General features: G+C 43.8%; 6 protein-coding genes across 16 annotated transcripts in view; 1 reads left to right on the top strand and 5 right to left on the bottom strand.

The window, feature by feature from the left end:
* The first annotated feature begins 259 nt into the window (after nt 1-259).
* Nucleotides 260-77,523, top strand: cog5 (component of oligomeric golgi complex 5). The gene is made up of 22 exons (XM_080887088.1): nt 260-384; nt 727-866; nt 2,356-2,413; nt 2,892-2,946; nt 13,324-13,393; nt 20,643-20,763; nt 48,094-48,224; nt 51,776-51,935; nt 53,092-53,204; nt 53,313-53,390; nt 56,540-56,621; nt 69,860-70,064; nt 71,005-71,166; nt 71,394-71,493; nt 71,798-71,908; nt 72,371-72,433; nt 73,983-74,086; nt 74,864-75,101; nt 75,194-75,270; nt 76,220-76,346; nt 76,459-76,538; nt 77,190-77,523. Exons 1-22 carry the CDS (start codon nt 339-341, stop codon nt 77,296-77,298), a joined length of 2,430 nt encoding a protein of 809 aa, XP_080743214.1. The 5' UTR covers nt 260-338; the 3' UTR covers nt 77,299-77,523.
* Nucleotides 9,504-12,076, bottom strand: LOC308400141 (uncharacterized protein). Its single transcript, XM_080887637.1, has 2 exons — nt 11,010-12,076; nt 9,504-10,895 (listed from the first exon to the last, which is right to left on the bottom strand). Exons 1-2 carry the CDS (start codon nt 11,659-11,661, stop codon nt 10,024-10,026), a joined length of 1,524 nt encoding a protein of 507 aa, XP_080743763.1. The 5' UTR covers nt 11,662-12,076; the 3' UTR covers nt 9,504-10,023.
* On the bottom strand, nt 34,608-41,069 carry LOC308400113 (G-protein coupled receptor 22-like). Its single transcript, XM_080887614.1, has 3 exons — nt 40,832-41,069; nt 40,360-40,506; nt 34,608-37,311 (listed from the first exon to the last, which is right to left on the bottom strand). Exons 1-3 carry the CDS (start codon nt 40,952-40,954, stop codon nt 36,259-36,261), a joined length of 1,323 nt encoding a protein of 440 aa, XP_080743740.1. The 5' UTR covers nt 40,955-41,069; the 3' UTR covers nt 34,608-36,258.
* Nucleotides 77,504-79,625, bottom strand: ndufa5 (NADH:ubiquinone oxidoreductase subunit A5). Its single transcript, XM_080887089.1, has 5 exons — nt 79,412-79,625; nt 78,723-78,767; nt 78,434-78,550; nt 78,297-78,362; nt 77,504-77,701 (listed from the first exon to the last, which is right to left on the bottom strand). Exons 1-5 carry the CDS (start codon nt 79,430-79,432, stop codon nt 77,600-77,602), a joined length of 351 nt encoding a protein of 116 aa, XP_080743215.1. The 5' UTR covers nt 79,433-79,625; the 3' UTR covers nt 77,504-77,599.
* Nucleotides 79,626-86,388: 6,763 nt separating this feature from the next.
* Nucleotides 86,389-95,696, bottom strand: LOC308399215 (zinc finger protein aebp2-like). Its single transcript, XM_080886320.1, has 8 exons — nt 94,876-95,696; nt 88,939-89,167; nt 87,672-87,779; nt 87,401-87,587; nt 87,203-87,327; nt 87,049-87,116; nt 86,830-86,943; nt 86,389-86,753 (listed from the first exon to the last, which is right to left on the bottom strand). The coding sequence occupies exons 1-8, from the start codon at nt 95,394-95,396 to the stop codon at nt 86,741-86,743; spliced, it is 1,365 nt and encodes a 454-aa protein (XP_080742446.1). The 5' UTR covers nt 95,397-95,696; the 3' UTR covers nt 86,389-86,740.
* Nucleotides 95,697-100,036: 4,340 nt separating this feature from the next.
* Nucleotides 100,037-143,113, bottom strand: part of LOC308399211 (pleckstrin homology domain-containing family A member 5-like) — a 190,036-nt gene continuing 146,959 nt past the window's right edge. For 2 of the 11 annotated variants that reach the window (XM_080886305.1, XM_080886310.1), the window contains 16 exons: nt 140,765-140,818; nt 134,173-134,253; nt 128,279-128,341; nt 128,113-128,193; nt 127,882-128,034; nt 126,385-126,486; nt 126,186-126,294; nt 125,263-125,306; nt 123,303-123,432; nt 121,455-121,576; nt 118,901-119,092; nt 118,663-118,806; nt 117,815-117,934; nt 114,195-114,340; nt 113,795-113,949; nt 100,037-100,399 (listed from right to left, as the gene is read on the bottom strand). In XM_080886305.1, the coding sequence (XP_080742431.1) occupies nt 100,365-100,399; nt 113,795-113,949; nt 114,195-114,340; nt 117,815-117,934; nt 118,663-118,806; nt 118,901-119,092; nt 121,455-121,576; nt 123,303-123,432; nt 125,263-125,306; nt 126,186-126,294; nt 126,385-126,486; nt 127,882-128,034; nt 128,113-128,193; nt 128,279-128,341; nt 134,173-134,253; nt 140,765-140,818 (1,731 nt within the window). In that variant the 3' untranslated portion in view covers nt 100,037-100,364. Of the gene's footprint in view, nt 100,400-111,808; nt 113,262-113,794; nt 113,950-114,194; nt 114,341-117,814; nt 117,935-118,662; nt 118,807-118,900; nt 119,093-121,115; nt 121,255-121,454; nt 121,577-123,302; nt 123,433-125,262; nt 125,307-126,185; nt 126,295-126,384; nt 126,487-127,881; nt 128,035-128,112; nt 128,194-128,278; nt 128,342-134,172; nt 134,254-140,764; nt 140,819-143,113 lie in introns of those variants that run through there. The other 9 variants (XM_080886313.1, XM_080886309.1, XM_080886314.1 and 6 more) reach the window with 7 other exon arrangements.

Below are 143,113 nucleotides of genomic sequence, written 5' to 3' on the forward strand. Positions count from 1 at the left end.
CGTTGCACCAATTTAATGCCATTCAGAATTATTAGAATTATTAGAATTACACTTATGAGAAAGGAAACTCCTTGAACACAAATCAGCAAGATAAGAAGTGCTAATAATGGCAGATTTTTTTTTCTTTGGGAAAAAATGTATTTGAGGGGAACTTTGTTTTAGTCTGACCTCAATCCCATCCGCTAACATGAAGGAGACGGGGTTTATGACCTATACTGCAGCCAGACACCAGGGGGCGATAGAGACGTTTTGTGGGGAGTTCTTTGGTTGTGTGTCCCTTTAAGATTCATGTAGCTTCCGGACTCCGTCACATTTACGTCACACACGGAACTGTCAAGATGGAGGACGGTAGAGAAGCTTCCACGAATTCACTTTTGAAGGATGGTAAAATGAGTTTTATCATGACAGAATTGGTGCATCGACTTTAAATACGATCGTCGATCGTTTGAAGGCATTTTATCAAAAGCTGCGAGAGTCTCGCAGGACTGTAAAAAATTCTTTAGCCAGTGAAGAAGCGACATTAACATCAATAACCTGGTTTGCATTGTTTGTACAATTCATTTGGCTAAATTAGTATTTGTGACAAAAAAAAGTAGAAACTACATTTGGTACCCATCAAGTCGCTAATTGTATAATTAGACAGTGACGTGTCTGATTATGTGCTCGCTGTCTAATATGTGAGACTGGGAGAGTTAATGGCTTGAAAACTGACTGCTGTGTTTGCAGAGTGTTATGCTGATTTCCTAGTAAAGGACTTTGATGTGAAGACATACACCGCTCAGGCCATTCACCATGCTGTAATCGCTGAACAGCTGGCCAAGCTGGCACAAGGCATCAGTCAGCTGGACAAGGAGCTACACACCCAGGTACAAATCCAGCTCACCTGGGCCACTGTTTCCCTCAGAATGCACTAATTTATAAACTTTCAGTAATAACCAGCATTCCCAAATTACTGTGAGAAAACTAAGCAGATCCAAATAGATGAACCCAGTGTAAGTTTAAATGTCTGTATCAGTGTGACAACTCAGGACGAGCGCTGGATCTATCCTGAGTTGACCTGTAGGATGTGTTGACGAATGCAAAACATGATTGCCAAAGTATTTTTGGGCAAGATGCTGGACGTCACAACAAAATTTAAGCCATTAAAAAGTTACTATTATTGTTTTAACAATAAATACCAACACTAAGGTAGTCTACTGAAATTTTAGCCACTTTAGAAGTGCTGAAAGTTAGAATCAAATAACCAGTGTTGGTCAAGTTACTTGAAAAAAGTAATCAGTAACTAATTACTGATTACTTCCCCCAAAAAGTAGTCCCTTTACTTTACTGATTACTTATTTTCAAAAGTAATTAGTTACTTGGTTAAAAACATGATTTACAACCTGAATAGGTGATAAAGCGATAGATCTTTCAGCCCAATTCTACTTTCTGCCTAATCCGTCATACAAAATGTAATCAAATGGAAAAGTCTCTTTTTAAAACTTGTTTTATTAGTTTTAATCTTTTAACTTTATGCATCAAGCAAACATTAAATTATATGCACCATTCTCTGACTGGAAGAAATTAGTTTAACATTTAAACCTATTTTCTGCACATTCCAGCACATAAAATAAAATATTTTTTTCTGTTTACACTCAGTCTTTCAAATAGATGCAAGTAAAATACAGCAGAAAATAAATAAAGTCAAAGTCTCAGCAGTCCTGTTGCTCTATTTTCACCTGTATAGCAGGCGGATGTTTGCCCTGGTCCAGGTGTGTTGTAGCGGTCAGTTGAAGAGTTTCTCTGTGAGTTTCCCATTACGTCGTAGCTACTCGGTGCTTGCTTGGAAGTTTAGGGGGTTTTTTCGCTGTAAAAAGAAGTTTTCTTCCCACGCAGTGAACAGCGGATGCTAATTAATGTTTTTGTCACTTTTTGCGGAATCAAACTCAAAGTAAGGTCAGTACTTCCACGCTTTAAACGCTGCACGCTCACACTCTCTCCCGCACTCGATATATTATCCTTTGTTGATCTGCACACAGCTGTTGCCACAACTGTTGCACTCGCTTACGTCACTGTCATGAGACCCTCACAAAAAAATCACGGTTTTAGTAACGCAGTAACGCAGCGTGCTTACGGGAAAGTAACGGTAATCTAATTACCTTTTTTTTGCAGTAGTAATCCCTTACTTTAGTCGTCACTTGAAGAAAGTAATCGGATTACAGTAACAACGCGTTACTGCTCATCTCTGAAAATAACAATGTGAATATATAAAATGTGACTAAAAGCAACTTAAATCAAACATTAATATGTCATATAAAGCACAAACAGTTACCATAACATGTGCAGTCTTCTTATATTTATGTTTATATTTTCCAGGTTGTGGCCAGACATGAAGACTTACTTGCTCAGGCTACTGGGATAGAGTCTCTGGAAGGTAAATTGCCACTTTTCCACAAGCTACTCTCATAAATTCAGATCTGTCAACTTCTTTTACAGACAAATTGATTTTTAGCAGTTTTAGGCTTCATCGTGTGAATCACTATGCCGAACAAATGCCATGCTTTGATTAGTTCAACTACAGTCAACATTTGATCATCTGTGAACGGTGGCTATTTTTAGAACTGCTGGTACTTAGGAAGGAATTAATTACTGTTATTACACCGTAAAACCACATCTGCTTTAATATTAAACTTATACTTTTCAAATGAACCTGAACTTTGATCATTAAGAGGATGGATGGGTAACATTTGCAGAAGTACTAAAGGAGTACATTCATAATGGGCTTTTCAGATGCTTGCAGTTCCTGCAGCTTACCAAAAGAAAGATCTAACATTGCTTGAAATAAGTCTGGTAACAAAGTAGCTCCAAGTTCAAAATATCCTGAAGGACTAAAATTATGATGTTGTTTTCAGGTGTCCTTCAGATGATGCAGACAAGGATTAGTGCTCTACAGGCAGCTGTTGACAGGTAAACGTGTTTGCCTCTGACTGTAGCCAGTCTATATACTGTTGATGTTAACAGGAAATATGTAGACATGTTTGGCTTAGTTCTTCACATTCACCCACTGTTTTCCTTTTACTGCCTTTAGATTTCTGTAACTGGGCATCTAGTGTGGTCTGTTAACAAAAATAACAATGAACTAAAAAAGTGTAGTGGTGAGATCAATAGAGTGAAAAGAATAAACGTCCAGAGCATCACAGTGGACCGGATACACTCTAGGTCCTTGGGAGCTGGAAACATGTCAAGCATCAATTCTAAAGGTGAGGCTGCAAAGTCGATGTCATTCTAAGCCAGTAGAAGCAAAATCGCCTCCCACCAGAGCAGATGCCAAATAGACTCGGAGGTTGAAAGAGCTGGCATGGATGCAACTCTTAATGCGCTTAATGAAGGAGGCAAAACTGAAGCTGCTCTAGCTGCAGCAAAGGTGCCAGAAGCTGCTACAGACAGTGACGATGGTAAAAGTGAAGTCGTGGTCCCCGGCCTTCCTTTATTCCCTGCTGTGTCACTGATGAAGATGTTAATGCACACTTTAGTCATGGGCAAAATGAAGACACTTAAGAACTTGACTCAGGGGACTAGATACAAACGAGCACTTTGTTCATTAGCCATTATTCTCATTCTTTCATTTTGTTAATTATCATACAGAAATGAAAACAGACCCAAACTTTTCCCTTCAGAGCTCCAACATGACACCCCTCACTCTCTCTGACACTCTGCAGTAAGACTGAGACTGTAGCCATGAAGCCTGGTATGGATCCACACAAGGATTGTCCCGTTCATAAGAAACCACACTCTTTAAAAGTTTCCTCAAAAAGCATTCCATTTATTAAAAATGCTGCATGTCTATGAACCACAAAGCTAGAGATTGCAACACTGTAATGCGCTGTTCTGAGTGCTCTTTGCATGCCGGCTCTTCCTAACGGTCCACCTCCATGCATGACACGACGGTCTTGGATTTCAGAGGAGGAGCAAGGTGGGGAGCAAACCAGGAAGAACTCTCCTATTACAACATCCAGCTGCACAGAGGACTGTGGGGAAGGCAAAGTTCAAAGCTGTGTTTAGTCAGTGTGTGTCCCAGAGGAAGTCCTTAAAAAAAGAAAATGTGTGTGGAAGAAGGGCCATTGGCTTCATAATCCAATCTGTAGATGGTTGTGTATCCCTTGGACTACCAACGAGTTTAGCTCGATTCCCAATAATAGACAGGAAATTCCCACACCAGAGACCGCTACTCATCAGCCTCATCTCAAAGCCGCTGCTGCCAAAATACTACCTCTTGACCCAGCAGCTGAAATCCTCTCACTGCTCGTAAGGGACATTATCTGTGTCCATGAGGTCCACAGTCGGTATTATGGACCACCCCATGCACAATATGCCCAATGCCTGGACTTCTGATGGGTAGGAGACATTTGCCCACAAACCTACTGTGAACCTATTGAAGACCAGAATTCTGGAGACCGTCCAGCTCAGTTTTTTTCTGACCATGTGAGGCTTACAGGTGAGTGCGCAAACAGGCCTTCTGGAAAGCCAGTTCAGGATAACACTGGCTACCAGAGCTTTAGTCATGCCGCAGAGGATAACAGACGGGCACCGTCAGTTAAAGATGAGCTTTTTCTTCACATCATGAACACCAAAACGGCATCTGTCTAAAAACCGAGAACAAGCGAGTGTCTCACATCTCTTGGATGTGCTTTGAAAAGAAACCAAAGAAAAAAGACCACTATGTGCATGGAAAGGATCGTCAGCAGTGCTCATGCTGATCCGACAGCCGATATATGGAGCGACTGCCTCTCTCTCTCTCTCTCTCCCTCCTGCTGCCACTTCAATCATGAAACTGATCAATGATCAGCTGATCAGCTTTTCTGTCGTGAGTCCGTCTCTTGTTTGTTTTTGGCCCACTTTGCACCAGAAAGAGGAAACCAGCAGCTGAACAACAGCAGCACGTTTAAGCTTGATCAGCTGTTGTTAGGATTTATTTAATATTACTTTCTACACCAGGATCTTTTTCTACGTAGCTGACGGCTGTAACTGTGCAGGGGCGGATCTAGCAAAGTTTAGCCAGGGGGGCCGATAGGGCATGAACAGGGAAAAGGGGGCACAAAGACATTTCTTTCTTATTTAAAATGTCTAGCTTTTAATAAATAATTATCTGAATCTTACACCCAAAGTTTTAATCTGATTTAAATGTATAGAAGTCCATTACTGTATATAGTAACTGTTAAGTCTAATATGCCCTAGTAAGCTATAGTACTTTTTCCTTTGGGAAGGTACCATCTGTGCAGTCTGTAGAAGAAAGATGCTGAATCTATTTAGGCAAGGCAAGGCAAGGCAAGTTTATTTGTATAGCACAATTCAACAACAAGGTGATTCAAAGTGCTTTACAGAGACATTAGAAACAAGAACAAATAAAAAGCATGATTTAAAATTGAATAAAACAAGCAAATAAACGAACTAACTAATTAACAAACAAACAAACAAACAAACAAACAACAGTATATAAAATCAAAACAGATAAAATCAGAACAGTAGATAAAATCAGTAGTTAAATGTAAGTTTTGAAATTTAAGCTTAAAGTGTGGATTTGGTGCTTTATTCAAATGCAGCTGAGAACAGGTGAGTCTTCAACCTGGATTTAAATAAACTGAGTGTTTCAGCTGATCTGAGGCTTTCTGGGAGTTTGTTCCAGATATAAGGAGCATAAAAGCTGAATGCAGCGTCTCCATGTCTGGTTCTGACTCTGGGAACTGATAAAAGACCGGATCCAGATGACCTGAGGGATCTGGATGGTTCATACTGGGTCAGGAGGTCATTGATGTATTTTGGTCCTAAACCATTCAGAGCTTTATAGGCCAGCATCAGAACTTTAAAGTCTATCCTCTGACGGACAGGCAGCCAGTGTAAGGACCTCAGAGCTGGACTGATGTGGTCCACTTTTTTGGTCTTAGTGAGGACTCGAGCAGCAGAGTTCTGAATGAGCTGTAGTTGTCTGACTGATTTTTTTAGGTAGACCTGTAAAGATGCTGTTACAGTAATCAAGCCTACTAAAGATGAATGCATGGACTAGTTTTTCCAGGTCCTGTTGAGACATCAGATCTTTTATCCTTGATATATTCTTGAGGTGATAGTAAGCTGACTTTGTTATTGTCTTAATGTGTTTTTCTAAGTTTAGGTCTGCATCCATCACTACACCCAAATTTCTCGCCTGGTTTGTGGTTTTTAGATGTATAGATTGAAGTTCTCTGGTGACCTGTAATCGTTTTTCTTTGGCGCCAAAGACTATTACCTCAGTTTTGTTTTTGTTTAGCTGGAGAAAATTGTGGCACAACCAGTCATTGATTTCCTCAATGCATTTACCAAGAGCCTGTACAGGGCCTCGGTCTCCTGGTGACATTGTGATATATATTTGTGTGTCATCTGCATAGCTGTGATAGTTTATTTTGTTGTTGTTTATAATCTGTGCCAGTGGGAGCATGTAGATGTTAAACAGAAGGGGTCCCAAGATGGAACCTTGGGGAACTCCACATGTGATACTTGTCTGCTCAGATGTGAAGTTACCTATTGATACAAAGTATTTCCTGTTTTCTACGTATGTTTTGAACCAGTTTAGTATAGTTCCTGAAAGACCTGTCCAGTTCTCCAGTCGTTTGAGTAATATGTTGTGGTCAACTGTATCAAATGCTGCACTGAGATCCAGTAAAACTAGGACTGACATTTTTCCACTGTCTGTATTCAGACATATGTCATTAAACACCCTCACGCAGCTCCAGCTATTTCTTGACAACAACAATCTCTATGAGAAGTTCCAGTCTGGTTTTAGAGCTCGGCATAGCACAGAAACCGCCCTACTGAGAGTTTTTAATGATTTGCTTTTAACTGTTGACTCTGGTTGTGCTGCTGTCTTAGTAACCTTGGACCTGACAGCAGCCTTCGACACTGTAGATCACAACATACTGCTAGCCCGCCTTCAACATTGTGTCGGTTTAAAGGGCACTGTCTTAAAGTTTTTCCAGTCCTATTTGAATAATAGGAGTTTTTCTGTTCACCTTGGTGAACTGTCATCTCCCAGAGCTCCTTTAACCTGTGGCGTACCTCAGGGGTCCATACTAGGCCCCCTGTTGTTTATTCTGTACTTGCTCCCTCTGGGCGATGTGCTCCGTAAACATAATGTGTCCTTCCACATCTTTGCCGATGATATTCAGATCTACCTCCCTCTGAGGTTGAACTGCAATGTTTCTTTGCAGCCGCTACTCTCCTGCTTGTCTGACATTAAGACTTGGATGACTCTTAACTTCTTACACCTTAATGAAAGCAAAACTGAAGTCATTGTGTTTGGGCTTCCTAAAGATCCCAACTTCTCTCTTGACTTTTTGGGACCCCTAACCTCCGATTGCACTTCTTCCATTAAGAGTCTTGGAGTTATTTTTGACAATGCTTTTAAACTTGATAAACAAATCAGCTCTGTAGTTAAGGGATCTTTTTATCATTTACGGATTTTAGCCAAAGTCAAGTCTTACCTTTGCAGGAACGATCTAGAAAGAGTGGTCCATGCTTTTATTACTTCACGGCTGGACTACTGTAATTCCCTCTATGCTGGCCTAGATCGTTCCTGTCTACATCGCCTTCAACTGGTGCAGAACGCTGCCGCTCGCCTGTTGACCGGTTCAAAAAAAAGAGACCACATCACTCCGGTTCTCTGCTCTCTCCACTGGCTCCCAGTTGCTTTTAGGATTGATTTTAAAATCTTACTGCTGGCTTTTAAGGTTTTAAATGGCACTGCACCTTCTTACCTGTCAGAACTCCTTAGTACTTATCGCCCCAGGAGATCTTTGAGGTCAGCCGATCTGATGCTTTTAGATGTTTCCAGGTATAAATTAAAGACAAAGGGAGAGAGGGCGTTTGCTGTGGCTGCACCCAGACTGTGGAACAGTTTACCTCCTCACGTCAGATTCTCCAAAAGCCTAGAAACTTTTAAAACTGCTCTTAAAACTCACCTCTTTTCATTGGCTTTTAGAAAGGTTTAATTTATTTGTTTATTTATTTTTTATTTTGATCAGCGAGGTGTTTTACGAAATTGTGTTCTATTGTATTTTTATCTGTATTTACTGTACAGCACTTTGGTCAGCCTTGGTTGTTTTTAAATGTGCTCTATAAATAAACTTGACTTGACTTGACTTTGGTCAGAGCGGTTTCAGTGCTGTGGTTCTGTCTAAAACCTGACTGGAAGGCATCGTAGCAATTATTCTGTTTTAAGAAGTAACTGAGCTGTTGAGAAACTGCTTTTTCAATGATCTTACTTAAAAACGGGAGATTTGAGATCGGCCTGTAGTTGTTCATTTGTGTCTTGTCAAGATTGTCCTTTTTCAGTATAGGTTTGATTACAGCAGTTTTTAGTGATTCTGGAAACACACCTGATAATAAAGAAAAGTTGACGATCTGTAACAGGTCTGACTCTAAAGTCTTTGAGACCTTTTTGAAAAAACTTGTTGGAAGGACATCTAAACAGCAGGAGGAGGAGTTCAGTTGACCTAAGATGTCCTCCAGGTCTTTGCTGTTAATAGGTTGAAACTGTTTCATGGTGTTTAAACAGTTTTTTGGTGGACACAGTACATATCCTGGATCTGCTGTTGATGTACCAATTGCTTGTCTAATCTTCTGGATTTTTTCAGTGAAGAATTTGGCAAAGTCATTGCAGGCCATGGTCGAATGAAGTTCAGCTGCCACTGACACAGGAGGGTTTGTTAGCCTGTCAACTGTAGAAAATAAGACCCGAGCATTATGGCTGTTTTTAGTGATGATGTCAGAGAAGTAGGACCTTCTTGCACTCCTCAGTTGTAAATTATAATTGTGAAGTTTCTCTTTATAAATGTCATAATGAACCTGGAGGTTTGTTTTTCTCCATCTGCGCTCAGCTTTCCTACACTCTCTTTTTTCATTTTTCACCAGTGTGGAGTTTCTCCATGGAGACTTTTTCCTTCCAGAGATAACCTTCACCTTAATGGGAGCAATAGTGTGCATTACATTTAACATGTTAGCATTGAAGCTATTGACGAGCTCATTGACTGACCCTCTGGACAGGTCAGGTGTTAATGGGAAGACCTGGTTAAAAATTGCACTACTGTGTTCAGTTATGCACCGTTTTGTGATCACTGTTGGTGATATATTTGTGTGGGCTGAGATTTTACTTTCAAAGAAAACACAGTAATGATCAGACACGCCCACATCAGACACAGTAACCTTTGAAATGCTCAGGCCTTTGGAGATCAGTAGGTCAAGAGTGTGTCCTCTATTATGTGTGGCCTCTGTTACATGCTGAGTCAGCCCAAAGTTCCCCAGAGTGTTACTCAGGTCTTTAGTCCCTTTGTCCTGAGGGTTGTCCACATGAATGTTAAAATCCCCAGCAATAATTACACAGTCAAAATCAACACAGATCACAGACAACAGTTCACTGAGGTCATTAAAAAAGTCTGTGCAGTATTTGGGAGGCCTGTAAACATTAAGAAACACAACTTTGGATGGGGCCTTCAGCTGTAAAGCCACATATTCAAAAGACTGAAAACTTCCAGGAGATAGCTGCTTACATTGAAATGATTCATTAAATAAGACAGCAACCCCTCCTCCTCTCCTGCTCGCCCTGACCTCACTGATAAAACTGTAGTTAGGAGGGGTCGTCTCGATGAGAACAGCTCCACTGTTACTTTGGTCCAACCAAGTTTCAGTTAAAAACATAAAATCAAGGCTGTGCTCAGTGATTAAATCATTAATTAAAAATGTTTTCCCAGCTAGAGATCTAATGTTTAATAAAGCCAACTTAAGTGTTTTAGAGGTATTACTTGTCCCCTCATGTTTGGGAGCAGTCTGTGGCACACAAGGTATGTTTACTATGTTTAAAGATCTTTTAGAGTGCAGCTCTCTGTGTTTTGACCAGGCCACATGTCTCCTGTCACCTAAAAGTACAGAAATTTTAAAACCTTCTAGTAAACAGGGTCCCAGCTTCTCCTGGGAAAAGTCATCACTGCCATAATCCTCACAGCCCGGACCCTTCACACATCACGCATCAGACTGCGGAGACAGGGCATGAAGAGGAACTAAGGGGGGCGAGGCTGGGCAATGTGACTTCGATTGCTCTGTTGAGGGTGGGGCTCGATGGCGAACCTTTGGCCGCTCTGGTGGGGGGTTTATGGGGGACAAAAAGGGATTGGGACGGGGGGTAGATCTGAGCCCAGCATTGACCCGCTCCATCATCTCCTCAGTGAATTTCAGGTGTGGGGAGGAGGGAGAAAGGGAGGGGGAGGAGGGTGATGGCCTGTCAGGGGTTTGGGGGACTGGGGAAGGTCGTGGTCCCTTGTCCTGGTCGTTGGTGTTGTTGAGAGAGTTGGAGGCAAATAGGGACCCCTCTTCTTGCCTTAGATGTCTCTCCTTTCTGAGGCTCTTCCTCAGATGCCATGGATGTCTCTCCTTTCTGAGGCTCTTCCCGGGTGGGGGCAAATGGAGCTCCTCCTCAAGGTTTCTGCTGGGCTTTGTCTGTTCTTGGAGTACTGTTTGTTCCTCTTTATGAGATAACTCCTCGTTTATCTCAGCCTTGGCACCAAGCACGGATGGATGACGTATGGAATAAAACAAGTTGGAGGTGAACAGTTTCACCCCTGACTTGTTAAAATTAAATCCATTTGCTTTGAACAGATGCCTGCGTTCCCAAAAAATATTAAAGTTGTCGATAAAGTGCACTGAGTGGTCAGCACATGCTGATATAAGCCATTTATTCAGTGTAAACAACCTGCTGAATCTCTCGTCTCCTCCTCTGACCGGCGGTACAGGTCCACTGATGAATACAGCTGCATTCAGAGAGTTTACAGTGTTTAATAATCCAGTAAAGTCCCGTTTCAGAACCTCCGACTGTTGTTTGGACACATCGTTTGACCCTGTATGCAGAACAATGTTTGTCACAGTTGGATATTCATCTGCAATTTGAAGAATTCTCTCCTTCAGGTTGTTGACCATATCCTTAGGAAAGCAGAGGACTTTAGTGTTCTTACCGCACATCCTTTGTACATCCTTTACGGCAGAGTCACCCACAATCAGAGTTTCAGGCCTAGCCTTTAGCTTTCCCTGTGGCCTTTTACTTTTCAACAGATTTTCAGACCTTATTTCGCTGCTTTTAGATGGATGGTTGTCCGATATAGATCCAGGGTCCTTTGATAGTGGAGCAAATCTGTTCTGCAGTTTCACATTCAGTTGTTTTGGAGGTTTGTTGTTAACCTTCCTATTCACGGTTGTCCAGTCCTGTTTCCTCCCGTATACAGGGGTAGAAGAGCTTCTCTGTCTCGTAGGAAGTGAAGGCCAGTCGGTTTCAGAGATTTCAGCTCGCTGTGCCCTGCCTGTGATACGTCCTCCCCCTTCCAGGAGACATGATTTATGTCTTGGTTTTGCACCAAGACAGTCTAAGGGGGGATTATCACTTGAGGATTTATAATAATGCACAGAGTCTACTTTCTTGGTCATGTTATCTGTGCTCCTTAGCTGTGTACTAGCTTGCTCATCGCCATTGTTTTGAATCAAAGGCAAGGTTGTTTCATTTCCACACAGTCCATTTACCTCCACGTTTACTTCTAAGCGATGAATTTTTGTCTCCAGTACTGCAATCTTCTGCAGGAGGCTGTGGTAGTCATCTGTGGAGAGGGAAGGCATCTTGTTGCTAGTTAGCCTAGCGGTTAGCACCTTTCCAGGCTATTGAGGCTGCTCGGTGCCCAGACGCTGTAATCAGGCTTCAGCTGTGTCTAGGCCACAGACACACGGAGCGCTGAGGACAAGGTAACCATAAAATGTTGCTGTTTCTGTTAAGAACACTCTAGTCCTAATGATCTACAAGTGTCCAGAAGTTATCGCAGGTAAGCTCACACGGAAAAAAGGGAAAAAATCAGCATAAAAATCAATAAAATCAATATAAGAAGCAAAGCATTCAAGAGCAAAGAGATGAAGCGTCCACACTCACAAAGGGGAGGAGCAAGCACTTTTAATTATTCTTGAAAAATAATTTATTTCTGTGCATTTTTTTTTCCAACCTGCATCAAATTAAAGTTGATTACGTCGATTAAGCATCATAAGGTGGAGGGTGGTTCCCTATTTTTTATTTATTTATTTTTGTTGTTGCTGGGAGTTTTAGAGCCCTATTAGTTAGGTTGCTTAATATTTCTGCTAAGTACTCTTTAAAATACCAGAATAGGGAGGATGGAGCAGGTTTAAGTTTATTAGATTGATCAGTTTTACTGAACTATGAAATATTTTGGGTGCAGTGTATTTTTAACAAAATAGCTTTAGTGTTTTTTTTGTTTTGTTTTTTTAACTTGAGTATGAACTTATACAAAAAGCAGCAAGATATTAAAAAACAGTTTTATTGATTAAAAAACACATTATATCGGATTCATATCGGTATCGGCAGATATCCACTTTATGATATCGGTATCGGACATGAAAAAGTGGTATCGTGCCATCTCTAGTATTTGCCAAGTTTTGGTATCTATCATTCAGAAACCAGGGCAAATCAGGCTACTGTTTGACTGCAGAATTTGTGGATGGGATGCAGTATTCCCAAGGGAAAACAACAAAAAGGGGCAGAGATGGAGGGATTCTCTTCAGGACAGACGGGAGCTAAAGATACTGAGAATGTATATTTTGCTCCTGTTGTCAGCAGCTCAAAGTTTACCCGACCCTCATAGACAGGAGGTCAAAGTGGGTCAGTGTTTGGGAAAGCAAAAACACTGTGTGCTTTGGTACTAGCTGCTTCAGAAAGAGTCTGATACCACGGTGGGTGATTCTTTCCTCCTGGCATAGGGTGGCGCCTGGCTACATCTTTAACGAGTCAAGACGCTTTCACGTTGATGTTCACAATCATTACACAGTCCACAGGTGCTGGGGGACAAACTCTTCATCTTCTGCAGTGGCAGACATTTGATTTTGTTTTGTATTGGTTTAAGTTAGTGTTACATCCAGGAAGCGTCAAGCTAAACTGTGCAGGAAACAGCTGTGACGGGCAGATGAAGGCACGTGGTCAGGCGCTGATTGAAGGAGAACTTGATTTTCTTTGATGTTTTAGATATCATTGGATTCTGTTTATTTAATCGTGAGAACCGATGATTAGTATTAAAATTCAGTCGACTGTGCGGCATTGCCACAGATTGTAATAAAACATGGAAACTCACCTTGACTAATGTAACAAACCTCAGCCTGTATGCACATTCCAAAAGCTGGTGTGAGGTTCCAGGTTGTTCCAGGTTGTTCCAGGTTGTTCCAGGTACAGTTTTTGCTGCAGTACAGCTCTATCTGTCTGATCTAACACTGATGTCCTTCCAGGATAAGGACAAAGATTGTTGAGCCATACAACAAGATTGTGGCCAGGATCACTCAGCTCGCCAGGCTGCAGGTAAGTTGAATATCATGTCATTTGTGAATAAATGATTGAGTGTCATTTGAAATGATAGATGACAACTCTTTACGTGACAGTTTGAGTGAAAAACCTTTGAAAACCCAGAGAGACCACGGTGCAGACGAGAAGGTCGGCTTTTGTTGGCCTGAACTCCGAGCTGCTGTTTGTGCAGCTCTGTGAGAACACGGCGCTCCACGCCTCCTGCTCGTGCAGACGAGGAAACTCAGGGTTAAATATTGATGAAACAACAGCTGTAAAAAGGTCAGCGTGTTTCAGGAGTCCCTCTGGGGCTGATGCCTCTGTGTTGTGCATGTCAGCTGTTTTGTGCTTCTAGTATGAGACTCAGCAGCTGTCAGTGAGACAGTGTGGGATCATCTACAACATCTGAGTGCAAAGGTTAAATAAAACAGTTCTCAGCAGATTTATTTTAGTAGTTTTATTTGTAAAAGGGTGACATTTTACAAAGTCTGATAATTTGCATAGACTGTATAAAACATTTTAAACTGCACACTCATTGGCTATTGGCTTGTCAATGACAAGTCCAGGCCAGTCAGCGTAGCGGTTTTACAGTTAAGTGGAATTATGCCGCTCCACTCCAGGGCCCGTCCGTCTGCCTGCAGTGAGCTCTGTGGTCAGATGGAGGCAGTATAGAGAGGATGTCCTGCAGCCGGTCTGTGGGGCGCCCCTGCTGTTGTTGGTCTGAGAACCAAGTTCAGTGTTAAACGGTGTCAGCGCTGCCGCTGTCTGTGCTTTTCATGGTTTATTTTGGTTGTTGAAGTTTTTTCACGGTTTCCCCAGTGACTGACCGAAAAGTGTACGCAGATACGTTTCCCATTTAAGATCTGTTTTTCTTTATCACAACCAGTTTTCTTTTAAAACCAAGATGGAGATGGTGTAAGCACTCATCTCCAGCCTTCAAAACTGGACGTGAGCAGCCAATAGGTGACATCACAGTAGCTCCATCTGCTATTCTACTTTTTGATTATACCGACTCCACGCTGTGTCTGTTCTTTGAGTCATTGTGCTTCAGCAACGGTTCACATAAGTAGATAGTTGTAGCACATTGGTGATAAACCATTGATCACAATTCAAACAGTGTCACAGACAGGAGACAGGCTTGCTGGCTTACTGAGCATTTGACAGGTTCAAGGTTCTTTATTCGTCACATGCATAGTTATACAAGTATAACACACAGTGAAATGTAGCCTGACACGCTCCTCGACATGTGCAAAAATTGGGGGGGTGTAGAGGAAGAACATTATATATATATATATATATATATATATATATATATTTATATTTATTTATTTATTTATTTATTTTAGGGGTGCAACGATACACAAAATTCACGGTTCGGTTCGATACTTTGGTGTCACGGTTCGATATTTTTTCGATACAAAAAAATGTTCATGCCTTTTTAATTTGTCATTTATTAAAATTATAAATATATATTTTAACTCAAAAGTACAGTTTTTAAATTTAACCCTAACCCTTGTGCGTGTTTTTTATTTTGACAGCGAATGCACACCTGCGGACCACTTATGTGCAGCCCTGGTTATATAGCTCATCATATCGCAGCCACAGAAATTATTTTGTCCATGAAACCATAAAGCTGCACTTTCTTTTTGCCTTATAGTCTGATTTGTCATAACTTCTCCGTTTTGTGGTAAGCTTTTCTTTGGCTGTCACTTCTTCACCCTGACCTGTCTTATTTGGCTCAGCAGAACTGAAATGCTTTTACACACGCACTCACATAAGCTCAGCGATTCTCTGCGCGATCAACCTCTCACATGTGTAAGCTGCGGGAGATTTCACTTGTCATGTTTGCATAGTAAGCTAACGATTAATAAGACGATGTCAGAGGAATTGGTGCACAAATTATCATCACTCACAGATCAGTGCTGTCGCTCTCTATACATAGTGTGTGTGTGTGTGTGTGTGTGTGTATATATATATATATATATATATATATATATATATATATATATATATATATATATATATATATATATATATATATATATATATATATATATATATATATTAGAGAGAGAGAGAGCAGCTGGATAGCGTAGTGGTTAGACTACACGCCTTTGGAACAGAGGATCGCAAGTTCGATTCCTGCCTGGGGCGTCTGTATCCAGTAAGGGTCCTAAGGCTAGACCCTCTATGCTAAGCGAGCCTACCGCAGACATGAGCGAGACAAATAAACATGAAGGCATGCCGGCTCGGACGTCGCCCGGATCAACAAGGTCCGCGTCAGGTGTTGAGGAACCAGGGCACCCTGACGGGCTACTGGAACAAGAAGGCATCGGTGGGCAAGAGACGAAAACAGGGCGTTGTTGGAATGCTACTACGCAAGTAACCCCGGCGGAAGGGGCTACATGAATAGGATGAGGGACCTATGGATTCTTCGATACCCAACATCCACAATGACGGTGAGACAACTAGTAGCTCAGTGTTCCAACATTCGAAAGAAGGGACTGCTCTCACAGCTAGAGATTGACGAGGTACAACACAAATGCTACGGCAAGGAGGAGTCAGGATCTGCCCTAGAGGATCTGAGGGCAGACCACAGCGACCTCCCTGAACAGGGTCCAGTAACCATCACAGTGGCAGATATCCAAGAAAGGGTCTCCAGTATGAAGAGTTGGACAGCACCAGGGCCCGACATGGTTCACGCCTACTGGCTAAAGAAGCTGACTGCACTCCACGAGCGTCTGGCAGCACAAATGAACCAGCTGCTAGTTAACGAGAGACACCCGGAATGGCTAACTGAAGGCCGGACGGTCCTGATCCCCAAGGACCCCAAGAAGGGACCGGTCCCCTCCAACTACCGACCAATAACCTGCCTCAGTACTACATGGAAGCTCCTGTCAGGCATCATATCGGCTAAGATGAACAGGCACATGGGTCAATACATGAGCGGGACACAGAAAGGAATTGGCAAGAATACCAGAGGCGCAAAACACCAGCTACTGGTAGACAGAACAATCAGCCGAGACTGCAAGACCAGACTGACCAACCTGTGCACTGCCTGGATTGATTACAAGAAGGCCTATGACTCAATGTCCCACAGCTGGATACTGGAATGCCTAGAATTGTACAAGATCAATGGGACCCTAAGAGCCTTCATCAGGAACTCAATGGGGATGTGGCGTACAACATTAGAGGCCGACTCCAAGCCCATAGCACAAGTCACCATCAAGTGCGGGATCTACCAAGGAGATGCTCTGTCCCCACTGCTGTTCTGCATAGGCCTGAACCCCCTCAGTGAGATCATTAACAAGACTGGCTACGGATACCGACTACGGAACGGAGCAGTTGTCAGCCACCTCCTGTACATGGATGACATCAAGCTGTATGCCAAGAGTGAACGAGACATCGATTCACTGATCCACACTACCAGGCTATACAGCAATGACATTGGAATGTCGTTCGGACTGGAGAAGTGTAGTCGGATGGTATCAAAGAGAGGGAAGGTAGTCAGAACTGAGGGGATTGAACTACCAGAAGGCAACATTGCAGACATAGAGGACAGTTACAAGTACCTGGGGATCCCGCAGGCAAATGGGAACCATGAAGAGGCCGCTAGAAAGGTTGCAACCACCAAGTACCTGCAGAGGGTCAGGCAAGTCCTGAGGAGTCAGCTGAATGGTAAGAACAAGATCTGGGCCATCAACACGTATGCCCTGCCCGTGATCAGGTACCCTGCTGGGGTAATAGGCTGGCCAAAGGAGGAGATAGAAGCCACTGACATAAAGACAAGAAAGCTCCTTACCATGCATGGAGGGTTTCACCCCAAGTCCAGCACCCTGAGGCTGTACGCTAAGCGGAAAGAAGGGGGCCGGGGACTGGTGAGTGTCAGCACCACAGTCCAGGATGAGACAAGGAACATCCAAGAATACATTGGGAAGATGGCCCCAACTGACCGAGTGCTCAGTGAATACCTCAGGCAGCAGAAACCCAAGAAAGAGGAGGGAAACGAGGAACCATCATGGAAGGACAGGCCCCTGCACGGTATGTACCACCGGCATATAGAGGAGGTGGCTGATATCCAGAAATCCTACCAGTGGCTGGACAAAGCTGGACTGAAAGACAGCACAGAGGCACTAATCATGGCAGCACAAGAACAAGCTCTGAGTACAAGATCCATAGAGGCTGGGGTCTATCACACCAGGCGAGACCCCAGGTGCAGGCTGTGTAAAGATGCCCCAGAGACAATCCAGCACATAACAGCAGGGTGCAAGATGCTAGCAGGCAAGGCATACATGGAACGCCATAACCAAGTGGCCGGCATAGTGTACAGGAACATCTGTGCCGAGTATAACCTGGAAGTCCCGAGGTCAAAATGGGAGATGCCCCCAAGGGTGGTGGAGAATGACCGAGCTAAGATCCTGTGGGACTTCCAGATACAGACGGACAAAATGGTGGTGGCTAACCAACCGGACATAGTGGTGGTAGACAAACAGAAGAAGACGGCCGTAGTGATCGATGTAGCGGTTCCGAATGACAGCAATATCAGGAAGAAGGAACACGAGAAGCTGGAGAAATACCAAGGGCTCAGAGAAGAGCTCGAGAGGATGTGGAGGGTGAAGGTAACGGTGGTCCCCGTGGTAATCGGAGCACTAGGTGCGGTGACTCCCAAGCTAGGCGAGTGGCTCCAGCAGATCCCGGGAACAACATCGGAGATCTCTGTCCAGAAGAGCGCAGTCCTGGGAACAGCTAAGATACTGCGCAGGACCCTCAAGCTCCCAGGCCTCTGGTAGAGGACCCGAGCTTGAAGGATAAACCGCCCGCAGGGGCGTGCTGGGTGTTTTTTTTTATTTTTTATATATATATATATATATATATATATATATATATATATATATATATATATATATATATATATATATTATAGTCCGGCATCTCCTGGTGTAGGTGTCCTGAAGCGGGGGGAGGGCAATCCTGCAGCAGCGTTCTGCTGTACGGATCACTCTCTGGAGAGCTTTTTGGTCCTTCACACAGCTGTTCCCGAACCACGATGTCATGTTCTGTGTGAGGATGCTCTCCACAGCGCCTGTATAGAAAATCCTGAGGATCTTTGGAGAGACCCTGAACTTCCTCAGTTGTCGTAGGTGATACAGGCGCTGCCTAGCCTTTTTGGTCTGGACCTGAATGTGGGCAGCCCATGTCAGGTCTGAGGAGATGTGGACACCAAGATACTTGAAGGACTGCACCCTCTCCACTGGAGCTCCATTGATGATAATGGGCTTGTAGTCTCTGTGCTGACCCCTTCTGAAGTCCACCACCAGCTCCTTGGTCTTGCTGACGTTCAGCTGGAGGTGGTTGTCCTGGCACCACGATGCCAGATTCTTCACTTCATCCATGTAGGCCGCCTCATCGTTGTTGGAGATGGCACCCAACACCACTGTGTCGTCAGCAATCTTCACAATGGTGTTGGAGCCGTGGGTGGCCACACAGTCTGAAGTGTAGAGGGAGTAGAGCAGTGGCGAGAGGACACATCCCTGAGGTGCTCCTGTGTTGATGGTGATGCTGTTGGAGAAGCACCTGCCCACCCTCACCACCTGAGTTCTGCCAGTGAGGAAGTCCAACACCCATGCACACAGACGGCTGTTAAGTCCCAGATCCCTCAGCTTTGTGAACAGTCTGCAGCGCACTATTGTGTTAAACGCTGAACTGTAATCAACAAACAGCATTCGCACATAGTTACCCTGTTTCTTGTCCACGTGGCTGAGAGTGGTGTGTAGGACGTGGGCGATGGCATCCTCTGTGGATCTGTTGGATCTGTAGGCGAACTGCAGCGGATCTGTGGTGTCTGGGATGGAGGAGGAGATGATGTTCTTCAGCAGCCTCTCAAACACCTTCATTACTACCGAGGTCAGTGCAACTGGCCGGTAATCGTTCAGGGATGAGGGTTTGCTGTTCTTGGGCACAGGGATGATGGTGGATCTTTTGAAGCATGTGGGGACCACAGCCTTCGCCAGGGACTCGTTGAAGATGTAAGTGAACACACCTGCTAGCTGGTCAGCACAGCAGCGCAGCAGACGGCCGGTGATGCCGTCTTCCTCGTTAATTGCAGTGCTAATGCACTGAAACACAGCTAGGAAACCTTGCCGTGGCGCTCTGTGGTTGTGCATCCAACATCAGCGGGGATGAGAGAGCTTGGTCTCCTGCTTTCTGATTGACTGACCTCCACTTCTTACCCCAGCTGCAAGTGCAAGATTAGCAACAAAGTCCAAGAAAAAGAAGTGTTGCAGAAGTTGTGAAGGCGCAGAATATGTGAATTTGTGATTTGGGAGGACTCGTATTTACTGGTTTGAGACGTTGCAATCGCAGAGTTGTGGCTGTAATAAGTAAAAATAATTAAACATGAGTAAAACTTTCTAAATATAAGTCTACACATTATTTTTTTCTGTAACAAAAAAGTTTACATTTTTCACCCCACACACTCTCACTTAACTAACAATTAAATGCAGTTTATTTGCAGTTTATACATCAGAAACTAGGGCTGTGCAATATGACCAAAATCTCATGATATAAGACGTTTCTCATCCCGATAACGCATGAAATTTGCTTTGTATTTACTACACGGCGTGCTGCAGGGAAAAGCCTGTTCTAACGTTTCAGTCCAAGGTTTATTTTGAGCACCTGACGGCTTTTTGCTTCTCATCCATAAACTCTCTCCACACTCTGTCACGTGATTCTTGCATAGGTGGTTGAACAGGTTTGCCATGTTTAAGTCTGAGCTGGGACCGGTTTCCTGCATAATTTGCAGAGTACAGTTTTCTGGTCCATGTCAGACTTTTCATAACCAAACCATATCCGTGCTACAGAGGGATCCCCTCATTTAGGAATAAGGTCCTTGATTTGTTTGGACTGGTCCTTCTGTTTGGAGCTGCCTGGTTCTGCCTCGTCTTCACTGGTCATGCTGGGATTCTCTGCATCCACATGGTGACCATCCAAACAATGAACAAATATTGAGTAAACGGTTTATTTTGCGACACCACAAAACAAACAATAGTGTATAGTATGAAACAATAGATGTTTTAATTTCATCACTTGATATATGTCGTCATATCGCACAGAAACCATTTAATGCGATATGAAAATGAGAAGCATACTGGAAACATGTTGTTCTTGACTGCTTTTTTGCCGTGTCTCAATTAATGGAATTAGTTGTGTAATTCTCAGTTCTTGTTTACGTCAGTCGTCTCAACACCTCCCTTCTTCACTGCTGCAGGGTGCCTGTGACCTTCTGCGGAGGATCATTCGCATCTTGTATCTGAGCAAGAGGCTTCAGGGACAGCTGCAAGGAGGCAGCAGGGAGATCACCAAGGCGGCTCAGAGCCTTAACGAGCTTGGTAAGGACATGCATGTCTATCATAGAACAACTGTTACATAAGCAGCTGTGTGTTTTTCACAACTCAGATCTACTCAACACCTAGAACACCGGTAACTTTAAAGCCTTTTTCCACTAATACCTACTCAAGTCCGCTCGGCACGACTCAGCTTGGTTTTTGGGTTTTCCATTAGGTGGTAGTACCTTGTATTTGATACCAGCTACTTTTTTAGTACCTGCTTGGCCAAGTAAAGTCAACAGACTGCATGCGACTGATTGGCTAGTCAGCTGCGTCAATGAGTGGTGAGAGGATCTCGTTCACGAAAATCAAAACAGTCGCTTTTGAACGAGAAAAATGGCTACAGAGAAAAACAACAGCGTAGTCCCGAAGACAAACACACCACAGACCAAGCAGCAGGTATATCATCGCAGCGTGTCACAATATTCACCTTGTTGTTGAGTGGAAAAGGCAATGAAGTGTTACTTTCTTTAGGTTAGACTTGAAACAGACAGGTTTTTATTAACACAGACAATCAAAGAAGATCCATCCATTCGCTTCCGCTTATCCTTTTCAGGGTCGCGGGGGGCGCTGGAGCTTATCCCAGCTGTCATAGGGCGAAAGGCGGGGTACACCCTGGACAGGTCGCCAGTCTGTCGCAGGGCCAACACACAGGGACAGACAACCATTCACACTCACATTCACACCTAGTGACAATTTGGATTAATCAGTTAACCTATCCCCACAAGCTGTATGTCTTTGGACGGTGGGAGGAAGCCGGAGTACCCGGAGAGAACCCGGGTACTCCGGGTTCTCTCATTTCTCATCAAAGAAGATGAAATGAACAAATATGTAGACATGTAATGTCATATTCAGGGGCTACCTCGATTTGTTTGGACTGAATATGTAGACGTTTAATTTTCCTGTGAAAACATCAGCAGGTTGCACTTTTAGGAGGTTTTTCCTTGGTTAACATATCTATAAGTTTGGAAACGGCTGAACTCTCGGCGCTTCGATGTTCAGGGTTAGATGTGATATTGTAATGAACCCTGCAGCATAAAAGTATTTTTGGTCCATACAATCACATGAAAAGAGTTTTGTACAGTGGCTCCAGTGACGACAGGACTGTTCATTTTTAAATTGTAGTGTGACGCCTGCATGCTCCGGGCTGATTCTGCAGAACACTATCCAGAACCTGAACGAGACTCAAACATAAACAGAGAAAAGCTCAGTAGAAGAGGCATGCTTCCCCCAGTTTAGAAGAATGGATGTGTTTTAGGTCGTCACACTCAAACATCATTTTATTTTTTAAAATAACAACTAGCCTGAATTTTGGCTTGAAAGCGTGAACAGAAGATGTTCGTTACCCTCTTTAGTTCCACAAAGTAACCAGACTGTTAACAGAGCACAAGGTGGTTTTTTTTTTGTGTTTTTACCTCCTCCTGTGCTTGTTTGATACACTGGAAGAGACCAAAGGCAGCACAATGATAGGATTGCAGTTGTGCAAAGCACAGACCCTTACTGGGAATCACTGTGGGTTTCAGTTAGGGCTGGAATAATTCATTGAGTAATCAATTGTTGAAAAACAAATCTTAAATGTAAAACTTTTGCTTCGATGGTTCGTTAAAGTCACAACTGTGTAGCACTTATCGTCCGTCTACTCACGGCAGAGAGCAGTGGAAAGAACAGGTGCAGTGCAGGAAGCTTTTCTAGCATCACTGTAACACTTTTGTTACTGTAAGCGCCATAAAAACCTGGGACAAAGCTGGCAGGAGTCCTTAATCAAACAGTCTGCCCAACAAGCTCCAACGTGAAGACAATCCAACTGATCCCATTCTACTACTGTTTGTTTTACACTGAAAATCTACAAGAAACCTACAGAAGGTAAAATAAAATATGAAGATGAACAGTTAAGGTGCCAATATACCCTTCGCAGTGGTCATCGCACAGATGCAGCCATTTATACCTGCGGCGCAGTATTCTCCTAAACCATAGGTGTCGCCACTCGGACAGGATTTCGTCATACGCGCTGATGATGAGGAGAAGTCAAAAGACTTTGTCGAGTGTTTAGTTTTTTATTTATTTTTGTAAAGTTCTTTTCACAAACTCCAGTTTTCAAACAGTCCCAAGACCTCTGCAGCAATTAATTATTTTAGTAATCGAGTAGTCTATCGATGATTCCATCAACTAATGAAGTAATCGGATAAGAAATACTTTTCTTAGTAATGAGCAATAATGAATATTCAAAAGAGAAAAGTCTTTCAGAATGACTGCCCGTCGGTTTCCATTTTAGAAACAGTTTGACTGCATACAACAACAAACCCTTTCGGTTTACGTACATGTATTACAACATGTTTGTGATGCTGAAAACTGAAGTTATGGTGGTGGAAACATTAGTTAATGCTAATAGTAATTCAGCGTCCAGCCTAACAACTGTCAGGTCAGTGGCTCAGAGTTATTTGGCCCATGTATAGAGCCATCTACTAATTGGAAGGTTGATGGTTCAGTTCCTGGTGGTGCCAGACACTGACCCATGTTAGATTGATAGCATATGTGTTTGACAGAAAGCACTTCTACATAGAAAATTAGTGCATGTATGAATGGGTGTGAATGGAGCCGATCCAAAGAGGTCAAAGGTCGATCCTCCAGCTCGCTAGTATGGGGAGTCCCAGCCAGGATAGCTTTGCATTCGTGCTGTCAGCGTTAATCTCATTAAAATGCATGTAACGCAGCAAATCTCCATTAGCGAGTTAGCGCAGATCGCCCCGTGTGTGTGGCTGCACAGCGTCAACGCGTTAGCGCAGTCAGCTCGTTAAAGCGTTAGTGCAGATCATGGGCGGCTGCACGGCACTAACTCGCTAACGGAGATTAGTTAATATAAGATAAGATGAGATGGCGCCGGTGAGGTCGGCTGCCGTCACGACTGCTCCGACCACTTTTTCTTTGTCTTTGTTTTTTAAGTTAGTTTTCAGCGTTTCTAAATCGGCAAAATCATCACCATTGGGTACATTAGGTATGACAGTGACACTCTTGTTTCTATTGGTACACAATGTACTCACAATTCGAAGTTTTTAACTCCGGATCCGAGCTGGCCGAGTGAGATCTCGAGGGAGAACAAAGGGAAGCGGCGGCGGCCTAGAGGGAAGCGAGCCGGCGTCAGGAACAGGCTGAGAGCTCGTGCACACCGCACACCTCTGCCTAGCATCCTGCTCGCCAACGTCCAGTCACTGGAGAACAAGCTTGACGACCTCAGGGCCAGGATAAAGTTCCAGAGAGACATTCGGGACTGCAATCTCCTCTGCTTCACCGAGACATGGCTGAACCCAGCGGTGCCGGACCACGCCATCCAGCCGGCCGAGTTCTTCTCGGTTCACCGCATGGACAGGACACGGGACTCGGGGAAGTCAAGGGGAGGCGGTGTGTGTTTAATGGTGAACAACAACTGGTGCAACAGTGCGAACGTTGTTCCTCTCACACGCTCCTGCACACCAAATCTGGAACTACTGTCCATCATGTGTCGTCCTTTTTATCTACCTCGGGAATTTACATCGGTCATTATAAGTGCCGTTTATATTCCACCACAAGCGGACACGGTCACCGCCTTATGCGAGCTGCATGAGGCACTCACACAGCACCAGACACAACACCGGGACGCTGCGCTTATTGTGACGGGGGACTTTAATAGCGCCAACCTCAAACGCGCAGCGCCGAACTTTTATCAACACATCACCTGCCCCACCAGGGGTGAAAGGACACTGGACCACTGCTACACTACGGTCAAGGACGGCTACAAGGCACAATCCCGCCCTCCGTTTGGCAAATCTGATCACGCCGCCATCTTCCTCATGCCAAAATACAAACAAAGGCTGAAACAGGAAGTTCCGGTTCAGAGGAAGGTCGCGCGCTGGACGGATCAATCGGTGGCCGCGTTACAGGACGCACTCGATGACGCAGACTGGGGCATGTTCAGAAACAGCTCCGACGATGACGTCAACGTGTTTACGGAAGCGGTTGTGGGATTCATCGGGAAACTAGCGGATGATACCGTGGAGACAAAGACTATCACAACGTTTCCCAACCAGAAGCCGTGGGTGGATAAAACCATCCGCGACGCTCTGAGATCCCGCACCGCTGCCTACAACACGGGACTCATGACGGGGGACATGGACCCGTACAAAGCCGCGTCATATAACGTGCGGAGGGCGGTGAAAGAGGCGAAGCAGCGCTACGGGAGGAAACTAGAGTCACAACTCCAACAGAGTGACTCTAGGAGCCTGTGGCGGGGACTAAGGACAATAACGGACTATAAAGCACCAACAACCGGTATGACGAACGCGGCCGTGACTCTGGCAGACGAGCTGAACACTTTCTATGCTCGCTTCGAGGCTGCAGCTAAGGTCTCCAACAATGCTAGTGTTAGCGGCGCTAACGGCTGCAGACAGGAAGATACTGCCAGCACCGGAAACGTGCTCGTCATCTCCGAGCATGAAGTAAGGAGAGCCTTCAAGAGAGTGAAAACCAGGAAAGCAGCAGGACCAGACGGCATCCCAGGTCGTATCCTAAGAGACTGCGCATACCAGCTAGCTCCTGTGTTCACTGAGATATTCAACATCTCTTTACCTCAGTCGGTGATCCCCACATGCTTCAAAGAGTCCATCATTGTTCCTGTCCCGAAGAAACCCCACCCTGCTTCTCTCAATGACTATCGCCCTGTAGCCCTCACCTCAGTAGTGATGAAGTGCTTTGAACGCCTGGTCAGAGACTTCATCATTTCTTCACTACCAGACACACTGGACCCACTACAGTTCGCTTACCGTCCAAATCGTTCCACAGACGATGCCATCTCTCATCTCCTCCACACATCACTCACTCACTTGGACACTAGAAGGGGGAATTATGTTAAAATGCTCTTCATAGACTACAGCTCTGCATTTAACACCATAATTCCCTCCACACTCACCACCAAGCTGGAGCATCTGGGACTCAGCTCATCTATGTGTCAGTGGATCTCCAACTTCCTAACTGGCAGACCACAGGCAGTAAGGATGGGCGGACATGTCTCAGCCTCCACCACTCTCAGCACTGGAGCCCCCCAGGGGTGTGTTCTGAGCCCCCTGCTGTACTCTTTGTACACATATGACTGTGTGGCCACTACCAGCTCCACCACCATCATCAAGTTTGCTGACGACACCGTCGTGGTGGGCCTGATCTCTGATAACAACGAGACTGCCTACCTGAAGGAGATTAGGAATCTGGAGAACTGGTGCCAGAGGAACAACCTCCTTCTAAACGTCAGTAAGACAAAGGAGCTGATAGTGGACTTCAGCACTAAGCAGGAGAGGAACTACCAGACCCCCGTCATCAACGAGTGCCCAGTGGAGAGAGTGGACAGCTTCAAATACCTCGGAGTTCACATCACGCAGGACCTGTCATGGTCCTGTCACATCAACACCGTGGTGAAAAAGGCCCGACAGCGTCTCTACCACCTCAGACGCTTGAGAGACTTCCAACTGCCCTCCAAGGTGCTCAGGAACTTTTACTCGTGCACCATAGAGAGCATCCTGGCGGGAAACATCTTAACCTGGTTCGGGAACAGCACCATGCAGGACAGACGAGCTCTACAGAGGGTTGTGCGGTCAGCTGAGTGCACCATCCGCTCCGAGCTCCCTGACCTGCACTCAATCTACAGCAGGCGGTGCCGGACCAAGGCCAGGAAGATCGTGAAGGACCTCAGCCATCCCAACAACAGACTGTTCTCTCTGTTGAGGTCAGGAAAGCGATTCCGCTCCCTGAAGACCAACACAGAGAGACTGAGGAGGAGCTTCTTCCCGCAGGCGATACGGTCTCTCAATCACACCACCACACAGTACTGACCCACACATATGGTTCTTACACACACACTGGACTTTCTGGACTTTGTTTTTGCACAACACTGGTCACTATATTCTTCATTTCCAGTTAATACTTGTACAGCTGCTGTTATTGTGTATATATTTATTTATATTTAGATTTCTTCATACATTCTTATATAGTTCTATATTGTGTAATGTGTATTTTGTTGTACAGTTATTTTATTTTCAACTTTAATTTATATATTTTATCTTATTCTTCCCAGTTAAATTTACCCTTCATTCTAATTTGTGTTGTACAGTTATTTCATTTTTAACCTTAATTTATATTTTATTCCTTCCTAGTTAAATTTACCCTTTTTAATTTTTCATATTTATTTCCTATCTTATTCATAGCCTTTTCCTTTTTTGTTTTCTTTAGGTCACGAGCAGTTGTCCAAGCATTTCACTACATATCGTACTGTGTATGACTGTGTACGTGACAAATAAAATTTGAATTTGAATTTTTAATGCGCTTATGCCGTCAATGTCATTTTAATGAGATTAACGCTGACAGCACTACTTTGCATACATCAGCAAAGCGTCCTCGCGATGCTGGAAGCAGGCTCAGTGCCAATATCCGTGCCCACACCTCTGTTCAGAGCCCTAAACACACTCAGTGCATGGAGGCTTTGGCTATTTTTCACAGAGCTCTATGAAATGGCTCTTTAGTTTGCAAATACACTGCACACTTTTTGCATGCGCCTCCAGTCAAACCTTCTTTCTGGCTCTTGGTTGAAAACTTTCTGTTGTGTTGTCTGTCTTTCTTCAGTTTTTTATAAAGCACCTTTCCCAGAAAAATTTAAAGTGCTTGACACCAAGATGAAAAGCAAAATAATAATTGAAAAAAGACATGCATGAACAATAAGACACACTTAATTACCCAGATGTCTGTGTTTATTCCCACCTAGTTGTTTTATAAAAAAACTTCCCTGATTTGGTGAAACATGGGAATGAAGGAAAGTCATTCCAGAGCCATCACTCCAAAGGTGCCATCTGTATGTTTCAAAGTGGATACTACACACTAACAGTAATCTTGGTGTTGTACTTTGGGATTTCACTCTCTTCACAGGCCACTCGTTTGCTTCTGATGCCAGGAGGGCTTCCCATCATAAAATACTTTGAGCGTCTGAGCTGGAAGCTGTTGCTCACAGTTTGGCCTTGTTCAGAGACATGGAGTCCCAACTAAGGCCCCTTGTTGTTCAGTTCAGTAGAGTAAACTGTGCTTTGAACTCTGTGATTTGTTAGTGGGTGAAGGATATCATAGATCTGATAAGCTGTGAGCCATGAGGTTGACCCCAGGTTGTTTAATGCCCACCCCCAGCATGGGCATACCTGACTGATGACAGTGGTTTCACCGGAAACCTCTACTGATAATGACCCACACCCTTTTTCACACCTTAGCTCATGTGATGAGGAGTGTTATCAATAGTGGGTCAATGACCCTCTTAAGTCAATTTATTTATAAGCACATTTAAAACCTACACAGGTTGACCAAAGTGCTGTACAGAGTGAAAAATAAAGAAGCAAGACACAAAAGCTAAACACCTGGGTCACAATTAAAAGCTAGAGAGTAAAGATGTGTCTTCAGACGGGTTTTAAAAATGTCGAGTGTTGGAGAGATCTTTATTTGAAGAGGCAGACTGTTCCAAAGTTTAGGTGCAACAATCACAAATCTCGGTCTCCTCTGTGTTTCAGTCTGCTTCTAGTAACAATCAGAATCAACTTATCAGCTGACCTGAGAGTTTGGTTTGGAGTATGTTTGGTTAAAAGAACAGAGAGGTACAAAGGAGCTAATCTATTTTAGAGAGTTAAAAACGAGCAATGAAATCTTACAGTTGATTCTATAACGTTCTGGAAGCAGAGTGTAAACGAGCCAAGACTGGGGAAATATGATGGTGTTTACGTGTGCCTGGCAGGAGTTGGGCTGCAGCGTTCTTAACAATATGAAGAAGAGAGAGCAGAGCCTGGCTGATACCAAAATACAGACTATTGCAGTGGTCGAGCCTGGGTGAGAAGATGTTCTTAGCAAGGGCCCTCAGCTGAAAGAAGATGGCTCTTACAACAGAATTTATTTGTTTCTCAAATGAAAATCTGCCATCAAAGAACAGAGTTTTCCAAAGGGCCAAGGTCACCCTTAAGAGAGGAACGAGGGTCAGGAGGTCCAAATAGTTCAATCTCGGTTTTTTGATCATTCAAAATCAAAAAATTCATTGCCTACCGTGATTTTAATGTTGTCAAGGCGATACGTGGGACTGTCCACCATTTGGACTTAGAACTGAGGAAGCTTCTCAAATGAGACGTGAAACGTCTTCAAGAAGTCCAGTCGCTTTTCTTTCCAAGTTCCTCAGATTTTAAAGTTTTAATTCTCTCTGTGGTCACAAAAGTGGCCTTTAGACCCTGATGCCCTCTGTCAGCACTCCATCACAGCCTTGTGCTGATTCTCCCAGTTGTAATTGTAGCTGCGTAGGCCTGTGTGACCTTCTAGTGTCACAAGAGAAAAAGTGATAATGAAGCATTTCATGTAACTGCCATCAGTTATCTATGTGCTACACTACTCTTAGTTATCACAGGGCATTAAGCGATACAGAACAGGTTCACAAGGACAAGTATTTTCAGCTGCCTGTGACCACTTCTCATACCACACTCACATATGTAAACACACACTCACTCACAAATTCCATCGGCTGCAAAGAGCTGTTAAATTGGGTCAGAGTCCTCAGTGCTCTCCAACACGGCAACACATTTGTATCGGTGGTCTCAGTTTGTGCTGTCTGCTCTAACAGAAGGTTGCCTTCCAACAACTAAGTCAGCTTTACTAAATTCCTTTTGTTTTGGTTGTGCTTCACACTCCTGGGTCCGGGAATCACTTTGGTTGGACTAAAGAGGGTTGTCTTGTGATTTGCAAGGCACTTTTACAGCATGTAAGGCATGCGCACTGTACCTAAATAATTTATATAATTTACTTTATAGTGCTTTTCTACCCGATCTGACCACTATAAGCACTTTGATACAACTTGCCTCATTCACACAAGCGCTTTTTCATATGTTTTTTCTATGCAAGTGCTTTCTATCTAAGAACACATTCATACTCTGACGGATGCATCGGAGGGCAACTGGAGTTAGTGTTTTGCCCAAGGCTATGTGGGGATCAAACCATCAGCCTTCTGATTAATAGATGACCTGCTATACCTCCTGAGCCACTGAGAAACAATGGTTTGGTCTCTAAAACGGTTGTTTTAGAGAATGAGTAGTTGAGTCAATAGATTTGAAGCCTTTGCATCATTTCCAGAAAAATCTAAAAATAGGAATTTGATGAAGGGTGAGGGAGGAAGTGAAGGAGAAATGATATTTCGCTTGTCACGCTTGCTCCAGGTGGAAAATCACCAGGCGTACTGCCACTTGTTGTGTAGTTTATTACAAATGGTAACAAACAATATCAAGGTATGAACAGAACAGATGTTCTTCTCATACTGTATTACCAGAAAATAACAAACACTGCTGCTTAGATGAGCATTTATTGACTAAATAGTCCTTGGCACTCCACAACATTTCACAGCACATACCAATATGTTACTCTCTTCGTGTATCTATGATGCCTATCTTGAGAATTTTCTTTTGCACTGAGATAAGAAAAACAAAAAACGATATGCAGTTCTTAAACTCAAGCTACTGGTGATTTCCCTTATGACATGTGATGTGTATACAAAATATACAAAACCCTTCTTTTTTTCTGTTTATTCCTTTGTTTTCAGGGGACATGAACTCATTGGCTTATCTGAAGTTGGCATATTAGTTTATATTTCAGGTAGCTCACTAAATACAAACTATATTGCCAAAAGTATTTGTTTCTCATGTTTAGCTGTTTTCCACTTTTTCTTTGGTCATTTTAGCCTTTTTGGCCAGGGTGAAGGGAGTACCTGCCATCAAACATGAAGACAGCCGCATGTAACTACGACGGTGTTTGCTAGTTCACCTTACATGCATTAATGTAATAACGTGGTTAGCCTACTCAACGTAAATTACACACGAACAACATTAAGCTACTCATGCAGAGAAGAACGGCTGCTGCTGCATCATCATCCGTCATCATTTCTGCTACACTGGCAGGGCTAGGGGCCAGGACTCTCCTCTTCGGGTTCTTGGGGGATGTTGCTAACTCCGGGTCCGATAACAGGCACCACACCTGCACTCGGTGTGAGGTCTCGCAGCAAGCTATCAAATACGGTGCATTTCTCGGCTTTTAACAAAACGCTATGCGTCGCCAGGCGTTTCATCAGATTCGAGGTGTTACCTCCTTTGCACAGTATCACCTTAAAGCACTTGTTGCAGGCTGCTGAGTTTGCATCTTTTGCTGTGAAGTACAGCCAGACTTTTGACCGCTTTGCCTTGGGCATTTTTAATCTGTAGCTCTGCTCTAAAAGAACTTACATACCTGGGCCTGCCGACTATCCTTGGAAAGGTAAAATGATTGGCTAAAATCCAAAGTGTATGACATCTCAGGGAAATAAAGCACCGAAATGTGCGCTGCTTTTCGGTCTGGTTACTACTGTTTATGTCAGAACCGGTGCGATACCGGTACCCATCCCTACTCGGGGCCTGGGCCGGACTTCTGAAAAACAATCCCTCACCCCAATTCCTTCACTCAACTTTACACTTGGCCCTGTAGAGTCAGACAAGTGCCATTCTCCTGACAACCACCAAACCAGGACTTGTCCATTGGATTGCCAGGTGGGAAAGTGAGATTCTGCACTGTAAAGAAGTGAAGGACTCTCTAGAGTCCAGTAGTGCCATGCTTTACACCACTACAATCAACACTTTGCATTGCACTTGGTGATGTAAGGCTTGGATGCAGCTGCTCGTCCATGGAAATCCATTCCATGAAGAACTCTACACACTGTTCTTGAGCTCATCTGAAGGCCACAGGAAGTTTGGAGGTCCGTAGAAACTGAGTCTGCAGAAAGTTGGCGACTTCTGTGTACTATGCGGCATCCGCTGACCGCATTCTGTGATTTTACATGGTCTACCTATGATCTACATTAAGTAGCTGTTGTTCCACTTTGCTATAATACAATACCACTAACAGTTGACTTTAGAATATTAGGTAGTGAGAAGATTTCACAACTAGACATGTTGCACAGGTAGTACCCTATCACACTACCATGCTGGAATTCACTGAGCTCCAGAGAGCAACCTTTTCTTTCACAAGTAATTGTGGAAAGCAATCTGCATGCCTAGGTGCTTGGGCTTATGTACCTGCGGTCATGGAAGTGATTGGAACACCAGAATTTTATGATTTGAATAGGTGAGTAACTTTGCCAAACAATTATTAATCAACAATCAAAAGACCCAGAGACAGTTTTAAATCATTTGAAAGGCTGACACTTAGCTTTGTCTGCCCTTCGTTGGAAAATGAGGAAAAAAAACAAAGCAGTTTTGTCGTTATCTATTGTCCACCTGTGCCTAATTTAGTGTCTCTCTCAGTTTTTAAAATGTAAAAGAACCCACCCACCACTTTAATCACACCCTAGATCTTGTTCTGACATATGGCATAGAGACTGAACATTTTACAGTGTTTCCAGAAAACCCTCTCTTGTCTGATCATTTTCTAATGGTATATAAATTTACAATAATGGGTTACATAGCAGTGGGGAATACATTTGATCAGAGTAGATGTCTTTCACAAAGTGCTGTAACTAAGTTTAAGGATATAATCTTAATCTTAATATTAATAATATAATTATCTTCCTCAATGCTCTGTACCAACATGTTGCAGAGTGGGAGTAGTAGTGGTAGTGTCGCCACACAGGTCCATTATCTTTTTTTTAAATATTTTTACTTCTTCCCTGCATACAACTTTAGCTCCTGACTCCGTGGTATAATTCTCAAACACGTAGCCTAAAGCAGATAACTCGTAAGCTGGAGAGGAAATGGCGTGTCATAAATTTAGAGGATCATCATTTAGCCTGGAGAAATAGTTTGTTGCTTTATAAGAAAGCCCTCCGCAAAGCCAGAACATCTTACTATTCATCACTGATTGAAGACAATAAGAACAACCCCAGGTTTCTCTTCAGCTCTGTAGCCAGGCTGACAAACAGTCAGAGCTCTGTTGAGCCAACCATCCCTTTAACGTTAACTAGTAATGACTTCATGAACTTCTTCACAAATAAAATTTTAACCATTACAGAAAAAATTACCAATAATCATCCCACAGATGTAATATTATCTACAGCTACTTTCAGTACCATTGATATTCATTTAGACTCTTTTTCTCCAATTGATCTTTCTGAGTTAACTTCAATAATTACTTCCTCCAAACCATCAACGTGTCTTTTAGACCCCATTCCTACAAAACTGCTCAAAGAAGTCCATCCATCCATCCATCTTCATCCACTTTATCCGGGGCCGGGTCGTGGGGGCAGCAGCCTAAGCAGAGAAGCCCAGACCTCCCTCTCCCCAGCCACCTCCTCCAGCTTATCCGGGGGGACACCAAGGCGTTCCCAGGCCAGCCGAGAGATATAATCTCTCCAGCGTGTCCTGGGTCTGTCCCGGGGCCTCCTCCCGGTGGGACATGCCCGGAACACCGCGCCCAGGAGGCATCCTTGTCAGATGCCCGAACCACCTCAGCTGGCTCCTTTCGATGTGGAGGAGCAGCGGCTCTACTCTGAGCCCCTCCCGGATGGCCGAACTTCTCACCCTATCTCTAAGGGAGAGGCCAGCCACCCTTCGGAGGAAGCTCATTTCTGCCGCTTGTATCCGCGATCTCGTTCTTTCGGTCACTACCCACAGCTCGTGGCAATAGGTGGGGGTAGGGACGTAGCTCAACCGGTAAATTGAGAGCTTCGCTTTTACACTCAGCTCCCTCTTCACCACGACGGACCGGTGCAGCGTCCGCATCACTGCAGCCGCCGCACCAATCCGTCTGTCAATCTCCGGCTCCCTTCTCCCATCACTCCGAGGTACTTGAACTCCTCCACTTGGGGCAGGAACTCATCCCCGACCCGAAGTGGGCACTCCTCCCTTTTCTGGCTGAGAACCATGGCCTCAGATTTGGAGGTGCTGATCCTCATTCCCGCTGCTTCACACTCGGCTGTGAACCGTTCCAGTGCGAGCTGGAGGCCCTCACCCGATGAAGCCAACAGAACCACATCATCCATGAAAAGCAGAGATGAGATTCTGAGGCCACCAAAGTGAAAGCCCTCCGCCACTTGGCTGCGCCTAGAAATCCTGTCCATAAAAATTATGAACAGAATCGGTGACAAAGGGCAGCCCTGGCGGAGCCCATCACCCACCGGGAACGAGGCCAATTTATTGCCGGCAATGCGAACCAAGATCTTGCAACAGTTGTATAGGGATTGAATGGCCCGTAGCAATGGGCCAGACACCCCATACTCCCGCAGCACCTCCCACAGGACACCCCGAGGGACACGGTCGAATGCCTTCTCCAAGTCCACAAAACACATGTAGACTGGTTGGGCAAACTCCCATACACCCTCAAGTATCCCTGAGAGGATAAAGAGCTGGTCCAGTGTTCCGCGACCAGGACGAAAACTGCATTGTTCCTCCTGTATCCGAGGTTCGACTAGCGGACGGACTCTCCTTTCCAGCACCCTGACATAGACTTTCCCAGGGAGGCTGAGTGTGATCCCCCTGTAGTTGGAACACACCCTCTGGTCCCCCTTCTTAAAGATGGGGACCACGTGGTCTGCCAGTCCAGGGGTACTGCCCCTGATTTCCGAGCAACATTGTAGAGGCGTGTCAACCAGGACAGCCCTACATGTCCAGAGCCTTCAGGACCTCGGGGCAGACCTCATCAACACCAGGGGCTCTGCCACCAAGGAGTTGTTTAACTGCCTCAGTGACCTCGCCTCCAGAAATTGACGGGTCATTCCCCTCATCCCCAGACTCTGCTTCCTCCTCGGAAGACGCATCAGTGGGATTATGCAGGTCCTCGAAGTATTCCTTCCACCGCCTGACAATTTTCTCAGTCGAAGTCAGCAGCGCTCCGCCAGCACTATACACACTGCAGGTAGAGCACCGCTTTCCCCTCCTGAGACGCCTGACGGTTTGCCAGAATCTCTTCGAGACAGTCCGAAAGTCTTTTTCCATGGCCTCTCCAAACTCCTCCCACACCCGAGTTTTTGCTTCAGCCACTGCCCGCGCCGCGTTCTGCTTGGCATGTCGGTGCCTGTCGGCTGCCTCCGGAGTCCCACAGGCTAACCAAGCCCGATGGGACTCCTTCTTCAGCCTGGTGGCTCCCTTCACCTCTTGTGTCCACCTGGCGTCCTCAAAGAAGTCCTGCCATTAATTAATGCTTCAATCTTAAATATGATCAACCTATCTCTAATAATCGGCTATGTACCACAGGCCTTCAAGCTGGCTGTAGTTAAACCTTTACTCAAAAAGCATCTCTAGACCCAGCAGTCTTAGCTAATTATAGGCCAATCTCCAACCTTCCTTTCATATCAAACATCCTTGAAAGAGTAGTTGTCAAACAGCTAACAGATCATCTGCAGAGGTTTATTTGAAGAGTTTCAGTCAGGTTTCAGAGCTCATCACAGCACAGAAACAGCTTTAGTGAAGGTTACAAATGATCTTCTTATGGCCTCTGACAGTGGACTCATCTCTGTGCTTGTCCTGCTAGACCTCAGTGCAGCGTTCGATACTGTCGACCATAATATCCTATTAGAGCGATTAGAACATGCTGTAGGTATTACAGGTACTGCGCTGCAGTGGTTTGTATCATATCTATCTAATAGACTCCAGTTTGTGCATGTAAATGGAGAGTCCTCTTCACACACTGAGGTTAATTATGGAGTTCCACAGGGTTCAGTGCTAGGACCAATTCTGTTTACATTATACATGCTTCCCTTAGGCAGCATCATTAGAAGACATAGCATACATTTACACTGCTATGCAGATGACACCCAGCTCTATCTGTCCATGAAGCCAGATAACACACACCAATGAGTTAAACTGCAGGAATGTCTTAAAGACATAAAGACCTGGATGGCCGCTAACTTTCTGCTTCTTACTTCAGATCAAACTGAGGTTATTGTACTCGGCCCTGAAAAGCTTAGAAATATGGTATCTAAGCAGATTCTTACTCTGGATGGCATTACCTTGGCCTCCAGTAACACTGTGAGGAACCTTGGAGTCATTTTTGACCAGGACATGTCCTTCAACGCACCTATTAAACAAATATGTAAGACTGCGTTCTTCCATTTGTGCAACATCTCTAAAGTTAGAAATATCCTGTCTCAGAGTGACGCTGAAAAACTAGTTCATGCATTTATTACTTCCAGGCTGGACGACTGTAATTCATTATTATCAGGAAGTCCTAAAAACTCCCTGAAAAGCCTTCAGCTGATCCAAAATGCTGCAGCAAGAGTCAGACTAGAAAGAGAGAGCAGATTTCTCCTGTATTGGCTTCCCTTCATTGACTTCCTGTTAAATCCAGAATTGAATTCTTTGTTGATAATATGGAATATTTTTGGCAATATAGTGTAAGCATTCCATTGTTTAATCAGCACACCATTTTAGCTTTAGTTTTTCTCCCCTGTTCCATCTCCATCTCCCTTTTAGCAATATATTGTATATATTTGACATATTTACATTTGAGCTAGCCCCATTACTCTGCGTCCTGTGAACATAGACATTTTTGTCTGGCATCTGTGTCCTCAAAGGTGACCTTCTTGTTTCTCCTGGGGTCGATCCATGAGTTATGTATGACCACATTGTTTGGTGTAGGGTCAGCTTCAACAACAGACACCACCCTCTTCTTCATCTTGCTCTTCAAAACCTTTTGGAACTTCTGCCGGGTGAAGGCGTAGAGGAGTGGGTGAAAGATGGTGGTTCCATAGGCCATTACCAAGAAACCCAGGCGGAGGCGATCAGCCAGATCACTGGGTCCAGTACTGAGGATGATCGTGTTGAGTACAGTTATTGGAGTCCAACAAAATAAGAACGTGGAAATGATGAGAAGAGACATTCTGAAGACTCGTTTCTGCCTCTCCCTTCTCTCTCGATGACGTTTTACGGCTCGTCTTAGTGCAATAATCACAGACACTGATGCTCGCATGCCCAAAGGTGCATTTCCACCTGCCCTGACACCTGTACTGCTCTGTGAAACCTCAGTTGACTCTGCTTGTGTTGCAGTGCTAAGAGAGATGGTGTTTTTGCTCTTTTGCTTCTTTTTAGGCAAGTTGTTCTGAAACCGTGTTCCAATGCGAATGTTAAGAGCCTGAAGAATCTTGTAGTAAGTCACCAGCATTACAACAGCTGTGAAAAAGAATATAGGAATCTGTGCTAGCAAGTGATAGTACAGACCCACCTCTGTGTAGTACTCATTTGTATGAGGTACAGTCACCACTGTAGTCTGGTTCAAAAGATATGAACTGGATCTGATAAAGAAGCCCACTTCCATGAATGGAACGAGGAAACTGAAAAAGGATAAAGCCCAGATGGATCCCAGCAGAACCACAGCTCGGCCCATTGTAAGCACACGGTTCGCTGGACGTACTGAGATGTCATAACGGTCCACGGTGATGGCTAGGACATTAGCGGCGGTTGCTACACTCGTGAAGGAGACGCAGGCTTCATGGAAGCAGCACATCATGGCTGTGTCCACCTCCAGTGGAATCAGAATCACCATAGTTGTCAGTGGGATGCAGCACACGCATATCTGGAAGTAGAGACGGAGACAGATCATGTCCCAAATGCAACATGTTTGATTTTATTTCATGTATTGGTTAAAGGCAGGCTTATTGAATTTATTCTTTAATTTTTTCCTCCAAGTCCAGTTTTTATCCCTCGGCTGTAAAAGGCTGATGAGTTATTGTTGAGCGGGCAACCAACTTTCTGAATCCGATAGCTTGAGAAAGAAGCCACGTAGGATTGTGAAATTCATACCATAGGCACAACTGTTAAACATCTCAGATGAGCTCAAATTTCAGTGACCTCGACCTTAAGGTCAAGGTCAGAGGTTTGGTTTCCTGAAAATCTTGCAATAAGATAAGAAGGAAATCATATCTATCTACTGTGAGGCTGAGGGGTAACACTGGCAGCTACCAGTATTTTTAATATGCATTTCTGTTAACTGTTTAAGTTTTTTCCCACAGTATTGTTTGGTATTAATTGCCTGTATTAACCTTGGTATACCTCTGCTGCTGTTGGTAAACAGGAGTGGGCAGGAAGAAAAGAAACATACAGTTAAATATGACAATCAGAACTGTGCACAGCCAAACTGGGGACGAGTTTTTGATAAAGACCCTGCAATATTCGTATCGATATTGAACCGTTTGATACAGTGCTTTCGGTTCGGTACGCATATGTATCGAACAATACAAAATTTGTAATTTATTTTATCAACTTTCCTTCTGACGATGCTGTCTGTGTTGAGCGCTCAGTGAATCTGCGTTTGACTACTCCGCCTAGGCTGCACTGTCGAGCGCAGATCCACTGAGCGCTCAACACAGACAGCATCGTCAGAAGGAAGAGCGCAGTGCAAGCTAGCGAGACAGAAGTTAAGCTCTCCTTGCAACATGGCAAATTGAACCTCCCCCACCCTCATTCAGATCTGGCGTTTGGAATTATTTTGGTTTTCATGTGACGCATGACTCTGAAGGTAAGCGCGTCATGGACTAAAGTAAAACGGTATGTTGGATGTGCCACGCAATGCTCAATTACATGGGTGGGAACTAGTGTGTTAGCGCAGTTAGCTCGTTAACGTGTTGACCGTCTAGCCCCATGCACGGGGCGATCAGGGGTAGCTCGTTAACGGAGATTTGCCGTGTTGTGGCGTTAAGGTCATTTCAACGAGATTAACCTGAAAGCACTAGTGGAACACAACGAATATGACTGCACATTTACGCCGACGACATCCTAGTGCAAAGACAAAAACAACAAGCATGCATGCTACAAACTTTAGCCGAGTCATTTAGACAGCTGTTAGCACATGATTCTCCTTATGGGGACCTGATATGTTTAATATGCTGCTGAGAATATAGCCCAGAAGAAGCGGATAGTATAGCTTTTATTTTGGAAAGGGCCATTTCTCTGTAATAAACTCTCTTTTCCAAAGATGAGGGATTCCTCAATCAGATACAGGGCTCGCAATATCGCTAGCCCGACGTCCTGGGGCTAGCGATTTTTCCAGTCGGGCTACCAAAATCTCTCTGCCCTGCCCGTCGGGCTATTGTAGGAAGGAAAAATATATGTCAATGCTTTTGCATTCTTTCGGAAATGTAGCTGGGTAATTATGTCATTGGCATCGGTGAGCCACTGTCAATATGTGACATATTGAAGTCGCGTTTGAATTTGCGCTTGTTTTTTTGCTTTCACTTTGCAATCGTGCAAACTATGTATAGAGAGCGACAGCACTGATCTGTGAGTGATGATAATTTGTGCACCAATTCCTCTGACATCGTCTTATTAATCGTTAGCTTACTATGCAAACATGACAAGTGAAATCTCCCGCAGCTTAAACATGTGAGAGGTTGATCGCGCAGAGAATCGCTGAGCTTATGTGAGTCCGTGTGTAAAAGCAGCAGGATTTATATTTCAGTTCTGCTGAGCCAAATAAGACAGGTCAGGGTGAAGAAGTGACAGCCAAAGAAAAGCTTACCACAAAACGGAGAAGTTATGACAAATCAGACTATAAGGCAAAAAGAAAGTGCAGCTTTATGGTTTCATGGACAAAAGAATTTCTGTGGCTGCAATATGATGAGCTAAATAACCAGGGCTGCACATAAGTGGTCCGCAGGTGCGCATTCGCTGTCAAAATAAAAAAAACACGCACAAGGGTTAGGGTTAAATTTAAAAACTGTACTTTTGAGTTAAAATATATATTTATAATTTTAATAAATGACAAATTAAAAAGGCATGAACATTTTTTTGTATCGAAAAAATATCGAACCGTGACACCAAAGTATCGAACCGAACCGAACCGTGAATTTTGTGTATCGTTGCACCCCTACTGTTTACATATGGTTTCATCTACCTGCTCAACAAAAGGTTCAGTGTCAACTTTAATTGGACAAAATGTACTGCTGCTTTCAGTCTCTGAACCTATTCACATGCTTGTAATGGAGATGCAGATATGTGCTACAAGTTTGTGTTTTTGCATGACATTTAAAAATATGGGTTTAGCGAGGTTAGTACATAGGATTTTTAAAAATACAGTATTATTAATGGGCTGACTATGATTCATCACATCCACTCCACCTGCAGGGTCTTCCCCTGTAGAGCAGTTAAACAACACTACACTCTTAGAAAACAAACGTTAGTGACATAATCGTTCTCAATGATGTGAGAACCTCAGAATCGTTCAGTGGTAACCCATAGTGCTATGAAATGCCTCTTAGCAGCTGACTCTGATAGTGTTGTTAGTGGAAACGATGACTGCAGTGGAGGAAATGGCGTTGGCCTTCTTCAGAGGTCATTGGGCGCTGGAGCAGGTAACGGCAGTGTGTGCATAAATAAGAATGAGGCTAAAATGCACATTTTTGTGTTCCTCACTGTCATGTTCGCACTCAGCTTTTCATTATCTGCTGTGCTGATATTGCTTTGGTATGAGGCTGTTTATGCCTTTCTGACACATGATGGTTTGAATTGGAGCTCGTTGTTGGATTACTTGAGTTACTGATAAACCAGTTGCCTGACACAGTGAGCACGTAGTGTGATCAATGCAAGCAGAGCTGTGAAGCTGTTTTTGGCGCACATCCCTACTCACCAACACATCAACCACATGCAGGTTCATGGTGATGATGTTGGACACGGAGCTGATGAGGTTCTGCTTCATACAGTAGAGGATCAGCACAGTGAGGTTGGAGCTCAGACCCAGAATGATCTCCAACAGCAAGAAGCCTGTCAGAGAAGCCTGTCGACAGAAAGACATTGGAGGATATGAGGACGCTTCACTGAACATTTTGTAGAAGTTAAATTACGTATTTTTTATTTGACTGTAAGCAAATATCCTACAGCTGTGTAATATTACTAATAATAGTAATAATAATAAAATGAAATTGCTGATAAAAGAAACCGATGTGAGAAGACATCAGATGTTTAAAAACAATAATATAATTTTATTACTTAAAAGCACCTATATTAGAAACATTTTATTAAAGAAGTTAAAGGAGGTCACAGAGTCTCTGATCTCCTTTTGAAGTTCAATCTAAGATGCGTCTATAAGGGTGCAGCAATACCTGGAAGCTGATGGGATATATTTCCTCAGAAGAGTTCATGTCAAGATCAGATGGGTCAGCGGCGTCAAGCACAGTCGTGTTGCTCATGGTGGCTGCAGACATCAACACTGAGGACGTGTGCATTATCTTGATAGGAGGAAGAGGCCTGAAGAGTAGTTTGCACAAACACAGACTGTTCAGAAGTGTGAAAGCTTAGTTATATGAAAGATTTGTTCAAGTGTCATCAAACCGGCAAACCCTGCAAAGGACACTGCGCTTGGTTTTAGTGAAGAATGGATCGTCTACAAGCACAAAGCTTTCCCCTTGCGTGACATTGCTACTCTTTGATCATTTAATTGTGCTTGTTGAAAATCTAATTTAAGTAATGTATACTTCACAGTGGAAACCAAGTTAAAGAAATCAGTGTTAAGCGGTCAGAATTACAGACACTATTATATCTTCAGAACTGCTTGCATGTCTTTTTCATGATGATTATTCGTTGTCTTGAAAACGTCAGAAATGGATGGGGTAAGTGTGTGATAAGATTTCAGACTGAAAGGATCATTCACCAGCAAAATGCAGGAATTCATTTAGTAGAAATTTGAAAAGGGTTCGGTAAAAACCAAAGACGGTCTTTGGATAGCTGCAGTCAAACGGGAAAGAAAACCCTGAACATCAAATACATGTGCCAATGGTTAAGGTTAGGTTAGTTTGTATTAGAACATTTCTAAGACTCCAGAAGGCTTAAAATGATTTTACCAAAGTGGAACTGGACACATGTTTGTATAAAGAGCAGTGCTTTAACCAAGAAAAGCATGTCGTTATTGGCCAGGTGTGTGAAGAGAACAGCCAGTGACCTTTTACTCGAGTGTTTTTAACATTTTTTTTGCAGTTACTGTAGTTATTTTCCATGTTTACAGCCACGCCAAGTGAAAGTAAGCTTTCCATTAGTGTAGCTGTTTAATATATAAAATATCTATAAAAACATTTATGTATATATTTGTTTTGCCTTGAACACACATTTTCATTGGTTCCACGTACACCCAGGTTCTTTAGCTTTAGGACTTGTAGTGTTCTCGTTGGGAACAAGTCAACTGTAATCGTCTAAGACTGACACGAGAGGTTTAAACTCACCACTTCCTCCTAGTGGTGTCCTCTCCAGCTTAGCAGTATTAGAAGCATGTTGGACCACTCCACTGTCTCCGGACTTGGTAAAGTTCATTTGTTTGATCCATCTCTTTTGCAGCTTTTGATGTTCAGGGATACTGGTTCCAGTTATCCAGTGGTAAAAGTCTGTGCAGTGCACACCCACCCCTCTTCGGGGTGCATGTGATTTGCACCAGTGAACTAACATCAATGGCGTCTTTCATGTAAAGCTCTGTCCTGTCATTGTCCGTTGTGCTTAAACTGTTGCCTCCAGTGTCATCTCTGCCTGAAAATGATGCCAGCACCAAAACAATCCTCCTCTCTGCTCTGCTTCCAGCTTTTCAGGACATATTCAGCTTTTGATCTTTGGAGATTATGAAAGTCCCGTTAGGGGCTAACGCACCTGTGAGACTTTGTCAGGTTCTCGTGTTCTGCACAACACTGAAAGGAGAAGGTTGAAAATGGGGGGAAGGAAGGTTGTTTGATTGTTGCTCTGAACTTTAGAGGCCTGTGGTCCAAGGGCAGGGAGTGTTGCACCAAGGTCAGCACCGAGATAGTCACACATGCACAGAGAGTCCTTATATACCAGTCGGACTAACGGAGTCCATCCACTGATTTATCATTCATAGACTGGAAGAACTGATTGAAGCAGAGAATTTTGCCATGTCCCTCTGTCATCAGGATTTGTGCTCCTCCTCAGTCAAATTCCATATGACCCTAGGGCAGGAAAAGGTGAAATATTTTTTATTAGGAAATGTTTTCCTCCTGGTCTGGATGTCACATCACATCTCTATCATTTAACTCAACTGGTTGATCATCCTCTAACACATGGCCTGGTCCCTCTGCCGTCTTCTTCATGTGCACAGTCTGCGTTTAATCAGTTTTTGATGCCTTGCCTTTTGTCTTTGATGGTTCTCATCATGTGGTGTTCACAAAATGAGTGCTGAATACTGCGAGCTGGTTCTCTGCAGTACAACCAAGGCGACTGTTGTTGAGGTTTGGCACTGTATACATAAAACTGAATTTAATTCATGTGTATGAAACGACACTGATGGGTCAAAAACAGAGCACACATCGGTTTGTCACCACATGACTATATCTGAACTTAAACTGTCTGGTCTTAATCGGATCAGATAATTCCTGATAGAGATCCAAATTTCCCTACAGTTGAGTGGTCAAAGGAGCTTCTTCAGTTCCTTAGAACTGAAGAAGCTCCTTAGACTACGATGACCTGGATGACTGAGAACCTTCACAGACCTACAGTTGAGTAATTGAACTTTGAATGAATTAAATTGTACTCACAAAAAATCTAATCTAAAACCAGAAATGATGGCATCATGCCACACCTGGTCCAATATTCCTCATGTAAATGTAGGATTCATACATTTCTGAAAACATTACTGGAGCCAACAGTGCATGCGCCATTTTGATTATTCTAAAAGATTAAAAATACCTAAATGTATAAATCTGGTGTCGTCACTGATTAAAAACAGGGTAAATTTCAGGTACATCAGTATTTTTGCACATTGAACAAATAATAAGTGTTAGCTGCAGCACATCTGTGTGCTGTGAGCTCAGACTTTTCGTCAACACGTTTGTCCCCAAGCAGAGTTCAACACCTTCATTTGCTGTAGTGTAATCTTAAAAATGCCCCTTTGAGAACACAAAATTACTCTTTTATTTAAGCTCATATTATCTGTGACATGATAAGGTTTGTCCTACTGACCTCAGCCTAAAGACGCATGTAAATGAGTTTGGTGTTGTATCAGCATTTTGTTGTGTCCATCTCCTCAGGGGGCAGCAAAGTCGCTGCATTTATCTTATAAGAAGTGTTTGTTGCTGCTTGCCAGCCGCTCATTTGGTCTAATTATTCTCCGCTCGGAATAATCACTGCTGGAAAATCGTGACTCACAGCTCAGCAACATGTCAGCACGCTGTGTGTGTTTATCTACAAATGAATTCCTTTTACGGTGCAGCACATTCACATGCTGTCAGAGCAGCACTATATGATGATGATGATGATGATGTGCATTAGTTTACCTGCTGAGATCATCTCTCAGTGATCCTTCATCCTCAGGTGAGGTAGTGCAGTGGCCTCAGGTGATGTGAGGTTCAGCTCAGTAGTCCGTCGTGCAGCGATCACACTGTTGAATCCTTTCTGGGTGGAAATCTGTCTGCATGCAACTCCAGAGAGAGAGCGAGGGACTCGTAAGACCACAGCCCTGCCTCCCCCTCTCTCTGCGCTCTGCTTCGCTTCTTCTGTCAGCCTGTCTCCGTTTCCACCTCTAGTAGCCCATCCCACTCATCCACTGCTCCCGCCCCCTCCATCACCCCCCACCATCAAACCATCTTTTCCTGCTCTTTTTTTTCTTTTTGCTCTTTTGCGCTTAACTAATTGGGTTTACAAAGCAGACGTTCTCCTAATGTTTTTCCCGCTCTCATGCTTTGTTTCTTCCTGTACTGTATATGTGTTTTGAGCTGCTTGTAATAAGTTTCCAGCATGCAGGAGTCATTGTTTGTTTCCCTTTTCTTCTGCACCATCTCCCCATAAGTTTGTTTGCCCTCATTAAAGCAGTGGCCATGACGATACCAACGACAGCATCTTTCCTGTCAGGACTTTGGCCACTCCTCCGGTGTTTGTGTTTGCAAAGCACCTGCCCGATGCTGCATGCTTAATTGTCCCGATCTGGCTACCATTCAAGTAGCTGCGGTGTTGCCCTTATTGCTCGCCGTGCGTATCTGCGGCGTAGCTCGCGAGTGCACTAATTAGAGCTACTTGTCATTGGCATGGCAACAACAGCACCACCAGACAAAGCCAACCCCGACACGTTGGATCAGAATTCAGATCAGGACCGTGTCTGTTTTGTGTAGGGTGAACATGATTTTTCACTACATCTGGCTGCTGCTCTTCATCTGTTTATTCAAGAAATGTAACAGGGATGATGGTCTCTGCAGTCCACCTGTTCTCAGCCACATCAGGTGTTTAGCAGGAGAGAGATGGCCGACCCCGGGGTTATGAAGAGGAACTGAATACAGGCTTTTTCTCTGATGACAATTTACATGAAATGTGAGAGAAAACAATGGAAGGAGACCGAACACAAACATTTCTGCTCAGTTTAAACTCTTATGCTGCTCTAAGCACGGCAGAGCTCATAAATGTAGTGACACGTCGTCTCCACTATTTCAAACAGACGTGCACATTGAAAGCAAAAGTGTGTTTTCAGGAATACACAACCAACTTTGTGTGACAAATGCCATATTAACAGACACTGACGTTAGGCTTCAGAGGGAGAGTCTCATTTTTATTGCCAAGAGTCCAAGCTTCACACATTTGGTTTACAAATAATGCCGGTGCACAAATACTTCACACACAAATCCAAATCCCTGAACAACTTCAGAGCTCGCTCCATCTTTGAAACTGCAGAGGAAGCAGGTAAGCACTAAATAACATCCAAACATCCTAGTTTTGTGTGAAAACAAGAATATTTTGATGAGTATAGAGGTATATCTTTGAACTGTCTCCCCATCTCGCTCATCCTCATGAACACCCCCAGTTGCTTTTTTATTATTATTATTATTATTGTTAAGAACAGCTTTTTATCTTGTGTGTTTATATGAGAACACCCACCAGCCAAATATACGGTTCTTTAAGTGCAAACCTATTCAGATTAATTTCACGGGTAATGAATTTCTTTGGTTTTATTATGTATTTATTTGAAATGCTTAGGATGTATGAGGGAGAGCTAATACCCAAAGATTAGAGATCATTGACATTGTGCCTTTAAGCAAATGGACAAACAGAAGGACTAGTTGTGATAGCCTTGAGCTCAGCAGCTGCACAGTCTCTGTGCTTCTTTACGTGCTGTGTTTACAAAGATGTTTCAGGCATTCTTCTTCTTGAAAGCTAAAAATAAAACTTCCTGCAGAGCTGTCTGCTTTGTGTTACAACACATCTCCCCTTTTATCAACAAAGTATTTGTCAGAGAATCTTTCTAAGTTCAGCTTGAAGAAAGTCATTTTGTCTCCTGTTTTTGTTTGGTATGTTTGACGTTTCACAGTAACAAATGGATCCATTTCTCAGTTTTATTTCTATTTCAATGCTTCCCTTTGTCTTTTAGTGCAGATGTGAGCTGACCTGATAAAGGTTTCTTTTATTCGATCTTGTTTGTTTGCTTATCAGGAGGACCATGAGTATGGGCTCATAAAAACTTTGCTAATTAGCTGAAACATCTGCATAGAAACGGATTATTTCAGCTTGAAATTTAAAGGTTCTCTAGCATATCAAGACTCTCTCTCCACACCGTTACATATGTAACGGTGTGGAGAGAGAGTCTCTCACTAAGAGAACCGAGGTTACACTGTAACCGTACGTTCTCAGTCAGAAGGTCATCGTGGTCTAAGGAGCTTGGAAAGAAAAGGGTCTGGACTTCTTTAAGGTTCCTGAAGACGTTTCATCATCACCTTCTCAGATGGGAGGTGAAGCATCTCATGAAATTAAAGCCCCTTTGAAACTGAGAAGTTTGAGGTGTGTTTCCAAGCTGCTGTGATTACCGAGCGTCCAGTATATGACACTTGGTCATAACAGCGTTATGTTTGACATTCACCCAGTGCCATTTCTGGTGTGTATGAGAAACACTGTAAAGCGAGAGGCATATTTCAGTGGTCTCTCCTGACACACTTGCACATCTAACCAAATAGTCTCTGTGGCTGACGCGTGGGTCCAGAGCAAAATCAAACTATATTTAATGTCATTTAAGGATTTGGCAGCTTTGACAGGGAGGTATTAATGAATTTTTTGGGAATGATAACGAGTCAGAGGAGCTCTGTGTGGCCAAACAGAAGCCAGGTACTGCTGCAATGTGGTCTGGGAAACGCTACGTTTCCATGAAGCGCGTAATACTGCTCTCATTGTTCTGCCTCTGGGTGACCGTGTTCTTATGTTCCCTTTGAACTGCAGCAGCTCCAGCTCTGCAGCCCTGTTGTCTCCTCTATGGTTCCTCTAGGTCTTATTCCATTCAGTATCACTGGTCTACTCCATGCATCACTTGGTCCTGTGTGTAAACAATGCAAATAGTTGTGTGCTTTAAAAAAATCCCACAGATCCCAGGCCATTTGTGCGTTACTGAAGATCCACATGACTCTTGTTTTCTGCAAAGGTCATCTAAGCAAGTGTAACACTGTCCCATTAGAGTGGCTACTGTAGTGGTTGACACATCCACCTAACAAGCCAAAGATCCCAGGTTCTTTTCTGGGTGGAGATGGGAATCATAATGGGATTGCATCAGGGACGGCATCTGGTGTAAAACCACTCAAATATGCGGAAGTAACCGCAGTGAAGGCTCATTGGGTGTAGTTGGGCCTGCCATGCGTGGTGTGATAGAGTAGCTCTTACTGTTATCTCTTTGTTCTCTATTTCATACGCTGAATGAATTCACCACGTGTGTACAAAAGTCAAATTTTTCCTTTTGGGTCTAGCACATCATGGCCTGCATTATCTGTGCATATTTAGACACAAGTCAGAAAAGACCCAGTTTCATTGTTAAACACAAACCTAGAAGGAGGCAAAGAGACATGGAGCTCATCTGTTTCATCACGGAAACCATTGCACTGGGTCTGAGGCTTCAAACAGATCGGTTTGACTCGAAGGTGGCTCCTGTCCAACTCCCTCGTCCTCTGTGCCTCATCCTGCCACCTGCCTGTAAACACTGTCTCTCTCTCTCTCTCTCTCTCTCTCTCTCTAGACAAATAGCATCTCTGAAATGGGTTGTTATCAGTCCCGGTCACTCTTTCCGCCTCTCTTCTCATATTCAACAGCTGATGTCCTTTTATTTTTCTGTCCTCTCGATCTATCAAAACATAGCCGTGTACTGGAAACATCCATCTGTCACAGGGGGGAGGAGCCTATCCCAGCAAGTCCAACATTGCATTAAAAAAAATAAATAGAGACCGTTTCTAAATGGAAAGATTGTTTGTATGCTTGTGTGCTCCGTATGGGACTGTGCGGGATCAACAGTCAGATACTTTGTGTCTGTTTTAAATTGCAGATTCTGACTCATGTTGATGGTAAAGTTCAGGCTTTGCTCTTTAATAACTTTTGACAGATCCACGTTCAATATTCTCCTGTGTGCTTTCTCCAGACTATCTGTCGCAGGGTGTGGATCTGAGTGGCATCGAGGTGATCGAGAACGACTTGCTGTTGATCAGCAGAGCCAGGCTCGAGGTGGAGAACCAGGCCAAGCGGTTGCTGGAGCAAGGAATGGAAATCCAGGTAGAAAATTTCCGTTCTTTTGTTTTCTACCTGTACTGCGCTGTCTGAGACCCGGTGTGCTGCCTGAGATTTAAGTCTCCTAAGGGAGAATGTCAGTGACTTATCAGGCTGAGAGACCAGTCGGTCTTCACCTGGCAACCACTAACTGGTTGTGGCTATTCTGAAACCAGTTGGCAAATGGTTTCTGGAGGTCGCTGGCAGTCACAGTGAGAGCTGTACCGTGTTTCCATGTGACGGCTTTTAGATGCTGCTGTTGTGAGTAGTGTGCATGTTAGAGTGTGACATACTTCTCACCAAGCAGCAGTGAAAATGTTAAACACAAAATAGCATCGTACGTTTGTGATCCTTTAAAAACAGCAGTTATGGGAGAGGTTATACATTTTTTTGCAATATTTGATAATGAAACATCTACGAAAGAAGAGTTCATTTATGGTGATGAAGAAATAACAACATTAGAGCTATTTCATGTTTAGGTGTGTGAACCCAAAGAGATGCTGAGGAGTGTCTGCAGCTGCTGACAGAGTGGAGATTAGTAGGAGACTGTGACTGTAAGGTTCCTGTGAACGTCTATGTCTGCATCGAGACAATAAGCCGTTCCTCCAGAAATAGAAAACCCCACGCACACACACACACACACACACACACACACACACACACACACACACACACACCTCTGTCCCCCTGGTGTATTCCACCCACAGGAGAAGTATTTTTATCCTGACCACTGCTGTGTGTGTGTGTGTGTGTACACATATGAAAAACGCACACATCACACATACTGTATGTACTGTATGGACACACAGTGACAGCTTCTTACACAGTTGCTTGTTGTGAATGTTATGTAAGCTTGGACGTGCTGGCTGGGCTGTGTGGGAGATTCACCTCAGTCCTCTGATTTTTGCTAGCAGATACCCTGTAGCCCATCTGGTGAGTGGGAGCTCCACTGACCCACGTAAAAAAACACAACAACAAAAAAACCCACACTGCTCTTCTTTATCTAAAAAAAACAAACAGTGGCTAAAGTCTATAATGTTAATATTATGGGTAACTCTGTTTTCATGAACATCACTGAAGAGCGCTGTTAGGGTTCGTCTGATGTCCTGTCAGACTCTAACGTTAAGGTTTCTAAATGTAAACGTAGCACCGTTGGTGCTTTCACTGTTTCATAGGAACACAGATTAGCTTAGAAATCATCGGCTTAGCTTGCTCTCTCTTCATCACCGCTGACTGCTGCAGTATCCGCATCACTGCCGACACTGCACCGACTGTCTGCCAGTGTCCGACTTCACTCTACCTTTCCTAGCGCATAGGACCCAGAGATACTCCACTGCTCCTGTGGGGCAGCTGCCCATTCCTGAATTGGAACTCAGCCCTTTCTGACTCTAAGGTGCTAACTCTCATTTTTGCAACTTCACACCATTGGCTGCAAACCAGAGAAAACTGCCTGATAAAACCACAAAGATAAAATCGTCACCGACGGGGAAACCCTGCAGCTGCTGACTGCTTCTAGAAATGCTGTCTGTGATTGTTAACCCAGCTCTCAGGATGGTTCTTGGTTTGACATACAGCATAGAAACTAAACATGTCACAGTATTCCTTGAAAACCCTCTTTTCCCTGATCATTAATAATATTTAATTTAAATGTATAATAATGGATAACACAGCAGTTGGGAGTACATTTCATTACAGTAGATGTCCCTAACTGTGACTAAATAAAGACACATAATTACTTCTCTGTTATCTTCTTCGGTACCATGTGCCGACGCACTACTTTCAAAGAGGTCGGTTACCTTCTGAATACTTTTACTGCATATGACTCTGAATACTGTGACTCCTCTGAGAAAGAAACCTTGGCTCCCTGGTATAACTCTCAGATGCCCGCCCATCCCTGAGTCTGGCTCTTCTGGAGGTTTCTTCCTATTAAAAGGAAGTTTTTCCTTCCCACTGTCACCAAGTGCTTGCTGATAGGGGGATGTCTGTTTCTTGGGGTTTTCTCTGTATTATTGTGGGGTCATTAAATTACAGTATAACACGCCTTGAGGTGACTGTTGTAATTTAGCACTATATAAATAAAACTGAAGTGAAATGAATTGAATTGATTGCTACAGGGACCAATTGGCCAATAATAATGGTTTTTAGAGACCTGGTCCTTCTGAAACACCCCCAACAGGAATCCCTGAGGGACGTAGCTGAGTGCTTTCTAGAAGTCAATCAATCAATCAATCAAAATTTATTTATATAGCACATTTTTAAGACTGAAGTACACCAAAGTGCTTTCCAGTAAAATCGCAGTACAAATAAAATCACAATAAAATATAAATTACAAATATATAAAATATAAGATAATTACAAGTCCACAACACTCATCTAGATTGGCTGAGCAAACACCTTGAATAGCTTCAAGAGGATAACGAGCTTGAAACTGTCCCATGGCCAGAAAGAAAACCCCATTGTTGTTCTGGCTCTGTGGCTCTTCTAACAGCCCGACTCCCCCCCCCCCCCCCCCCCCCCCCCCCCCCCAACAATGGTCCCTAGTGGGTAACGACCAACACCCCAGTCAACATGACTGAAGTCACAATTTGTCCTTTCAGGAGTAAGTTGATATATAATGTCAGTCTGTGTTAAGTACACTGATTGCTATCAGGACAGGTTAGCTTAGCTTACCATAAAGACTGGAAATACAGGAGAGCAGCTAGCCAGGTTTGTTCAGACTTACCAACTCCTCAACATCTCTGACGAACATGTTTGAAGAAATTAAAAAATGACTAGGATGTTTCTTAATGAACAGCAGCCAGTACTTCTGTAGTATTTCTGGTTGTTTCCTGGCAACGTTGTTGTGACGACAAGACTGTGGCAAGTTTACCCCCTGGCACATTTCATGAGAGAGACGTGGCACTCATATAATCCTGAAGAGATTGTGCTGCCCTACAGAGGCGATCGACATCCATGAATGCACACAGTAGAGGCCGAGGACAGTTTCCGCTTTATGTAGCAGTCATATTAACTTGCTACGTTGTATCTAAGTGCTTCTGATGTTTTCTTTGATTACTGTGTCCATAATGGGAATTAGCATGGCACGTGCTTGGAGATTAGACGGGATACCGATTCATTCAACACTCGAGCACTGAGTCACAGACTCACAACGCGTGTCTGTGTGTGAGTGTGCTTGTTTGCAGGGCGGGGATTTATCAAGTGTTACAGTAGATATGCCTAACAAAGACGCTAACAAAGCTAAGAAGTGTAATGCAGGTCAAGTTAGCCAAACATTTTTAGCGACCTTATTAATGCTATCAGAAAGGCTTTTATAGAAGATAACTGACACTGACAAAAACAATAATGTTACTTTTCTCTCCATCAAATGTTTTTTGTTCTTGTGTGAATTAAGCTAAATCTAAATGAATGTAGCAGTGGACCTGCAGCTGCTTCGTTCTGTGAGATTAAGCTGTTTGGTGACCGCTTTTAAAGCGGTCACCAAACAGATGCTGATATCGACGCCTCATTCATTTTCACCCCCCCCCCCCCCCCCCCCCCCTCTTTCTTTTGATAATCAGAACCCAACCCAGGTTGGCACAGCCCTTCAGGTCTTCTATAATCTGGGTAATCTCAGAGAAACCATCAGCCATGTGGTTGGGGGTTACCAGACCACCATACAGGACAACATCACTAGTGCTCTTGACATCAAAGGCCTGACACAGCCAGCTAACCCCAGAGGTAAGCCTGAAGAAGACTGTGCTTCAGAAAGGTTTGCCCACTGAGTGCATTGTTCTAATTTGTAATGATCAAACAGAAGAACATTTAATAATTGGATCTATTTCATGAGTTGGTTTGAAAAACAGTGGTGTGAACAAGTGTTTACCCCCTTTGTCGCACATAAATGTTTCAGATCAATTTGAATATTGGACAAAGATAACACAAGTAAACACAAAATGCAGTTTCTAAATGAAGGTGTTTGTGATGCAGACTGCTTCTGCCAACATTTGTGAAAGAATGGGTCACTTGGTGAATTCCAGATTGGTACTGTAATGGGATGCCACCTATTGTGATATTTCCTTACTACCAAATATTCCATAGTCAGCTGTTAGCGGTATTCCAACAAAGTGACTGGGAATGACAGGACCTCTGCTGTGTACAGTCACAGAGCGGGGTCAGCGGATGCTGAGGCGCATCGCGCACAGAGGTCCCAACTTTCTGCAGAGTTAGTCGCTATAGACCTCCAAACTTCATGGGGCCTTCAGATTAACTCGGTGTGTACAGAGCTTCAGAAGCTGTTTGGATCCAAGCATTACATCACCAAAGCGATGTGTTGGAAGCAGTGGTGTGGCGAAGCTATGGAGTGACGAGTTGCGCTTCTCCACATGGACCAGTCTGGGTTTGGCAGCTGCCAGGAGAATGATGCTTGTCTCACTGCGCTGTGCCAAGTTTGTGGGGGGGGGTTACAGTCTGACCTCACCAATGTGCTGCTAAGATGGCCAGAAATTCCCACAAACACCACAGACACACTTCCAAACCTCATGGAAAGCAGGTAGAGTCGAAGCTTTTGTAACTGCAAAGGGCACATTGTACTAAACTCTGTGGTTTAAGAATGTTGCTCATGTGTTTGATGGCAAATGAGCAAATACTTATCTCGGTCCTCTGTGCCACTGAACTCCACAAGACTATTAAAAACTGTATGTCAGTATTATTCCATTACTGAAACTAGTCCCCAGCGTATATACTGCAGTATTTCACACTAAATTTGTTAAAATCTGCAATCTTTATGAGACTATATTTGTAAGAAATTGTCGACACATGTTGAGTAAACCTGGAGAAAATCTAATTAGGAAGCTGCTTTGTTGGTGGAAATGATTTGTGGTTGATGTTCCTCTAGGCGCTCCTGGCAGAGCAGTGCTACCAACACCAGGCAACACAGCTGCTTTCCGTGCTGGTCTGTGGACCAACCTGGAGAAACTGATGGACCAGATATGTGCTGCATCCAGACAAGTACATATACATATACACACTGAAGCCCGAGCGTTAAATAAAACAGCACAGCTGCCAGCGTGGCTGATGAATTAAGTACGAGGCCATCTTTGTTGTGTGTCGTTTCAGGTACAGCACCTGCAGAAAGTCCTGATGAAGAAGAGAGACCCCGTCACTCACGTGTGCTTCATTGATGAGATCATCAAGGTGGGTGAGCTATACTGCTACTCTGGTGTTTCATTAGTGAAACCCAGTAATAATACTCAAGCAAAAGTCACATGCAGAATAACCAGGAGACTTTACATGTCAGTTGGTCCAAATGGAAATAAAATACTTGCTGCAGACCTCAGTAAATTATATTTTTATAATTACTTTCAGTATTCTGTTCCCCTGGTGTCCCACTCGCAAAGGAAGCACGAGTCCCAAAGAGGTGTTTAAAAAACCGGGACAATGTTCAAATTTGAGATCAAGCCCATTTGATTTGTTTATACAGTGTTGAGAGAAAGAGTTTGGCCCCGTCCTGATGTTTGTCACACTTAAATGTTTCAGATCAAACTGTAAATGTTAGACAAAGATAACACACAAAATGCAGTTTCTAAATGAAGGTGATTATTATTAAGGTGAAAAATCTGCATGTGTAAAAGTGATGGCCCCCTGGTGGGCCCCCTCAGCGTCTGCAATAACTGGCAGTGAGTCTTTACAGCTCTGTGGAGGAATCTGGGTCCACTCATATTTGCAGAATTGTTGTAATTCAGCCACATTGGAGGGTTTTTGAGCATCAACCGTGTTTTTAAGGTCCTGCACTAGCGTCTCAGTTGGATTCAACTCAGGATTTGACCAGTCTTCATTTGGTTTTTCTTAAGCCAATCAGAGGACGACTCACTGCTGTGGTTTGGATCATTGTTGCAGAACACAAGCGTGCTTCAGCTTGAGGTCACAATCAGATGTTGGGACACTTTCCTTCAGGATGTTTTGGTCGACGGCAGAATTCATGGCTCCATTTTCCCAGAGGTGTAAAGTAACAGAGTACAAATACTTTTGGTCAGGCTGGTCCTATTTAAGGTATCTGTTGATTGAGAACAGGTGTGGCAGTAATCAGGCCTGTGTGTGGCTGAAGAAATCAAACTGTGACACACCACAGTTAATTCATTTTATAACCGGGGGGCCATGCAGGTTTAATAATAATCACCTTCATTTAGAAGCTGCATTATGTGTTTATTGGTGTTATCTTTGTCTAACATTTACATTTGTTTGATCATCTGAAACATTCAAGTGTGACAAACATCAGTACGGGTGCAAACACGTTCTCACACAGCGGCCAGCAGCACGAGTTCGTTTGCCTGCCTCCACAGAAACCGAGTTGTAGAAATGAAAGCAGGAGAATGTTACTATGGAAACAAAGCTCTCACCAATTACCCAGAGATGGAGGTGTGAGTTTGGGACCTAATGACATGTCTAAATGCAAGTCTCCTCAGCAGTGCAGCAGCACCATCAGCTTCACTGTTATGGACACAAGTATACATGTAAGAATGGACTGGCTGTCAGCAGCTCTGAAAGCATTACATGAAAATATGTTGAAGGTACAGTCAAAGTTCTGAACACTAATTCAGACATGTAAATGTGACAGAATCAGCTGTAAATTATTATGAGGAAGATGTTATTTTGCATCATGTACTCAGGAGTGTAGCTGAATAACACCTCGCTGATTCTGAAGTAGTTGTTACATTTCTGGGGCTTTTTCATGCACAGTTACACACAATTATGCAAAAACCTGTTTGTTCTTCCACGTTACAGGAGCGCTTGTTTTCCCCTCCATCACAGTTTTTCATGTGATAATAGTAAACTCACCACACGCCCATTCTACTTACAGAGAAAATCTCTGTGTGACAAACATGTGGCTGACCTGAACAACTGAGCTGATGAAACTCTGTTTAGTTCTCCACACTTGGTCAGTGTCATTCACCTAAAATCATAATAATATATTAATAATCATATGTCAGTAATATATGAAGTTACTGTAACTACGAGTGGATTCTGCAATAGAGAATGCAACAGCCAGATATGAACCCACTCCCAGAGATGAGCCAGTCCTTGCCAGTACTCTTTACCAGCCCTGTAACCTTTTGCCGTGTCTTTTCATTTCCAAACCACAGTGTTAAAACTCTGGCTGTAAAAATCAGATGATAAGTTCAGGATCCTGTAAGCAGGAGATGAACAGACACCAGCAATCAGCCACTCACAGTCAAGCCTGAATTTTCACGGTAAATAAAACACAGACCGGTTCTTTGTACTCTACCTGAACACTAAAAGGGCTTTACATACAATATTCACACCCACTCATACAAGGACTGTGCTTTCTAAATAACATTCACATACATTGGATTTACAGCTTGGAAACTTGGAGCATATCCACCAACCCAGAGTTAACAAAGTGTTGCTTTGGCAAAATAAGCATGAACTGTAAAACTTGTCTGTACTGCCAAGATTGCTGAGCATGTCCTCACTGAGCACTGAGCAGGCTCTATCCATGAATGGCTCTACGTTACTGAGAAGCAGATTAAATCCTTATTTTTGTGACGGATTGTGACGCTAATACTGGAACGCATTAAGTTATTATGGATCTGGATCTTTCAGAGAGTGACTTTTGTCCTGTCTGCCTCCCCTCATACCCAGCTGACCCTCCCTCCTCTGGTTACGCTGAAGGGAGTTTTTCCTCCCCACTTTCATCAAGTTCTTGCTCATAAAAGCAGTGGGGGCTCTTTAGCTTACAATATAATGCATTTTGAGGTCACTGTTGTTATAAATAAAACTTAATTCAATTTGAAAAAAACTGAATTGAAACTTGTCTCTAAATTCCAACTTCAAAGTAACTTTGGTTTCTGTATTTCTAATTAACAAACAAAGACAGATGTGCAGACAGTGGGGAAAGTGGGAGGTCAGAGGCATGCCCAACAGACCTGCAGCATGCTTCTCTAATAGAGCACTGAGAACAATACACAGGAACATGCCCGGTTCCATGAAATAATTAAAGCACTTTCCACAATCAGGTTACCGTATGTGTGTTGATGTGTGTATGTGTCTGCAAGTTCATGTTTCATACGAGTTTTGATTGTAGTTCCTGTGTGTCGATGCAGGTGTGAGTTTAACCCGTCAAACGTGGGAAAGTGTCACACAGAGATTTTCTCTGTGAGTAGAATGGGCGTGTGGTGGGTTTACTGTTATCACATGAAAAACTGTGATGGAGGGGAAACAAGCGCTCCTGTAACGTGGAAAAAAAAGGTTTTTGTAGGGCGCTGGTTAATCAGGGCGACGTGGTCGAGTGTCAGATAATCAGTATTCCTTTGTTTTACCAACAGGATAGTCAACCTGATATCCTCTACACCTTCTGGAACAATATAACTACGACGCTCAGTGAAGAGTTTCATAAAGCGACTGAAGGTAAGGCTGTTTATTCTCCCGTTTTCACTCCTGTGCACCAACGTCTGTCATGATTTTTCTTTTCACACAGATTCAAACAGAGTTTGTTCCACTTGTCGAGCTGTTGTGTAAGAAAGTAAATGTTCTGTGTTGTGCATATGTAACAGAAGCATCGCCATGTCCCAGAGCGCGCTGTGCTTCGGGTGAGCTCAGTCCCAAACCTGCAGACACATCCTGTTTTCTGTGTTTACATACAATCCAGATGTCATAGGGAGAACACTGGACAGGTTACCCATCTGTCACAGGGCTGACGCGGAGAGACACTCGAATATTCACACCTGTGGTCTGTTCATGCATGTTTTTGGACTGTGGGAGGAAACCGGAGTATGCAGAGAGAACATGCAGACTGCATACAGAAACACCTCAGTACAGAAACACCTCAGTATGCTCTGAACCGTAGGACTTTCGTGCTGTGAAGCCACAGTGCTAACAACAATACTAAATAAATCCATTCTCGTGCTCGGTGAGGAAGCCGGACATGCAAACACCATACCAGCGTGCTTCCTTTTAGAAATACTCCAAGTTCTTTATGTCTGTAACAAAGTTAAATGATGACCATTATTTCTACATTCAAATCATTTGTTGTAATAATATTTATTTTGTCATTTTCCATTAGTAGATCTATTTTCGTTCCCAGTTGAAATTTCACGCAAAGCACTTGAAATTGACAGAATAGACACTCTCAAATCAAATCAAATCAAATCACTTTTATTGTCACATCACATGTGCAGGCACACTGGCACAGCACATGCGAGTGAAATTCTTGTGTGCGAGCCCCACAAGCAACAGAGATGTGCAAACACAACAACACAAACGAGCAAAATACAAGAATGGCCAACCTGAAACTAATAAATATATGTACAATATATAATAGTGTATGCATTTCTGGATGTGTATACTAAATATTTTCCTGTGTGTGTGTGTGTGTGTGTGTGTGTGTGTGTGTGTATACACATTTTTACAAATTAAATAGTAAAAAAAAAAAATAATAATAATAATAATAATAATAAAATATATAAAATATACAGAGTTGAATATGTGCAAAACAAGTGGCGTTTATATACAGTGTGGAGTGCATAATGTTGAAGTTCCAGTAGTGAAGCTGAGGTGTCTATGACGTGTTCAGCAGTCTGATGGCCTGATGGAAGAAGCTGTCTCTCAGTCTGCTGGTACGGGACCGGATGCTGCAGAACCTCCTTCCTGATGGAAGCAGTCTGAACAGTTTATGGCTGGGGTGACTGGAGTCCTTGATGATCCTCCCCGCTTTCCTCAGGCACCGCTTCCTGTAGATGTCTTGGAGGGAGGGAAGCTCACCTCCAATTATCCGTTCAGAGCACCGCACTACTCGCTGGAGAGCTTTGCAGTTGTAGGCGGTGCTGTTGCCATACCAGGTGGTGATGCATCCAGTGAGGATGCTCTCAATGGCACAGTGATAGAAGGTCCTGAGGATGCGGGGGCTCATGCCGAATCTTTTCAGTCTCCTGAGAAAGAAGAGGCGCTGCTGCGCCTTCTTCACTGTTTTGTTTGTGTGTACTGACCACGTAAGATCCTCAGCCAGATGTACTCCAAGGAACCGGAGGCTGCTCACTCTCTCCACAGCAGCACCGCTGATGGTGATGGGGGTGTGTACTTCTCTGCACCTCCAGAAGTCCACTATCAACTCCTTTGTCTTTGCGACGTTGAGGGTGGGATGGTTGTCTTGACACCAGTGGGTCAGGGCGCTGACCTCCTCCCTGTAAGCCGTCTCATCACTGTTGGTGATAAGACCCACCACTGTAGTGTCGTCCACAAACTTCACAATGATGTTGGAGCTGTTAGTGGCTGTGCAGTCGTAGGTGTAGAGTGAGTACAGGAGAGGGCTCAGTACACACCCCTGTGGAGCACCAGTGTTCAGTGTGATGGGGGATGAGGTGATGCTGCCCAGTCTGACCACCTGGCGTCTGTCAGACAGGAAGCTAAGGATCCAGCTGCAGAGGGAGCTGCTCAGTCCTAGATCCTGCAGTTTCCTGTCCAGCTTCGAGGGAACGATGGTATTGAATGCTGAGCTGTAATCTACAAACAGCATCCTCACATACGTGTCTCTCTTCTCCAGGTGTGACAGGGCAGTGTGTAGTGTCAGGGCTATGGCATCATCAGTGGACCTGTTGTGGCGGTATGCAAACTGTAGAGGGTCCAGTGAGTCGGGTAGTGCAGAGCAGATGAAGTCCCTGACCAGCTTCTCGAAGCATTTGCTTACGATGGGGGTCAGGGCTACAGGTCGCAAGTCGTTCAATGAGGAGATGGTGGAGGATTTGGGTACAGGGACGATGGTGGCCATTTTGAAGCAGGCTGGGACTACAGACAGAGAGAGGGAAAGGTTGAAGATGTGCGTGAACACTCCAGCCAGCTGAGCCGCGCATGACCTGAGGACGCGGCCGGGAATCCCGTCCGGACCAGCAGCTTTGCGTGCGTTCACCTTCCTGAAGCACTTCCGCACATCCTCCTCAGACACAGTGTGCGCACTGACGTCATCCGCGGTGCGCACACTGTCCGGTCTCATGGTGTTCGCTGTGTCGAATCTAGCGTAGAATACGTTTAGATCCTCACACAGAGAGGCCGTGGTCTGCGGTGTGCTGGTTTTCCCTCTAAAGTCTGTGATCGTGTTTAGTCCCTGCCACATACTCCGAGGGTTGTCAAACTGTTGCTCCACCCTGTCCCTGTACTCACCTGTACTCACGTTTGGCTGCAATCTTTTGGTCTATTTATATAAAAATGTCTGCATGTAAAACCAGACATTACCGGCTTTAGCCTTTCCCCTGTCCAGCAGAGAGCCGTGTGGATTCTCTGAGCCTTTGCCCTTGAAGACCTTCACAGAGAGTTAAACCTCTCCCTACAGGGTTTACACTCAGTTCCACAGGACTCTCGATGCTGTGGGGCTATCTTGGCTGGACAGTGAATCTGGATTGGCAGGCTTCCCCTTTTAAAGAAGTATACAAGTCTACTGGAGAATTTGTTTTGTGGGATGTGACTGAGTGTCCTGATGCGGGTTATCTCAGAACATAGTGTTGGACTCACTGTTTCAGCTATTTGGTCCCTGTACGTGTCCCTTTGTTGGGCAGCCATTGCAAACTGCACTGGTGTTGGTGTGTGACATGCTGTGAGTGAACATTAGCACATAACCCTGTAATGATGCACACACATGAGATGCTGTTTCTGATTTCACAAACAGCTTACAAATTGTCTTTGAGATGCAGTTAGTTGATGACAGTTGTGGCCAAAAGCTGTGGGCAGAAACCAAAAGAATGAAACGGTGTCTGGAAGCAGCAGAAATGAGCTTCAGGGATTTGGGTCGTGCCTCAGAGACAGGAGAAGGAGTTTGATCATTCAAGGCTCAAAACAGATCTGCTGCACCTCCACAGCCGTTTGAGGTGGTTTGCGGATGTGGCTAGGATCCCGATTGGACGCTTCTTAGTTTAGGTGTTTCAGGATTGGCCTGCAGGGGGACAGACCTGGGGCATGCTGCAGAGATGGGTCAGTGTGGCTGGTTTGGAAACACCTCTGTGTCTGCCTGGAAGAGCTGGAGGAGGGAGTCAGGGGGAGGGTATCTGAGCATCTGTACTGAGTTTGCTGACCTCAGTCTAGTCTGTCAGCAGATGGTGGTGGATGGGATCAGGTTTTTTGTTTGGCTAAGAAAATGAGCATTTGGAAATGTGGCGTGGTTTTTGGGGTTGCTGGGCCTCGTGTCTAACTGCAAAGTTTTAAATACACATAAGAACCAACAAAAAAAAAATTCAGTAATAACTTTGTCAGTATTGATTATTGATTACAGTATTGACCATTTTCAGTGTTTCTGGTGAGTAGAATCATCTGGAACAAGTTTAAAATGTTTGAAGGTTTTGGTTTAACTCAGTAATCATCCCTCAGGTGTTCTTCATCTTATCAGACTCTGTAAACTACAGGTGTCCAGCCCCAGGCCTCGAGGGCCGGTGTCCTGCAGGTTTTAGATGTGTCCTTGATCCAACACAGCTGATTTAAATGGCTAAATGACCTCCTCAACATGTCTTGTAGTTCTCCAGAGGCCTGGTAATGAACTAATCATTTGATTCAGGTGTGCTGACCCAGGGTGAGATCCTGCAGGACACCGGCCCTCGAGGCCTGGAGTTGGGCACCGCTGCTGTACCGGTGATGAATCGACAAAAGCAGCCCCTCAAAAAAACAAAGAAATAAATAAATTTTAAAAAGTAAATAATTTTGACGCAATTATTCTCTCGCTGTCACATGGAGGCGTTGGGTGGCGAGTGAGAACAGGAGAGGTGGATTTGGCTGCTCGCTAACATTTCACTGTCATGGCCTCTGTGTTGTGTGTGTGAGTGTGTGTGAGTGTGTGTTGTGAAATCTGTTTATGTTGTCCTAGTAAGGCTACCATGAGGGCAGCCACTAGAGGTCGCTAGGAGACCGGTGGTATATGTGTTTTTCCAGAAATTGATGTAGCGACGTACACTGCTGCTACAATTCAATAAAAGTGGTTCGTGCTTGAGAACCCTGCGTCTTATTGCCTCCGAACTATTCTTGAGCTCTCAGCGAAGGCGGTCGCACTTTCTCCTCTCCTCCTCACCCTTATCTTCCCTGCTTCGCCTCTATGTCCTTGTCTTGTCTTGTGTGAATTTACTTTCCCTGGAACAGTCTCTCACTGTCGTTCTCTAAACCTAAAAGAGAATTATGGATTTGATCAACTGGTCTCTGAGTGCTATTGACACCCTTTTTCTCAACGAGAAGTCGGGGCTCGGGAGAGCCTGAGTGCCCTGGAGGGACTTTCCCTGCCGGTTACACGATGGACGGGTGGCAGAACTGGAGGACCGTGTGCCTGGCGGGACTGTCGATCGAGGACGCTGAAGATATCTACCTATTCGGAACCATGATAACAGGGTTCATGCTGATCGGCGTTGGCTTAGCCCTGGTTTATCAGAGAAATAAGAAAGCGGAACCGGCTGTTCAAACCCCCACAAGGCTGCCCGCTGGATTCGAAGCGACGGGACGAGGTGCGACCTCTCACAACGAACGTAATATGGTCAACACCTTGCAGACGCTTACAGCTGCTGTGAAGGCTCAAAACAACACCATTGAGCGTATGAGGGGAAACATCAGAGAGAGGCCTGCTCAAAATGAGACCCTTGAGCGACAGTTGGAAAACATCGCGGAACGGATCACTGCAGTTGTGAGGTCTCAGAATCAAAAGACTAACAACACCACGGAACAGAAGTTTGATACCATCATGGGGAGGCTCGCGACTCTCCAACGGGAGATCGAGAGACCAGCCTCGGAGTGCTAGAATTCGAGCTGCTCACAAAGGAGAAATCAACAATATTCAACATTTGGACACCACGGCTCCAGCTGCAGGCCCAAGGCTGGAGCCCACCAAAACAACTCCCTGATAACGACTGTGTGATGACTATTCTTCCCGCCCCATGAAGGACACCTGGATTGGCTGGAGGACTGTTTACTTAGCCTGATAGGCCGAAGGACACTGTCTCAGCTAAACTATGGACACGCACACACACACACTTACACTGATAAGCACTCACTCATCCCCCTCCCTTTCCAACGCCTTCGATGCTTGTGCCCTACCGGGGATGATAGCAGTCAACTGGACCAGCACAGATGCTGCAGGACCGGATGCGCTGTCTACGCCGGCTCTCTCTTACCCTTTACCCGCCCTGTTGCTTGTCTCGTGTTTCTATGGTGTATTGATAGTCATGTGCTTTTGTGCTGAGGTGTTTTTTCTTTTATCAAACTGTTCTCCCACTAGGAGCTCAGTCTGAGTGGAGTTTTTTTTCTCCTCCTCTTACCTCATGTAGTGTATTTTCGTTGTTTTTTTCCTATCAGCCTACCTTCTGACATGTCTGCCCAATGTGATGTTTGTGTAAAGTTGGTCAGAAGGTTCCTTTGTGAGTGCGCATGCGCCATTAGCGTGCTGCCTGCTGTAACCCTAATTTCCCTCGGGATGAATAAAGTATTCTGATTCTGATTCTGATTCTGACATGGTGTCAGAATTGAGGACTTCACGCCGAGTTACACGAAGAAATGGCTAAATTTGGACCTCCGGAGCCGTTCGACTTTACACAGCTGGCAGAGTGGCCGATATGGCGGCAGAGATTCTCCCGTTTTCGAGTGGCGTCCAAGCTAGGGATGGAGAGCGGCGAAGTGCAGGTGAACTCGTTTCTTTACTCAATGGGGAGAGATGCCGAACCAATATATGGCTCATTTGTGTTTCCTGCTGCTACGGAGGCCAGGCCAAGTCCGCAGTTTGAGTATGATCTGGTTATACAAAAGTTCGATGAGCACTTTGTCCCAAAGAGAAACGTTATCCACGACCGCGCCTGTTTTCACAAACGGAGCCAGAGGGCCGGGGAGACGGTCGAGGCTTTCGTGCGGAGCCTGTACGAGCTCGCGCAGCACTGCGAGTTCGGCGGCAGTAAAGACGAGCAGATCCGGGATCGTATCATCATTGGATTAATTGACAAAGATGTTTCACAAAAACTCCAGCTCGAGGCGGACTTAACTCTGGATAGAGCCATTCAACTAGCACGCCAGAGTGAACAAGTCAAACAGCAAAGTGCAGACCAAGTGGAAAGCACGGTGAATGAGGTGAAACAGAGGCATTATAACAGCATGAGAAGGAGTTACTACCAACCTCATCAGGTACGTGAGCAACAGCATGGTGAGAGTAAACCAAAATGCCAAAGATGCAACAGGGTGCATGACAAAAGAGAAAACTGCCCAGCCCGCAATAAAAGATGCAGAAAGTGCAATAAGTTGGGACACTTTGAAGTTGTATGCAAAACCAAAATGCTAAAAGAGGTCAGGGCTGAGGCTGTACAGGACTCAGATGAGGATTCATTCTTCATAGGGGAGCTTTTCCTGGGAGCAGTAATTGAGCCAAAAACAACAGTCATTGAGGAGTCAGGCTCAGATGCCGACTGGGACATTGAGCTATTGGTAAATGGCAGTCCAGTTGATTTCAAAATTGATACAGGCGCAGACACCACTGTTATGACAGAAACGACCCTTAATAAGCTACAGCAGAGACCCAAACTTATCCAGTGTAAGCCAACTGTGTACAGCCCTGGTGGAAAAGTCAAGTGCATGGGTAAATTCCTTGCTACTACAGTGTACAAAAGCCAAAAGTACCAGTACTGGATTACAGTTATAAAAGGGCAATATGCAAGTAACCTACTGGGGAAGACAGTGGCAAAGCGCATGGGACTAGTCACTAGAGTTAACAAAATCAGTAGTGACTTAACAGAGGATGTGTTCGGAGAAATTGGCCTGCTGAACTGTGAACCTGTAAAAATCGAGCTGACCGAAGATGCAGTGCCGTACAGTGTAACCACCCCACGCTGGGTGCCTTTTCCTCTCCTTCCAAAAGTGGAAAAGGAAATAAAGCGCATGCTCAAACTTGGCATCATTGAGGAAGTCATCGAGCCAACAGACTGGTGTGCACCAATGGTGCCTGCTCCAAAGCGCAACAAGGATGAGGTCAGGGTGTGTGTGGACTTAAAACGTCTGAATAAGGGAGTAAAGCGTGAACGGTACATCTTGCCCACATTGGATGACATAACTCCTAAGTTAGCAGGGGCTAAAGTTTTCTCCACTTTGGATGCCTCCAGTGGGTTCTGGCAAATACCACTGGATCCCAGCTGCCAAAAACTAACCACGTTCATAACTCCCATGGGCAGGTTTTGCTTCAGACGCCTGCCATTTGGCATAACTTCAGCACCCGAGATCTTCCAGCGGCTCATGAGCACCTTGCTCAAGGGCCTAGAGGGGACTGTCGTCGTGATGGACGACATATTGGTTTTCGGGGCTAACAAAGAGGAACATGACCAACGCTTAGGTGCAGTATTACAGACAATCAAAGCATCAGGACTTAAGCTCAACAGGTCCAAGTGCCACTTTGGAAAGAATGAACTACAGTTCTTCGGTCACATCATCAGTGCGGATGGTGTGAAACCTGATGATGGCAAGGTGGAGGCTATTGCCAGGATGCCCAGCCCCACCAATGTAGAACAACTCAGGCAGGTACTCGGATTAATAAACTATGTTGGAAAAGAGTGTTTAGCATCTGTCTGGGCCTGCGAACGTTTTACCCGCTACATCCAAGGCATGGGTCATGTACGTCTACAAACTGACCATAAGCCCTTGGTGCCTTTGATCAACTCATACGACCTTGATAAAACGCCACTGAGATGTCAGAGATTGCTGATGCGACTGATGCGATTCAATGTCACTGCTGAACATGTTCCCGGTAAACAGTTAGTGGTGGCGGACGCACTCTCCAGACATCCACTGCATGGATGCTACCCGTCCGAGACAGACAGCCAGGTCAAGGCATATGTGAGCAACGTAGTGACAAGCAAACCTATCAAGTCACATAAGTTGGAGGAAATTCGTAGAGCAACACAGAGGGACCCAGAACTTCAAAAAGCAATCATCTTCACCAGACAAGGGTGGCCTCGGAGAATGGCAAAGAGCTCACCACTGCAAGGCTTTTATGCAGCTAGAAGCCACCTTTCAGAATCAGATGGTCTAGTGCTCTACCACGATCGCATCGTAATTCCCACAGCACTCAGACCCAGTGTCCTTGACCAATTACATGAAGGCCACCAAGGACTAACTAAATGTAGAGAGCGCGCAAGATCAACAGTGTGGTGGCCCAACATTGGACTTCAAATAACACATAAGGTGAGGTCATGCAACTTTTGCAGAGAGCACAAGCCTACACAGCGACGGGAACCTCTCGTGACTACTCCTCTGCCCGATGGCCCCTGGCAAAAGATTGCAGCTGATCTTTGCGAGCTTGAGGGTAAGAACTTTCTTGTCGTTGTTGACTATTTTTCAAGAGACGTTGAGATTGCTTCCCTCACTACAACAACCAGCAGACAGGTCATTAACAAGCTTAAACACATGTTCGTTAGATGGGGCATCCCGTTAGAATCAGAATCAGAAAGGGTTTTATTGCCAAATGTTGAGCGGGTTTACAACATTAGGAAATTGCTGCGGTGCTTCAGTGCAAACATACTGTTATAAATACTGTTATAAATTAAGCTTAAATAGACATGAAAATAAAAATGAGAATAAGAATTAAAAGTGCTAAGTAGATAGATAGATATATACATGATATATACATGAGTGCAGGTGGTGATCAGTGCCAAACATGGAATGATGCAGTGAACACAGCATAGGGTCATGTGTTAGTGGTGGGAACAGTCATACGGTTATTGTTCATGTGTTCAACAGCAGAGGGGAAGAAACTGTTCTTATGGCGAGAGGTTCTGGTGCGAATGGACCGGAGCCTCCTGCCTGAGGGGAGCAGGGCAAACAGACTGTGTCCAGGGTGAGAAGGGTCAGCTGAGATCCGAGCTGCACGCCGCAGTGTCCTGGAGGTGTACAGGTCCTGCAGAGATGGGAGTCTGCAGCCAATCACCTTCTCAGCAGAGCGCACAACACGCTGCAGTCTCTGTTTGTCCCTGATAGTGGCTCCAGCGTACCACACGGTGATGGAGGAGGTGAGGATGGACTCGATGATTGCAGTGTAGAATTGCGTCATCGTCCGTGTTGGCAGGTTGAATTTCTTCAGCTGCTTCAGGAAGTACATCCTCTGCTGGGCTTTCTTGATGACGGAGGTGATGGTGGGCTCCCACTTCAGGTCCTGGGTGATGGTGGTACCCAGGAAGCGGAATGAGTCCACAGAGGTGATGGGGGTGTCAGTCAGGATGATGGGGGGGAGTGGAGCTGTGTGCTTCCTGAAGTCCACAATAATCTCCACTGTCTTCTGGGCATTCAGCACCAGGTTGTTGTGGCTGCACCAGGACACCAGACGTTCAACCTCTCTCCTGTAGGCAGACTCGTCCCCGTCCGAGATGAGTCCAATGACGGTGGTGTCATCTGCAAACTTGATTAGCTTGACAGACTGGTGGGTGGAGGTGCAGCAGTTAGTATACAGGGAGAAGAGCAGGGGAGAAAGAACACAGCCCTGAGGGGAGCCGGTGCTGATGGTCCGGGAGTCCGAGACATTCTTTCCCAGCCTCACATGCTGTTTCCTGTCCGTCAGGAAGTCAGTGATCCACCGGCAGATGGGATCAGGCACATTCATCTGGGAAAGCTTGTCTCGGAGATGGTCTGGAAGGATGGTATTGAAGGCAGAGCTGAAGTCCACAAACAGGATCCTGGCGTAGGTTCCTGGGGAGTCCAGATGCTGCAGGATGAAGTGTAGGGCCATGTTGATGGCGTCATCTACAGACCTGTTGGCTCTATATGCAAACTGCAGGGGGTCCAGGAGGGGGGCCGTGAGGGTCTTGAGATAGGAGAGAACCAGGCGCTCAAATGACTTCATGACCACAGATGTCAGAGCCACGGGTCTGTAGTCATTTAGTCCAGTGATCCTAGGTTTCTTGGGGACAGGGATTATGGTAGAGGACTTGAAGCAGGCAGGCACATGACATGCCTGCAGTGAGGAGTTGAAAATGCCAGAAAACACTGGGGCCAGCTCGTTTGCACAGTGTCCACAGGGGTGGACTACTCCAGCCAAGGTCATCAGTAAGTCTAAGGAGCCGAGATCCTACTTGGTGGAGATGGCGAATGGGAACGTGACTCGCCGCAACAGACGACACCTTCAGCCTGTCCCAGGCACCGCTGATCCTGAGGAGCAGCAGCAGAGCACTGTTCCAGCTACACCGACTACTCCAACTAAAGGGGCGGCTGCTTCCCAAGAACCACCAGTAAGGCAGACATTGCCAATCCCTGTCCCGGGGTCTCCTCTCCACCCTACCACACCTGTGAGAGTGACTTCCAGGGGGCGGGAGATTAAAGTACCTCTCAGATTCAGAGACTGAGGACTATCTCCTTTCTATGTTCTAAGGGCAGAATAATCCCTTATCAGGACTGAGGGTAGTCTACCCCTGTGATGTCCTGCGTTCTGACAACACTGTTTTATGTTTAAAGTACTTTTGTTAAAGGGGGACATGTTGTGAAATCTGTTTATGTTGTCCTAGTAAGGCTACCATGAGGGCAGCCACTAGAGGTCGCTAGGAGACCGGTGATATGTGTTTTTCCAGAAATTGATGTAGCGACGTACACTGCTGCTACAATTCAATAAAAGTGGTTCGTGCTTGAGAACCCTGCGTCTTATTGCCTCCGAACATGACAGTGTGTGTGTGTGAGAGAGAGAGATGAATTCCAGAACAGAAGTAAAACAGGTGATCTGTTGAATAATTTGGTCATTTGGAGGCTCGGTTGCATAAGTCTGTGTGTTGTCGTCACTTTAGTCCTTCTGCTCTCTCTGTTTCCATCTGACGTATTTTTCTTTCTGTTATCAGATTGATTTGCTGTTAACAAGTATCATTTCCTCCTGTCAGTGTAACATTTTTACACGTATTTCAGGAAATTGATGAGGTTTTTTCTTTGTTGTTTCAGCTGAGCCAAAACCACACCCACTTTAACACGTTGGTTGGCGTCTGCATTGATCAGCCTGTCACTCGCCCTTCCTTCCATGTAAAATCCACTAAATTGAAATTAATCCAGTCTCATGAAGCCCGTTCATAGAGGTGGTTATATTTTGAACGTTGGAAACAGCCAGGTTAGCGCTTTGTCCTTTTCCCAGTATTAATGCTAAGCTAGGCTAACAATGTCCCGTAGTACCAAGGGCGTAGATTTGGCATGGACGGAAGGGACATGTCCCCACCAATATCCTGCGATTATTGAATTGTCCCCACCAATAATTTGATCTCTTCGAGTAAAGAACAACAATCCCGATAGTAAGAAAAACCGATCTGTCAGCGTCTCATTCACCCAGCGGAGCAGAAAGAGTTAAATTACTTCTCTACTGGAGTCCTAGTCATGTGACAAATATGGCCAATGTGATTGGCTGTGCCTTTCAGGGAGCTCTGTTTAGTTTTAGCAGCGGCAAGCCTGCGCTGCGAGGAGGAGAGGAGGACGGCAGCAAAACGGAAGAACCTGGATGTAAGAAAGTGTTTTTCAAAGAAACCTGTCAGTCACTTAAAGTCAAGTTCACTCATAAAATGTGTCCGTCATAATAACGTTACAGGCTATGCTAGGCTTTGGCCCACATCAGTCTAAGACTGTATGTAACCATGAATAACCTGTTTTGGAAACTACCTGCACAACAGGCAGCACTGTTAGTTCTCTCAGTCTCAGAGCAGCATTTCTAATTTTGATTGAAACTGTCAGAGAAAACGGCAGCCTCGAGCAGCCCGGATATTAGTTTACAGAGGCTGTTAGAATTATATGTCTAACGTTAAAATGTTGGTGACACAATAATTTCATCCTAATGGCTCTGACATATTCATAGGGTTAATTTTGAGACAAAATGTCATGAGGTCGTCATGATTTTACAAATATTCCACCTTGTAGTGCAGTTTGCACACATTGTTTTAAAAATGCACTCAGCCTACAAACATTACTGATGAGTGAAGATCTGCACAAAGTGACAGAAACACTGAAGCAGCTCCACATTTTATTCTTATTGTCATGTATGTCCTATTTGTCAGGTGACAGAAGAACCAACACAAAGCTCAGAGAGTAATGATGACACAAGATCACAGGTGAAATTGGATGATGACTTGTTGGTTCATGACTGTATTTGAGGCTATTTTTATTTTAGCATGATACCTGATTTATATGGATTATGGCTGAAGTAAACTAAAGCCTAAAATACTTAGTCAGTCATTTGTTTAATAGTAATTTAACATTACATAATTCACATATAAAACTATGAATTGTAATTTTAAATGGTTTAAAAGCATGCAGAATAGCATATGTAGGCAAGTATATTTCTCCTTTTTTATCAAGAAGCAAAGACAAAAAGGACAAAAATAAGAAACAGGACAGGGTTCAGTGGTTGAATCATCCGTCCCCATCAATGCCAAAACCAAATCTACGCCCTTGCGTAGTACACTGGACACTGCTGGCTCACTGACATGGTTTTGCGCTTCGGTTTGTAACGTGCACGTTGTGGAAAAAACTACGAATATTTCAGAGAAACCTGATCGAGCACTTGTGAAGTGTCCAAAATCCTGCAAACGTCTGCTGAGCGGGATGTCTGTGAGATCGCTCTTTCTGGTCTCACTCAGAAAAAACTGAGACTCTGTTCATGAATCCAAACTTTAATTGTGTGTTTTTCTCTGTTTGTGGTTCTTTTGTAGCCTCGTCGTTCTTGAAGCAGGCATTTGAAGGGGAGTATCCCAAACTCCTGCGACTCTACAACGAGTTGTGGCGCCGACTGCAGCAGTACAGCACCAGTCTGCAAGGAGCGTTAACCAGCAGCGGTGGGATGGACGCGTCTCTGGATGTCTCCACAGTAGAGACAGACAACCAGGACCTGTTTACACATGGGAAACAAGACTACAAGTGAGCCCAGTCAAACACAGCAGCACGCACACAACAGCTTGTTCAGTTTGAAGCACAGAGAAAAAGTTGAATTCAGAGCGTATTTGAGTTTTCTTGTTTTGAGTCACACCTTAGTTAAACATTCAAGTAGAAAGTCTGCTCGACTCACAGGCAGAGTTTGTGTCCTCCTACAGCTTCGAAGGCTTCCTGGGTCACAGGTCAAATGTCTTCACTAAATGTATTTTTAGAAGCAGAGACGACCGTTAAGAAACAACAAGAAAAACACTGTGCTGCTCAGTGAAGCCAATCTGATTGGTTCTCACTGTCGGAGGGCAAAAACAGATGGGACAGTGTTTGATAAGAAGGTCTAACAGAGAACAGTGCAATGAGGGATTGTGTGTACACAGTGCAGCAAAAACCTGAGGAACAAAGGCATCGTGTTACTGATGGGGCACAAAGACATGGCAGACACAAAGTCCTCTCATGTTAGTGCGTGTGCACTAATGACAGGATGTGAGGGCAGATACTTGGAAGTAGAGTGACAAGCTACACACATCTGTCTCTTCATGCAAAAGCAAAGGAATAACTGCAACAGTTTATGTACTTTCCTTTTCTTGCATTGTCACGATGTATAACAGTTATTAAACGAATCAGCACTCAGCTGCACTGAACAGTAATACGATTGGATAAGGTGGCGTTTCAGTTCCACTTATGTCAGACAGAGAACATCTTTGTTTTATGACGATGATGACACCATGATAACTGAGAATGTTTTTGTGCTTTTAAACGTAACCTTAAAGGAAAGTCTCCGTCTGTTCAAAGCTTCTCACCAGCAAAGAGTGAGTGTGTGTGTGTGTGTGTGTGTGTGTGTGTGTGTGTGTGTGTATCTCAGTTCTATTTTGAATGATGTTTAATTCATAAATTTAATTCAGTGTGTATCTTTGTGTGTGTGCTCGTGTAGCCCAGAGAAGGCTCTGAAGGACTCTCTGCAGCCGTACGAGGCAGCCTACCTGTCCAGGTCTCTCTCTCGCCTCTTCGATCCCATCAACTTGGTATTTCCCATGGGGGGCCGCAACCTGCCTTCCAGCGATGAGCTAGACAGCATCATCAAGACCATCAACAGGTGTGAAGGCTTTTCATTATCCAACATATCAAGAGTTTGTAGTTTCGTAATACTGATCAGTGGATCGTTAATTGAAATATTAAATCAAAAGAAGAAACTAGTGAATGGTTGGGGGTCAAATTTAAACATGATTTTTCTTTCCTGTTGGAATGTTCTGAATCATTATCAGTGAAAACACAGTGTGTGTGATTAAAGCCGGGCACGCTGACTCTGCTGGTTGTTTGCAGTGAGCTGAATGTCGCCTCGGTGGATCCGAGCCTCTCTTTGGCTGTGGCCAAGAACGCCGCCAAGACGGTCCAGCTCTTCTGTGTCAAGTCTGAACAGCTGGTGCGTACCTCACTTAGTGTGTGCAGTGCTAAAGTAACCTTTGAAGGTGCGTTCATGTTGATCACTGAGACTGTTCCAAGAGGAGTTACAGAATTAAGTCCAGAATAGTAAATATGTGGCTGTGGTTCCCTCCCACGCTGATGAGGGTGAAGGTGCGTGGCTGTCTGTGTTAGCTGCCAGCGTGTCCATGATGTACCCTGAGCCTGCTGTGTTAGCACTGCCACAGCGTAAACCCATTAGGACAAAGAAAGCTGTGGGGATGCCGTTTCCTTCCTTGCTCTCACCTCTCAAACTCTGTCTCCAGTTGTGCACTCAGGGTGATGCCAGCCAAGTGATTGGTCCACTAACAGAGGGCCAGCGGAGGAATGTTGCTGTAGTAAACACTCTATACCGCCTGCAGCAAGCTGTCACCAAGGTAGGAGTAAGACCTTGAGTCCAGTTACTACAGCAGCATGTGCAACAGTGTGTTCTCCCCCGTGGACTATTAACCCACTGTCACAGCAGAAGAAAGGCACAGGATGCTGGGATAGCTCGCTCAGGCGAGCTGTGTGAGCAAAGGCTAATGCAAGGCCGTGAGTTTGAGTCCACTCCCAGACAGTTCATGTCTATAAATGTGTATAAAAGATGATGATGATGATAATGTTGGCGTAACGTAAGAACTGCGTTAATCTCATGTTTCACTGAAACTCTGAAGGGTGAAAAAAGTTTTGAAACTTTAACAGTCAAATGTAATTTATGCATTCAGACTTTAATCAATACATTTCTGTTCATGTTGATTAGGAATGATTAAAAAATGTGACATTATGGTCTTTTACCCAAATTCAACACGATGCAGTGTGTGACTGATGTGTGTGTGCTAACCTGTTTTATCTCATAGATCATTTCAGGCTTGGGATCATGTCCACAAGCTGCTGCAGAGTCCCTCGCTGCTTCTTTGGAGGTATCCTCTTAGCAGTAATTAAGTACTTCTCTGGTATGCGAGTATTTATCACTAATGCTGTGTCTTCGCACACACGTGAACTCGAGTTGCGTCTGTGACCTCCCGTCATATTTCTTTTCAAGATTTTCTTATTTAATCACTAGTGTACATATATTTATATTTATAGATACATATATATATTTAGTCATCTTTTCTCTTTTACCATGTCTCTCTAATATTTGCTCCTTACTATTTTTCTATTTTCTTTATTATTTTATTTTATTATATTTTCTTCTACTGTACCATGCTGCTGAGTGACTGCTGCTCGTCAAACACATTTCATTGCAATGTTGACCCTGTGCTAACTTGCATATGACAAATAAAACTGAAACTGAACTGATGATGTCGGCTTCAGCTTCTGGTCACGCGTGGTTTGTGAGGTCACACCCTCATATTTGACAACAAGGCCTGGCTCGCAGTCTCCACTCTAACGATTCCCAAGGTTTTCTCTCGGGTTAAAGTCAGGACTTTAGTCAAATTCTTCCACACCACACGTGTCTGTGTTTTTAAAGACTTTGTGTGCAGTCGTGTTGGAACAAAGTTGCATGAAAGTGTCCAAAATGTCTCGGTTTGCTGAAGCGCTTAACACTTCCTGAAAAACAGCCCCCGCTGTAATCACTCTTCATCACACTTGCTGTTATTCTGACAGTCACCAAATGTACACTCATCCACCCCAGACAGAGAAACGTTATTGGTCACTCGCTCCACTGCTCTAGACTCCAGTGGAGATGTGTTCTTTACAGCATCCGATGCTTTGCATTGCATGTGGCGATGAAGATGCTGCTCAGCCGTGGAAACCTGCTCCATGAAGCTCTTTTACATTGCCTTCATCACTGAGTTGCTGGAAATTTCACAGCTGGGCTTGTTGCACAGGTTGCATCCTATCACAGTACCAAACTGGAATCCACTGAGCTGCTAAGAGCGAGCCGTTGCCTAGTTGCTAAACTTTATACACCTGTGGCCGTGGAAGTGACTGGAACACCTGAATTCTGTCTTTGGGTGGGTGAGCGAACACGTGGAGACTCCTCTCAGGTGCTGGAGGCTCCAGTCAAAGCCTGAAGCTTACATTAGTTTATCAGAGCTGTGATGACAACATTAGGCTCATATTTAGGTCAACACAGAGTTTAAAACTTTGTATGTTTTGATCTTTGTTCTTAAAACAAAATCTCTTTTTTGTTTCAGTTTACGGGGATTTTTTATTTCATTTCGATTTAAAGTTATAGTTTAATCATCTTCTAAGTGTCCTGATGCTCCAGCTGTCATCTTACACACATCTTACTGTTAGCAGCTCTGCTAGCTGTACTGTTGGCCCGACATGCTGTTGTCCATCTGGAGCTTCACCGTAACACTATAAAATGTGATAAAACATTAGGCTGTGGATGTCAGTTCATCTATACACGCGTGAGTCTGCTCATCTGACTCCACATGTTGCTAAGGTAGGCGTGATGCTGGTGTCCTCCTGTTCTGTCCTGTCACATGACTCTGTTTCTCCTTCTGACCTCTGGTTCAGGGAGTTCAGGCGCTGATGAGAAGTGCGGTGCATCCTCTCCTGCAGTCAGTCACCGACTCCATAGAGGCCATCATTATCACCTTACACCAAGAAGACTTCTCAGGGTCAGCCTCTCTGCATCAACAACAGCTCAGTACATATAATGTTAGAATGTTTTTGGACCGAATGTGCCTGCAACATGAATCAGACTCATTTTTATTGGTTGTAGCTAGAAAATCGAAGACCTTCATGAGTGGTTTTAGTCCTTCTAACAGTCAGAACTGTGCCTCTGGTTCACTGATGGTACAGATCACACTTGATTTTCAGATTGAATTCAGTCTTATTTTGAAAGTAAATCCAAGACTAGGACCGTCAACACGTCGTCACTGCTATGAATGAAGATTAAAGTCCAAAAGCTGCAGCTGGACTCATCTCGTCCTGCTCGTCGTCGGCTGCACTTGTTGTTCAGCAGTTGGTCCAACATCATTTAACACGAATCAAACAGCTGACGCTAACACATGCTCTCGTTTACAAACACAAAAAGTGACACACAGAAGGTAATAAAGAAAAAATGTCTTGTTTCGAGATTAATGTCATACAGTAACAACCCTACAACATTTGAAAGAAACCTCTAAGGATCAGAGGCCCCCCACAAGCAAACGGCTGACCACAGTGTGCAGACTCAGTGTGTGTGTGTGTGTGTGTGTGTGGTGTGGTGTGGGGGGGCTCACTAAATCTTCTAGTTTCTAAAAATCACTAAAAGAGTGACATGTACCAAGCCAGGTTTCCTCACACTGATCTGCTTTCTACAGTTGTGTTCAGAGTGTTAATGCACAGCATCTTTTCTGAGTCCCACAGCAAACACATGTTAAACACATGATGATGTGCTGTGTGTGCTGCAGGCCTCTGTCCAGCCCCGACAGACCTGATATTCCTTGCTCTCTGTACATGAAGGAGCTGCAGGGTTTTATCTCCCGAGTCATGGCAGACTATTTCAGACACTTCCAGTGTGTGGACTTCATATTCGAGAGCACGGAGTCGATCGCCCAGAGAGCCATCGAGCTGTTCATCCGCCACGGCAGCCTGCTGCGTCCGCTGGGGGAGGGGGGCAAGATGAGACTGGCTGCTGACTTTGCGCAGGTAACGGAGATGCCATCTGTTTTCTGCTCTTCGGCCTTGTTTCGCTCAAAGGCCGATTTTCATTTTGACTTTTCTGTTTTTACGCGTGTCAGATGGAGATGGCTGTGGCTCCTCTGTGCAGACGAGTGTCTGATTTAGGGAAACCCTACAGGATGCTGCGCTCCTTCAGGTGTGTTGGCTTCAATTAACAGTCGTCACAGTTAGATGGTGCACTTTGTTTTTTCATGTAAAGAATTACGGCCTAACAGGCAGTAATGGTGATGAATCATGTTAACCATGCAGGACTTTACCTACATGCACTCGGTGCTGTCCTGACCTAGACACTGTGTATTTTTCATAGTAAAACACTGCATTTTAAATACTACATATCTACAGTACGTACATACTAGTTCCAGTTTATTGTTGTTTTTAATATTACATAAGAAACTGTTGACCTTCATGTTATTTTGGTGAAAGCTGAGAGTTTAGGCACAGCGAGTTATCCAGCATCGAAACTCCACAAACCTGCTCTGGTTCCAGTCCAAGTTTGGGAGAACGCATCAGTTTGTAAAACCTTTACTGGGAAAAAGTGAGCAGCAGGAGTCCTTCATCAAACCACCTGATCAACAAACTCCGACATGACCCACCGCCGTTTGTCTTACACTGAAACGATGTGCAGTAAAGCTGCAGCCATTACAAAGTAACTCAGTCTGACACCAGTTTAAGTTATACTGAAGGCTGACAGCAGCCGGCCTAGTTACCTGCAGCACAGGGGTGGGTGTAAAGGGGGCCACGGGGTGCACCGGACCATGTTTATTTCAAAGCTTTCATAACATTTTTCAGATTGAAAGTGAAATATTATCAAAGAATGTCTTGATCAAATCACATTAAAAAAATATAGAAATAAAAGCTAATAAAACTCTCATTTGATTTCTGACTGGATTTTTTTCTTCGGGGAAATGGAACCAGTCGTAGGCAGACAGTTTCAGTGTTCGTTCAGGTGCTCACACAGATGACCGAGGCTTTCATCAGGTTATCAGAGAGCTTTTCCTGTAAGCTCGTCTTTCTTCTGAATGAACACGATGAGCAGCAGATGTTTTACATGGAAGGTAAAAAGTGCTGTTTGCTTTGTGTTTGAGGCCGCTGCTGTTCCAGACCAGTGAGCTGATAGCCAGCAGTCCAGCTGTCGGTGAACTGATTCCCTACAGCACCTTACTACACTTCCTTTTCACCAGAGCCCCACCGGAGCTGAAGTCACCTCACCAGGCCTGTAGACACACACACACGCGCACACACAGTTCAAGCTGAATCGTCCATCATCATGTGGCACTTCTGCAGTGTGTACAGTGCACCATCTCAATAAGCCTGTCCCCCACAGAGAGCAGAGTGGTCCATCGCCAGGTACTCACAGTGGCTGGATGATCATCCCTCTGAGAGAGACAAGCTCAGCCTCATCAGGTAGGCTCGGTGACGTAAACACATCTGTTAGAACACTTTGGTCTGTACAACAGGACAGGAGCTGCCACTGTTACCTGAGCTTAGATTACCTAATCTCAGGGGGCCTTTACTGTGATGAATGGGCTCCCTCTAGTGGTAGACTGACTGATGTGTGTGTAATTTAAGGAGTCACTGCTGACTGCCAATAAGAGTCCTAACTCAGTATTAGTTTGCACTACAATCAAATCAGGTAAGAATAGCATGAAAAATATTTACGCCAGCATTAGGTGTTGGGCTTGTTGTACTACATGGTGCATTTTGGCTTCAAAGGAAGATCAAACAGACATTTAGTTTGAGCTTGAAGTAGTGAGAGGTCCAAAAACACCATATTTAGAATCCCCATGTGTTCCCTACCAACTGCCAGTACAAACAATGTTTTAAATGGCTGTATGCTGCATTATTATCGCCTTGACCTTCAAGTCTGTCGACCTTGAAGGTCAGAGGCCAAATGTGACACGTGTTAAAAATGCACACTGTTCTTGTAAGACTCGCAGTTTTGAGGCACCAACTCTTTACACTGACCTTGAACACCTCGCTGGATACAAGTCAGATATGACAACTGATTTGTGTGCACTGTGATAACAGATGTGCTCACTCTGTCTGTCCTCTCAGGGGCGCTCTGGAGGCCTACGTGCAGTCAGTCAGGGTTCGGCAGGGGAAGGAGTTTGCCCCCATCTATCCCATCATGCTCCAGCTGTTACAGAGGGCTACCAGCACCTGACCTGTGTTTGGGTCCACAAATAATCTGCTCATTTTTTAACAAGTGTGGTCCAGGGGTCGAGAGAGAGTATTTACAGTAAAAGTAATCTCAGCAGTAACAGCAGAGAGCCTCGTCCGAACCACAGAGGAGGACAACGCAGCTTCTTAGAACAGACTTGCTGATATAAAAGTAATAATTTGTGACACACATCAAAAACTCATCTGAATAAAGGCAATATTTCCAAAACTTTAATGTAGTACTTCATTGAAAGCACAGGTTTTGCCTTCACAGACAGTATGACAGGAACACTACACACGCAGACTCAGATGGGCCACTTCCACTGGTTGGGGGGCGGCTCCTCTACCAGCGGCTCCCACGGCTTCCACTCGGACATCTTCCTCGATAACACCAGCTCACACTCAGCCTGCGCGCAGGAAAAAAATCATCAGCCACAAATACTAATGTATACACTAATACTGTAAAGCAACCATACTTTTTAGTTAAGTTGAGACAACTGCGTTCACATATTCACCGAGACCGTCCGGTCTGTATGAAGGCTGACGGGAACCAACCGAACACATCAGTGATTTAATGTCGACTTCAGTGTGAAACAAACAGTAACTCTGTACTACGAGTGTGTCAGCTACTCTGGTGAGAAAAGCACTCTCAGAATAAAAGAGGCAGCAGTCTGTACAAAGCCACGCGCTCATTTAAAGACCTGGGAGCAATACAGTACTACCAGCAGCGTATTAGCAGTCTTCAAACCAGTCGGAATCACTTTAATCCAGGGATTCAATTTTAATCCCTGGATTAAAGTGAACCAGAATGATCTGGACCTGCACTCCAACACCTTCCGTTACTAAGCTTGTCACTGTGTTCATGTATGTAGGCTATATATGTCATACACCCCTCTGCACTCGAGCTGAACACGAAGTCGTGACTTTTAGGTTTGTACATGAAGAGTTTTCCACTCAGCTTCATCACTTTGATCAGAGTGAGGCAGACTGACCGCGACCTACCTGGAAAATGACCTCTTCAATCTGACCGCAGTTAATTTTCTTCTCAAGCTTCTCAACATCGGGTTCCTGTGAAGAACACAAATCCTGTCAGTTCATCTAAGCTCCTCTGTCATTCGTCTGTCTGCTCACACACTGACCGTTTTCACGTGGCTGAAGCGCTCATTGACCAGCTGCTCCGTGTACTTCCTGTAAGCAGCGTCCTGCGGCATGGTCTGCAAGGACGCCAGGATCTTTGTGTAGAGGATCCTGAGACGCTGAGAGGAACAGCACAGGGTGAGTACACTGCTCAACTCCCTCAGCTTCAATGACAGCTCCATAAACGGCACACGGATAACACGAGTGTGATCCAGGACTAGTCTGGTCACAGTCAGGCGATGGGAAAGATTAAAAATGAGGTATGTGGTGCAGTCACCATCAGCTGCTCACCTCCTGTGGATTTTGAGACACTGCCAGGCCAACCAAGCCGGTCGTCTGGAAGAGAGGAAAAGGAGAGCTGTCCAAGAGTGGCTAATGTCAATGCTTTCACCTTTAACCACGTGACTCCAGCATCGGCACTCGGCCTAAACCAACCCTCAGTCTGTCTGCTCGCACTGTCAACAACCAGCTCCACAGCTGGTTTTATGACTTGGACGAGACACTTGTGGTTCTTAATCACCTCCAACAACATTTCCCTGCTAATGTGGAACTTCCTTAAAAAACATTCTCTGAAATCCATCAGCCCTCACCTTCAAATATGTGCACTTTATTAACATTACAGGCAGGTTTGCACTGAGCAGGGATTTTATTTTCCAGGTCTGTTGGTCCAGATTCGGGTCTCCAGTTAGCCATGTAAGGGAAGTATGGCTTAACCAGTTTCTTCAAAAGCTCCCACGGGTGTTCGGCTGACTTAACCGTGGGACCGGATTCAAAGTGTTCGGTGAGCTTTCCTTTAGTTTGCCACCTGCTCTGACCGGACACTGCCGTGCTAGCTCCTTATCAAGTTAGCATGCTAGCACAAGCTAGCACAACATGCACAGCGCGCAAACGGAGGTGACAGTACCGTCACCTTAATAAAACTAATACAGCTGTTTTATTGTGTTTCTTACATTAAAACAAGACATGACCTTTACTCATACCTTCTTCAGCAGCCCAGCCATTCTCCAGACGTCAGGAATGCGTCATGATACTTCCGGCTGCTAAATATGACGTCGGTGTTGTCTTTTTTTTCTCGGCGTTTTGAAAAACGATTTGTTCCTGTCGTAATAAATGTTAAAAATTAGAAAACGCGGACTGTTCTGTGATCACAGCAGCGTAAAACTATATACATGCTATGTATTCACGCTAGCATAGCATAGGTCGGATGTAGGTACAAACATCTGAACGTTTTGCTTTTATCCAAGCAGGCTGAGGTTGTGTCGCTTGAAGTACGCGCACTACGCGTACTACGTACGGTGTGTACTGTACGAGAAGTGCGGAAGTAAGAGGCTTGTGAAATGGGACGGTCTAGCCTTCGTCGCGCTGTTCGGGTTGCCAAGCAACCATGATACTAACCGCGAGTAATGTTACATACAGCATTGTTTGACAGAAATGAAGGAGAAACAAATGTTTTGTTAGTCATGCATTTTCGTCATGACATCACTTTGATTAGTTGAGTATCTGAGGCTGAGACCACTAGTGATGGGCAGATGAAGCTTCATGAAGCACTGAAGCTTTTCATCCAATTGGTTCATCCCAGCGCAAAGCTTCTTGAAGCTTCATTTGCTCTAGTAGGACACCTACTGGACGTAAAAATATTAGTTGGCATGAATTTGAAGAGTGTGGCCTTTTGCACACAGCCTGTAAATGTCAACAACAAAAGGAGTGTGTAAAACATGTATATTGTAGTGATGGCAGTATACTGTTTATATTTATACTGGCAGTATGGAAAATGATCATTTGGAAATGCTTAAAATGGAAATGATCATTTACTGTGAGGTGAGGTGTGGTTGGGGTGTGGACAGTAGTTGTGCTTTTGTAACGTTGAGGTATGGACAGCTACACACTCCTGCCTGTTCACATTTTATTCTGTAAAAACTAAATTTTCACTGCTTTTATGACCTTTTCAGTGGGGAGAACATAGCTAGGATTTAATGATTTAACAAATCTTTTGAATCCTTTGTCCTCCACAATGCTAAATGGCTGGGAGTCCTCAATCACCATGCTAACCAGATCTTCATCTATTTGAGATTGTCTTTGTCTTTCCTCAGGAGAACAAAGCACAAATATAAATATCACACACGTAACTTATTACAGTTGTATAATATTGTTATATCATTTAGTAACATTACAGCATGCTATATTATCATTGCATTTGATGGCTCACCTGGTCTTGCTCCACAATCGGTGTTCCCCTTATTCTCATGAAAAGCTCTGTAGTGCCTAAGCATGGATGAGGTGTTGTTGTTATAGCCCAGCTCCCTGGCACATAGCAAACACTTCACCTTGTACAAAAGTCAAGACAGCTTAACATAAATTGTATTGCACCATCAGTATTATGAAAATACATCTTCTGTAGAAATTTACATACTTTGTTGGGAGGAATAAGATCAAAATGTTCCCACACAGGGGAGGACATCCTCCTCTTCTTAGCTGGCTCCATTCTCTCCTGACTTTCTCTCCTCACTCTCATAAACCTCCAAACTGTCTCCAAACTCTCACTAACAACTCTCCATCAAACACCCACATTTTTGAATGAAGTCTGAGGGGTTCATATCGCTGTCATATCTCGCGGCAAAGTTCGAACCACTTCATGAACCAGTCACGTGGTACAGCCGGGCAGCGAGGCTTCGGACGTCATCATTTTCAGCTCCTCCCATAAATGATGCAAGCCTCGATACGCGCATCGCGGAAACGCTCCCTCAATTACTCGACACAAGCTTCGAAGCCTCGATACAGAACGTCACATCACTAGAGACCACGGGACTGTAAAACATGATTGTTGGGCTTCATTTCTGTACTGAGCAGTCATTTCAAGATTAGTCAGTAAATAACAATTAGTTGTTCATGAGACTAAAATCATCCCACTGTGGTAATGTAAATATAAATATGGCCAATATTATAGTATTGTCAGATTATTATGATATATATACTTTAAAACCAAGTTAACGCTGAAAGTACAAACATCACTAATGTCACACAACTTTGCCGACATGTGGCCAACAGCAATGTTTTAATGTTCTTCATTATTAAACATTCGCACATAAATAAGTGACGTCATATTCAGTATTTTGACAGTTTTTTTTTTTAAATTTTTTTTTTTTCTTCAAAATCTTTATTTAAACATCAGTACAATACAAAATGGAATTAAGCAGTATTACAATAATGGTGATGTACTTACAGAAGAATTGTATGCATAGATAAACAAATACAAGAACAGCATTCAAAAACAACAATAGAAACATGCTAGGGGGAAAGTAACTAATCAAGCCAAAGAATAAAGTGATTGAAAGATCTTGATTTTTTCACAAACACCAATAGTTTTTATAGCTTTTGGGTTAGTGGAGTTCTTAATAGAGTTAAGATACTGTACAAGTTCAAAGGAGAATACATAGAAAGAGGGATGTCTTCCTAAATATTTGGACTTGTGAATATGAAATTTAGCCATTAAAAGTAACAAGTTAATCATATATCTGTTATCAAAATTGAATTGTTTTTGATTTTTGTGCAGACCAAACAAAACATATTTCCAAAACAGTACAAATCCTTTAAATATATTTTCTGAAATAAAAACACATAAGCTCTGCCAAAAATCTTGTACAAGGTTACAAAACCAAAAAAGATGTGTAGTAGATTCCTTGGAAGTTTTACAAAAGCTACAGCTTGTATCAATGTCTAATTTGAATTTGCTTTGAAGATAATCTTTAGAAGGATAAATTCTGTGTATTAATTTATAAGAAATATCTTTAATTTTGTTGGTAATTAAAAACTGATTAGGGAGTTTCCAAACTTCGTTCCACATAATACCATCTGACAGCCGGTTCCAGAAAAAAATAACATATGGTAGCGTGGTTATGGTACTCTGAAATAAAGCTCTAATCGATTTATTGTTGTTTTTAGATTGCTTAGAAAAGCAAATCTTGCCAACAAAAGTTTGTATGGGAGATGTCAACGGCCTGTGGAATGAAGTGATATTAGGTTGATTCTTAAACAGCATACAAACCCCTGATGGTATTGAGCCAAATACTTTGGTATAATCATGACGATTTATAGCTAAATTGAAGTGTAAACAAAATTCTTCATAGGAGAAAAGCATACCATTTGAGTCAAATAATTGGTTGACTAAAACAATGTCATTCCTAAACCAACTATCTAAGAAGAGAGATTTTCTTTTAAATAAAACATCCTTATTATTCCAGATATAATAACTGTGTGGACTAAAGTTATGCTTGTAAATAAGGGTCCAAGCTAAAAAAGCTTGACGATGAAAAGCAGAGATCTTTAAAGGGATTTTATCAATATCAAAATTACAAGTAAGGAAAAATTCAGTGCCACCTAACTTAGAAAACATGAACACAGGTATAGCATTCCAAATGGAAGTAGGATTAGTAATTAGATTCCTCAACCAATTTATTTTGAATGTGTTATTTAAAGTGTTAAAATCTAACACATTAAGTCCTCCGTTGACATAGGAGTTCATAAGAACTGTTTTTTTAATGTAGTGTGTCCTATTTTTCCAGATAAAGTTGAAAATTAACTTATCAACCTCTTTTATAAGCTTTTTATCAAGGTGCAATGCCAATGCAGCGTATGTAAGACGAGAGATGCCTTCTGCTTTAGTTATTAATACTCTGCCTTTTAACGACAAATCTCTTAAGAGCCACTGATTAAATCTGTGTTTGAGTTTCTCTAGAATAGGATAAAAATTTTGAGTTATTCTACTTTCCTGGTTCTTGGTTATTATGACACCTAAATAACGAACTTCTTGTTTAAGTGGAATGTTACACAAAGCTGTTTTCGAGCAGTCTTTTATCGCCATAAGTTCACATTTAGGAATATTCAAGTATAATCCAGAAGCTTTGGAAAATATGGAGATTGAGTCAATAGCAATAGAGATTTGATGTTCATCTTTTAGGAATAATGTAGTGTCATCCGCTAACTGTGTTATGAGTAAATCTTTGCCAATTAGCGATATACCTTTTACATTGCTTGATTTCATATGGTTAGACAATAGTTGGGCAATTAACAAAAACAGGTATGGAGAAATGGGACAGCCTTGTCTTATCCCTCTTTGTATGTTAAATCTGGGTGAAGTACCGTTTGTTAATTTAATACTGCTGTTACTGTTATGGTATAATGTTTTAATCGCTGTAGAGAAGTAAGAGCCAAAACCATACTTATCCAGAGCTTGAAATATAAATTCATGCTCCACTGTATCGAAGGCCTTGTAGAAGTCTAAAAATAATATGAAACCATTGCAATCTATGAGGTCAGAATAATCCAGAACATCTAAAACCAATCTGATATTGTTAGTTATGTGTCTTTTGGGCATAAAGCCAGATTGTGTTTCATCAATAACAGAGTCAAGAACCATCTTAAGTCTGTTAGCTATAATTAGAGCAAATACTTTATAATCATTATTTAGCAAGCTAATCGGTCTCCAATTATCAATCATTAATAGGTCCTTATTAGGCTTCGGGATCAATGTAGTCAAACCTTGATTCATCGTAGTGGGAAGCTGTTGGTTTCCTATGCTTTCTGCAAATACCTCAAGAAGAAAGGGAGACAACTCTTCAGAGAAAGTTTTATATAATTCAGCAGTAAGACCATCCGTACCTGGAGATTTATTATTTTTCAATAGCCCAATTGCAACTTTAACTTCTTCTAATGAGATGGGTTGATCACATAATATAGATTCTTCTTGGCTGATAGATTTAACATTCAGCGATTCTAAGAGATGATTTGCATCTTCCTGAGAAAATGTAGAACTATAAAGTTCCTTATAGAAATGACTACAATATTTAGAGATTAATCTGTAATCCTCTGTTATAACTCCATTTATCATTAATTTGCTAATATTATTTATACTTGAGTGTTTCTTTTCTAAACTGAAGAAGTAATGGGAGTTACGCTCACCTTCTTCAAGCCATTTAGATCTTGATCTGATAAAAGCGCCTTTTGCTTTGTCTGTGTATAAACGATCTAATTTATCTTGTAATTTAGCAAGGTTCATTTTATCCTCTTCAGTTAAAGTGTCAATTCGTTTATTAGATAACTGTGTGATTTGAGAAATTATATTTTCTTCCTCCAATCTTTTGGATTTTGCATTAAGGCTGCCAATCTTTCTTAAATATTTGCCAATTTCAAATTTTAATAATTCCCAGTTATTACCATATTTTAAATCTTCTTGAGCTATAGACCAAAAGTTTGAGATCAGTTCTTTAAGATCCTTTTTCACATTGTCTTTTTGTAATAATGAGCTGTTGAGTTTCCAGTATGTAAATTTAACAACAGAAGAATTAGGTAGAGAAGTTAGATTTATTTTAATATATATGGCTTTATGATCTGTTGCTGGAGAAGGCCAAGCACCTACATCTATGCTATTGCTGTCAAAGCTCTCTGAGACTAACCAAAAGTCTATCCTTGAATGTCTATTTTGACAGTTCACTCTTCGACTGCTCCCTTCTGCCGTATTTTGCGGCAAAATTATCCACACCCACCGCCGCGCTATGAATTGTGGGATATATGGGACCACGAAGCGTGCACCGGACCACGCTTGATATTTGGGGAAATCGACGGCGCATTTGGAGTATGCATTTGAAGTACACTTCGGATTGGGACAGCCGTCGTCGCGTGGCGGTGACGTAATCGCACTTAAAATGCGTACTTCAAGCGTGCGGATCCTGAATTGGGACAGAGCCTGAGTTTGCATACTCAGTCTCAGGATGAATTTGCTCGTCAGTTTTCGTTTTTATGGGCCGATGGGGTTTTATTTCTTTTCTTTTTAACGGTATAAATGAAAGGTGGTGGATTGGCCAGTTGGTCATGATCGACTCTGGACTGGACCAATTACAGCCGAGGAGGTCGAACTTTAAAGTTGAGATGAAAAGGAACGCGATTTGTGCCGTACTACTTCAGCTAGAAAGTTGCTAATTCAATCATGAAACTGATCAATGATCAGCTGATCGGCTTTTCTCTGCGCCAGAAACAGGAAACCAGCGGAGGTCGGGCTAAACAACAGCAGCACGTTTAAGCTTGATCAGCTGTTGTTAGAATTTATTTAATATTAATTTATTTAATATTAGTGGGGCGATCGTGGCTCAAGAGTTGGGAGTTCGCCTTGTAATCGGAAGGTTGCCGGTTCGAGCCTCGGCTTGGACAGTCTCGGTCGTTGTGTCCTTGGGCAAGACACTTCACCCGTTGCCTACTGGTGGTGGTCAGAGGGCCCGGTGGCGCCAGTGTCCGGCAGCCTCGCCTCTGTCAGTGCGCCCCAGGGTGGCTGTGGCTACAATGTAGCTGCCATCACCAGTGTGTGAATGTGTGTGTGAATGGGTGGATGACTGGATATGTAAAGCGCTTTGGGGTCCTTAGGGACTAGTAAAGCGCTATATAAATACAGGCCGTTTACCATTTACCATTAATAATAATGTAGATTATTAAAATGCTCATTGTTCATCAAGTTCAAACTCTAGTCCTTGGGGGGCCAGTATCCTGAATGATTATCTAGGGATAAGTGGAAGGTTGTCATCATACAGATGACTCTAACATAATATATAATTAATAATATCTAATCTAATTATTATATTTTTTTTATTATATACTAAATAAAATAAGATTTTATTATAAAATCTATATATATTATAAAATATAGATAATAGCTAATATTAGTAATAGTATACTAGTAATATATTACATCATATTATATATATATATATATATATATATATATATATATATAATATATAAATATATATATATATATATATATACACACACATACACACATACATTCATATATGTGGGTACAGATCTAACATAATATATTATGTTAGATTATAATTATTATATAAACAAATTATAATCTAACATAATATATTATTATGTTAGATTTTTAGGAGGTAAAGACTTCAGAGCAGGTGGACACTGGACAAGTTTAATGACATCATACAGAACAGTGTCAGTGTATGCACGATGAACATATCCTCTTTTAAAATATCCAAAATGTTCTGGCAGAAAAAAGACGTCTATCTACAGTCCAGGTAAAATCCAAAGTATAAAAATATATTACAAATCTCCTGTATTTACAAAGACTGCTTCTCTCTACAGTTACAGCTGTCAGTTTCCAGCCTAGTTGTGTTACTTACACTTACATACACTCAGTAAAGTCAGCACCTAATGTAGAAAACACTGGAGGCTACACGAATCACAACAAACAAGTCCCTCTACGTCCCACCGACGAGGGAGCGACAGCCGAGGTCACCACGAGCCGCTCAGAAGAACATTCTGCAAGAGAAACGGTAAAAACATCAGAGCTGTTTTCTTTTTCTGTCAGCATCTAAAAGCATCTTTGCAGGCGTACCTGTAGATGTTCGGGTCCAGGAGGACAGCCGTGTCTGAGGGCAGCTTGGACAGATGAACCACCTTGGTCTTCTGCTGCACTCTGTCGCTCTCGTTCACCCACACGTCGGGCAGTCTGACGCGAACGACAACACGGTTACACTAACATGCATGTTTAACACTGTGGGTTCCCCCACTCAGCCTGGCCTGTTCTGTGTAACTGAAGCTGGGGAGGACTTACATGTCCTCAGGTGTCCAGTGCAACAGGACCTTCACTTTCCCAGAGTCCTCCTTCCTTTTGGCAATTACCTGAACACGCACAAAACATGGCATCACACCTGCACAGGACTTTGTGTGTTTGCTATGTGTGTGTGTCTGTGTGTGTGTGTGATTACCGTGCTGTGGAAGACTACACTGTGTCCATTACCCAGGCTCTCGATGTGTGTTGCTAGATTGAGAAGGATGGCTCGGTGGCGGATGGCGTCCATGGTCTGAGCGTCAAAGAAGTCGTGAGGTCGTGCTAGAAAGACGAAACGATGAATTCATTTAACGTGTGAACCTGGAGGGACGCTGTGCGTGTGTGCGGTACGTACGGAGCGAGCGCCTGTGCTTGTTCTTCAGCTTCCTCCTCTTGTTGAGGCCGGCCTTGGATGGAGATTCCTCTTTGACTTTACTCTGGCTGGACATTTTGGACGAGCTCTGGGAGCTGAAGTGCGTGGGGACGTGGCGTGCGAGCCCCCCCTGGGAAGCAAACGTGGCGTTGCAGCCCCCGACTACACACTGGAGGAAACACAGACATGAGTGCGCGAGCGAGGCAGACTAACAGACGCGGTGACGTGCGTGACGTCAGCTGTGTGCGATCACCTTAAAAGGTTTGTCTCCACTGTGGGTCAGCATGTGTCTCTGCAGCCAGCTCTGGCTGGTGGATGGCGTGTTGTAGACTTTGCAGCCCTTCCACAGACACACAAACACCTGTGGGCACAAACACAAAGACACATTACTGCGGCAGAGCTAGAGCTGCACACTAACATGCACCGCGCATTAGTGCCGACGTCTGACCAGGTTTACACGAGCGATAACGAGACCGTCCCCTCACTACAGGAACTACCATATAAAGCACCTTGAGGCGACTGTCGTCGTGATTTGGTGCTATATAAATAAAACTGAACTGAAGTGAATATTAAAAAAAGTCATCAAATTTAAAAATGTGTGCATTCCTGTCATTAGCAACACGTTAGCAGGATTCAACCAATCAGTAACCTCGATAAACCAGAAGCTCCCAGCAAGACAACTTTAGTTTGGGTTAGCCAGCAAACTGCTGACGAGCCGCAGTAATGCATCTAAGGCTGTGTTCGTTTATGTTGTCCTCTTCTTTCTTCTGACCAACAGAAACGTATTTCCTGCTGGAATAAATCAAACCTCCACGTCAATCAAACATCTTTATTCCAGTTTTACTTCTCTCCTTGTGTTTGGGATCAAACTGACTGGCACAAAGCTTTAATAGAGCAAATATCAGTCCAAACACAACCAGCCGGTTTTACTCAGGAGGTGGTGAACACTGAACCCCACGTTCACACCGGGGGTGAATGAAACGTGCTGGTATGAAGGCAAATAAACGGTGTCGCTTAAAGTCTACCCTAGTGCTAAATAAATACTGTGTGTACCTTCATTACTTATGCATTATTACACACATTACACGATACTAAGAGGAAGTTCTCTTCTCTTTTTCTGCACCCTCACTACTAAATGCAGGGAGGTGGGTTAGAAGACAGAAAATCACTGAAAACAAACCAAATTCACACTTCCTCTTTCTTTGTGGGCATTAGCACTTTTTATTTTCTGAACAGTGGCGGTCGCCTGGTAGAGCTCATGACTGCTTAACCAAAGGTTGTTACAGGCAGCTCAGTGTAACTCGAACACGTCGCGTCTATCAAAACTACTCTGACGTATGAATCCAGCACACAGCTGAAACTCCAGATCACATGTTGGTCTGTTGAACCTCGTTTTGAGTCCAGACTCCATTTTCACCATCTGCTGTTTCTGACTGGAACCTCTGGTTTGACATTACGATGGCTCGCCTGGCCTCTAACCACCCATCTGAAACCAACACACACAGTAACGTGTCACTGACCCCGCCTCTCTGTCCATCCACATGTGTTGCTCTGATGTGCTCAGCCAGGTCAGGGCTGCTGGGAAACAGCAGCTGGCAGTGATCCCAGCAGCAGGTGTAGCTCAGAGATTTGCCCCCTGCCACCAGTGAACCACTCCCTGCTACTCCACCTGTGTGACCGTTCAGCATAGCGGGGGTGGAGCGACCGCTGGACGCTGTGCTCTCCATGTCCATCAGAGTGGAGCTGATACTGAAACACACACAAAAGACGAGAAATCAAAATATGATCTGACAGAATGAAAATAAATGCATGTCAAGTATTTTATTTCACTCGTCACCCAACTGATGGGTGGGGTCAGTGCAGGATGAACCACTAAAACCAGTTTAGGAACAGAGCCTTCTCCACAGCTGTCACCCCCCACGGGGTCCTAGGTTGTGCTAGGAGCCTATGGTTGGATGATCTAAGTTATAGTTACTTCTTCAAAAAAGTAACTGAGTTATGCAAACAACAAAGTGTTTTGCAGCTGTTTACCTAAACATGCAGCCAAGGCGTTTTTTAAACAAACATTTCAAACTATTTACAGAACAATCAGCTGTTCTGCATCAAATCTGATGCCACACAAATTATTTGTGCCACTCCAAAAATAATTTCTGTCCACTATGAGATGAAGGAGAACAACAGCCTGATACCTGCAGGCCTGACAGCAGCAGATGTGTCACTGCTGTAACACCTGTAACACTCAGCAGGCGACTCATTGTCCTGACACACAACAACACTACTGACTACACTACACACTAACTACACACTCACTACACACTAACTACACACTCACTACACACTCACTACACACTAACTACACACTCACTACACACTGACTACACAAGATTTACGCTGAACGTCGCAAACATCTCACATCTCAAACACGCCGTCACTCCTAAAACTTCCCCCCTTCCTAAACAACTAAATGCCATGTTGCCATTTTTTGATTGGCCCACATGGTACATTTTTCCACCAATAGGAAAGGCTGGTGGGTTTTTTGGCTCACAGGCTTTCGAGCGTTTTCCTTATAAAACGCCGTTTTTACAGTTTCTTCCCGCAGTAAATATAAACAACGACAGTATTCAGGAAGAAAAACAAACATTGCAGATATTTTATCATAACTCTGGTTTTACGTGGCCGATCAACACAGTTTAAAAACTGGTATAAAGTCCACACTTTGTCCGTCAGTTGTTCCGTCTGTCCTGCTCACATCTCCAATGGTTGGACATGTTGTCATTAACGTGGCTTCACTCCACATCAGCCGCTTTGCTAAAACACCGGCACATAAGGACGCTGTCAGTCAACCACGTTGATTAGCTGCATATATACACGAATGTGAATCGCATCATTGGCTGGACTGTGGGATAAGGAGGCATCGTTCTGATCCCATACGGGAGCAGCCAGTCACTGACTAACACTGCAAAACAGAATTGTTGACATATTAATTTTAATTTCAATTCAGGTAATTTTTTTTCTGTGTGCAGAGACGCCAGCAGTGCGCACGCGCGCAGCTTAGAGGGAAAATTGACCGTGAGTCCAGAAGATTTACAAAAACTCTTAAAACTCGATGAATATTTATCTCAATATCCAAACTATCCAATACTAATGTGTAGGAAAACTGTCTGACACCACATCAGACAGTAGAGATTGACAGACCACGTGACTTTCGTGCATTGCATGCCGGGAACTCGTGACAAAACAATCCAAGTACCGCATCAAATGCAAGCATTTGCAGCACCGCAAAACGTTCATTCTTCGGTTCCAATAAATTCTTGCTTTTTCTTTGCCCCCCAAAAAGGTTCTGTACAAAACGAAGGAGAACAATGCCGGTCCGTACAAAGACAGACTTGATGAAAAGTCAAAGAAAAGATACGAGGAAAAAAAGCAAACCAGTGAAAGGGTCAGACCCTCACGAGCACACAGAGGGACAAAATACGTCAGCGTGCTGCCCAACTTTCACCACGCTCAGATTTATAATCATACAGTTCTTGGAGTGAGTGCATACACTCGTGAAGTTTAGTAACTTCAGGTCACTGCAACAAGCCCAGGTACAGTTTACCGACGGATGGGTGCAGGACCTTGAAATGCACCGTGTAGAACGAAAGACCATCGTACGTATCATAAGTTTACCAGTCTCACAAATCGTCGTCATAAATACACATTCGTTAACCGTTTATTAATAGGACCTTTGAGCTCAACGGTAATTAATTAGTAGTGGAAATAATTTCTGGTTCATCACAGAAATGTAGCAGTGACAATAATACTGTATGCTGTAATCGTACTGGACAATTAGTGATACAAAAAACCTGTTTTATCCTGTGAATAAAAGTATATGTTTTTGTCAATGTACCATAATAACAGAAGCGAAACGCAATATTGTGTCAGGACAATTCACTGTTTATGCACAATAAATAAAGGAGCATAGCGCCACAATTTCTGTTCAGCGCCAGACTTGTAACCTATATCACCAATTATGTTATGAAAATGACGCATTAACTACAACAGCAGACTGACCTTCGTGTAAATGCTTGGAGCAGACTAACCTGTGAGCTGGAGGGTTCTGGGACGTTATATTTGCTCTTTGAATGGCTGCAATCCAGGCCATCCGTCGCGTCTTTGTTACTTCGGAAACATGGCTCGAACAATTTCTCTTCAACGACGTAATCCGATAACAACCGATCTCTTTACCCGTCGGCTTCCCGTGGCTGTCATGCGACCGGCTATTGCAGTTAATAATACAACAGCTTCTTGACATTTTTGTGTTTCTTTTTATCGCTGTGTGACTGATTTCAATTGAAAGCCTGCGTGCGCTAGTACGTCTTGCCACGAGTTCCCAGAATCCTTTGCGGTTTTACCCCTGAATGACGTCACATTTTCAATCTCTGTTCAGGCTCCAGTCCACGAGGTTCATGACTGAGCGCCTTCAGGCAGCTGTTTTTGTGACAGTTGATCGTGTACGGGTCTGGTTGCTACTTTCTGTCACAGGTCACGACCTCAAACAGTATAAAGACACACTGTGCAGTGAAAAACTGGCTAACTGGAGCACGGCCTGGCTCTCACAAGGACTACTTCAAGTGAGGAAGACCGCAAGTCTTAAAAATTCACAGGTAACCACAGATCATCATCAATACAGAAATAGAGCCATGGCAGGATGCCTGCGGGGGATTCAACACTGGCTGAGATGGTGATCCTGGCTGTGTCATGTTAGAGGACAGTTCCTCAGTTTTACTACATTTAAATGATTTTACAAACCAGTTTTCCTTCGTGCTGATCGCAGAAATGAAAGATAACTTGGATAATGCTTCAGAATAACTGCCAAAGTAAATACCCCTAAGATCTATGAATATGACTGGGCCTCCGAGTGTGCTTACTGATGCTGTGAAGTGTAACGCCATCCTTCTCCCGACTTCACGGCACACAATTTATATCAGTATGTTATCAACAACCCCTCAAATGACACTGGACGAGATGTGAAGCCTAAAGGTTTGAATGCTCATCAGCACTTTGTGTCAGGATGTGACTGTAAGTCCGTGGAGGACCACGGTCACTGCTCAGCACCTGATTTTTATTACGCTCCGTCACTGAGTCGGCGTAGCTTCTGATTAACACCGGTGAGGACGTTTGGGGTTTTGTGTCAGCAGGCGCTGCTGTTCGCTGATATTCACGTGGGCTGACTCGCACATAGCAAATAAACTTAAATCAAACTGTTGATCAGAGAGAAATGAGCTTAAACGTTTAAGACGTGTGGTAGCTTGGATTGTTATGTTGTTGTTTAGCCTTCTCTTGTCAGCTTTCCAGAGACGGGAGGGTCGCACGTCTGCTGAAAATAACCAATCACAACAATATCGAGATTAAATACGTTCATGTAGACTTTCCTTTGGTAGAAGCCAAACTAGAGCTCAGGAGTGAGGTTTTAGGTGAGGAGGAAGAGGATGAAGAGGAGACGGAGGGAGCAGTGCTGGAGGAGGCAGATGAAGATGATAAATGTAAAATGCTCAAATGGTCACATCTTCTTTGAAACAGATACCTGAATGTTTGAAAACCACGGTAACTTCTAATAATTACAGTATTGATTTGATGCCCGTAACTGATCATTTTTCCTATTTCAGAAAGAAGAAAATGGGGGAAAAAAAACGTCTGTCGTTGATTATTGTTGGACAACAATGTGCAGCGGAATATCAGCACTGTGAGGGGAAGAAGAAAACAGTGATCATTTCCATGTGAAAGTACGTATGAGTGATTATCACGCGCAGTGTGGCCGACAGCTCGAGCAACACCGGCGTGACGTGTAAAACCTCTACAGGGAGCTTTTTTATTCCAGCGAAACAAACAGGTTTGTCTGACATTTCTTCAGTTTTTCATTTCCATTGATCAGCTGTTAGAAATGCTGATACTCATAGCTAACACCGTCAGATAACATCAGCCTGCTGATAACTCCATTTTACAACTGTAGACTTTTCAGCGAGTATTTGATAAAACAAACAGACCGAGGTCTAAACTCAAACTGCCGAAGCTCTTTAAACCTCGACCCTCATGACAAAGACAGATGGAAACCAGTCACCTCGGTTTGGTGGATGAACAGTTGACAGAGTAACTTCAGTTAACCAGTAAAACCAACCACTATAACCTGGGCTTCATCATAAAGCAGCCAGTTTGGGGTTTTGTTTTTTGGAAATTATGAATTACATCATCTTCTTTGCGTGAGTGTTGTCCACTGATTGGACCCGCTGGTGTAAAACTGTTGGTGGTGTCTATTTTTCCACTTTAGTCAAAATGTGTCACACAAATAAAGACTTCACGTGAGACGCGTTTACCCCGGGCTAACCCTGCAGACCTGTCTCTTACTGCCTCCATACGTTTCACTGCTAACACTAACCACAGGGCGGTTGGCAGTCCCACTTTCAGACCTGATGTCATCTGTGTTTATGCCTTTATAAAAACTGAAGAGAACCGAGCTGACAGGAAATGACATGTTCCAAAGTAAAACAACACGATGCAGAGAGAAGCTGATTAAGAGTGTTGTTGGGAGGGAGGCTGATTCATGCAAACAGAGTGGGCATCTTATTTTTAGGAGCTAGCGACACTCAAGTTCCCCAGCATGCTATCAACAATCGTTTGTGGTGAGAGCCTACACATCCAAAAAGTTCAGCATTATAAAAGGTCCTCACTCTCCATGCTTTACAGTTGTGGTCATCATATTTTCGACACAACAAGGAAGAAACTGTATAGTTTACAGAGAATGGATGTATGATTAGCAAGAACCCAACTAACAAAGAACAACAAAAACCCACATGTAGAAAATGACTCACAAATCCTACACGACAAACAACGACTGTCTGCAGCTGCCTCTTGGTTATACATCCATACTCAGTTACTACTTCTGGAAGGCTTTTACAAAACAGCTGCAAGAAGTTTCCATGAAAGCATCCTTGTATGCCAAAAATCTGCAACAACCAGTGTGTGCGAGTTTTCTGTCCATCTGCTTATAAAACGCTTATTTCACAAATCCAAGAAAGAAAGAAGACTTATCAACCGAGAATGATCCCAGACTGTGACCTTCATGAAACATCTGCTCCTATTTGGCTAATTTATCCTGGTTTATTGATCACATAGGTAGATGGCACGTGTGAGGGTATGGTTCCCCCCCGGGGGGGGTGAACAAAGACATGTAGGTCAGCTGTACTTTAGTATTAGCATGAGACTACATCATATTTGTGTAACGAGCATTGCTGTGAGCCAACACTCCCCCCACACTACACGCTACAGTGGACTAAATACAGACCAGCGTGTCCTATAGAGACGTTCAAGAACTACATGACCCGGCGGAAGCGAACATTTTTCACCTGTAAACAAACTGCTTCAAAGCTGTGAACTTGGCATGGTGCTGTAAGATAAGGCCACCGCTCAGTCCAACAAACCTGTCTTCTGAATCCATCCGGCTGAGCGGCTCTCCGTCCGACGAGGTGAGCTCCGTGCTGGCCCGTCTCTTGATGCCGTGCTCAGGCTTGTCCGCGGTCTTTGTGTGGTCAGCAGGCGGCGAGGCGGACGCGTTCCCCCCCTCTCTTTGTTCTTGTTTCAGCACCCGGGAGCCCTCTTGTGCGAAATCGGTGCTACTTGCCAAGCTGCCCTGTGCGGGACTTTTCGCGGCTTCACACAGTTCGAGGTTCGGGGCCCTTTCGCCAACAGCCGACTTTTCGGTACGCGGAGCGGTTTCTTGGTCGGGGACGGGGGACGGGGCGTCTCCGTGCTCCTCCGCCGCATCGCGGCCACTCACTCCGCTGGTCTCCGCTTTCCTGCTGTCGTTGTTGTCGCCCGGTTCCTGTTTAGGATCGGGGACGGCCTGTCCTTCCATGCCGGTTACGGTCGTCTCACCGGTGTCGTTTTCTTTCGACGTCCGCTGATAATCTTGTTCGGCTCTTTCCGTCGTTATCTGCCGCATTTTCGAGCAACACCAAAGGCTATTTTTGTGACGTTTCACCGGAAAAGTTGCCCTCGGGCTGCCCTCCTTGTTGCACTCACGCTTGCTTGTAGCGTAAAGCACAACAGGGGGTTTGATGACGTCGACGTCAGCGATGCCGAAGCTGGTCTATTTGAAGATGGCACACTTTGTCGTTCACCGTTAAATGTAACGTTAGCGCTCAGTTAACTCGCGAGGAAGACCGTGTTTGTAGTTTAACCGTAAGTTACGAATAACACTGATAACCCAGAAGTAGCTTTGACGTTAACGTGTAACTTATACACGTGTCTGAGTGCGAATCCATCATCCGGGCTTTCGTGCAGTTTCCTGACGCTCCAGCTTCCTCCCGCAGCCATAGATGTGGTTACTCGGTCATTCCTGTAGGTGTGAACTTGACTGCGATTGGTTGTCCAGTTATAGACTAGCGACCGGCCCACAGTCCAGACCGTAACCTTTATGGGAGACCGCGTCTCCCATAAAGGTTACCGACTTTAAAATATTCACACAGTTTGATTTGATTTATTTGAAAATGAATAAATGTCTGTATTTGCAGAGCGGGTGAGTCATCTTCGCAAGCACACATGATCTGTGGCATTGTGGTTCTAAGCTCCACGTGTTCCGACAAACAGAAAAAGGAGTCCAGGCAGAAAGTGCTGAAGAGGCACATTGTTCCGCGTTCCTCATGCCAGCGCTGCTCTCAGGAGCTTTTCGGAGCCTTCGTGTCAGCATCAACACTTTCCCGAGTTCAATCTCAGCTCACCCCACTGACAGAAGCCGAGAAGTGTGCTGACGTCATTGATCAATTGTTTGGGTGAAATGGAGGCCTGTCCCTTCTCTGCTTGTGTGTGGATGGAAACAGGCTTTCAGTAAATACTGTTTCTTTCGATGGTTGGTAAATACAATACACTGGGCTTGAGACCAGTTGGCTGACTAATCCATAATAAAAGTTAGTATATGTATGCCAGTATGTTTCACTAATTACCGTTTTCGTTTCACTTCTACATACATATGTGCCGGAAATCTCTTTGGTGTCAGTTTGTTGGCAAATAGTAACGACCGGTCACTGTAGGATGAGGCTGCTTCCAAGTAAATCACCATCTGAAAAATGTATCTTCTTTTTTCCATATTCATAGTGAGACTGTAAATGGTGACTAACATCGAACAGGAACTCTGGGCCTGACGTCGGCTCTTCATCCACATATTTGCAGCTTTACTGGAAGCCTACAAACATGTTGCCCATAGGTAACAGTAGCTTGCTAGATTAGTGGTTTTCTCTTCAGAAGCCCAGATGAGCACCACTCATTAATCCTCAGAGAAGAAAAACATTTGAGCCCATCAGTTTTAGATCACACAGTGGTGTGGAACAGAATTAGACATAATCATTTCATCCACAGGGCGTGTGGTCCTTCAACGAGTCCTGTGATTGATACCAGGAGTCATCAAAAGCTTTAGAGGGTGCACATGCTAAAATGATTGCTTATAATAGGTTGAGTGTCTCTGAGTCACCTTTCTCACTCACTATGTGTTAACAGACCTCTCTGCATTGAATCATATCTGTTATTAATCTCTGTCTCTCTTCCACAGCATGTCTTTATCCTGTCTTCCTTCTCTCACCCCAACCAATCACAGCAGATGGCCCCGCCCCTCCCTGAGCCTGGTTCTGCTGGAGGTTTCTTCCTGTTAAAAGGGAGTTTTTCCTTCCCACTGTCGCCAAAGTGCTGCTCATAGGGGGTCATATGATTGTTGGGTTTTTCTTTGTATTATTGTGGGGTCTACCTTACGATACAAAGCACCTTGAGGTGACTGTTGTTGTGATTTGGTGCTATTTAAATAAAATAGAATTGTGATGAAAGAATCCGCCCTGAAAAGCATCACTTCAAAGAGAAAAGTGAAACAAGCATGTTTTAAGAACATCAACATTTATTTCACGATATAAAACAGATGAGAAATGAATGTTTTGCATATTGACTCTAATATTAATGATAATAATTTCTTATACTTATAATATTCACTCTTCTTTTTTCACTGTGTACATAAAGTTTTCTATCTTATCTTAATTTTTTTTTTTTTACAGTTTATTTATCTCTTAATTTTTTAAATGTCCTGGGGCTTCAAATACCTATTTATTGCTTTGTACATGTGCCGTTTTCTGAGTTTCCACCACCTAGGACAGAGTCAAACTAAATCCTTTTTATGTGTATTTTCTAACTGATACAAACCAAAGTGAGGAAAAACAAAGAGAGACACAAACTGAGAAAGTAGACTTCAAATTCAACTCATTCGCATATTATGTGAGGCTTTGCAAGCACGTCAGGGTATTCAAACCATCTGCTCAACATAAACAATCCTAACTTCATACCTTAATCTGTAAAAAAACAAAAACAAACAGCAGCATGATGTGGCACCTTGTTAAAGTAAAAAAACAGCTTAATATTCATATAATATATGGATATACTTATATTAAAATGAAGGCTAATCTGTTATTTTGCAGGTGTAAAAGATGTGGGATCCCTCCAGTTTGAAATCAACCAAAGGATCCAGATCCGAGCAGGTTAAAGATTAGCGGCCACTTGGGGTTAAAGTAAAGCACTGCGTCTGTGTCGTTTGGTGCTGTGCCATCTGTGATGAGGCTTCTCAGATGCTCATATATACAGCTGTACACTCATCTCTAGCAACTCAGGAACAGCTAATATCCCATCCACCAGAACTATAGATAACTGTTATTTTAATAGTTATGTTAGGATGACTTTAGCACTTAGTAAGGTATCAAAAGCTCTGTACACGTGTATGTATTTGGCAACACAGTTTTATGAGGCTACATTATATCCAAAAGAAGTCACACATAAAAGTGAGACTGTACAATGGTTTAGCTCAGATTCTTGCCTGCCCAGAAATATTCCTACATGGTGTTTTGGAGAAAAACAACACGCTGCCTCAGTGGCAGCACATGGCTGTAGCATAACAAATGGAAGGAAAACATTAAGTTTTCAGATTTTTTTCTTTTCACTTTTACCAGATAAGTAGTATAATCTTTAAAAAATGGTTAAAGTGAATAATCTGAGTTTATGTTTCAGACAGTGTCTGGACCAACTGGCTACTACAAAGGTTGAAGCACAGGCGAAGATTTGAACATGACCGGGTTGGTAAATGGGAGGGATCTCTGTCAACTTCAGGTCCTCCTTCCTTTCAGTCCCATGTTCCACTGCCTCTCACTCCGAAACACGAATGCACACGAAAAGGCACAATACAGTGAGCAACTGCAAAATATCACGTCACCTGAACTCAGCCAAATAAACTATATGGATGTGCTTGATGTCAAAACTGATGATTAAATTAAAAGCTTAACCCTTAAACTGAATGTCCAGTCCAATCTGCTTAGTTTCCCCTCACTCAGGAGTACACCCTTCAGATACTTGATGGGGTTAGTGCTAACCTCAGACTAAACAGAACAGTCCACTGGTTTCTCCATCACCCCCTTACACCACATCTGTCTGAGTCTAGATTACAGGGATTTATCCAGCTATTTCCAAAGACATTTACAAACACTTTATGTTAGGACTGGCCATTTGTCCTGAGGTTAGGAAGGAGCCACGTGTCATAATTTCCATTTACAAGATGAATGGTTTGTTACTCTGCTATATGTGGGCCTTTTGGATCATGGAAATGCTTTGGATTGCTCATGTGCCACAGATTACAAAGCCATTATCAGTAAACCACCCAAATTTTATGAAGCTAACTAAATTACACGGTCCATAAAAGTGACTGGACGCTATCCGTCTCCTGCGAGGTCTAAATCCTTTCCAGTCAGCATCAGGCTCCACTCGGCTTTTCAGGGCTACTCAGAAGTATTTACACCAGAGCAGTGGCTACATTCTGCCTGGAAAAGGCAAACCTTTCCCTTTCATCTGGGGTTTGGTCACCTGCTCGCTGGTTAACTCCTTCCTGTTTACAACACATTCCCAAAAAGCAGGGGCACTGTGTAAAAAGTAATTTGACTTGTTTGATTATTTAAAGCCTTATTCAATTAAAAAAAATAGTACAAAGGCAACATATCAAACATTAAATCTGAGCTGAGAAATGCAGTGTTTTCAATATACTGAATTAGATGCGTGAAACATTAAAAACTGAGACCAGGTTTGCTCCCGTATTTTAACACTCCTTAAACTTTCTGAAACGTGTGGAGAGTGAAGGTTTTTTTCTCCACTCTGTGTTTATACACCTCTCTGCATTTAATCATTAGTAATAATTATCATCTCTGGCTCTCTTTATCCCATCTTCCTCACATCAACAACCAGCCATGGCAAATGGCTGCACCTCCCTGATACTGGTTCTGCTGGAAGTTTGTTCCTGTTAAACTGGAGTTTTTCCTTTCTGCTGTCGCCAAGTGCTTGCACAATTACACGGTCCTTCTTTCCTATATACAGTTCATGAGGTGACTGTTGTGATTTGGTGCTATGTAAATAAAATTGATCTTTTAAACATTTAATAACTTGTACTTTAACTTTGGAGTTGGAATTGCACTTTGCTTTTAATCATATTTTGCACAGCTGTTTGAATGCTGAACAAAGCTTTATTGTAACACTACAGCAATGAATTTCTGGGCTTCTTCAGGCATTTTGTAGTTAAACCACATAATTTTTAAACTAAACCATTTTACAGTCCTAGAATATGCTGACATCTCCACAGAATGTGTTTTGCTTAAGGACAGAGTATGTGCCGGCAGATCTAATGAGCACTAAAGATACAGAATTTCTGCCTCTTTGAATATGATGGCTGGTCGTCTAGGTGTCGGTCAGTCTGAATCATCATCCTCTCAGTCTCCGTCTCTGTATTGGCACGTAACACTAGTGCCAACAGATTTAGTTGTAAATGCAGGAAGCATTGCTCTGTGCAGGCTGGATACATTTGAGCTCAATGGGACGCCAGTGAGGATGTCCAGGCCGCCATTGCTCATGTGTCACTGCTCACCAAAGTGAACGTCTGCGCTGCAAAGAGAAGAAGAGGAGAATGAAATTTAGATTAGTGCTGTTCTTTTTTACTTATTTACCTACTAGTACTTTAACCATCGATGTAGGTTTATTAACACTAAAACTATTGGGTATTAGAAGATAATCCTTCTAGAGAATTGGAACAAGTATTTGGTGAGTCATAAGATAGAAAGTGATTTAGTTGCAACTGGTATATTATTATTATTATTATTATTATTATTGTTGTTGTTGTTGTTGTTGTTGTTGTTGTTGTTGTTGTTGTTGTTGTTGTTGTTGTTGTTGTTGTTGTTGTTGTTGTTGTTGTTGTTGTTGTTGTTGTTGTTATACTTGCACAGTGGAGAGCACTGCTGATTATAAAAAACAAGATGTTTTTTATAAATAATAAGAATAATCGTTGGCTTCATAATATCTTACGTAACACGGCGTGAAAGGCCAACAATGAAACAAACAACATTAAAGAGAAAATCTTTTTCAGACTTTTGGTTTGTAGTTTGCAGTGAATGAAGATGAACTTTCTTTGGAACTTGTTTCGTCGTTGACTCAGTGCTGGGGGTCCAGCACATAACAGTCTATAACAACACTAATTATATGGTTGAACATTATTAACAAACGCTGGTAGTTAATAAAATGGGGGGTGAATTTTGTTAGCTTTGCACATGTTCTAGTAGACACTATCCTCTACAGTGTATTTAATTTGGAGATTACAGTATAAGCATCAAAAACATGCCTCTGTACACCAGCAGTGTACAGAGGCATGTAAGTCCAAAAATAAACCTGAGGCTAAAGACGTTCAGCTGCATTTAAGAATCACAGTCAATTGTATATAAAGATGAAATGAATTGGAGACAAACAGTCATTAGTCAATATTTAACGGGAAATGAATCAGTCATAAGACAGAAGTTGATTCAAAGTGTTTAATTAGTATTTTATGGTTTTTATTGTACCGTGCATCTGGAAAGTATTCGTAGCGCTTCACTCGTTCCACATGCTGTCACGTTACAGCCTTAACATGGATCCAATTATTCTTTCACCTAAAATTCTACTAAATAATGACAGTGAAAAATGTTGGCTTGAAATTTTTGAAAATGTATTACAATTAAAAAGTAATGCAGCCTTTGCCATAACACTCAAAACTGAGCTTAGGTGCATCCCCTCTCCACTGGTCATCTGTTAGACGTTTCAACAACTTCACTGGAGTCCACCTGTAGTAAATTCAGTTGATTGGAAATGATTCTGAGAGTTGCCCACCTGTCTATGTAAGGTCTCACAGAGCTGTGTCGCGGCACACCGGTGTGCCGTGAAAAATGATCAGGTGTGCCGTGGAAGATTATCTGGCTGTATCCCAATTCAGGGTCTGCAGCCTTAACGGTCCACAAGGGCCGCCCACTCAAAGACCGCTAAGGCCGGGAGTGCGAGGCTTCTGAAATGGGACGGTCTAGCCTTCGCTATGCTGCCCAGGTTGCCTAGCAACCATGACACTAACAGCTGGAAACATTTCAAACAGCTTTGTTTGACAGAAATGAAGGAGAAAATATTTGTTCATTTGTTTCTACATGAGCTCTGTGTGATTAGTTGAGTATCTGAGGCTGAGACCACAGGACTGTAAAACACGATTGTTGGGCTTCATTTCTGTGCTGAACAGTCATTTAAGATCAGCTAGTAAATAACAATTAGCTGATGTTGTTCATGAGACTAAAGTCATCTCACTGTGGTAATGTAAATATAATATGGCCAATATTAAAGTTATTATATTAATCATTATGATTTATTACAGCAGTGAGTTTGAACTCTGTGTCAAATACTGAGCTGCAGTAAAGATTCAAGTTGCATTTATTTATATTTCCTTAAATCTTCACTCAAAGACAAGTATCTTTGACAGTGTATCTATAGATGTGTTATATATAAGAGACAAATATTGTTTTAATACGTTGGCATTACTAAATTTGGCTCATTGCTTACATATATGTGTAAAAAGCAAATGTAGGAGCTGTGATAACTGTGTCTGATAGAATGAAGAGTAGACTGATATATGAAATATTCCTTTATTGGGTGAGAAAATCAGACCATGTCATAACTGCTGTAAGTCACACAGAATAGATATCAGAGCCTTAAACAGGCTGACGTCTGCTAAATGGGTCAAACTGGGCAGAAAGTCTACAAACACATAACATCCTTATAGAATATGATGTAACACTATAGATCAACTTAGCTCAGAATATATAAAGCATATAAACAGTTACCGCAATATGATGCAACAAACACAGCAGCTACTGATCCAAAATACTCAAAGCTTCATAGAACTGAAACCAACATTTATTTTAGCTCCATTCTGCTGCTGATACAGACTTTAGGTTTCTGAACATTAAACTTGTTGCTGCCTTTCATAGTGTGTAACTTGAAGGCCCTGAGTACTTTCTCCCACACTGGAAACACTGGGATGATAACATTATTTGAACATTACCTAATAAGACTGATTCAGGACAGACGAGGAGCGTGTCAGGTTACATTTCACTGTGTGTTATACAGTGGGATGCAAAGGTTTGGGCAACCTTGTTAATAGTCATTATTTTCCTGTATAAATCGTTGTTACAATAAAAAATGTCAGTTAAATATATCATATAGGAGACACACACAGTGATATTTGAGAAGTGAAATGAAGTTTATTGGATTTACAGAAAGTGTGCAATAATTGTTTAAACAAAATCAACAAAAAAAGAAATGAAATCAATATTTAGTAGATCTGCCTTTTGCAGAAATTCCAGCCTCTAAACACTTCCTGTAGGTTCCAGTGAGAGTCTGGATTGTGGTTGAAGGTATTTTGGACGATTCCTCTTTACAAAACATCTCTAGTTCATTCAGGTTTGATGGCTTCTGAGCATGGACAGCTCTCTTTAACTCACACCACAGATTTTCATTAATATTCAGGTCTGAGCTGAGATGAACGTTCCAGAACGTTGTTCTTGTTCCTCTGCATGAAAGCTTTAGTGGATTTTCAGCAGTGTTTCGGGTCGTTGTCTTGTTGAAAGATCCAGCCCCGGCGCAGCTTCAGCTTTGTCACTGATTCTCCAGAATCTGCTGATACTGAGTGGAATCCATGTGTCCCTCAACTCTGACAAGATTCCCAGTCCCTGCACTGGCCACACAGCCCCACAGCATGATGGAACCAGCACCATATTTTACTGGAGGCAGCAGTTGTTTTTCTTGGACTGCTGTGTTCTTTTTCCTCGATGCATTACGCCCCTTGTTATGCCCAAATAACTCAGTTTTATTTTCATCAGTCCACAGCAGCTTATTCCAGAATGAAGCTGGTTTGTCCAAATGTGCTTTAGCGGCTCTGTTTGTGCTGTGGGCAGAGCAAAGGCTTCCTCTGCATCACTCTCACATGCAGCATCTCCTTGTGTAAAGTGCGCCGAATGGTTGAACGATGCACAGCTACTCCATCTGCTGCAACATGATGTTGTAGGTCTTTGGTGCAGGTCTGTGGGTCGACTCTGACTGTTCTCACCGTCGCTTCTGTCTATCTGAGATTTTTCTTGGTCTGTCACTTCGAGACTTAACTTGAACTGAGCCTGTGGTCTTCCATGTTCTCAATATGTTCCTAACTGTGGGAACAGACGGCTTACATCTCTGAGACAGCTTTCTGTGTCCTTCCCCTAAACCATGATGCTGAACAATCTTTGTCTTCAGGTCATTTGACAGTTGTTCTGAGACCCCCGTGTTGCTACTCTTCAGAGGAGATTAAAGGAGGAGGGAAACTATCATTTGACCCCCTTAAATACTCTTTCTCATTATTGGATTCACCTGTGTATGTAGGTCAGGGGTCACTGAGGTTACCGAGCCAATTTCAGTTCCAATAATTAGTTCTGAAGGTTTTGGAATCAATAAAATGACAACAGATTGATGCACCTGCCTGATTTTGTTTAAACAATTATTGCACATTTTCTGTAAATCCAATAAATTTCATTTCACTTCTCAAATATCACTGTGTGTGTCTCCTAAATGATATATTTAACTGAAATTTTCTTATCGCAACAACCAACAATTTATACAGGAAAATAATGACTATTAACAAGGTTGCCCAAACATTTGCACTGTACTTGTATTACTATGCATGTGACGAATAAAGAACCTTGAACAGTTAGTGAATTTAAACTTTCCTAGCAGTCCTTCACAAACAGGGAACAGTCTGTCTATTCTCTCCATCTGTCAGCTGCTGCTGGCTCTTCCTCCTCCTCTTCCTCACACACTGCTGAGTTTGTCCTGGTGGATCATCAGGGCTGCAAAGCCTCACAGATGATGTACAGCAGTGGGTCCCTCAATCTGTCCTCACTCTGGACACTTGCAGTCGTCACACATGGAAATCAAATGTGTGATAAGCTGCAGGATTCAAACACAAGTGTGACTTATAAACACATGTTCATACTTTTATTCCACAATCAGAGAGAAAGAAACAGAGAGAGAGTGCAGGACAGACAGACAGGTGGCAGTCTCAGGTGTACACACTGCTACAAACAGGAGGATTTTTTTTGTGTTATTACGAGTGTAAACAAGAAGAGTTCCAGATGGTGCAGTGGACACATGTGTGACTGCTGTGATTAAAGCATCTTTCTTTCAGCTTAACGAGTGAACCGTCAGCTCGTTCAAACACACGTTAAAGTCCGTTTGGCTCGACACCACCGAACAGAGGCAGCAACATAGCTCACATTAACAGTGCAGTGAATCCTGCTTGTGCCGTGATATTCAGGACTGCAAACCGAGCAGCATCACCGACTTTCAGCTTGTTGTGTTTGTGGATATATGACTGACTTTAATTATCCATAAATCATCACATTCTCTGTAAGATTAAGGTCGACTATTGAACGGCGTATATTTTAAAGTAAAGGCTTTAAAACCAAGTTAGTACAAACATCGCTAATGTCACATAACTTTGCCGACATGTGGCCAACAGTCATGTTTAATGTTCTTCGTTATTAAACATTCGCACATAAATAAGTGACATCATATTCAGTACTTACTTTTGAAAGTTTACTCTTCTTCCGCCCCGCTTCAGCCGTCCGCCGTTTTTTTCCGGCAAAATTATCCACACCCACCGCCGCGCTATGAAGTCTGGGATATGTTGGGCCATGGAGGATACACGGACCCATCCTTCAAATCCAGGGAAACGAAGGACGCATTTGAGGGCTGCATTTCGTGCAGCCTTTGAATTGGGACAGTGTCATGTTCGGAGGCAATAAGACGCAGGGTTCTCAAGCACGAACCACTTTTTATTGAGTTGTAGCAGCAGTGTCTGTCGCTACATCAATTTCTGGAAAAAACACATATACACCCGTCCTCTAGCGACCTCTAGTGGCTGCCCTCATGGTAGCCTTACTAGGACAACATAAACAGATTTCACAACATCTCCCCTTTTAACAAAGGTACTTTAACATAAAACAGTGTTGTCAGAACGCAGGACATCACAGGGGTAGACTACCCTCAGTCCTGATAAGGGATTATTCTGCCCTTAGAACATAGAAAGGAGATAGTCCTCAGTCTCTGAATCTGAGAGGTACTTTAATTTCCCGCCCCCTGGAAGTCACTCTCACAGGTGTGGTAGGGTGGAGAGGAGACCCCGGGACAGGGATTGGCAATGTCTGCCTTACTGGTGGTTCTTGGGAAGCGGCCGCCCCTTTAGTTGGAGTAGTCGGTGTAGCTGGAACAGTGCTCTGCTGCTGCTCCTCAGGATCAGCGGTGCCTGGGACAGGCTGAAGGTGTCGTCTGTTGCGGCGAGTCACGTTCCCATTCGCCATCTCCACCAAGTAGGATCTCGGCTCCTTAGACTTACTGATGACCTTGGCTGGAGTAGTCCACCCCTTTTCCCCGTCAAGCTTCACTACAACATCCTGGCCCGGGAGAAGCTCAGGAAGTGGACGAGCTGAATGTCTGCGGTTGTAGAAGAATCTGTAAGAGTCCTTAGCTGCAGCATCTCTTTGGCACACTGTGTCCCTATTGACTGGACTGGGCAGCAATGTCTTTTCGAGTACTGGGACGGTGGTGCGGATTTGACGTCCTGTCATAAGTTGAGCTGGGCTTGCACCGGTTGCTGCAAATGGTGTAGAGCGGTAACTCATTAAGGCTAAGCAGGGGTCAGGCTGTTTGAGAATGTACTTGGCCGTTTGGACAGCTCTTTCAGCAGCTCCATTTGACTGGGGGTAATGAGGGCTCGACGTAGTGTGGGTGAAGCCATAACTCAGTTTGAAGTCTTGGAACTCTGATGATGTGAACTGCGTCCCATTATCACTGACCAGTTCTAACGGGATGCCCCATCTAACGAACATGTGTTTAAGCTTGTTAATGACCTGTCTGCTGGTTGTTGTAGTGAGGGAAGCAATCTCAATGTCTCTTGAAAAATAGTCAACAACGACAAGAAAGTTCTTACCCTCAAGCTCGCAAAGATCAGCTGCAATCTTTTGCCAGGGGCCATTGGGCAGAGGAGTAGTCACGAGAGGTTCCCGTCGCTGTGTAGGCTTGTGCTCTCTGCAAAAGTTGCATGACCTCACCTTATGTGTTATTTGAAGTCCAATGTTGGGCCACCACACTGTTGATCTTGCGCGCTCTCTACATTTAGTTAGTCCTTGGTGGCCTTCATGTAATTGGTCAAGGACACTGGGTCTAAGTGCTGTGGGAATTACGATGCGATCGTGGTAGAGCACTAGACCATCTGATTCTGAAAGGTGGCTTCTGGCTGCATAAAAGCCTTGCAGTGGTGAGCTCTTTGCCATTCTCCGAGGCCACCCTTGTCTGATGAAGATGATTGCTTTTTGAAGCTCTGGGTCCCTCTGTGTAGCTCTACGAATTTCCTCCAACTTATGTGACTTGATAGGTTTGCTTGTCACTACGTTGCTCACATATGCCTTGACATGGCTGTCTGTCTCGGACGGGTAGCATCCGTGCAGTGGATGTCTGGAGAGTGCGTCCGCCACCACTAACTGTTTACCGGGAACATGCTCAGCAGTGACATTGAATCGCATCAGTCGCATCAGCAATCTCTGACATCTCAGTGGCGTTTTATCAAGGTCGTATGAGTTGATCAAAGGCACCAAGGGCTTATGGTCAGTTTGTAGACGTACATGACCCATGCCTTGGATGTAGCGGGTAAAACGTTCGCAGGCCCAGACAGATGCTAAACACTCTTTTTCGATCTGCGAATATCTTTTCTCTGCGTCTGTGAGCGTGCGAGAACAAAAGGCAACAGGCCGTAACTCCCCGTCATTGTCCTGTAACAGTGCAGCACCCAGGCCATAGCTGCTGGCGTCCGCACTGACAACTGTTGGTCGGCCTGCATCATAATAACAAAGTGCTGGTGCAGCCACGAGCATTGCTTTTGCTTTGTTGAATGCTTGCTCCTGAGGCTCGCCCCACACCCATACAGTCTCTTTTTTGAGTAGATTGGAGAGGGGGTGCAGCACCGTGGACAGGCCTGGCAGGAATTTTCCAACATAGTTTATTAATCCCAGTACCTGCCTGAGTTGTTCTACATTGGTGGGGCTGGGCATCCTGGCAATAGCCTCCACCTTGCCATCATCAGGTTTCACACCATCCGCACTGATGATGTGACCGAAGAACTGTAGTTCATTCTTTCCAAAGTGGCACTTGGACCTGTTGAGCTTAAGTCCTGATGCTTTGATTGTCTGTAATACTGCACCTAAGCGTTTGTCATGTTCCTCTTTGTTAGCCCCGAAAACCAATATGTCGTCCATCACGACGACAGTCCCCTCTAGGCCCTTGAGCAAGGTGCTCATGAGCCGCTGGAAGATCTCGGGTGCTGAAGTTATGCCAAATGGCAGGCGTCTGAAGCAAAACCTGCCCATGGGAGTTATGAACGTGGTTAGTTTTTGGCAGCTGGGATCCAGTGGTATTTGCCAGAACCCACTGGAGGCATCCAAAGTGGAGAAAACTTTAGCCCCTGCTAACTTAGGAGTTATGTCATCCAATGTGGGCAAGATGTACCGTTCACGCTTTACTCCCTTATTCAGACGTTTTAAGTCCACACACACCCTGACCTCATCCTTGTTGCGCTTTGGAGCAGGCACCATTGGTGCACACCAGTCTGTTGGCTCGGTGACTTCCTCAATGATGCCAAGTTTGAGCATGCGCTTTATTTCCTTTTCCACTTTTGGGAGGAGAGGAAAAGGCACCCGGCGTGGGGTGGTTACACTGTACGGCACTGCATCTTCGGTCAGCTCGATTTTTACAGGTTCACAGTTCAGCAGGCCAATTTCTCCGAACACATCCTCTTTTAAGTCACTACTGATTTTGTTAACTCTAGTGACTAATCCCATGCGCTTTGCTACTGTCTTCCCCAGTAGGTTACTTGCATATTGCCCTTTTATAACTGTAATCCAGTACTGGTACTTTTGGCCTTTGTACTCTGTAGTAGCAAGGAATTTACCCATGCACTTGACTTTTCCACCAGGGCTGTACACAGTTGGCTTACACTGGATAAGTTTGGGTCTCTGCTGTAGCTTATTAAGGGTCGTTTCTGTCATAACAGTGGTGTCTGCGCCTGTATCAATTTTGAAATCAACTGGACTGCCATTTACCAATAGCTCAATGTCCCAGTCGGCATCTGAGCCTGACTCCTCAATGACTGTTGTTTTTGGCTCAATTACTGCTCCTAGGAAAAGCTCCCCTATGAAGAATGAATCCTCATCTGAGTCCTCTACAGCCTCAGCCCTGACCTCTTTTAGCATTTTGGTTTTGCATACAACTTCAAAGTGTCCCAACTTATTGCACTTTCTGCATCTTTTATTGCGGGCTGGGCAGTTTTCTCTTTTGTCATGCACCCTGTTGCATCTTTGGCATTTTGGTTTACTCTCACCATGTTGTTGCTCACGTACCTGATGAGGTTGGTAGTAACTCCTTCTCATGCTGTTATAATGCCTCTGTTTCACCTCATTCACCGTGCTTTCCACTCGGTCTGCACTTTGCTGTTTGACTTGTTCACTCTGGCGTGCTAGTTGAATGGCTTTATCCAAAGTTAAGTCCACCTCGAGCTGGAGTTTTTGTGAAACATCTTTGTCAATTAATCCAATGACGATAGGATCCCGGATCTGCTCGTCTTTACTGCCGCCGAACTCGCAGTGCTGCGCGAGCTCGTACAGGCCCCGCACGAAAGCCTCGACCGTCTCCCCGGCCCTCTGGCTCCGTTTGTGAAAACAGGCGCGGTCGTGGATAACGTTTCTCTTTGGGACAAAGTGCTCATCGAACTTTTGTATAACCAGATCATACTCAAACTGCGGACTTGGCCTGGCCTCCGTAGCAGCAGGAAACACAAATGAGCCATATATTGGTTCGGCATCTCTCCCCATGGAGTAAAGAAGCGAGTTCACCTGCACTTCGCCGCTCTCCATCCCTAGCTTGGACGCCACTCGAAAACGGGAGAATCTCTGCCGCCATATCGGCCACTCTGCCGGCTGTGTAAAGTCGAACGGCTCCGGAGGTCCAAATTTAGCCATTTCTTCGTGTAACTCGGCGTGAAGTCCTCAATTCTGACACCATGTCATGTTCGGAGGCAATAAGACGCAGGGTTCTCAAGCACGAACCACTTTTTATTGAGTTGTAGCAGCAGTGTCTGTCGCTACATCAATTTCTGGAAAAAACACATATACACCCGTCCTCTAGCGACCTCTAGTGGCTGCCCTCATGGTAGCCTTACTAGGACAACATAAACAGATTTCACAACAGACAGTCTTCGTTGCGTCGCTGTGACGTGATCGGCCTTAAAATGCGGCCTTTAAGGCTGCAGACCCTGAATTGGGATACAGCCTCTGGTTCTACCTGATTAGTACTCTAAGCTGGTTTCCTGCAGGTTTTAGATCCTTGATCCAACACAGCCTATTTAAATGGCTAAATGACCTCCTCAACATGTCTTGAAGTTCTTCACAGACCTGATAATGAACTAATCATTTGATTCAGATGTGATGACCCAGGGTGAGATCTAAAACCTGCAGAACACCGGCCCTCGAGGCCTGGAGTTGGACACCCCTGCTCTAAGTGATTGGCGTGAGTAACGGGCAGAACAATTACATTCTCTTCCACTAGAGGGCAGTACAACTACCTGGTCTAATAAATGGGTTGTCAACTGCCAGTAAAACAGAAGAAGAAATGACATAATCGTCATGCTGTGAGACGACGCAGCGTATGGGCTCAAAATGTGGTCATAAATATTTTGTACTTGTAAAAAAGATTTGTATGTGTAAAAAAGAATTTGTGTGTGCGTAAAAAATATTCGTGTGTGGACTTAGAAAAAAACCCCTGCAAGTTACAAGTACGGATTTTGACCCTATTTTTCTTCCTTTCATCTGATTGGTCAATGTCATGTCAATCACAAATGTAACAATCCAATCAGAGAACAGATGGGTTTGGCTGTCGGAGGGGCGCTTTTTTTGAACTGCAGGTCTTTGAAGGGAATAAATGCCCTTTTACATGCCAACCCAGCGTTTTCCTTCATCACCACGAAGGAAAACAGTCTGTGGTCGTCCGAGTTTGGTGATTTTTGTGTCACAGGACTAAGTGTTTAATACAGGGACTTCCACAGCCTTTTCAACAGCGCTGCGGACCGCGGGGTGGGGGCGGGCAGTGTTTTGGAAATGACAGTCTTCATTACAAAGCTTTCTTCGTTATGAATTAGCATACATGTTTTTATTGAACATTTGAAGAACCAGCAAAAAAAAAAAAAACACTTGTAGAGGACATAAAGTCAGAGATAGAAAAGACAAGGAGCAGGTGCATCTAGTGCAGGTAGAGCTGCTGCACACAGAGCCCAGCAGCCAGCGCAACAAATTCTGGATCCTTTGCTTTTAGTTAGCAGTTAGCATTAGCAGCACATCCTGCGTCCGATGTGAAAGGACTTTTATGCTGCGCACTGTGACTCACAGCAATGGTCCCAGGTCAGCCCTGACTTTGTGTTAAACTAATCCTAAAGTAATAACGGTATTTCTAACCACTGATATAGCACAACTTTTTCCTTTCAACAGCTACTGAAAGTTAGGGGACCTAGCTGCTATCGGATATTTATATAGAGATCCTCCAGCTTCAAACTGTATCACCCTTCAAGGACCTGCAGTTCAAAAAAAGCTCCCCTCCGACAGCCAAACCCATCTGTTCTCTGATTGGATTGTTACATTTGTGATTGACATGACATTGACCAATCAGATGAAAGGAAGAAAAATAGGGTCAAAATCCGTACTTGTAACTTGCAGGGTTTTTTTTTTTTCTAAGTCCACACACAAATTCTTTTTTACACACACACACAAATCTTTTTTATGCACACACAAATCTTTTTTACACACACAAATCTTTTTTACGCACACACAAATCTTTTTTACACATACAAAATATTTATGACCACATTTTGAGCCCATAGCAGCGCGTAACAGATAAATATTTGAAAAGAACCAGTCAGGCTGACTTGGTCCTGCAGAAAACTCCGACCCAGATGAAGGCCCTGGCAGGAGTAGTGGTCAGAAGAAAGCAAAGAAGCTATGCTGGGCACAACCTGAGCCAAGTCAGCTATACCTGCTGCGCGGGGGGAAATTATTAATATGCTTTTTGTGACATTTTTGTTTAGTGTAATTTTTCTAACATGAAATATTTGCCGTGGCTCCAAAAGGCTGGGAAACACTGCCGTAGAGGACAAACCAAGCTTCAAGTCCAAGAATGTCTGTAGGCTCTGAGACAGATGTGGGGAAGGGGAAAGAAGAATTTTGGCATTTCCAAACATTTCAAACCATTCAAAGCAGAAAACATGTGTCTTGTGTAGCTTCCTTGTATTTCTCTTATCTCTCCATTACAGTGTATTTGTCACGGTCCGGGGCAGCGGCCGTGTGAAGAGTGGAAAGGAGGACTCAAATGCAGCACTTACTCAGATGTGAAGGCGATTTATTGACAATATCAAACATAAAGTGGAGATGGCAAAACAGAACTAAGGATGAACTAAACTGGGTGAAACTACACAAAGGAGTGGCAAACCTGAACATGAAGGGAGAACAGCAGGGAGAGCACGCAGGGGATTTCACAGGGTATGAACACAGACGACGCGACGAGGAGCAGAGGAAAACACACACTATAAGTACACAAAGAGACACTGGGAAATCACACACAGGTGGGAGACACAGCTGGACCTGATTAACCTGACGAGACAGGGGAACACTAACACCAGGGACCAATAGAGGGAGCACAAACCCAAAACCCAGTATCTAAAATCCCAAAACACAAACCATCCCAAAACAGCCCAAGAATAATAAAGAGAATAATAACAATAAGGAACACAAACACAAAGTCACTGAGTCATGGCCGCAGGACCATGACAGTATTCTATGGCTTTCTGAACCGCGAGATGCCCAGTGGTCAATATTCATCTCCCTAAAACAGTCACAGGGTCCATGACGACAAAAGCCATCAGAATGAACATCTCACAGCTGCAGCAAAACACACACAGAGTGGGCTTTTCTTCCACCTCTACAGCCAATACAACAAAAAAACTGAAAGCAGCCACCTGAGTTATTCCAGCTTCAGGTTAGACGCAGCATAAAGGTGCATGTAAAATGAAAACACTTATTTCTATATACACAGAGAGGAAAGTTAGATCGAACCACAAGTGGTCACGTAAGACTCATGTAGATGCTTTCTAAAGGCAGGAAAGCATAAGAGGGGTCACGCTTATCCTTCTTGATTGGTGTACAGTAAACATCACAGCCTGAAGCCTCTGGCAGCAGCTGTTAGCGTGAAGAAGAACAAGGATAAGTTCCTCATGCAGCAAAGGTTTCAGCCCCGACACTTCAGTCTTCTTATCTTATACTTTTAGCTTAATGTAGATCTGCCAAAGTTCAATGACACATTTGATCAAATGTATTATCTATTCACATGTTGCAATAATATAAATAAAGTGATTTCTCCGCTTAGTAATCAATAAGCTGTAATTCTGGTTATGCAATGCCAAAATATCCACCGACTGTTGGATAACTCGTATATTTCTAAATGTACCTGTGCAACGCCCCACGATGATGTCAGCACACAACATTTCTGACTTATTTCAGTTTTCAACGTTGAACTTTCCCTCATACGTACACACAGAAACATGGATAATGACACAGGATTGGTGAGGATACAGAGCGTAGCTAAAGTTACTGCTGAAATAAATTAGTCTTGTTTGTAGTGTTCAAAGATACTTTGATATCAGGTCAAAATGTCCAGTGGAAAAATGAAACTAACCTGAGAATCAGTTTTTACTAACGTCGGTTTAAAAAAGATGATCTCGATATACATGAGACATATGTAAGCCGTAAGATTAACCAGTGTAAATGTTTTCACGTGTGATGAGTTAATGTCTTTGAAAGACTTTTGACTTACATGCCAAAATACTGTTGTTGTGTTTTTTGTTGTCTGCTGTCAGCTGGTTGTATGAATCCAGGCTCTTCCCGAGGTTCTTATCTCCCCTCGACGGTTGTGTCATCTCTTCGACCTCGGGCTCAGGGCTTGGAGTCTCAGGCTCAACAATCTGGAAGCTACAGTTGGTAGAAGCAGAACAGGTCATAACGACTGATTAGTTTCAATGATGGACATCAGACTGTAGCTCAGTATTTTTACAGCATCTTGTTTTGCTTTTCTCTGTAATGACAGCAGAGAACAAATACTATCGAGTTGGTGCTCCAGTGAGCTGTGTTTCCAATGTAGCTCTAAGCTGTTGTGTCAGTGCAAAGATAGGTACACCCACAGACACCCACAGACACAAACAGACACACACAGACACCTGTTTTCAGTGGTGGCATTTGTAGGTGAGCTGGTCAGATCTTGCTCTCGGCTTTCATCGTCCTCGAAGGGCTCAAGGTTCACAATCTCCACCCGCTGAGGCTCCGTGCCCAAGTCCAGGATCACCACCTTTTGACTCTCACACAGCTAAAACACAGATTCACTTTCATGAGAGAATGCAGGGATCTGAAGGTTGGAAATAAATGCAGTGTCAGTTTAAGAAATGATTCAAAGCAAACTGACTGTGGCTGTTTTTACACAACAGCTACGACTGTATGATATGAAGTGTGCTGTTGGAGTTGGTACAGACAGCTGAAGCCTGTTAAAGGGCGACTAATGTCATTCTGAGTCAGCATTATTGACATCATCATTTCTTGAGATGGCGCCGGTGTGTGTGGCTGGCCGTCCTCGCCTGTGCTTCTGCTTTCTACCTTTCCTTCCCCTTTTACTGGACTTTGGCATAGTACTCCTTATTTTTTTGGTTTTATGCTCATCGTGTGGTTGTGCAATAATAACCTACGACAGACAAACGCTTTTAAATCTCCGATTCTCTTACTGGCATCGCTCGATCCATGCTGGAACCTGGGTGACGCCACCCTGTTACGGCTAGACTCCTCCACCAGTATTTCCTGGTTACCCCTTCCCAACCTGCACAAGAAACGTTACAGGAAACGGGGTAAAAGGAGGGGTCTCCGCGTCCGCCTCAAGGCTTACCTTAAAGCAAAGGCTACGGATTATCCATATGCTGGCCGTCTACGCTTCCTCCCCTCCTCCGGAGACCGCTTTGATGCTAAACTACTGAGCCATCGGTGGATCTGCCCCGCTGATTACAAGCCTACCCAGCCCTTCCAGTGGCATGCCTTCCTGTTCGACCCTGGATTACGTCCTCCAGACGTGGCGTCCATCACAACAACCTAAGCGCTCTGCGACGTGCTACCAGTGGTGACCTAGCTGCCTGGACTCGTATGGCTTTACTAAATGTCAGGTGACTGGCGAACAAGACCTTTCTTTTAAATGACTTTTTCCTCACTACTGGACTGGACGTTTTACTCCTGACGGAGACCTGGATTCGCCCCGGTGAGTCCATCCCCTTCTCCGAGCTTCTCCCCCCAGACTGTGCCTTTTTTAGACTTACTGGCCGAGGTGGTGGCTTAGCTTCGGTTTTTAAAAATAACCTCCAGCAGCTCCCCTCCCCTACCTACCCCAGCTTTGAGGCTCAGCTGCTGGAGATGACTGACTGTTAGGCTACTCTGTGTGTCGCGGTCTATCGCCCGCCTAAATACAATAAGACTTTTATCTCTGAATTTGCCGACCTTGTAGGATCTGTTCTTTTTAAACATGGCTGTGTTCTTATTACTGGATTTTAATATACACGTCTGCTGTAAGGACGACCCGTCAGCTGAAGACTTTCTTGCATTAACTGACTCTTTTAACCTCGTTCAGTGGGTAAATGAACCTACCCACGCTAAGGCTTGGACATTTGCATCAAGGATATAAACAATGTGGGGATCTCTGACCACTCCACAGTCATGTTGACTTAGATAATACTGCACCCTGAGTTCCTGCTTTACGTGTAGTTGATGCTGAAACTGTGGCAAATTTCTCTCTGTCTTTCCTGAATTCTGCGTCCACTTCTTTTGATTGTTCTGCCTCTCATATGGTTGAAGACTTTGCAAACACCTTGTTATCCATATGCTCCTCTATCCTTGACACTGTTGCACCCATTAAAATGAAGCGCCCTACAGCCTTTTCCCAACGCTGGTTAAACGACTCCACACGCGCCTTACGACGTGTTTGCCGCCATGATGAGAGGAGGTGGAGAAAAGATAAACTCCAGGTATCCTGTGAAATCCTATGTGTCAGCCGCTCGAAATTTCAAACTGCTGCTAAAATGGCGAAAGCGGCTTTCTTATCAAAAATGATCCTGGCTCATGGTCACAACCCCTGAACGCTATTTAAAATTTTAATTCGGTGGTCAATCCCCGTCCTGATATGCCGCTGCCGTGCTCGCCGGATCTTTGTGAACAACTTTTAAATCACTTCTTAGATAAAGTTTCTTCTCTTCCTCGCTTCCTGTTTCTGCTCCTGGTTGTTCATCAACCTTCCATCAGTTTGAGCCCGTGTCACTCCTTACTCTGAAGCGATTAGCTGAACAACTGAATAACACTACTCCTATATATGATATCCTCCCGTCTCGCATAGTCAAGGACTGCTTCGACGTAATTGGACCCAGTATTTTATGTTTAATGAATCCTTCTTCAGTCTCTGGCTGCCTCCCGTCAGCTTTGAAACATGCCGTAGTCCAGCAACAGAAACCTTGATAGTAATAATTATGTGAATCACAGGCCGATCTCTAAAGTTGTCGAGAGGATAGTTCTTTCACAAGTCCAGGCGTATTTGGATGTGAACGACATTATTGATAAATTCCAGTCTGCCTTTAAACCACGTCACAGCACTGACACAGCTTAGAGTCCTTAATGTTCTTCTTCTAATTGCTGATACTGGACGTGCTGCGGTCCGAGCTCTATTGCATTTATCCTCGGCTTTTGACATGGTGGATCACAGCATCTTGTTAGAGAGGCTTGAGCATACTGTAGGCATTAGAGGTGTCGCCCGTGGTTGGTTTAAATCATACCTCTCCAACAGGTCCTTCTCGGTCGACCTGGGCACCTGCTCTTCCTCCGCTGCACCCGTCTGCTGTGGCGTGCCTCAAGGATCTGTGCTGGGCCCTATTCTACTCTCTAATCTTTGAGAAATACAATATCGCTTATCACTGTTACGCTGACGATATACAGATCTACTGATCCTGCCTGGTCTCTGCACTGCTTTCAAAGAGTGGCTCTTAGGAAACTAAAATCATTGTGTTTGATAGTAATATTCCTCGTGGACAGTTTTGTGATGCCTTTGGTTCCCTTGCCAGCTCCCTCTCTGACACTGTTAGCAGTTTGGGTGTGTTGCTGCAAAGTGTCCGCTGTAGTTAGATCTAGTTTCTACCAACTGCGTCTCATTTCTAAGACTAAGCATTATGTTCCGCATAAGGACCTGGAAAAGCTTGTTCACGCCTTTGTGACCTGTAGGCTGGATTACTGCAACTCCCTTTATTTCAGTCTTCACTCGGCCCTTCTTCATAGACTGCAAACTGTTCAAAATGACGGGAACTGGGAGGTTTGCCTCTATTACCCCTGTTCTAGCTGACCTGCACTGGCTACCCATTAAATTCCACATCCAATTTAAAATACTGCTGCTTACTTTTAAAATGATCAACAACACAGCCCTGAGCTACCTGATCGAGCTCCTTAGTTCGTACATTCCTGCTCGAGCACTAAGATCGTCTACTCAGTTGCTCCTGGTGCAGCTCGTCTAAGAAACTGGCTCGTCTCTTCCTGAGTCCCTTTGGGAGAATCACCAGTTCTGCTGCTGTGTGATTACAGCCACCTGCTTCTATGGAAATCCCACTTTCCACGTTTCCCAGTTAAAGCCGTTTCCTTCTAGTTCTCGATCTTAAGTATCTGACATCCTTCCTATCACCACTAAACAAGTTTGGTCATACTAATAAACAGTATTGACTATCTTTACACTGCTATCTGCTACACACAACTGTCCGGAGAAATAAAACAGTACCTCATGATCTAATCTGCCCATCGTAACCTGTGGCTCTTCCACACTCTTCAGGCCCGTGTTCCCGTCTTGCTTTACTTCCTCACATTTGCCATTTTTCACCTCCTCTGCTGTGGGCATCTCCTGCAGATAGAAATAAAAATGATTCTGGTGCTGTGTGTACAGAGTGCAGCAAGTGTTGTGTATAAAAACACTCAGTCTCTTTCACAATGGAAACAAGACCACAAAAAACAAGACTTAGAAAGACGTAGAAAACTGAATATGCAGTCTACATTTGCATCTCATGAAGGTCATATGTCGCTGTTTTTGCGTGAAGCTTCTAAGTCTTGGATGAAAATGTTATCAATAGTAGTCTCACTCCAGCCCAGTAGTGGTGCAGAGTTACTGACTTTGGCTGTGACTTCTCCGTGTGGTCACATCTGCCTCCCTCACTCTAATCCTTGCATCCTCTTCTGTTTATATCAGCCCTCTGCATTCCCTTGTTTACTACATCCATGAATTTTCTCTGTGGTCCTCCTCTTTTCATTCTGCCTGGCAGCTCCACCTTAAATATCTTTGCCTCTCCAACCTCGTCTCCAAACTGCACAGCCTGAGTCGACGTATTCGTTTCCTAACACTCCGACCTCTTGCTCCACCTTCGCTCGTCTTGTCATCTTCCCTTTCACTGTTTTCCTTCTGGCACAAATCCCCCCTAATACACTGGTCTACTTACTCCACCGTCCCAGCCTTTATATTGTGCATTGCTTTGGTTGGTTGTCCACAGGTATCTGAACTCATCTATTGTCATTCCCTCGATCCTTTGCACCTGTAATTGTGAGTACATTGCAAAAATAATGTGAATAAATTCAAACCTTTGCAACAGTCAGCGTTCTTTCTGTGCAGTTTCCTGCAGCGTCAACAGAAGCTCTGCTCTGCTCCTTGTGCTCCACCTTCAGCTGCTGCAGTGCAGCCTCCAGCTCCAAAGGGTCTGCACCGGCTCCTGCTGGGATACGACTCTGCACAAGGGGGAACATAAACCCCTGAGTTAAGTGACAGATTTCAAACCGCAGAGGTCACATCTGAACTGAAGCGTGTGTGTGAGAGACACACCTGCAGAATAAGAAATGGATTGTCTTTGCTGAAGGACGGTGAGCGGGTTGGGGTTTCTTTCTTTTTCTCACGGAGCAACAAGGCCTCCTGATTTCTTCTTAGTCGATCCAGTTGCTCCTCTACACTCATCCTTGTTCTGCCCACCTCTCTCTCCCCAAATCCTATTTGATCCACTGCACTTTTGGGACGATCCTGCACGGGAAAAGACTTTTCACCTCAAACTGTGACTGTGGCTTTCAGAGAGGGTATGCAACATTTTAACAAAAGATTAAAAATTCACTTGCAAGCACAGTCTGAAATTTAAATATTGCCACAAAGAAGTTCACATTTCCCCAGAAGACTTCAGCTCCAGTTACTTTGTTTTGTTGGCCTTTAACGACCCGAGCTCTGGAGTAAGTGCAGGGTCATCATGTTGTTCATGTAGATATTAATCATGTGTGAATACAAAGTGACTACGCTGCCTTTTACTGTAACTAGCTCACAAAAATACACTACAGTTATACTAGTTTGACACCACACTGTGTGTCTCAGCACCACATGGAAGCTCCTGTCAGGCATCATAGCGGCTAAGATGAACAGGCATGTGGCTCAATGCACACTCCTCATGACAAAGGAATTACCAGAGGAGCGAAACACCAGCTGCTGGTAGACCGAGCAGTCAGCCAAGTCTGCAAGACCAGGCTGACCAACCTGTGCACTGCCTGGACTGATTAGAGGAAGGCCTATGACTCAATGCCCCACAGCTGGATACTGGAATGCCTAGACCTGTACAAGATCAATGGGACCCTAAGAGCCTTCATCAGGAACTCAATGGGGATGTGGCGTACAACACTAGAGGCCAACTCCAAGCCCATAGCACAAGTCACTATCAAGTGCGGGATCTACCAAGGAGATGCTCTGTCCCCACTGCTGTTCTGCATAGGCCTGAACCCCCTCAGTGAGATCATTAACAAGACTGGCTACGGATACCGACTACGGAACGGAGCAGTTGTCAGCCACCTCCTGTACATGGATGACATCAAGCTGTATGCCAAGAGTGAACGAGACATCGATTCACTGATCCATACTACCAGGCTATACAGCAATGACATTGGAATGTCGTTCGGACTGGAGAAGTGTAGTCGGATGGTAACAAAGAGAGGGAAGGTAGTCAGAACTGAGGGGATTGAACTACCAGAAGGCAACATTGCAGACATAGAGGACAGCTACAAGTACCTGGGGATCCAGCAGGCGAATGGGAACCATGAAGAGGCCGCTAGAAAAGCTGCAACCACCAAGTACCTGCAGAGGGTCAGGCAAGTCCTGAGGAGTCAGCTGAATGGTAAGAACAAGATCCGGGCCATCAACACGTACGCCCTGCCCGTGATCAGGTACCCTGCTGGGGTAATAGGCTGGCCAAAGGAGGAGATAGAAGCCACTGACATAAAGACAAGAAAGCTCCTTACCATGCATGGAGGGTTTCACCCCAAGTCCAGCACCCTGAGGCTGTACGCTAAGCGGAAGGAAGGGGGCCGGGGACTGGTGAGTGTCAGCACCACAGTCCAGGATGAGACAACGAACATCCAAGAATACATTGGGAAGATGGCCCCAACTGACCGAGTGCTCAGTGAATACCTCAGGCAGCAGAAACCCAAGAAAGAGGAGGGAGACGAGGAACCATCATGGAAGGACAGGCCCCTGCACGGTATGTACCACCGGCAGATAGAGGAGGTGGCTGATATCCAGAAATCTTACCAGTGGCTGGACAAAGCTGGACTGAAAGACAGCACAGAGGCACTAATCATGGCAGCACAAGAACAAGCTCTGAGCACAAGATCCATAGAGGCTGGGGTCTATCACACCAGGCAAGACCCCAGGTGCAGGCTGTGTAAAGATGCCCCAGAGACAATCCAGCACATAACAGCAGGGTGCAAGATGCTAGCAGGCAAGGCATACATGGAACGCCATAACCAAGTGGCCGGCATAGTGTACAGGAACATCTGTGCCGAGTATAACCTGGAAGTCCCGAGGTCAAAATGGGAGATGCCCCCAAAGGTGGTGGAGAATGACCGAGCTAAGATCCTGTGGGACTTCCAGATACAGACGGACAAAATGGTGGTGGCTAACCAACCGGACATAGTGGTGGTAGACAAACAGAAGAAGACGGCCGTAGTGATCGATGTAGCGGTTCCCAATGACAGCAATATCAGGAAGAAGGAACACGAGAAGCTGGAGCAGATCCCGGGAACAACATCGGAGATCTCTGTCCAGAAGAGCGCAGTCCTGGGAACAGCTAAGATACTGCAGGACCCTCAAGCTCCCAGGCCTCTGGTAGAGGACCCGAGCCTGAAGGATAAACCGCCCGCAGGGGCGTGCTGGGTGTTATATATATATATATATATATAGAGAGAGAGAACAGAGTCACCAAATGAAGATGATTCTGCTTCTGATCTATATTTACGAGCGGTCAGTGAGAGAGTGCTTCATTTCCTTTTATGTACTCCGAATAAATGCGTCAGACATGACTTGCCCTCGTAGTGCAACAGATTTACCACACTATAAAGGTGAAACTTACAGATCTGGATTCAGGTTTCTTGGTCTTCCTCAGGGTAACGTAGGAAGCAATAGTGGAGGACTCGGCAGGGCTCATTGGGGATTTGGTCCTGGGGGGGATGACACCCACTCGGTACGGGGACACTGTTGGAGAAACAGCCGGAAAATGCTCTCACTCACACATTAATGAAAAACAACTAAAAGGACTAAAAACAATATATAGGCTATGTGTTTTAACTGAACCAAGTTAGTATGAGGTCCCAACGTTACCAACACAGATGTGAGAGAAATATTCTTTCCAGTAGGGCTGATGAAGGCCTGAAAAGGTCAAAGGACAAAGCCTCACCTGTGGCCAGTAAACACTTTCTACATTCAGTGACCATGAATGACATCTTCTAAAACTTGACGAATTGATTGAATAATATAAGATAGCCCAGATCTGTCTTTACTATTAATACCCTTTAACAGATACATTCCCCGACCAAAAAACCATCGCCACCAAAAAAACTCTAGTACGTAGTTGGACTGCCTTTAGCTTTGATTACGGCATGCATCTGCTGTGGCATTGTCTCCACAAGCTTCTGCAATGTCACAACATTTATTTCCATCCAGTGTTGCATTAATTTGTCACCAAGAACTTGCACTGATGATGGTGGAGTCTGACCGCTGTGCAAAGCCTTCTCCAGCATCCCAAAGAGTCTTAATGGGGTTAAGGTCTGGACTCTGGTGGCCAGTCAATGTGTGTGAAAAGGATGTCTCATGCTCCCAGAGCCACGCTTTCACAGTTTGAGCCAGATGAATCCTGGCATTGTCACCTTGGAAATATGCCCGTGCCATCAGAGAAGAAGAAACCCATTGATGGGATAACCTGGTCATTCAGGGAGTCAGCGGACCTCCTTCTTGGAGCACATGCTGTTGCTGAACCTAGACCTGACCAACTGCAGCAACCCCAGACCACAGGCTTGTAGGCACCAGGCATGACGGGGGCATCACTCCATCTGCCTCTCCTCTTACCCCGATGCGCCCATCCCTCTAGAACAGGGTAAGTCTGGACTCATCAGACCACATGACCTTCTTCCATTGCTCCAGAGTCCAGTCTTTATGCTTGCTAGCAAACTGAAGCCTTTTTCCCGGTTTGCCTCTCTGATTACTGGTTTTATTATGGCTACACAGCTGTTCAATCCCAATTCCTTGAGCTTCCCATTGTGCTGGTGGAAATGCTCTTACATTCACTATTAAACATAGCCCTGAGTTCTACTGTTGTTTTTCTTCGATTTGATTTCACCAAACGTTTAATTGATTGCCGATCACAATCACCACACTTCTTCCTCGAAGACCATGGATCCCCACTATCCTTCCACTTTTTAATAATGTGTCGGACAGTTCTTAACCCAATTTGCGTAGTTTCTGCAGTCTCCTTGGATGTTTTCTCTGCTTGATGCATACCAATGATTTGACCCTTCTCAAACACACTAACATCTTTTCCACAACCACGATATGCATCTTTCGACATGGTTGTTTATGAAATGTGAAGCAACTCATTGCACCAGTTGGGGTTGAATAACTTGTTGCCAGCTGATAATCGCCCATGCAGTAACTGTCCAACAGGAGGCTCGAACCTATTTGCTTAGTTAAATCCAGCGGGCAACTTTTATAATAAGTGTGGCTTGTGGCTCGGCTGCAGGGGTCAGCCCGCCAGAGGGACCCGCTCAGCCCAATCCAGACATCAGTGCCCCGAACCCACTGCTCCACCCCCTCTGCAGCCAAGCCACACCCCGTCACGAAACGCCAGCTTCTTTAAAGCACAGTAAAAACAGTGCAGCGAGAATGAGGCTACCACTGAGAGTCACACACTGATTAATAAATGTACCTTTGGATGATGCGCCGTCTTTACTTTCAGTCTCAGCCTTGTCCTTCTCTTCACCGTTGGCCTCGTCCACTTCCTCGTTCACCGTGGTCAGCTCTGGCTCGCTCTTATATAGCCGGTAATCTGGAGCTTGCTTTGAGTGCAATAGGAAGGAAATCTCAGGATAAGAATACATTCATACACAAGTTCAGTCAGGCACACATAACACTGATATGAATTAGATGTATTTGAACTTGTTGAGGAACAGATGCACATGAATTTATTCTTTAGGATGGGGTCTGGAAATAAAAGGCGAGAGATGGCTGAGAACACTGAATCCTGTGAAATGAGGAGCTCGGGTGCATTGGCTCGGTGTACTGAAGTGTGCCAGTCACAGCAAACTGAGGATGTTGGGGGCTGATGTGGTCGGGAGAGGGTGGGGCATGAACGCGTTCAGCGATTCTTACACTGTGTGCTCCATTCCTGGTGCCGGTTTTGCGGTCTTCAGGACGATAATTGTGGGAGGGCATGGGGCCACCACGGTGCGAGTGGTGGGGGGGCACTTGAGGGGGGCGGTCTGATGAGTCGTAGTACTGGGGGAGAGGCGGGCGGGGGGGTACGCTGTTGCCCTCCTTGGGAGGACTGAGTGGCTGAGTGACTGCCTGTAGACAGTTAACACAACGGGGCTCAAAGAAAGGACAGCGCTCCTGTCATGCTGTACAAATGCTGCTCGTCACCAAGAACACTCAGCCTGACTGGACCAGTTTCTGCAAACTGGGATGGAGACACCTCGGCTTGTGCTGGAAATACTCAAACATCACTCTGACTCCAAATGTGTTCTTCTGAGACTTGCTGTTATGGGTGCATTCACAACGACAACAACACAAACTACACTATAAGTATGTTATTAATGGAACATATCAGTGTTAGCGGTAAACACGCATCCTAACGACATGTAAAGAGCTACGGTAAGAGTGAAATATCTGGTTCCGTGAGACGGGACAGGACTTTATTTTTAGTTTTACACCTGTTCACTCTGTCTGCTACTCGCCATCGAGCGCATACTCTACAGGACCGCGGTCCCTCGTTCATCGTGGGAGTTGCGTTCTAAAAATAACCCGCGATAAGTGAAATCCGTGAAGTAGCCAACTTTGTTTTTACAATTATTATAGATGTGTTAAGGCTGTAAAACCCGTCCCTACACAGTTTATAAACTTTTCTCGCACAGGCAGGAACATTTTCACACTTTTCTCTGTTGTTTAAACTCTCAAAGTTCAAACCTTCGTAGAAAGTCCAGTATTACAGAATGAAACCAAACACACCTGCAGGTGACGACGTTTCGTCGACATTGTCGTGTTCGTCAGAGAAAACTTACAAACATACAGTGCAGCACTTCGGAGTCACGCTGCTACTGATCGAAGATTTATGTAAATTGGACAAGCTGAACACATTCTGTACTGTACAGGGGACACGGCACAAGATTGCTTGACACTTGTCTACAGCCAATCAGGACACAGAACACAATGTGCTGTAAAAAAAAAAAAAGCATGCAAAATTGTGCACAAAAAAATCCACGAAACAGCAATGCTGCAAAAGGTGCACCGTGTTATAGCGAGGCACCGCTGTAACTGAAGAAGCTAATCTCACCAGCATCATGGAAAGTATCTGTGGAAACGGACAAACCTGAAACGCCACAAAAACAGCTGAGCGAGCGGATTTCTACACTGAACTCAAACATCGACCTGTCCAGTACGAAACCTTTGAGCTACACAATCTCTATTCAGCTGTGAAACAACAGACAGCAAAGCCATCACACACACTCCTGCTGAACAATTTGACCACGTGCTTCATGCTAACCCTTCAGCTGGAGCTCAAACAAAGCCATCTTGGTTGGGCTAGAAAGACGCCAGAAATCTCTGAAGTCAAAACAAACGTAACTAAAACAGAATCATGTGACAGGGGTGTAATGTGCACACTGCCGTACCTCATTCTTCTGCTGGATGCTGAGTGGCTTTGAACCAAGAAAACCTATTAAACAGACAGAAATTGGAGAAAAGAGACAGAAGTGAAGAAGTTTGCGATCACTGAAGATACATGAATGCATCAGGTGCCGCTGCAAAATGGAGTTCTACATCTTCCTCACAAGATGATTCATCTTTCAGGTATCCAACACTTTGTAACGCACAGAAAACACAACATAGATTTACTGACAAGCCAAAGCAGAATATTAACAGGGTAGATTTAACCAGAAGGCTAAAGACGCGATATCACAGAATCACAAAAAATAGTCTATAACAAGGACCCTATGCAGAAAACGCACACACAGGGCCACCGTGTCCATTTCACGCTTTGTGTGTGTGAAATGGACACGGATGCACGGAGATATTTCACTTCATGCCAACACGAGAACAATGACGGCAAAGACAATATTAACATGTTTACGTGTATATTAAAAACAGCAGCTAGGCTGTCAGCATCACCGGGTCTCACAGTGTGTCAGTGTATTGTTGGCAGAGCCGTGTAATGACACGTTGTCATGGAAACATAAAACTAGAAACTACAACAGGGCACCAAACGTAACCGACGGTGACTATAACGGCTCTTTCTAAAAGATAAGAGTGACAACCAAGCGAAGGCCGTGACCTGACGACTGAAACGCTGCAACGAGCAAAGCTGCAAAAACAAATCAAATGTACATTTTGACACACAGAAGCAAAAAGTGGTGAAGCAGCTGCTTTTTCTTTAAACCTCCGGCAGGATCAAGATTTGGTTTTGTTCAAAGAGACTGACCGTGGCGTGTTTACAAGAACTGTTTAGAACCTTGAAATTGTATCCAAGACATCAGACACACGCATGCAAGCAAGAACGTAAGAATGTGATGGTGGAGGTGCTGAGGGAGGGCCTCACTGCTATTTGTGCTCCGCTGGGGTTTGCTCTTGGACAGCGCCTCCATCACATCCTGGATCCTCCACAGCTCTTTCTGGATCTGAATGTGCCGCTGACTTGGAGGCTCTGTCTGAAGACACACAGAGACACACATCCAAATATTCTGTTCAAAGTTAACCACCGTGTAAAGTAAGAGAGTGTGTGTGTGTGTGCGTGCTACCTGTGGGCTGCCAAGGGCCTCCAGCTGTTCCAGTAGGTTGGATTTGGCCAGAGTAACATCTGCTTCCAGTAGGTCGTACTCCCTCCAGGAGCACTCTAGCTCCTGAAACAGGACACCAACAGCAGTCGGTTTGTGTTTATCTGTGCGGGTTTTCTTTCCCGTGTCTCCTCTTTTAGGTTCGGGAACCTTTGCCCTCTTTCTCGTCTGTCAGGTTTGCGTGGCATTTCTGTGAGTTCCCCCGGTACATCAGTCCTAAACCAACAGACACAAGGACCAGAGACCCCGAAATCTGCAGCCGAGCAAAGACTGAACTTGTGCTTGTTCCTGAAAAGACTTCCTGCACAATCATGTGGATTCCCATCTACTATCATTAGACTGGCTGCATAGGATATGCAGGGTATGGTTTAGAGGATGGATCTCTTAGAGCCCCGATCCAGTGTGTGACCACTCACAGTGTAGCTAGAGTAGATCCAGCCTTTAGGTATGGGCTCAAAATGTGGTCATAAATATTTTGTACTTGTAAAAAAGATTTGCATGTGTAAAAAGAATTTGTGTGTGGACTTAGCCAAAAAAACCCTGCAAGTTACAAGTACGAATTTTGACCCTATTTTTCTTCCTTTCATCTGATTGGTCAATGTCATGTCAATCACAAATGTAACAATCCAATCAGAGAACAGATGGGTTTGGCTGTCGGAGGGGCGCTTTTTTGAACTGCAGGTCCTTGAAGGGTGATACAGTTTGAAGCTGGAGGATCTCTATATAAATATCCGATAGCAGCTAGGTCCCTTAACTTTCAGTAGCTGTTGAAAGGAAAAAGTTGTGGTATATCAGTGGTTAGAAATCTTTTTTACACATACAAATCTTTTTTACAAGTACAAAATATTTATGACCACATTTTGAGCCCATATTTAGGAGCTTATTTGTTATATTTAGAACATGCACCATTAAAAAAAACACAAAATAAAAGATTTAAAATGCAGATATATAACTGTCACCTGATTCTGTTTCCTTCACTGTTGTTCACATCAAAGCTGTCACAAACATAAACACAGTGGAAGCCACACCGCTATGGAAACAAAGGCTTCGGCTGCGCTACATGCTGGTGTTCTTGGAGTTGAAAGGAGGCTTTCCCAGTACTGTGACTGGTCAAAGAACAAAACATTTTCTTACTCTGTAATCATCAGGAAACGCGTCTGTAACAGCAGTGCAGAAGTATTATTGTTGTAAAGAAATGTATATTTGGGTTTGTATATTCTGGTGTTTATCAAGGAAATTAAATGAAGAGTAAAAGCTAATCAATAACCTTACCAGCATGTATCACAGTAACGCCAGTAAAAGCTGATTTTTACTCTCCATAAGGAGTCTAGGTGATGTTCCACTGTGAGACACGCAATAAATATTCGGTAGCAAGTCCTATTCCATAAAACTGTGGCTGCTTTTCCAAGCATAAATGTCCCTACGTGTCGGGTGGTGATGTGTGAGAGCATGCATGCTCACAGTGCTGACTCGGGACAGCTCCCTGCAGGTGCTGAGCAGCCCATTTTGCAGCACATCTCTCTGTTGGACCAGGCTCTGTGTGGCTGCTGCATTGGAGTCACTCTGTTCACTCAGCTCCTGACTGGCAGACAGCAGCGCTGTCTCCAGAGTGTGCTGCCACACAACACACAAAAATTATTACTGCATATCCGCAAAGAGAGCAACACACATGCACAGAGTGCACAGCTGTACCTTCTCTCTGTGTAGCTGCTGCAGTTTCTCCTCCTGCATCCTCACTGCTTTGTCCTGCTCACACAGTCTGCTCAGCTTGGTCTAACACAGCCACACAAACATGCCCATCAGTAAACGTGTCTTTGAAACGTGTCAATCATTTCACTGAGAGCTGCGGCCGTCTTACATCTATGTCAGCCTCCTCTGGGCGCTGGACGAAGGCGCCGTCTTTGTAGTCATCTGAACTCGTCTGAAGAAGAGAAACAGTCAGAGATGGACACTAAGGGGCAACACATCTGGTACAACGGAGAGCTCCAGGTCAGTTTTTCAAAAAATATTAAGAAATGTCACAGAATGCATTCAGGGATTACTTCTCGACTTGTTATACACTAACAGTCAAAAGTTTGGACTCGCCTTCTCATTTGTTGTCGTTATTTTTGCTACTTTCTACATTATAGATACAAACTGACATCAGATATATGAAGTAAGATATATGGACTCATGTAGCAAAGGAAAAACTATGTTTTATATTTTTGATTTCTGTAAGTAGCTGCTCTTTGCTTTGTTGACAGCGCGGCAAACCCTCGGCCTTCTCTCAGCGAGCTTCATGATGTTGTCACCGGAAACGGCTTCACCCGGCAGGTGAGCCTGTCAGGGTTCGTTTGTGGAATTTGTTGCCTTCTTAATGGGGTTGGGACCATCAGGTGTGTTGTGCAGAAGTCAGGTTGCTACACAGACTGTTAGAATTCATATTATGGCAAGAACCAGTCAGCTAAGAAAAGAGAAACAACAGGCCATCATTACTTTAAGAACTGAAGATCAGTCAGTTGGAAAATTGCTAAAACTTTGAATGTGTCCCCAAGTGCAGTCGCAAAAACATCAAGACTACGATGAAACCGTCTCACATGAGGACGCCCCAGGAAAGGAAGACCAAGAGTCCCTCATTCATCCGAGTCACCAGCCTCAGAAATCACAAGTTAACAGCAGCTCAGATTAGAGATAAGTCTAAATCTGAGATCTTTGGTTCCAACTGCAGAAAAGGTGAATGGATGGCGTACACAGTCACCTGACCTAAACCCAGTGGAGATGGTTTGGGATGGAGCGCAGAGTGAAGGCAACGGACCAACAAGTGCTCAGCATCTCTGGGAACTCCTTCAACACTGTTGGAAACCATTTCAGGAGACGACCTCATGAAGCTCACGGAGACGCCAAGAGTGAGCGAAGCAGGAATCAAAGGGTGGATATCAGGAAGAATCTAAGATATACAACATGTTATTTCACACATCTTTGTTTCCTACATAATTCCACATGCGTTCATCCGTAGTTTGATGCCTTCAGTGAGAATCTGCAATATAAATATTCATGAAAATAAAATAAAAAAACATGAAATGAGAAAGCATGTCCAAACTTTTGACTGTGTGTTTAATTTAATCCCACATGATATAAATTATTGTGTCAGGATTTGTCTTTCCTGAATACAGTGGGCAAAAATTGTTCATATTACACTTGTTGTTTATTACAAGAGCATGAAATGATGCAGTGATGATGGGATATTGTTGATATTTACTAATCCTGCTTGAAGCTGCTTACCCAGATGTTACCACGGCTGCTGTGGATCACATTAGAAAGTACAAACACGCATCGCCAGCGTAGCTTCAGCAAACTATAATATGCTGATAAACAAACTCTTACATATTGCCTCCTACACTTTAGTCTGATTTGCAGCAATGAGGTTGTGCTCTACCAAGAAACAAGTCAACCTTTTTTTAAGGCAACTTTTTGTTGGAATCAGTCCCAAACAACTGTCCCAGAAAATGACCGGTGTTCACTATACAAAGTAGGGCTGCCACAAACGATTACTTTGATAGTCGACTAGTCACACATTATTTTTGCGATTAGTCACTAATCAGATCATCATCCATTGGACGTAAAACTACAGCTTATTGCACCAGCAGCATCTGCTCTTATATAACTATCATTAGCTTACAGCTTTAAGTGTTTAAGGTCTGTGCTAACTAAAAATAAAGACAAGATGATAGTTTATTAAATTTTAATGAAATTTGCAGATTGTTTCGGTGAAGTTTAATAAACTCCTTGCTATCTAAAATATAACAGCATCTCACACTTCTGATAATCAGCTGTCTGCTTGATGTTTATTCAGCTGTGTAAAAACTGTAACTTTAATCTCAGCCAAACCGATTTACTCAGGAACAAATAAAATACTGAAAAAAGCCAAACAATAACATTTTTAAGTTATCTAAGTGACTCATATATCATGTTTAACCTGAGTAGTGAAAGACGGCGGTGGGTTTGAAAACGATTTGCCGGGAGTCCGGTGTTCTCACGGCTCTAGTTAGCCTTGCCCCCGCCTAGCTAACGAGCTAGTGGGTAACAGACGTCTCCGAAAACGTCGGAGCGCTTTTGAAAATATGCGGTGTCCTGATAAACTGAGCCGATATTTGAGGTTTACACAGCTACATTCTCGCCTGAAAATATGTTAAACGTTTATTTTGTGACCCAGAAAGAATAATAAGAGTAATATTAAAACTAACTAGCTGCCGCCATTGTTGGAAACTAAGCAGGGCCGCGCTATGAATTCTGGGACACAGGCTGTATCCCAATTCAGGGTCTGCAGCTTTAAAGGCCGCATTTTAAGGCCGATTACGTCACCGCGACGTGACGAAGACTGTCCCAATTCGAAGGCTGCTCGAAATGCGGCCCTCAAATGCGTCCTTCATTTCCCTGAACTTTAAGGACATGGGGGTGTAGACTTCGTGGCCCAACATATCCCAGAATGCATAGCGCGGCGGTGGGTGTGGATAATTTTGCCGGAAAAAAACGGCGGATGAGGGGCGCCCGAAGAGTAAACTTTAAGTACTGAATATGATGTCACTTATTTATGTGCAAATGTTTAATAACGAAGAACATTAAACATTCCTGTTGGCCACATGTCGGCAAAGTCATGTGACATTAGTGACGTTTGTGCTAACTTGGTTTTAAAGCCTTTACTTTAAAATATACTTCGGTCAATAGCTGAGCTTAATCTCACAGAGAATGATCAAAGCTCATGTAGAAACAAACAAATGAACAAAAGATTTTCTCCTTCATCTCTGTCAAACAAAGCTGTATGACACGTTTCCAGCTGTTAGTATCATGGTTGCTAGGCAACCTGGGCAGCGCAACGGAGGCTAGATCGCCCATTTCACAAGCCTCGCACTTCCGGCCTTAGCGGTCTTTGAGTACGCGGCCCTCGAGGATCGTTGAGGCTGCGTACTTTAAGGCTGCTGACCCTGAATTGGGATACAGACACAGCTTCTTCTTCTTCGGGGTTTAACGGCAGCTGGCATCCTTGTACATGCAGTGCTGCCATCTTCTGTTTCAGTCCGTTATTACACTCTTAAATCCTACTACTTATTCCTGCGTCTTTTGGGATCTTACAAAGCTTCAAACGACGCGTCGACTATTAAATCAGTCGTCGACGATTTTGATAGTCGACTAATCGTGACCGTGGCTCAGGGGGTTGGGAATCGCATCTGTAACCGGAAGGTCGCCGGTTCGATCCCTGGGCTCTCTGTCCTGGTCGTTGTGTCCCTGGGCAAGACACTTTACCCTACTTGCCTACTGGTGTTGGCCAGAGGGGCCGATGGCGCGATATGGCAGCCTCGCCTCTGTCAGTCTGCCACAGTCAGCTGTGGCTACAACCGTAGCTGCCTCCACCAGTGTGTGAATGTGAGAGTGAATGAATAGTGGTATTGTAAAGCGCTTTGGGTGCCTTGAAAAGCGCTATATAAATCCAATCCATTATTATTATTACTAGTCGACTAATCGTGGCAGCCCTACTACAAAGCATACAAAAGATGAATGTACCCTCTGGGCGTTAAAGCACACGCACCAGAGCCACAGACTTGTTTTCTGTCCTTCAGAGAAAGACTCCTGTGGCAGACGTCTATGGACTGCTTGTAACATGTCCTCACTAAACACATCCCCATGAGATTTACTATCAAATCTTATTCAACACAACACAGCGTTCATTCACTAACTTACTGTGTGATTTAAGATTCACCATAATCACCATGTAGTGTAGATTTTAGTGCTCCAGTAGAACCAGTCCATGTACCATTTACCTAAATGTGTCCTCCACTGCTGCGGACTTCAAGGAAGGAGTGTGAGCCACACTGCGACAGTAACTGAAAGGCTGATGATCATTTGATCCAGCTTCACATTTTAACTGGATACTTTATGTAATGGATCAGAAAAAAATGCCTAACAAATAAATGTCTTAGACGTGTGTTAGGTAACAACAGGAAACAGCCCACGAGTCTGTCTCCTGCTTCACACTGAAAATCAAAAATTCTCTTAAAGTTAAGAAGTCTCTTAGAAGTTTAAAAAACAACAAAAACCTAACATCACCTGTAAAGCTCACTGACTAACATTTTCTACCTGTTTGTTTAGTTTGTGCATAAACAGAAATGTAAAATTACCAATCTGTGGTCTCAGGGAAAGCTCAAGTGTGTTGAAAACATCCCTGCTCTAATGATCTCTGCTGCTGTCACTGCAGATCCACAGTGCAGTGGTTTATAAATTCACGTAGCAAGCAAATGGCTACTAGTTCCTTTGGGGGTGCATCAAAAAGGGCATGTGCCAAATCAAGCATGTTGTGGTCTCGTGACAAGGAAAATTTGAAGGTACCATTAACTGTGTGCAGAGTAAAAGCGTGATTCCCAGATCACGAGAGATTCTACTTTTACTAATGAGTGACTAAAGAGTGGAACCAAGTCCACAGAGATAACCCCACGCCATAATCCCCCCTCCACCAAACTTGGCACAATGCAGTCAGACAAGTACAGTTCTTCTGACAACAACCAAACCCAGACTCGTTCATTGGCTTGCCAAATGGAGAAGCATGATTCATCACTCCAGAGAGCACATCTCCACTGCTCTAGAGTACAGCGGCAGTGTGCTTGAATGCAGCTGCTTGGTCACAGGAACCCACAGGAAGTTCTCTGCGCTCTGCTCTCTAGCTAAGCTGAAGTTTGGAGGTCTGTGGAGGTTGACTTAGCAGAAAGCTGGCAGCCTCTGTGCACTATGTCTCGATGCACACTCAATCATCCAGGCCCCATCCTATCACAGTACTAAAGTGGACTTCACTGAGCTCCTGAAAGCAACCACTCTGCATGCCTTGGTGGTTGACCTTATGAGCCTGTGTAAAACGATTATACATGAATTCAGCGGTTTGGATGGGTTAGTGAAGACTTTTGGCAATATAGAGCAGTTCCAGCTTATAACTCAACCTAAAACATCGACTGTCCTGAGATTGACCAACTGTGTCCTTCTGCTTCTACCCATGTACAGATTCTTTGGTATTCTTGTAAAGAAATCTGACACGGTTTCCTGAAATGTCATGTCAGTTTTTAGTTTTCAAAAAAACAAACCTGTAATACAAACACATTAAACCAGTCAAGCATTCCCCAAGTAAACCTCAACAATAAACACTGCTGTGTGACGGGAGACGCCATCGCTCTGACACTCATTGCAGCCACAAATCATGCTCAGTTCCAGGTGCATAAAGAAAGGAAAGCAGTGAAATGAGATGTGCAGGAAACAAAAAGAACGTCACATACACTTCAAACATTGCAATAGGTGAAACATAGGAAGGATCACTGTGGAACAACTGACAGATGAACTGACTGCATCCAAAACATGATAACTAGGTTAACAGTGGAGGGGATGATGTGGATAGACAACTACTGGAAACATCTGGCTTGAGTCTGCTCCCCCTCATTCAAAAATATAGAGTTCTGCAAGAAATAACTTGGACGTAAACTTTGGATAAGAAAACCAAACGACCAAGATTTATCAGCAGCAATAGTTTCATAAATGCATATTCCTCTAAATGTTTGATATTTCATGTTGAGAGGGGATTTTTCACTTTAAAAATGAATAAATAAATGACTTGCTGAACGAAATCGTGCAACTTTGGTGCTCCAGCATGTAAAGATAAACTGAAGGTTGACTGTGTGACACGTCCCTAACAGAGATGCCTGCACAGTGACTCAAGCCAGAACCTGCCTAAGACCTTACTTGCTGGTAGAGTTGTGGCCTTGGTGCAGAGTTCTCAATCATAGTGTGAATCATGAAGATTAGAGGCTCATTCTCCTTCGTCTAGCGGAGCGCCGTGGAGAAAGAAGATACAGTGATGTAATAACACAGCTATAACTGTTGCTGGAGGATGAAATACTGTTTAATAACTGCTTTGTAAACAAAACTGGAAGACAAAAAGTAGGATAAACACACCTGTCACAGTTTAGTGTTCTGTCACTCCACCTCTGACCAATCTTATTCTAAAGCCTTTCTGATCAATCCTAACTCTCACCTCAAATCTATAATAACCTGCAAAGAAATGTCAGGTCATGTATACAACCAAAGAGCAATATTTATGATATTTCTCCAAGGAGGTGCTTTTGGATTTTTGGATGTAATTAAAAAACAACAAGTCTTCATTGAGTCAGTGGTTTCTAGGTATGACCAAGGACCAAATGATATTTGTCCCAGGTGAGGTACTGCAGTTCTCCCATAGGATTGACCTAATCACAGATTTAATGCACATACACTATGTTGCCAAAAGTATCTGCTTGCTTGCACTCACAGGCATATAAACTTGAGTGACTTCCTATTCTGAATCCATAGGGTTAAATATGATGCCAGCCCTCCCTTTGCAGCTATACCAGCTTCTGTTCTCCTGGGAAGGTTTTCCACGAGGTTTAGGAACGTGTTTATGGGAATTTTTTGGCCATTCTTTGAGATGTGCATTTGTGAGGACAGACACTGATGTTGGACTTGGCCCGGCTCGCAGTCTCTGCTCTTTTTCATCTCAATAGAGTTCTATCAGGTTGAGATCAGGACTCTTCAGTTAATCTCTTCCATAACAAGCTCGCTCACTAATGTCTCTATGGACCATACTTTGTGCACTGCTGTGCAGTTATAGTGGAACTGGAATTCTCAAACTGATCCCACAAAGCTGGGAGCATGAAACTGTCCAAAATGTTTTGGTGTGGTGAAGCATTAAGAGTTGCTTTCAATGGAAAAAGGAGCTGAACTCCTCAAAAAAAAAAAGAAAAAGAAAAAAATCCCAACTTATATACTTATATACCCCATCTTACAAACTTTACGACTGGTAAATGCAGTCAGGCAAATATCGCTCTCCTCCATCGGACTGCCAGGAAAAGTGTGATTCAGCACTCAACTGATGCTTTACATTGCACTCGGTGATATAAGGCTTGGATGCAGATACTCGGCTATGGAAACCAATTCCATGAAGGTTTTAGACACTGTTCCTCAGCTAATCTGAAGGTCGGAGGTCTGTAGTGACTGATTCTGCAGAACACTGGTCATTTCTGCACCCGCTGACCCTACTCTTTGATTTTATGTAGCCTCTACTTTGTGACTGAGTTTCTGCGATTTCTAATCCTTTTCACTTTGTTCCAATAGCCCTAACAGTTGACTGAGAACTATTTAGCAGCAAGGAAATTTCACAACTGTACTGGGTGCACTGGTGGCACGATATGGTACCATGATGGAATTCACTGAGCTCCTTAGACCAACCCATTCTCAAATAGTCTGCATGCCTGTGAGCTTAATCTTCACACCTTTGACCACGAAAGTCACTTTGATGATTTGGAGGGGTAAATGGTAAATAGCGCTTTACTAGTCCCTAAGGACTAAAAGCGCTTTACACTACAGTCATCCACCCATTCACACACTGGTGATGGCAGCTACATTGTAGCACAGCCACCCTGGGGCGCACTGACAGAGGCGAGGCTGCCGGACACTGGCGCCACCGGGCCCTCTGACCACCACCAGTAGGCAACGGGTGAAGTGTCTCGCCCAAGGGCACAACGACTGAGACTGTTGGAGCCGAGACTCGAACCGGCAGCCTTCCAATTAAAAGACAAACTGCCAACTCTTGAGCCACGATTGGTGTGTCAATACTTTTGGCAATATCGTGTAGGGTTTTAAAATTTCCGTACAATGAATATCAACTTGCAAAGACAATGAACATCAGTTTGCTTCGAATTTCAGCAGCATGAAAGTAAAGACATGTTATACACCAGCAGTCCCCAACATTTTTTTTGCACCACGGACTGGTTTATGTTCGACAATCCAGTCTGTAAGTCTGACGTCATCAGCTGTGCCTGGGCCCAGACTACGATGCAGCTCCCAAAGTCAAACAAACACTGCGGCATCACTGAGAGTTAAAAACTGTAAATTCTTTCATCTTTAATGAAATGATCAGTGGCAATAAAAACAGAGAGGCCGACAGTGAACACTGACTGATTTTAGGGGCTTGTTCAAATTAAATGGAACAAGATACAAAGTATTAAAACATGTTAAAAACACAGCAACCTTAATAAACACAGAGGGCCGGGAGGCAGGATTCATCAGGTCATCACTTAATGACCAGATATTTTCACGGACCGGCCTTTAAGGTGTTGCGTATAAATACAGCAAAATAAAACTAGTACCGGTACCAAAAAAAGAAGATTTATTCATAACACACGTGAAAAGACCCAGGGAAACAGAGTTAACGATAAAAACCGCTAGAAACCCTGAAAACCATAAGTTTCACACCAAGCCTCAACTCTCGCGGCCTGGCACCAAACGACTCACGGACCGGTACCGGTCCATGGCCCGGGGGTTGGGGACCGCTGTTATACACAGTGTATCAGAGTTTTTAGAGGCCACGATGCAAAGCACCTGCCCATAAAGCTTTCTAGGGTCCATTCACTTCTGTATTAGATGTTATACCCTTTACATTTCTATCTAAAGGTAGAATTTCATGTAGTTTCATGTTAAATAGTCATGTAGACAATTCAGACTCTGATGTGGTTTCCTTCTCTTTCTTTTCTTTTTTCTTTATGCTTGTATAAAATGTGGTGTGAGGCAAAGATAAAGGCAGAGAATAACTAAGAAAACTGAAAATAACTCCCTTCCACAAAGACTATGTTTTCACAGAAGGACGACCTTTTCAGTACTGAGCAGTCCTGTTCAATAATAGAGGGAAGGCTAGTCCTACCTAACAGGCTGAAAATAAACAGCACATTTCGATGCCTGATCCTGGTATGACATGTGCAAACTGCCAACAGATTATGTTTTCCCAGAAGGATGAGCATGCTGAAGAAGAAGAATGTGCTCAGAGATGTCAACGTCCTGGCAATCTTAAATAGCCCAGTGTGTGCAGGTCATGAAAACAACCTGGTGATAAATATCACTACAGGTTCAGACTTTTTTTTAAAGATCCAACTGAAATCTGGAATCAAAGTAATTAAAGAGAATCCAACATAACTGCATCACAGTAACAACGTGCTTCTTACAAGGAATACGTTAACAGTAGTGTAGTGTTTATAGTGTAGTGTTTATAGTGTAGTAGGGCCAGTGTTGGGGAGTAACGGAATACATGTACCGCCGTTACGTATTTAGAATACAAAATATGAGTAACTGTATTCCGTTACAGTTACCGTTTAAACAGGTGGTATTCAGAATACAGTTACTTTGTTGAAATAAATGGATTACACTGCGGTACTTGTTTCATTTTGTCGCGGGTCAGGACTGTTTGGGTTTTGTTTGACAGCTACGCTCTTTGTTCCAGGCGGCAGCGTTACGGTTGCCATGGTTACAGGGCGACGCTCTCTCTCTCTGCGACTGTGTGTTTCCTGGGTGAGAGAGCGCCTTTTTGTTGTTGTTGTTGTTGTGCTAAGCTAACAGGCAGAATGCTACAAGCATAGCTCTAAAGAATGTAGCATCATGGGCAGTGTAGTCCGTGCTGCAGGGAGAATGGACTGCCATACACGTTATGGGTCTGTGAGCGCGAGGAGGGAGAAAAAGGAGAGTGGAAAGGTAGGAGTTGTCATCGAGGAAAAACGGGAGCTGGAAGCATGTAAATATAATAATAACCACTGCAGCCAAGAAGAGAGCCTGACGAGCCCAGTTGTAAGTAAGCTATTAAGACTCGACTGTACACCGTGTTCGTGTTTTCCTCCGAAACAATAAGTTCCGTTGGAGCAGCCTTTCAACGCCTCTCTCCGTCTCTCGCAAGAAAAGTTGACCCAGACAACAAAGTAAAGCTATTTTTCGGCTACGAGCCGACAGGGACCCCGCCGTATTAGTCAGAGGTCCCTTTACTACAGTTCGGAGTCGCGGACCTTCAGTAATAGTAATAAATCACACAGCAATAGTACATTCACGTTGTTGTAAAAAACATGATAATATATTAAGTAATCCAAAGTATTCAGAATACGTTACTGTCATTGAGTAACGTAACGGAATACGTTACAGAATACATTTTGGGGCATGTATTCTGTATTCTGTAATGGAATACATTTTAAAAGTAACCTTCCCAACACTGAGTAGGGCTGCCACAAACGATTATTTTGATAGTCGACTAGTCACCGATTATTTTTGCGATTAGTCACTAATCAGATCATCATCCATTGGACGTAAAACGTACAGCTTATTGCACCAGCAGCATCTGCTCTTATATAACTATCATTAGCTTACAGCTTTAAGTGTTTAAGGTCTGTGCTAACTAAAAATAAAGACAAGATGATAGTTTATTAAATTTTAATGACATTTGCAGATTGTTTCGGTGAAGTTTAATAAACTCCTTGCTATCTAAACTATAACAGGACACCGGAGTAAATTCTTGAGCATCTCACACTTCTGATAATCAGCTGTCTGCTTGATGTTTATTCAGCTGTGTAAAAACTATAACTTTAATCTCAGCCAAACCGATTTACTCAGGAACAAATACTAAAAAAGCCAAACAATAACATTTTTAAGTTATCTAAGTGACTCATATATCATGTTTAACCTGAGCAGTGAAAGACGGCGGTGGGTTTGAAAACGATGTGCCGGGAGTCCGGTGTTCTCACGGCTCTAGTTAGCCTAGCCCCCGGTTCGCTATCGAGCTAGTGGGTAACAGACGTCTCCGAAAACGTCGGAGCGCTTTTGAAAATATGTGGTGTCTTGATAAACTGAGCAGATATTTGAGGTTTACACAGCTACATTCTCGCCTGAAAATATGTTAAACGTTTATTTTGTGACCCAAAAAGATTAATAAGAGCAATATTAAAACTAACTAGCTGCCGCCATTGTTGACAACTGAGCAGAACTGTCACTACCTGATCCGTACCCCGCATGCGCGAAAGGTGTCTACTTCCGGTCGAACCGTTTTACGATAGTTACGGGTCAGAGTATCTGTCAAGATGTTAAGAATAACAAGTATCTCTTAAAATGTTTCCGATAATGAAACATTTAATATAATGTAGACAAAAACAAAAAAGTAAAAAGATAGTGACAGATCAGGGCTCCCGATCCTCACTGCGCATGTGCAAAGTCGGACCGTACAAATCGGGTCTACCCGATCCGTACCGCGCATGTGCAGGGGTTTTCTTCTTCTTCTGTTCGTTTAATGGCAGTTTACTCCCCAGTGTACGAGGATACCGCCACCTGCTGACCGAGCGAATAAACCCTATTATAAACTGAATTAGCGTCATTACAAACGTGTGTTAAATTTGATTTAGTGATAGTCGAGTGTGTTTATGCTCGTCTGTGTGGAGAGGATTGTTGGAAAAGTGATGATGATGTCCGCTATCACTGTCAATTGCCAGTAAACACTTCATCTGGCTGATGAATCTTCGCGTGACATATTACAAATTCAGTATTATTAACTCTGTCATTAGGCACCATTCTTCTTATTTGACGGTGCTGTTGTTTAATCGGGGAACGCTCTCTGTTGAGGAGAAAAGCAAAAATTTGTTGCGGATACGGATTATCCATTATCCAGTCAAAAAGGAGGCAGAGCTGTTGAGAAATGCTAGGAGCTAACTGGGCGCTAACCGTGTCATTCAAATATATTGAATGTCGCAATGTTGGCAAAGAGAGGAAGTGACGTAAGATTTGCGCATGCGGGGTACCAATCGGGTTTCCGGTACGGATCGGGTAGTGGCAAGGGCTGCGCTATGAATTCTGGGACACAGCTTCTTCTTCTTCTGGGTTTAACGGCAGCTGGCATCCTTGTACATGCAGTGCTGCCATCTTCTGTTTCAGTCCGTTATTACACTCTTAAATCCTGCTACTTATTCCTGCGTCTTTTGGGATCTTACAAAGCTTCAAACGACGCGTCGACTATTAAATCAGTCGTCGACGATTTTGATAGTCGACTAATCGTGGCAGCCCTATAGTGTAGTGTTTATAGTGTTTATAGCTTCACAAACTGCGGATTCAAACAAGTAGCTGCATTATAATATAGACTTCATACTCATATATGATTCGCAACCAGTTTCAAGTCTTTGCAAGTTGAGCTTCAAACTTCATACATACTTAACGTCACTGAACCCAACAGCTATCTACAAATTAGCCCACTGAACAAAGCATTGGGCAAAAGTGCTACAAATGCTGCAGGAAGTTTGTAATGCAATTTCAGCTTCAGAATGAAAGATTCTGAATAAACACGCAAAGAAATAAAGGATAAAATAGATCATTGTAAATGTGTGTACATTTACAGAAGATTTTCTGGAAACAAGCAAATGTTCTCTTCCAGTAAGTGAAAACTGGATCTTCCCATGACTCACAAAATGTTTTATTTGATTTAAGACAAGAGGAGCAGAGTGCTCACCTGACTTTCCAGGTATATAAGGTTCCTCTGGAGATGATGGAAGAGAACATCAGTCTTCAGTAGCCAAGAAGGAAGGAGAGAAGAAATAGGAAAAGTTTGGTAGACACATTAGTACAGAGGCAAAAGCAGGAAAGGAAAAGACAAAGTTACAGAGGAAGAGTTCACAAAAACAGAAGAGAGAGAGAATGACAGCAAAGAATTTGAATCTTAACCTCAGTTTATGTACAATCGTCCCTAAATATCATTATGGCTTCCTATGTGTCTGGGGCGGCAGCAGCAAAAGTAAACACAGGAAGAAGGTGCTGCGTTCTGGACTGTTGGAGAACACAAAGCATTTACGTTCATTTGCCGTGATCTATAGTTCTTTCCTGCACTGAGAATACGAAGCATATTTGGCTACGGACGTTTTTCGCTCAAACGTGTAATTTGGATCACTTGGTGTTTCGTTCACATTCGCACCATAAATGCACCAGTCTGGAGTTCATCTGGGACCGTACGGAGAGCGTCTTCCAAAGCATCTTGGTATGGTTGTTCTGATCCACAGCCCAGCGCCATTTCTGTGTTCACACTTGCACAAACCAACTGCAGCAGGGAAAACGAAGCAGAGCTCGATTTAAACCGAACAAACACAAACTCGCTCAGCAAACTGTCCACATAAGTCATTAAATTAATATTATAATCTGATATCTATTTTTGTCACGTTCCTGGGTCCGCTCTCCAAATGTTTGTGGCTTTCTCGTGTTTGTTTCGCTCATTCCTGATGTGTTTAATGTTTCATGTGTTCTTCCTTAAACCTCTGTTATCGCTCTCGTAGACTGAGTTTAGCATTTTCATTGTTTTCTGGTTTAGTTTCTTAGTCAGATCCTGCTTGTGTTGTGTTCACGTCTGTGTCAGTTCTAGCTTCCCTTTCTGTCCGTGTTCTTCACTTCCCATCTTATTTTGCTTGTCCTTCGGCTTGCGTTAAGTTCTGTCCTGCTGTCACTTCAGCACTCCAGTGTCCCACAGCCCTAGTGTGTGTTTTAGCTTCTGTGGATACCCACACTTGATGAATTAATGACTCTTCTTTAGTTTATCACAGTCTGCATTCTGGGGCCTCACTCGCCTCCCTCACAGTTTTATAGTTTGAAACACTTGAGCTCACGCACCGCAGTAGGTTCAGGCCTACAAACTAAATTCACGACATGACGGTGGAATATCTGTCACGCCATCTCCACACGCAGCGTGGAATAACTTCTTGATCTTCAATACATAAAAGAAGACAGATACAACATACATACTGATGGGCTCAAAGCAGCACGTCATGCACGTGTCGTGTGACCATCACAGCTAAATACTAAATACTTTGTTTTAAAAAGTAAAACAAAGTATTCCTCTGTATTTGAATTATGAAGGGATTATGTTCCTGAATGTTTAAACGTGAATTCTTTATGTTCAGAATAACAAAGAAAATGAAATGATTTTACTGATTTTAAAGTTTAGACTTTGTGTTAAACCATGTAAGTCAGATATACGAGTTGTGGGTGGACATCGGATGATTACATGTCAACAACTTTATTAGACGACCAAAATGTGAAGATGTGACGTCCGGTGAAGGAAGGTGGAGGACGGGTGAGCAGGTATAAATGTGGGGTGTAAAAGAGATTCTTCCTTTAGTCTTCTGTGCAATGAGCAGTTCAGAACATTGGATCTAAACAGGTCACCGTTTAAACTCCCCGCAGAGACGCAAGAGGGGGAACCGAAGTCCAACCTGTGAACTCATTAATCGACTTTGGGATTTTGTCTTTTCATCAGCTCATTTTTGCCGTGTTAGATGGTTGAATTGACCACATCACACTTCGACTGAATGCTGCTTTCCTATTGGGTGATTATCATGGGGATAAGTGCATCTTTGGGCCTAGTTGAGATTCAAGATTCTTTATTTGTCCCGTGCATAGTTATACAGGTGTAACACGCAGTGAAAGGTGACCTGATACGCTCCTCTGTGCAGAGAAAAAAAGAGCCTATATACAGTGAATGAGTATATACAAGTGGGTGAGTTATGTACATTATATAAATAGAAATAAAATAAAACAATCTGGATGTGCTCATCGATCTCCAAGCTCTCCTCACCAAAGACAAGAACAAACTCAGCTCAGAGTTAGTCAGATAAGTATTCAGGTGATTTGATGATTGTTTTGTGATTTTGTTTGTTTGCTTCGTCTCCTGCGAAACTTCTTTGATAACATTTCCTGCAATTAAAGTCTAAATTGTGGAAATGGACCTTTTAAGCTTTTGTGAAATAGTAAAGGTAACAGTCTGAGCATTATTCTTTATTCCTGTAAATAGCTCACACAGGCTGGCCTGGCAGTC

This window comes from Rhamphochromis sp. 'chilingali' (assembly GCF_963969265.1).
Source record: "Rhamphochromis sp. 'chilingali' genome assembly, chromosome: 7".
NCBI lineage: Eukaryota > Metazoa > Chordata > Actinopteri > Cichliformes > Cichlidae > Rhamphochromis > Rhamphochromis sp. 'chilingali'.

Excerpts from the sequence above, each read along its gene's own strand:
- cog5 (XM_080887088.1), top strand. The coding sequence starts at position 339 with ATGGAGGACGGTAGAGAAGCTTCCACGAATTCACTTTTGAAGGATG. Across the intron at positions 71,494-71,797 it reads GTGTCAAGTCTGAACAGCTG|TTGTGCACTCAGGGTGATGC; the intron begins GTGCGTACCTCA and ends CTCTGTCTCCAG. Across the intron at positions 75,102-75,193 it reads TGGCTGCTGACTTTGCGCAG|ATGGAGATGGCTGTGGCTCC; the intron begins GTAACGGAGATG and ends TACGCGTGTCAG.
- LOC308400141 (XM_080887637.1), bottom strand. The coding sequence starts at position 11,661 with ATGCCTTCCCTCTCCACAGATGACTACCACAGCCTCCTGCAGAAGATT. Across the intron at positions 10,896-11,009 it reads GGATGTACAAAGGATGTGCG|GGTCAAACGATGTGTCCAAA; the intron begins GTAAGAACACTA and ends TTCTGCATACAG.
- LOC308400113 (XM_080887614.1), bottom strand. The coding sequence starts at position 40,954 with ATGCACACGTCCTCAGTGTTGATGTCTGCAGCCACCATGAGCAACACG. Across the intron at positions 40,507-40,831 it reads TATATCCCATCAGCTTCCAG|GCTTCTCTGACAGGCTTCTT; the intron begins GTATTGCTGCAC and ends TTCTGTCGACAG. Across the intron at positions 37,312-40,359 it reads TGCATGTGGTTGATGTGTTG|ATATGCGTGTGCTGCATCCC; the intron begins GTGAGTAGGGAT and ends CTCTACTTCCAG.
- ndufa5 (XM_080887089.1), bottom strand. The coding sequence starts at position 79,432 with ATGGCTGGGCTGCTGAAGAAG. Across the intron at positions 78,768-79,411 it reads TGGCTGGGCTGCTGAAGAAG|ACGACCGGCTTGGTTGGCCT; the intron begins GTATGAGTAAAG and ends CCTCTCTTCCAG. Across the intron at positions 77,702-78,296 it reads TTGAAGAGGTCATTTTCCAG|GCTGAGTGTGAGCTGGTGTT; the intron begins GTAGGTCGCGGT and ends TCCTGCGCGCAG.
- LOC308399215 (XM_080886320.1), bottom strand. The coding sequence starts at position 95,396 with ATGCGGCAGATAACGACGGAAAGAGCCGAACAAGATTATCAGCGGACG. Across the intron at positions 87,780-88,938 it reads TGGATGGACAGAGAGGCGGG|GTGTTTGTGTGTCTGTGGAA; the intron begins GTCAGTGACACG and ends TTGTGCCCACAG. Across the intron at positions 87,117-87,202 it reads GTGTAGTCTTCCACAGCACG|GTAATTGCCAAAAGGAAGGA; the intron begins GTAATCACACAC and ends GTGCGTGTTCAG.